Source organism: Asterias rubens, chromosome 1 (genome assembly GCF_902459465.1).
Source record: "Asterias rubens chromosome 1, eAstRub1.3, whole genome shotgun sequence".
In the NCBI taxonomy this organism is placed as follows: domain Eukaryota; kingdom Metazoa; phylum Echinodermata; class Asteroidea; order Forcipulatida; family Asteriidae; genus Asterias; species Asterias rubens.
In genome coordinates, this window is record NC_047062.1 from 10063038 (window position 1) to 10184933 (window position 121896).

General features: G+C 38.8%; 2 protein-coding genes, 1 long non-coding RNA gene and 1 other non-coding gene across 4 annotated transcripts; 3 read left to right on the top strand and 1 right to left on the bottom strand.

The window, feature by feature from the left end:
* Nucleotides 1-20480: 20480 nt before the first annotated feature.
* On the top strand, nucleotides 20481-51980 carry LOC117297370. The gene is made up of 16 exons (XM_033780361.1): nucleotides 20481-20999; nucleotides 22044-22222; nucleotides 22703-22773; nucleotides 26286-26449; nucleotides 28180-28295; nucleotides 29811-29920; nucleotides 30964-31066; nucleotides 32147-32233; nucleotides 33911-34053; nucleotides 34969-35078; nucleotides 37210-37379; nucleotides 38521-38633; nucleotides 43074-43215; nucleotides 46657-46740; nucleotides 49455-49564; nucleotides 51314-51980. Exons 1-16 carry the CDS (start codon nucleotides 20696-20698, stop codon nucleotides 51357-51359), a joined length of 2052 nt encoding a protein of 683 aa, XP_033636252.1. The 5' UTR covers nucleotides 20481-20695; the 3' UTR covers nucleotides 51360-51980.
* Nucleotides 51981-57719: 5739 nt separating this feature from the next.
* Nucleotides 57720-57801, bottom strand: Trnas-gcu. Its single transcript has one exon. It is a non-coding gene; the product is annotated as a tRNA-Ser (tRNA).
* Nucleotides 57802-58018: 217 nt separating this feature from the next.
* LOC117290992 lies at nucleotides 58019-102433 on the top strand. The gene is made up of 3 exons (XR_004519107.1): nucleotides 58019-58171; nucleotides 72808-72978; nucleotides 102336-102433. It is a non-coding gene; the product is annotated as an uncharacterized LOC117290992 (long non-coding RNA).
* Nucleotides 102434-102444: 11 nt separating this feature from the next.
* On the top strand, nucleotides 102445-119852 carry LOC117290955 (protein dispatched homolog 1-like). The gene is made up of 4 exons (XM_033772541.1): nucleotides 102445-102577; nucleotides 104224-104347; nucleotides 114101-114467; nucleotides 115770-119852. The coding sequence occupies exons 1-4, from the start codon at nucleotides 102480-102482 to the stop codon at nucleotides 118748-118750; spliced, it is 3570 nt and encodes a 1189-aa protein (XP_033628432.1). The 5' UTR covers nucleotides 102445-102479; the 3' UTR covers nucleotides 118751-119852.
* Nucleotides 119853-121896: the final 2044 nt, after the last annotated feature.

A 121896-nucleotide genomic window follows, 5' to 3' on the forward strand; every position in this document is an offset into this window, starting at 1 on the left:
ATGCAGAGTTTTCAACACAGTTTGTATTACACGTGTATAGTACATTAGTAGGTGGAAACTAACTTTTGCGTAGCTTTGCAATAATTTGTAGTGCTGAAGTACCCTAAATGATTAATAATAATTAAACTGCAAAGACAAATGTTTAAAAAATATATGAATGGTAATACTGCACAACTACACAATTGCATGCGATCATGAGGAGAACACTTAAAAGTTGCAATAAATAAACAATATTGCACAATATAAATAATATTGATTTAAAAATATTTGATCTTTGATCATCAGAAATTATATGCGGTTACACAAGTACAAGGAAAGTAAGACATTATATGTTTGCGACTTCTAGGTTTGAACCAGATAGTAAAAAGAGGCAAGCGGCTAGAAAAATCAGCATGATTAAATTCACTTTTACTTAAGAAGAAATCGATGACAAAACGAGAAAATGGTACGTATCTCAACATATGCACAAAATGTGAAAATTTTAACTCTTGGTCCCTAAAGTTGTATAATCATGGACAAAAAAGCACCCTTGTCACACGAAGTTGTGTGCTCGCAGATGCTAGATTTCGGGACCTCAAAATCTAGTTCCGAGGTCTCGAAACTAAGTTCAAATAATTATTTTAGTTAAAAAATTACATATCTTTCGAAAACTATGTTACTTCAGAGGGAGCCGATTTTCATGATGTTTTATACTATGAACAGCTCTCCAATGCTTGTTACCAAAGTTTTTATTTTGTTATTGAGTGTAAACTATTGCAATTAGCAAATTTGTTTATTTTGTATATTTATACATATTGTTCTTTTATGAGCAGGCTTGACAAAGCAAATTTCCATTATATGCACGATAAAATTTAAATTGAATCGAATCCAATTGGTTTGAATGATACTAAACTGAATTGATTAGATAGAAGTAAATTCAATTGAATGTAAATGAAAATTGGAAATGAACTGAATTAAATTGAGTAGACTGTAATTGAATTGAACTGAATACAAGTAATTTGTGCCAAATGATTACTTGACTGATTCACAATCGTTGCAAAGTGGGTTATCGACTTCACATCCACTTTTAGATCCGTCATTATTCGTAATGACAGCTTGTGTGAACTTTGTTTCCATTTCTGGAGGGTCAACCTCCCGCTCCGACACCATAGTAGCTCTACTGGTTGCGCTGACTTTGGAGCCATCGGTGCTGGACTGTCCAGGTCGATTGGTGGCGCTCGATATCTTCTTGACCCACATGCCTCGTACTCGCTCGGTGAACGCGAAAGCAAAGAACGACATGGGTCCCTGAAGGGTGAAGATGACAGTGATGACGTAGGAGAAAGCACGGTCCTCGAAATAACCAACGGTAAAGATACCAAACCGTAGCAGACCGGTAGCTACAAAGGTCTGTGCGAACAAAAAATACATTTCATTATTTAAAATAAAGGTTTTCTCGGTCAAATTCGGCAATTGAGCAGCCAATTGAATTTTCATGCGTTCGAATTAAAGCTATTTTGCCTCTCCGGTTTTTACTGCGTTTCAAAATCAGAATTCGGTCATTCAATTTCGTTTTGAGGTATTCAAGTTCCTAGCACACTCATTCTTTTTCATTACACGCAATCATCATTCAATTTAGCAAAGTTGGTTCGACTAGAGATTTTGCTGATTTAATCATTTTCAATTTCGTAAAGAGGCAATCAATTTTGCTCACCGAGGATTCAAATAAGTACGACTAAAGAAATACGAATAAACAGATAAACTGTATAAGGCAAACCGTTTCGTACCTTCACTTTTAAATCGAGCGAACCTTATTTTCTTTATTTTATGTTTCCAGTAGACTTTACCTTGGGCCCCATAAGGGTTGTTTTCTTCTTTATTTTTTCGGGAGACCTTCAATGGTTAACTGACCAAGACCTGACATTTGAATGTTTTTGAATGTTTTTTTTGTTTAAAAAAAATGTTTTTCCAGTTGTTGTTTTTTGTAAATATTCACCTGATGGCGGGCCAGACATCTTGGCATATTATGTTCAAGAGTGCCGAAAAATTAACCGCATGCCTTTAACATTCGTATAAGGAAACGCAAGTTAACCAAGCGTTTTTAAGACTGCACAAATATCAGAATTGACTGCCTCAAAATGAAATTGAATGACTAAACACACGCCTCAAAAACACTCCAATTTGAACGCAGCTTCGATGAATTGTTAAATTGAATGGTTATTTTGTTAAACCGAATGACGTAAAAGTAGATTTGACTAGTCTTAAAATGAAATCGAATGACCTTTTTTTAGTAGCATTCGATTTCGTGCGAAATAGAATAGGGTGGTGGTTAAATTGGCTGCTCATTTTCCGAAATTGACCGAGAAAACCTATAATAGATGTTAAATTTGCATCGGAATAAAGAATATTAAATTTAGTTTGTACCCGTAACCGATGTGTGTTAGCACTGCGGGATTCGAGCCCACGACCCTTGCAATTATATAGCAGTGTCTTACCAACTGGACTACCGAGATTGCCCTTGTAGCTAAAGGCAGTTTGTATCCTATGTTTAGATATAATAGATTTTAAATTTGTATCGGGTGTGAAGAGTATTAATTTTGTTTTCAGCCATGCAACGATGTGTGTTAGCACTGCGTACTTTCCCGAGTCCCAATTACAAAAAGGTGCAATTATGTCATTCACCCGTTGTATGAACAAACCACATAACATTTTCCCAAGTTAAGAAAAATACACTTTTGTTTTATTTTAATCTTGTAGTAGGGTTTTGACGTTTGTGGGGCACCTAAATGTAGCCCGAGCGCTAATTAAGGTCCGGGCGACATTTAGATACAGGTTTGGGGCTACTTTTAGGTCCGGGCTATATTTAGGTACATGTTTGGGGCTACATTTAGGTCCGGGCGACATTTATGGCTCGGTCTACATAAGGTGCCGCACAGACGTTTGAACCAAACTGCAAGTAATGCGCTTGCTAAGCTGAATGAAAAGGGGAACCCAAAAACAACTTAACCTATGGTTTAGTAATTTAACTGTTAATTATTATAGTTGGGGACTTCAGCAGGTATTAGTTTTATAACTGCTTGCATTTGAAATCACCTACCTTCACAAAGAGACTCAACTCCATGTGGAAAGTCTCAAGTCGTCCTTTCTTCTTACGGACCAGTTTAACATCTTTCCGAGTCTTCCTAATCCCCACCAATGTGACGGTAAAGAACACCGCATTAAGAAACATGAGACACGACAAAGGAATGGCCACCAGGTAGATAGCAGCCTCCCCACCGGATATGATGCAACCGTTGTAGACATTCTCCCTTTGGCCACCAATCTCAACTAAGAAGTGCAACGCACAGCCAACTCCTGCAATGACAATGGGAGCACCCCATCCGTAGAGCGAGTACAGCCGGAATACTCGCCCGTCGTTAGTCGATCCTGTGAGCCTCATACGAACACCGAGGCCGAATGTGCGCACAAAGTGGAGAGAGATAATGTTACTCCAGAAAAAGACGGCCATCAGGAAGTAGTGAATAAGGACGGCGAAGGTGAGACAAGAAGCCTTTGAACCCAAGGTGAGCTGAGACAGAGGGGACCCAACTGATATGACGAACGTCACCAATAGTGCAAACAAAGCAACCAGAAAACTCATCATGTTCTTACCGGGCAGATTTCTCAGTTCAGGGAACATGTAATAAGTGAACAGACACATCGCTAGGAACACTAGAGATAAAGACATACCAACCATTGATAGTATTATTTCGCTAGTGTTGTATTCAATCTGGGGGTATTTTTGGTTTTCGGTATCGGAATGGCATACGGCTATCTTTCCTTGTGACATCATGATGACATCACTAGATGATAGATTTCGGCCAGCTGCGTCACGATACATCAGCATTGAGCCCATCATGGTTACGTTATACTCAGTTGAATCTAACACAATGATTGGGCAGATTAATTTGACACTGCAAGTCAGAACAGACAGTCCAGTTTGTTTTCCTGCTGCATGGGTTATTTCTTGCCGCGTCCTGAGCGATAGAAGGACATAAGTCTCATTGCCCAATGAGAACTTAATGTAAGAAGCCCCTTCGACTAAAAACCTTTGGTACACATCCAAACCATACTGGTCGAGCTCTTGACCTTGCTTTGCACATTGATCCTGCAGGAGCATTTGATCGAAATTCCCTATTCTAACTGTGGACACTGAAAGAGACATATTGGTAAACTCCCAGCAGTTTGTTTTATTCAAGGCGTCTAAGACCAACTCGGACATTGATTCTATACTAGTTGTGTTGCTGACTTGAACCACAGCGGATAGAATGTACGGGTACGGCATTTTAATACCAGAGCAACTTGGATTCGGATACGTTTTATTTGAATCATCGAGTTTTAGTTCAGAAGTGTCAACCAAAACATCACCCAATATCTGGCGGAAAAGAACCAAAGAAAATGCTTTCTTGTCATCAACGGGTAATTCGGTTTGGATAAAAACTTCATACGAGAATCTCCCGTTAGAAACTTGGGTGTCAAATCTTAAAGAGTAGTTGCTTTTGTTCCTGAGAGAAACACACGTGAAACCATCGTCTGCAACTACCTGACCGAACGGGCAGAAGAAGTCACGACACTCACCGGTCGACTGTTCATAGATTTGTCCATGGTAGCATGTTGGCTTGAAATACGTCGGCGGTTCACGACTACGTTCAACAGCCAAACGTGCACCTTTCAATGGCGAAAAATTGAAAAGTGCTCTGATTGACTGAGTATCAGGAGGTTTGTATGGATCACTGCCACCGGGGAGGCGGGTATCGTTTCTATCTTTTTTTGCAGCCGCAAGACACAACGAACAGTGTATGTTAACAGATCTATTGTATGGTAACCGGTAGGCACGGCACGCATCCCAGTCCGGTGAGTCTTTGCATTGATAATATCTATACGTCGTACGAAGTGGCGCCACCTCCCACGGAAAGACAGGTACGTCCGTGCGCGTAATATCACAGTATTTTGCCACGAGTGAAATGTTTTGTTTTTGTAATTCACGCGCAAGATCAAAATGTCGTGGAGAGCAACTAACAAAAACCTTCCAAAATGTTACATTTGGGGAGTCGTAACCATTACACAAAGCGCAATGAATGTTCATATAATGTACTCCATTCGCAGCGGTTACCGGGAGAAGTGCTATGAAGTCAGGAAAGTATTGTACGCTTCTTATTTCACGTTTCATCTGACAGGCTTGCAATTCATCTTCCGATGCATCCAATCTACAATCCTGTATCATCACGTAGTCTGTTTCTCCCAAAGTTAGATAAGTAGTCGCCTGTCGTTGAGTTGATCGTCGTTTGAGAATCACTGGTGACCACAGAACCCTCAGTTGGCAGAGATACTCTTGAACCAACTCATGTGTCGCTTCCTCGGCGTATACTCGGCACTTATCTTCGGAAGTTGAGACCCCGCCCTCGCTTGTTAAGGAGCTGTTGACTTGATCATTGGTGCACTTTTCAATCCCAAGTAAAGTATTTTCACTTGTCCCCGTCTCGATATCAGTACAGAAGAGAGCATAATCTAAACAACAGTCCCCATAAATGACGCAGAAGGGTTCACATTTGCAGACCAGTTCAATTGTCTCATAAGACGACTTACTGCAGCTACCACAACATGAAGCGGTGCGAGTAAGTTGCAATGTGACATTATCCAGTACAATCTCCAAACCTGGAAGTAAGACAGAATTAACTTGATTTAGGAACCCGATCACCCACTGAATAGGTGTTATTATTTTTTTGTCTACCGAAACAGCAGTTGCACTTTTTTCAAAACATTCCTGACAAGCATGTGCAGTCTAAAAGGCATTAGACACAATTGGTAATTGTCAGTATTTTCATATGGTGTATCTCAACTATGAAAGTTTGGGTTCCATTGGTCATCCAAGTCGCCCAGAAAATGTATAGTGTTGCACCAACTTCTGTGCTTTCATAATGCCTTAAAATGCTTCAGTTATGTAGTCTTTTCACATTCGATCATTTAGAGAAAAAATTTAAGTGAGGTATCTTTCTTAAATTGCTCCAAATATAATTGACCAAAAATCTTACCAACTCGATGCCAACATAACAAATAAATAAAACGCTCACTGAGCGATAAACTCCAAACGCACGAAGTTAGATTATTTATTTCTCATCAAATATGACATTTCAGACAGACATATTGCAAGGGATGTTTTGAACTATCATAGGCATTAGACCGTGTAAGTTTTATGTAAATCTGTGATCTTCACAGTTTTTGTTTCTTATCAATTCTGTACGTTCCTTTAAGACAGAGGGGTTCAAAACACTTAAAACTTTATAAATGTTTCTGCATGCAATATCCCAAAATGCTACCTACTTTTAAATAAAAAAATTCACAGGTTAGTTAAGTTGTGTGATTAAAACCACCAAAGAGTTCTGAAATAATGTATACTTTGATTTCAAACTAATGCTTTTAAGCATTAAAATTAGCCAGTTGCTAACTGCTAGTTTAAGCATTAGAGGATAAGCAAACAGGTTTTTTGTTTTACTGCAAATGTTCATGTTTTTTTTTCGTCTTACATTTTCTTCCCCAAACTGTAAAAAGTATGCCCCGCAAGAGTACCGCGATGTTTCGATTTCACAAAGCACTAAGATTGATCTTTAAGTGACTTTGTATCAATCTTAATTGCTAAGCAAAGAGTGACGTCACAATACCAATAACCCTGTCCTTGTTTGTGTTCCGTTTCGATAATTTCTTTTCCCACTCAGTTTATTTTTTCCCCGTCCCGTATTATTTATTAGTCGCTTTTCTGTTTTCATTTCCCGTATGTTCCCAAGCCCCGTTAATTGTTTCCGTCCTGATCATTCTCGTCATGTTTTTCCCGTTTTGTGTGTCAGTCGAATTAATTTTGTTCCCGCCCGTGCATTATCCCCCTGTTTGCAATGTTTTTGTTTAGTGCAAATTCCTGTACTGCGAGAGCAGTTACAACATCTGAGTACATACGCATAACAATGTGCACCGTTGATGATCTGATCATAAAATTGCACAATGACTACAACGACAATGTATTTTCCTGCGTTACAGCGTATAGTAATGTATACAAATATTGAGTGGCTCAGAGTGGAATGGGAGGAATATTATCGCAAGGTAAAATTTGGACTGTTCCATTTCACGAGGCGAAGCCGAGTGAAATGGAACAGTCCAAATTTTACCGAGCGATAATATTCCTTCCATTCCACGAATTAAAGCCACTCAATATTTGTTTTATATAACTGACATGTAGCGCCGCGTAGCGGCAACAATGCACAAATTTAATTGCAAATCGGATCACAACCTTTTGCACAGGTGCTCCTTTGTTTTAGCAGCGGCGCGGCGGCGCTGTACTGCTCAAATACATTGGGAACAAGGATGATCCTAACTGTTGAATGGGAAATGCTATTCCCCATGGGCGAATAGGTATTTTTGATCGCCGGTGCGGATGGGAGTAATAGTGAACGTCACGTGAAGTAAGTTCCACCAATCAAATGACAAGGATCTGTATGTCAGTTATATAATATACAAATGTTAACTGCTTCGAGTGCTATGGTTAAAACTATGACTCCCGAGGTGATCCACGGAGCGTTCTATTTTCCCGAGGCGAAGCCGAGGGAAAATGGAACGTTCCGGGGATCGCCGATCGCCGAGGACAAGGGTATAATTAAGCCTACATGTATAAAACCTACATGTATAAAACATTAAGCCTACATAACATAAAATTACTGCTTGAATGAGTGCATCGATTTCCAACTCTGTTCTTACGGCAACACTACATGTATATGAAGTACAAGCTTGAAATAAATTTTAAGAAAAGTTATAAACCAAGAGAAAATAAAAAATTGTAGATTTAAAGTAAGAACCTGTTGGATGTCAATAAAACATCCATTTGCACTTAGGGTCAACTGGATTTCATTTAAGTTTTGGTGACATTGGGTCATTACGTGGCTTTGTATGTTACATGGATGGCTCGTATACTCATAATTATCGCTATTAATTTTTCCAATAGTTGTTAGCTGAAAGCAACTTCCTCTGTAACAACCAATGGATTTGGAGTCCTGTAAACAAAATAGCACAGGCATATTACTCGGGTTGGATTCAAACCCACGACCCTTGCAGTTCTAGAGCAGTGTCTTACCAACTAGATCACCGAGATTGCCCGGTGGGGAGGCAGTTCGAACCCTAGGTTTTGGCAGCGGGTACCGCAACGATATATTATAGTTAAATTTGCATCGGTGATAATAATATGTATATTACCACCTGATAAATACACAGACACAAGGATTTGTTGTTGTAGTGAACTCTGACAGGAGTTAATTTATTCCGTACTCTGAATTCAGTGGTAAAACGCCAATTAATAACGAGGGATTTCCCTTTGTTTATTTCCATACAGTGATATCCACTCATAAAGAAGTATACCAATTCCAATTATAAATACACTTTGCGGCCAATCCGCCAAGGTTCCCAATTCCTCACTTTGCGAACGGTAAAATTCCAATCCGCAAAGGTTCCCACTTCTCAGTGATTTGCTAAAGAAGGTACCAGATCAGTTACAATTATTATATAAATGCACTCATTGACTGGAGAAATTCCGGGTCAATGAGGTTCCCACTTCCAGCGAGTGGCCAAGAAGGTACCAATTTAATTTACTTCTTTATATACAATCACATCACTTATCTAATGTCACAGGTTTTCAATGACTAATTTTGTTGTGTCTGTTTTTTCTTTGTGTTGTGTTTTGTTTTTGTTTTGTTTTTGGTTTTACTGCGCCTTGAACACCCAGCAGGGTGGATATGTGCGCATTACAAGTCTTATTATTATTATTATTTTATTATTATTGTATTACCACCATATTTATACATATCAATTCACATGAAAATTTTTACCACTTTCCTCACAGGCTTCCATGCCTATTGGCTTATTTATACAAGAAAAGCCTAAACTTACCGACCATTGCCCCCCCCCCCCCCTCTTTTTGCATTGGACACTGTCACTAAGTTTCTGCGGAATCCTTGTCCGCCACGTCCCGTACACCGGGGCCTTCTATTTCCGCCTCGAAAACGCGCCATTTGACTGGACACTTAAGAAATGTTGCGAAACTGCAATCTACCTTAACTCCTTGGTGGCCGAATATTCAATGACGGTTCCAAGAAAGACAAGCACCCTTTCCCCGAAATGCCTTGCTTTGGTTTGTTGAAAAGAACAATAGAAACACGTCTTACGCAATTAACCCTAATATACCCGCTGCCAAAACATATTATTCGACCTGCCTCTAGCTATACCGGGCAATCTTATTTACGATTTTATTCAGTCATAACACCTGAATGCATGTATATCAAAAATGTATTTTTTCTTTAAGTGTAAAGATTGCTCGTTTTATTTGCACCACTATTCTACTTGCAATGGAAACCATATGTATAACTATAAAGTAAAGTAGTCATGACAAAACAAGAACTCTCTTTGGCAAAGCATTGGTTGTAGCTCGGTTGGATACCATGTTTAATAAACGCGTTGTATAAGCGCATGGAAACAGTGCCAGATTGTTAACAAACATGTACGTTTATGTGCTTAATCATTTCAATTTTTTGAAAAATTAACAAGTTTGAGGCGGTAGTGGCATAAGGATACAGTAAACCTCCGCAGTAGACATAGAAATACAAATACTTGACCCAATCACAACCGAAAGGGACAAGTTCTGAGAACTAATGGAACTTAAAGGAACATTTCAGAATTGGTTTTGCTGGCAGTAAAGCACTTTATGTAACCCACCGTATACATACATTGGTCGAAATCGATCGGCCGTCTGGGTCACGAGAGAATAGTGAAGAACCCATTGCAAACTTTGCATTGCATCGATGCAAAAAAAAAAAAAAAACGCTCCGTCCCTGAGCAATAAACTCCAAACACGAAATTAGATTATTTATTTCTCATCAAATATGTCATTTCAAAAAGAAATATTTCAATGGAGGTTTTCTACTATCATCATCATTAGACCGTGTAAGTTTTAATGTAAATCTGTGATCTTCACGATTTTGGTTTCTTACCAATTCTCTAACGTTCCTTTAAGACACCACAAACTTTCTTACGATTAATAATGTGCAAGGGTAATTAAAAAATGCTCATTTAAAAATTTGAAGAGGCGCCTTGTTCAAAACTTTGCTTTATGCAATGTAAATAAATATGATTGGGCCGAGGCCGTGATAATTCTAAGATTTAGATCATCAACAAATCCTGATCTACGTTGTGTAATCCACTAAGCCTAGGGAGTGTGTTTTTTTTTCTTCTTTTCTTTTTTTAATGGGGGGAGTTATAAATATTAATTAAAAAACAGTTTTTCAGACCGCCACATCGGCCTAAAATGGCTTAAACACAAAATGAGCCGCTACCATGGCAACATTTGGATTTTTTGATTTATAGTGCCATTTCTGTTTCCCTATCATCCACAATTTTTGTTTACAGTGGACACAATATTTGTCAAATATTACATGAAATGACCCTGACAAAGGCATTGTTCACGTTTTTGGGGGGAAAACTCTAGTTTGATGCAGTACTGTCACAATTGGATCATATCAATCGATTGCGCTCCCAATGATTACATGTTACCTGAGATGTGTAGAGGAAAAAACCAGCTGCGTGTAAAGTCATGGGAAGACTCGTAAGTGTCATTTATCAAAAATACAGCCGATTTTTCTATCGGTATAATACCGATAGCAAAAACGGCTGTATTTTTCCTAAAATGACACTTTTAACTCAAAACGAAGCCCCTTTAATAAAGTCGAATGTTGTGACGTTGATTTAAAAAAGAAAATAGAATTAGCTGTTGCAAACAACTTACCAACCAAATGGACCGAGAGTATAAATGCAAAAAATAGTTAATGGCCTGACGTTTCGACCCTAGCAGAGTCTTTCTCGAAGGCTAAATGACAACACAACAAACATGAACAGGTAACTAAGAGAAACGTAAGCAGTGAAGTGGAAATACATGTACATGAATGGGGTTAGAAAGCATACATAAAAAAGCAGGGGGTAAACAATGAATAGGGGGACAAAAGGAAAGGGGGGTGAAGGGAAGAAACACAAAGGACAACATCAAGGGTGGTGAGGTTGGGTAAAAAGTAATTTATTAGTGAATGAGGCTCAGGCTAAAAGGCTATGGGGAAAAAAGGAGACGGCAAAACAAAAGGTTTATTAGTCGTTTCCTTCTAGGCAACCACAGAGAGACTGTGCGTTTGAGTAGGGAGAAACTCTGGATTAGACGCCTCCAGACCATTCAACCCCATGGTAAACCTTTTGTTTTGCCGTCTCCTTTTTTCCCCATAGCCTTTTAGCCTGAGCCTCATTCACTAATAAATTACTTTTTACCCAACCTCACCACCCTTGATGTTGTCCTTTGTGTTTCCATCTTCTTTGCTTGTGGTCAAGCCAGTCCCTTCCCTTCACCCCCACCCCTTTTGTCCCCCTATTCATTGTTTACCCCCTGCTTTTTTATGTATGCTTTCTAACCCCATTCATGTACATGTACGTGTACATGTATTTCCACTTCACTGCTTATGTTTCACTTAGTTACCTGTTCATGTTTGTTGTGTTGTCATTTAGCCTTCGAGAAAGACTCTGCTAGGGTCGAAACGTCAGGCCATTAACTATTTTTTGACATTGATTTAAATTACATTTTCTGTTTGACATATCCAGTATTCTACTGCAAAAGAGGTTTTTTGAGAGTATGGTTAAACTACGTAAATTACCGAGGTTTGAGCGAACTCACACGCCGTGGTTTATGCGTTGTGGACGGTGTGAAGTCGGGCTGTGCCAAGGGAGACTGCGAAGTTGTCTGACTCTAGCTGACAGCTACCCTTTCTAATCAAGCAATTTGGGGGTGAAAACGAAGAAATTTGCAGCTTCTTCGGGAGATTTCATTGAAAATATTGGCAGCAAAATCATTACAACGAGGGCTATGTAAAACCACACTTTCCGTGCACAAGCACATGACATCATGTGAACATACTCGTGAATGTCCTAGCTGGAGGAACTGTTTTTACCCATTACTGGCATTGTTCAGAAACCGGTTAAAGATCTCATGGTACAAACTTCAGTGATTTCGCAAATAAAAGCCTAGAATAAACGAAGAAGAGCAACAATATCGTGTCCTGAAAGACACTGGACATTATGGTAAACTGTCAGAGACCAGTCTATTTACTTGCGGTGTGTCTCAACATATGCACAAAATAACAAACCTGTGAACATTTGAGCTTTATTGGTCGTCGAAGATGCAAAGTAATAATGAGAGAAAAAACTCTCTTGTCACACGAAATTGTGTGCTTTCAGATGCTTGATGTCGATACCTCAAAATGAGGACTCGAAATCAAGTTTGTGGAAAGTTATTATTTTCTCGAAAACTACGTTATTTCAGAGGGAGCTGTTTCTCACAATGTTTTTTTCCCCATCAATACCTCCCCGTTACACTTTACCAAGTAAGGTTTTATGCTGATAAATATTTTCAGTAATTACCATTAATGTCCACTGCCTTTAATTCAGTACGCCATGTTTAATGTTGATGTGTAAATTCTCATCTCTGGTCACGTGAAGTTCGTAGCGCAATTGGTCTTTTGCCCAGGTTTTTCTCACCGGATATGGAATTACCGATGTTAATGTTGGCCTTGATCACAACCGAAAGGAAAATGTTTGAGACCCTTGTCAAACTAATACTATGGGGTCAAAAAATAGGGTAAAAAGTCAAATTTGCAAGTTCTAAAAAACATTCTCTAATGCATGATGTGAACATAGTAAAAGAGTGAAATTGTTCGTCTCAATCAATGCCCAAGATGATACTTTGGAGTGACATCCAGTAATTTTTTTTTAAAATAATTTTGCATGTTCGAGTTTTTAATAAAATGAGCTAAAATAAAGATTTTCAGACCGCCCCAAAGTCGGCCTAAAATGTCCAAAAACACAATATGAGCTGTATATTTTACTTTGTAAAAACTTTGTAAATTTAAATTGTGTCAACCTATCGGGTGTTATTTTTTCAATTAAGATAGACCATTATTAATGAGGGAATAAAAGTGTAGTGACTCGTTCTTTCACGGCGGTTTTTAGCACAGGCAGGGTCGTTCCCGTGTGATTGGTTTTCTTCCTATTTGTGAGATATAAGTCAACGTGTATTCATTCAAGGTACCTTATCAGAGAAGTTTAACATCAACTGTGGTGTTCCTCAGGGATCCTGCTTAGGACCATTTTTATTTATTGTCTATGCCTCTAAATTGTTTGACATCGTTGAGCATCATTTGCCTGATGTCCATTGCTATGCCGATGACACTCAGCTGTATCTATCTTTTAGACCCGACGACGACAAATCTTGTCAAGCTGCTGTGACTATAATCGAAGATTGCATTAGGGACATCAGGCAATGGATGATACATGACCGGCTTTTAATTAATGATGCTAAAAGTGAATTTTTGATCATCGGATCAAAGCAGCAATTGAAGAAAATTATTATTTCCAATATAATGATAGGTGAAGCTACTGTTTTCCTACAACATGTGTTCGTAACTTGGGGTCTTGGTTCGATTCTAAACTTACAATGAGCACCCACATCAATAAATCTTGCCCACAACATCAAACGCATTAGTCAGTTCCTTACACAAGACTCTCTTTTGAAACTCATTCATGCATTTGTGACCAGTCGTCTTGATTATTGTAATAGCCTTTTGTATGGTCTGCCAAAGTCACAGATAGCTAAACTACAAAGGGTTCAAAACGCAGCTGCCAGAATTGTTTAGAACACACACCTATACTTCGTCAATTACATTGGCTGCCTGTTTCGCACAGAATTCATTTGAAAATCCTGTTGTTGGCATTTAAAGCTCTTCATGGTCTTTCTCCAAAGTACATACAGGATCTTGTTTCCATCCGGAAATTATCTTCTTATAAACTTAGGTCAGGGAATAATGGTATTTTCTTAGAATATCCTTCTGGTAAAATGTTGACTACATTTGGTGATAGGGTTTTTTCTGTGGCAGCCCCTAAGCTTTGGAATGCGCTACCGCTTCACATACGTAGCGAACAGAAACTCATCTCTTTTAAATGTAATATAAAAACCTATCTTTTTAATACCGCTTTTTAGCTTTTTATGTCTTCTTCTATGGTCACCTTGCCAGTTACTTTAGAAATTTAGCATAGATATGGTTAGAGACGTCTGTCTCCTGAAAAGGTCATAAATTACCGATGCCAGCAGAGGTAGGTCTATGTAATAAGTAATTAATTAGTTCTCTGTTGGCGGGACAGACGTATCCCCATACTTTTGTTTGGCCACTGGCCTGGTGACCAGTCTTTTTTCTTCCACTCTGTGCTTTTTAACAAGTGTTCTGCGCCTCTGATCATTTTGTATGTAAGGGGCGCAATATAAATTTTAAATATTATTATTATTATTATAAACACGGCAACGACTGTGCAAGGTTTAAGAACGAGTCACTACTCTTTTATTCCCATTCATGAATGCCTCTTTGGGTTACAAGGCGTAATAAAGTAAGAAACTATATGTAAAACTTATCCGTTTCCGACGTGATTGAGCTCTGTAAGTCGTAGTGTACATGTACATGTACTGTGTTGCATTAATAACGGCTATTTCCGACAGTTTGCGGCTCCGTTCGTGCGCATGTGCAAATAGTCTTGGTGCAACAAGTTCTGACTTCTAGTTTTCCTTTCACACACAGCGCGGCCAGCCTACCGACAGTGCCCGCATCGCCCGTAACAAGAAACGTCTTGCACCAAGATTGGATAATCGATGATGATAATATCACCCACTTTGAACATCGCCACGCTGCAAGTTGGTCGCAACCCGTCAAACGGTTTAATAAACATGATGTCCAATTTGACACCGCAAAGGCTGTGTTATAACGTGCCTTTTACTTATTTGTCTTGCATTGATCAGTGCAATACCTATTGGAAATTGCCAACTCCGGAACAAAAATCGGCCTTTGTTTAATTGAGAGTTTTGTTTACAATACAACTGCCTAAATGTAGAAGTTTTTATCAAGGGTTTTGTAAGTTTTGTATACTTGTTACCTCAATGCCCTTTAATATGTGATTGTCACGTGTGCATAATATTCACCATTGTAAGGTGACCCTTGTTTATAGAACACCAACCTAAAAGAAACAGAGTGTCCCAATGCTTATAGAATGTCCCTAAGGAGACCCCTTCTATTTTCCCTTGTCTGTTTTGTTCTCGGTCTCAACATGAGGTAGTGAAAATGAAATCACAAATCGGGTGTTCATCGTCTCTAATGTTACCCTGACAATACCGGCCCCGAACCTAGCCATATAATGATCTCACTCTTCCTCTGTATTGTTGTATAGAAACTACAAAATATATTACCTCCAATTGCTCCATTAAGATAATGGCTTTTAGTGTTTACGATGTTATTATCTTCGGATATTTTTGGGCCTACTCCTAAGTCAGCGTTGCTATAACGACTGTGGACAAACACTCACTAACAATGCTTCTATGTATGAGGTGCCGAAGCCTGTTAGTTTCACATAAGCCAATATACTTTAAGTTATATGCGTCCTTTGCAAAACAAATTATGAAACGGTATTATACTACTTATTTTTGTTATGTGCCTAATGAAAAAAAGATTGGATAAAAAAAAGTACAATAAAATATTATATAAATTGGGTCTAATAAGTGAAACGAACAAGGTGTGTAAAACATCTTAATTTTTATGAGCGAAAGTTCTGCTTTACCCATAGAGCTATAAATGCCTGCAGTTGGTTAGTTGCTATACAAGTTAAACTCATCTGAGGGACTACATACAGATAGCTCACCGGTACGTTTAAGTGGATTACATTGCGGTCAGGTGTAGTTCTTTAAGTTGCAACGTTTTGTTTAAAAAAAGGCTAACACAAAATGGTGCTCAAATTTTCACAGGTTTTTTATTTTATGCATGTTGAGATACACCAAGTGAGAAGATTGGTCTTTGACAATTACCAATAGTGTCCAGTGTCTTTAAGGAATGATTTATGGCCAAGTGATGTCAGGGGTATAATGTGAAGCGCTTTGGGACGCCCTTCGGGCGTGAAAAGCGCTCTATAAAAAACTAATATAGGTTTTCCCGGTCAATTTCAACAAAAATACATTAATTTTAACTCCTCAAGAGTCAAAAAGAGTTATTCAATTTCAACAGTTAATTATTATTATTATTATTATTATTATTTATTCGGCAATTCACATAAAAATACAAAAATACAAAAATTGAATTGTATACGTAAAGGATAAAGCTCTTAAAAACATTACATAGGCCTATATAAATATAATACATCTGGATTGGAAAACATTAAAAAGGGAGAGACATCAAGATATAAAAAAGGAGGACAGGCGGTAAAAGAGAAGACAAAGTACTACACGACTGAGGACAACAGAAAGACATCAACAATCCAGGTTTGCCAGGACTGACAAAAGTGCCTGCACTGTCACCAAGAGGTGTGTCAGTCCAACCTGGAAGGACAAGAGACAAACAATTTCACATAATAACCAGAAGTTAAGCATTCATTGGTCAAATAAAATCATTCAATTTCATCAGGCCGCAAGACTCATTCAATTTCGTTAAAGCAAGCAGCAAGAGCTGGTCAACCATTCAATGTTATTAATCGGCAAACATTTTCCAAATGTTTGCATTCAAATTCAAGTTCTATGTTATGTGCTTATAAATACCCATTCGTTGCTGCCTATTATAAAGGCAGAAACTTTCAGTGGAAACACATTTCTACACTGTTTGACGTTTAAAGGGTCTATGTAACTTTTGTAGGACAAAAAACACAATGTCCACAGATTTACACTTCACTTACACAGTTTGAAGATAATGATAGTAGAAAGCTTCCCTGAAATAATTACGTGCTGAGGTGCTGTAGTCTTTGGGAAATGAGTAAAACAATGTCATGAAAATAATTTTCGTCTCATGAGACGAGCATTATTTTAATCATTTACAAACGTATTTTCATGACATTTCTTTACTCATTTCTCAAAAACTACAGCACCTCAGTAAGTAATATTTGAAGGGAAGCTTTCCACTATATCATTATCTTCAAACCTGTAAGTTTGATGTAAATCTATGGACATTATTTTTGAAAAAGTACCCACATCCTTTAAGCCCAACGGTTTTCAATAAAAATGGCTGCCCGTGGTCGGTACAGAGCAAGATAAAATTGAGATTAATATGTTTTCAAATTTTATAACGATCCCTTATAATTTTAAGCTTTTTGTTTCCTTAATTTGTTTTGTTAACTTCTAATTTGACATGTTCCGGACATTAGCAGAAACAAAGACAACAACATGAACACCGCTGCAACAAAATCTCAAAAGATTTGGTTGCCATTTTAAAGTTATCGGATACAGGCTTTAACCTTAAGGCTAACAAAGCAAAAGGAACAATTATTTCAATTAAGAAAAAATATGATGTAATATAAAGTACATGGAAAGACCTCTTATAAAGGAAATCTTATGTGCCAGTATTACGGAGCTGTAACTTCCAGTTTACTAACAAAGCCATAACTCATCTTTTAATTTGAATGCAAAGAAGTTGAAATTTGTTGCACATAAATGAAAAAGACAACTCAGACTAGCAGCAAAATCATGTTCGCTTCGGTGAATCTTAATTTGAAATCAATTGTAAATAGGTATAGGTTTTCTCGGTCAAATTCGGCAAATGAGCAGTCAATTTCATTTTCATGCGTTCGAATTAAAGCTGTTTTGCCTCTCCAGTTGTTACCGCGTTTCAAATTCAGAATTCGGCCATTCAATTTCGTTTTGGGTCGAGTCAAATTCCTTTAGCACCATGTTAAATTTAGCGTAGCGTCATTCTTTTTCGCGGCACACACGTCTGCGAATTTGAATGCTGCTTTGATGAATTGTTAAATTGAATGATTATTTTGTTAACTCGAATGACGCAACATTACATTTGACTAATCCCAAAACGAAATCGAATGACCCTTTTGAGTAGCATTCGATTTTGTGCGAAATAGAATAGCTTGGTGGTTAAATTGGCTGCTCATTTTCCGAAATTGACCGAGAAAACCTAGAAATTAAACTTAAGAATGGTCAAAGTGTAGTCTTGAATACCTGTAAATGAAATAGAATGACTGAAGCGAATCTGAACGAGAAAAATGCAATCGTGTGTGCACGAAAACGAAACTGAATGCATTAAGAGCTAAACAGAAACCCTGGTTTGAGAGGATTACGGGAAAATGCGTGAATTTGAATGCATGCTAATGAAATTGAATGATTTTTTGCTGAAATTGGCCGGGAAAACCTATTTTATTAACAAACACATCCTACATGTTCCATGGAATCGCGTTGAAATATCCAGGATTTTATTTACAATATTAAAACGGGTTCAAAACGAAATATTAACTTAAAATCTGACTTGGTAACGAGCATTGGAGAGCTATTGAACGGCTCCCTCTGAAGTAGCATAGATTTTGAGAAAGAGGTAATTTCTCACTGAAATAATAAAAGACTTCTAGCTAGAAGTCTTTTATTCCTATCTGAAAGCACACAAATTCATTCAACAAGGGTGTTTTTTCTTTCATCATTTTCTCGTAACTTCGATGACCAATTGAGCTCAAATTTTCAAAGGCGTGTTATTTTATGCTTATGTTGGGATACACCAAGTGAGAAGACTGGTCTTTGACAATTACCGAAGGTGTACCTTCCCTTTAAACTTGTGGCGTTTTGGAGGTACCTTCACTGAAATTGTTCTTTAAGATTTCACATGTTTTAAAGCCTGCACCAATGGCAGTATGTGATGATATCATAATTATTACTATTATTGTTTTTAGATTTATTAATTTACATTACACTTATGTGTAGGCTGTTTTCACATTGTTGTGCTCTTGTTGTATGTATTTAATTATTTCCTCGCATGTATGTACTTGTTTATTTTCAAATTAATGAATCTTGTCTTATTTCAAATAATTACCATGGTTTTGTTTTGATCTGTAAATTTAAAGATTCAGTTATTTATTTTCCTTTTCCTGTAACTGACGGTTTTTTCGCTGTTGGTTTGGAAAAAAATTGACCTTGACCAACGTGAGCCATATTATAATAATTATTATTATAATTATAATATCATCAATTTATTCTTGATTGGAGTCCATGTTTCCGTCATTGTGCTTATTGCCAATTACTTTTAAGTAGTGCCTAATGCTCAAAGAATAATATTACTCTTAGCATTATAGGCGTTATTTGCTAATTTCGAACTGATCACATTATACTAATTTGCTCTCACTGTCTTTTTCTAAGGAAAAGCAGACATAAATCTATCATTTTGGCGCCAATCACTAAAAGTTAGTCTCATGTACACATTTTTTTCCATGGGGGGGGGGGATCTCCTGCCACAGCGGTGTGGCAGATTCTATCTGCCCGTCCCTCCGAGATTACTATATTCCATAAATGGGTGCACCAAGCATAGAGACTGAATCAATGCGCCTAGCCTCATTCATAATCTATGCCCTCAAAACATTCTGTAAATTACAGATTTGAGGGCCCAAACTTTCAGGGATTGTAAATGGCCCATTATTGTATCCTGGGGTTACTGGCTCACAATTTGGGGTAGGTTGTGTGGGGGAGGCCCGACAAAATGGTTTGTTCCCAAGCGTATCACCCCTTTCCCAAAATGGCTGTTTCTGTGCTTCGAAATTATTACCTCTGTGATGGTTTGTTTTCTTTGAGATAGCCGTAGCTCGGGGGACATGATGTTGCCTGGCTGGACGCAATTGTTTTTTCTGTAGGCCTACGTCCAAAATGCCACTGTTGTTCTAGTGCTTCTTAATGCGGGATTTTGTTTTATAAATCGATTAAAAGAAGGTTTTAAAAAAAGTCTGGAAGTTTGTTTGAGGACGGCAACTGTATATTTCTACTAAAGAAAACAAAATGGACTGGACGCCATTATCAGCAATCAGCATGTAACTCTGTTCATGCAATTGCTTGCTGAGATGCCCGCATGGCGTGTTTCAATTCCAAAAATTAATGGATAGAGCTCAACCTAACTCATCAAGCCACTCTCTTGCGCTTTCGGGCCACAAACACGCGTGCTTTCAGATGCACGATTTTTTGGGGGAAGATTTATTTTTAGGCTACCTCTTTTCAAAAAACTACGTTGCTCAAAGCGTGGAGGTACCATGCTCAGAAGGATCCGTTTCTCACCATTGCTCGTAATTCCAATAAAAGGTTTTATGCTAAAATGTATTTCTTAATATTTTCCCCAAAATCACAAGCATATTACTCAGGTGTAAAGCCACGACCTTTGCAATTATACAGGAGTGTCATATCAACTATCAAATCGGTTGCAGCACCCATTTGCTAAAACATACGATTCGAACTGCCTCTAGCCACCTCAGTGGTGGTTGATGACACTGCTCCAGAAAGGCAAAGGTCGTGGGTTCGAATCCCACTCGAGTCATATTATGCCTGTGATTTTGTTTTCACAGAACTCGTTTGCACCTTGCACACGACGTACGACGTGCTGTTTGCGCCCTCTGTTGGCCGCCAGAAGTCAGTCCATGATCTTTCACCCCTGGTTCAGAGTCGTCTGTCGCTGTGTCACGATTGTGAGTGTGCAAATATCACGTTTTACAACAAAACTATTGTTTGTAGGTGGAAAGGTTTGAAACTGTTGTTCATCCGGTCTAGTTATACATTACATCATCCATGGAGTCAACTCTTCAACTAGTTTGTGGCGCAAAGAAACTCGATCGGGACCGAGGAATAGCCGAGCTCCAGCGCCTTGTAAACGATGCTGATCCCCCGGGGCTGGAGCGTCTAGAGACGGCGCTTACAAGCCTTCTGCGCAGTCAGAATTCACAGACGTCGTGGGAGAAACGACAGGGTGTTCTGCTCGGCTCCAAGCAGGTAGTGGCTCACGAATGGAGCAGCGAAACATTCTGCACACAGCTTCGTTTGTATGCCATCCATTCCCTGAACGATGAGGAGGCCAGGGTTCGACTTGCAGCCGGTAAAATTTATTTTATAATTCTTTTATTTTTACTAATTAGGAAAAACAATTTAACCAACCAACGATTATCTCTTTCTGAAGTAAAGTGGGATAACTTTCCGTATGGCGCCACCACTTTTTCACTAATTTGTACAAAAAGGGTTATCTAATTGAGGTAAATAAGATACTATATTATTTCATATCGAATGAAAAAGTGGTGGCGCCATACGGAAACTTTTCCACTTATGAGAACATTTTCCCTAATAGAAATGCTCAGTTTCTTGTCCGTGCAAGTACTGCATTTTATAATGTTACAAAGTCCCTCCTCCAGACAATCGTTGGGAGGAGGGTTACTTTATAGCAACTAGTGTGGTACTACTCTAGACCATGGAGGTAGAATTAGACCCAGTAACTGGGGTGCTGTATTCCTTTTTCGAAACTCTGACATTTTCTGTCATACTAGCATGACAGAAAATGTCAAAATTTTGAAAAAGGTATGCAGCGCCCCAGTTACTGGGTCTAGTATTAGTACTACTCCTAGAGAACTATTCCGAGTCGTTTGTATCCACGAACCTCAAAAATGTATGTAGGTTATCAGTATCATGTCTTACAAACACCAGCGTTTAGTTTTGACCTTTATATTCAATTATCCCTTATACATTTTTTTTTTATACCATTCTTTCTAAAATTAGGGTCTAGTCTTTGAACTCTCAAGATTTACATGGGGGGGGGGGGTCCAGAAAATCCACTCCGCACAGTCAACATTTTTAAAAAGTTAAATAAAATTCATACCGTAATTCAGATCCCACCAACACCGAAATCAGTTCGGCTGAGGTGGTCTCAATTCAAAGTCATTCAATTAAAATATTATTTTTGTGAGAAATTACTTCTTCCTCAAAAACTACGGTCCTTCAGTGGGAACCGTTTCTCACAATGTTTGATACTATAAACAGCTCTCGATTGCTCATTACCAAGTAAATTTTTAAGCTACATTTGAGTAATTACCAATAGTGTCCACTGCCTTTTTTTTTTTAATAATGTACCTTTCCTTTGTCATGATTGCAGGTGAGGTTTTGGGTGCTCTGTGCAAGCGATGTGGTCCAGAGGTATACCAGTCAGTCTATGAGCTGATCCATGATGGAGTCAAGAATAACTTAGAGCGTATTCCCATGTCAGATCGAAGTCAGGGAGAAAGAGAGAGTGCCACCACACTCATGGAAAAACTCGCAGTTCAGCATGAACGGGTAAGACCACAGTCAAGAATTGTGAACAGGCCTGAGAGTTTGCCATTTTTTAAAGCTAAATCAATCACAAGAACTACATCCCTCTGCCCTCACTGGCACCCATTTACCCCAGGGTGGAGAGAAGCAAATACAGTTTAGCAGTTTTTTGCTCAGAGACACAAGTGGCACGTCCGAGATTTGAACCCACACTCTTTACATGTATCTGCTCAGCCACAATACCCTTTTTGGGCCCACTGGGAAGAGCTTGCTGGGTCCTTTTTATTGAATCAACCTAGATGTTAGGTTATTGACAAACTTAAATTCAATTGTCATGTATTTCTTTTGACCCGCAACTTCAAAACAAATTTCAAACCATTTAATTCTTTTTTTCGGAATGACCACTATACAAAAGAATCAAAAACATTCCATCATGTTGTTTATATTTTAAAAATAGTAGAAAGAATTTTAACCAGTGTCTGTTTTGTTTTGCTTTATTTTCAGGGAGGGGGAGTGACAGCAGAACAGATATTTCATGATACTGCAGGCTGGAAAAATCTTGAGACGTGGATGAAGTATGTATTTAATTCATTCAAGATCTGTTTCTTCATTTTACATGTATTCTTCGTAAACTAGCACAGAGGGTAAAAGAGTTGAATCTTTGAAAAGAGTTTGTAACCGTTTGTTATAGAATGCTATGTGATTAGAAAATTCTTTTAAAAGTAGAATATAATGATCCACACAAGCATCACTAGAAATTGCACGGTTTTTCTTATTACATTTTTTTTGTCGACAAACACGGTCGGCCATTTAGTGTAGTCAAATATGGAAAAAAGTAAGTCAAAGTAAAAGGAAAACCACGCAATTTAGAGGCAATTGTGTGTGGATCATTGTATTCTCATTTTTAAAATCTTTCTAACCATCTGCATTTGATAACAAACAAATTCAGACGCTTTTCAAAGACCAACTCGACCGATCCAAGGCGACGTGTTCCTTTAACAGATTGGAGTATATAGACCTTGCACATGATGTCATTTGAGCATTTTGACCTACCAGGCAATCTCGGTGGTCCACTTGGTAAGACACTGCTCTAGAATTGCAAGGATCTGGGGTTCGAAACCCACCCAAGTACATGTAATATATGCCTGTGATTTTTTTCACAGAGCGTGCTGAGATTGTACTGAGTCTGCAGTGCTAACACACAGTGTAAGGGTAAAACCAAAACTATGCTATCCCTGATGCAAATTTAACATGTGCTACATGTTGAGTAAGGCGCCCTCGGCTAGTGGTGAAAAGAAGATTGCTTATTGTTATTATTACTATTATTATTATTATTATTATTATTATTTCATTTTATCACAGCATGCAAAAGAAAGATCACATTTTCCTTTGTGCCGGTAACTCCTCGAGTCGGGCTACGTCCCGTAGCCTTAGATCTCAAGGGCCTTTCTCAGGATCCTCGCTGTTCCCAAAAGCGCTGCCTTCTGTAACAGATCTACCCTCACATTTGTCCCTATTTCATCTAGATGTTTCCCCAGTGCTTTGGGAATGGTGCCAAGTGCTCCAACCACCATGGGGACTACTTTTACCATTACCTGCCAAATCTTACGAAGTTCCCTGGCCAGGTCCTGGTACTTCTCGATCTTTTCCATCTCCTTCGAAGCTACCCTTATATCACCTGGCACAGCTATGTCAATGAGATGACACATCTTCTTCGTCTTATCTAATTCTTGTCTTATTATTATTATTATTATTATTATTATTAGGTGTTCGTGCATTTTAGCACGAACACCTATTGTTTTTGTTCCGTTTTGTTTTCTTCTCCATCTTTCTTCTTCTTCAACGTCAACTCTTCTCTACAGCATAACTCAAGATTCAAGCCAAACTGAACCTTGAAACTCATCAGACAATTGAACCTCAATACGAAGACGGCACAGTTTTCATTACGTCATGATGACGTCATTAGGTGTCAAATTACAAGGTTTTTAAAGTTGAAAAGGGACCATTTTCGTTTTGCTGTATCTCAACGAATATGAAAGCTATGATGTTCAAAGTTTTCGCATCTGATAGACCAAGACTGGGGCAACATTTGAAAAGTTAACGCCAAAATCGTACGACCTTAGCATCCGGGTCGTTACCCTGGGTCGAAGTTCACCTTCGGGTTTTTTTCGTCAAAAAACAACTTTCGAGCTTTTCTACGGAATAACTCAAGATTGAGATTGAATGGAATGTTGAAACTCAACAGATAGTTGAACCTCAGTATCAAGACAACACATACTTAATTACGTCATTATGACGTCATCGGGAATTGAATTACGTTAGATCAAAGTTTAATATTTGTAAAAATCATAACTCAAAAACTATGATTCGGATTTTGACAATCTACACATCGGATAGATCATTAAAAGTTGGACAAATGCTTCACAGAACACGTACAATATTTTTAATACTTCTAGTGCAAACGAAAGTTGAAAATTTCATAAAATCTTATCGTATTCATGTTTTTCAAACTACTGATCATTTCAACGTAATTTTTGTTTCAGATTGTAAAACAGCAATCCCGCTCAATCTTTTGCACAGAAATAACAAAATTTGGACCTTTACATCAGTCGAAAAGGGACGTCAAAGCACCTGTTGACCCACGCGTTTACCCCATTTTGATCAACAACGCACGCTATGTACGCTATGCAGTGCAAGCGCCGATTTTTTGGGGGGGAATTCCCAAAAGTGCTCTCTTTAGTCCAGCGAAAGAGGGCGCTGTAACGTTTTTAGTAACATCGAGCGCTGAGTGAATCGCGGTGAATCGCAATAGTTGAGTAATAATGAACAACGTCTCGCACCAAAACTACAAGTAGGAATACATTTGCATTGATGTTATAAGATACATAATACACCTTCAGATAGTCCATCACATAATTATAAAATGTTTACAAGTCATACATCAGCTGAAAGGTTTTAATGAACTAGTCAGGATCTACACAAATGAAATCAGTTTAAACTTGGCTTCTTGTTCAAACCAGAGGTTGAAAATAATTGGTCAAAGAAAAATAATTTCACAACCACACATTTGATTTTTTATATATTTATACGTCATTGGGTAGGTATGTAACAACTTAAGAAACGATACACAACATTGACTATTAAACCTTGACCTGCAGTTAAACAGGAAGATGCAGTTAATTATTTGAAAAAATATTACTCTAGAACCAGAAATTAGTTGTTTATTATCTGAACATCGTCAGATAAGGCTTTGAAAAACATTACTAACGCTATAATTTGTGACCTGAACAAACTGCTTCCGGTTCAAACCGGATGTTTAAATTTTATATTTGAAAAAAATCATAACATCTGAACCATACATTGGATTTTTTCAATCTATGCATCATCTGAAAGGTCTTAATAGACTTATCACGTGCTATACAATATGCGACCCTGTTTGACCTTGACTTCCAGTTAAAGTTGGAAATTGATATATAATGTTTGAAAAATAAAAAAATCCTAAACCACATGATTTGATTTTTATCATCTATACGTCAAAAGAAAGAACTCAAAAGACATCACCAACGCTACCAAGTGTGACCTCATTTGACAGTACCTTCCGGTTCAAAACGGAAGTTGAAACTTTATATTCTTGTAGAAGAAAACCAACAAACTCACAAACCCAAAACCCTGAAAATTGTTTGATCCTATGGGTGCCATAACCCTAGAATTCTGTGGTAGGCAGAGCCATGAAAATTGGGCCCTGCTTTAGACTAAAGGGCCGGTCTTTGTTTCAAATCCCACCTGAGGTACAATGTAGCTGCGGATTAAAAAGAAGAAAAAAACATTGTTCTTTACCTGTAAGGCAATTATACCGTAATTTGTTCACAAATACACAGATTTTACATGTACAAGCAATGAACGAAGATGCAAACAAGAAGGATTTGAAACTTTGCATGGTGGGAGTATAATCAGGTGAAGTTTACAGAAGCATGTGTATGTGTAATTCTCTTTTGAGTAGTGTTGGTTCTAAGAAGAACCGGTAATTGTCAACTCAATGTTTGGATCGGTCTGCTCTGATTGTCTTCTCTCTTTCTACCTTCTTAAGGTGCTTAGAGGCAGTCATCAACGGATGTGGTCCTCGGTTCCTTCCTTACATTACACAGGATCTCCTGGATCTTATCTTCCAGACTCTCAACCACACCAACCGCTTTGTCAGGGAGACTGGTTACTATGTGACGTCATCCCTGGTTAGCTGCTCCAGTTCAAGAGGTATGTTGTTTGCATTGTATGAATTGAACTTAGGGTGTGTTGTGGTCATAATATAATATCAAAGTCTTATATTATAGCGCACATATCTACCAAACAAGGTACTCAAGGCGCTGAGTATATACAAACTTTCAGAAAGATACGTGTAGGTTATTGCAGTGAAGGATTCTGAGACCCAATTATGTAGCACTTTACAAGGTGCTACGGCGCATGAAGCAGCCACAACCAGGAACCCCGGGGCGAACTCCTCCTCTTTTCGATAAGTGCACTGGGTTCTTTTACATGCGTTACACAACACATGGGACCAACGGCTTTACGTCCCATCCGAAGGACGAAGCAATGGTAAAGTGTCTTATTTAAGGACACAAGTGTCACGGCTGGGGATTCGATTCCACACTCTGCTGATCAGAAACACCAGAGTTTGAAAACGTGCTCTTAACCGCTCGGCCACGAAACTTCCATGGTCAATGCGTCTTTGTAACTGTGTACAAGATGTCTAGTGTTTAAGTCTTCTATTGTAGAAGCCGTTTAGTGAACATGCCGTATAGGATGTAAAAGCCGTCTAGTATACATGTCGTCTAGTATACGTATTTTGTACAAACTGTTCAGTGAACAAGCAATCTAGTGTACAAGCAATCTAGTGTACAAGCAATCTAGTGTACAAGCCGTCTAGTGTACAAGCCGTCTAGTGTACAAGCCGTCTAGTGTATAAGCCGTCTAGTGTACAAGCCGTCTAGTGTACAAGCCGTCTAGTGTACAAGCAATCTAGTGTACAAGCAATCTAGTGTACAAGCAATCTAGTGTACAAGCCGTCTAGTGTACAAGCCGTCTAGTGTACAAGCCGTCTAGTGTACAAGCCGTCTAGTGTACAAGCCGTCTAGTGTACAAGCAATCTAGTGTACAAGCCGTCTAGTGTACGAGCCGTCTAGTGTACAAGACAGCTAGTGTACAAGCCGTCTAGTGTACAAGCCGTCTAGTGTACAAGCCGTCTAGTGTACAAGCCGTCTAGTGTTCAAGCCGTCTAGTGTACAAGCCGTGTAGTGTACAAGCTGTCTAGTGTACAAGCCGTCTAGTGTACAAGCCGTATAGTGTACAAGCCGTCTAGTGTACAAGCCGTCTAGTGTACAAGCCGTCTAGTGTACAAGCCGTCTAGTGTACAAGCCATCTTTTTTAAGGCAATCTAGTGCACAAGCAATCTAGGGTACAAGCCGTCTATGTAAGCCATCTTGTGTACAAGTCATACAGTGTACAAACTGTTTAGTGTACAAGCTGTCTATCGTACATGCCATCTACATGTAACATACAAGCCGTCAAGTGTTCAAGCTATCCAGCACAAACATCATAGTGTACAAAATGCCTAGTGTACAAGCCGTTTGAAAAAAAGCATTGTCAAAAAGTCATTGTCAGTGTAGCTTAGCGCATGTGCCATGTACTAATAATAACCGTATTTTTAACGCGCCTTTTTCCAAAGGATACAAAGCGCCAGGTACTTACTGCAAGGTGATTGGGACAAAGTTTGAATTATGAGACCTAATACTTAGCACCATAATATAATGGTTTACAAGGTGCTGGAGCGCAATATGCTGTAGTGTACAAACTGTTCATTTCATAACCACAAGTTTGGTTGTCTTGTTCATTTAGTGTACAAAATAAACAGTTATCCGGTCATGTTTTATACTTGACTAAGCATATCATGTGTAACTAAAGTAAGTTATGACCTGTTTGAATTTCAGATGAGAGTGATGTGATGGAGGTATGCTGTGAGCTGACGGGTGACAATCCGGTCTTACAGTACGGAGAGCAACTTTCTGAACACCTGGCTGACGGTTTAGCAGACAATTGGAGTCAGGTAAATTGAGCAAATTTATATTATAATTATTTGATTATAAAGAGGATACACAACATTGGTACATGTACATGAGTAAGATTCAAAATATAATCTTTACAGATTTACACTTCTTGCATAATATAATAAATAGTAATAATATCGGAGTCTTATATAATAGCGCACGTATCTACCAAACAAGGTACTCATGGCGCTGAGTATACAAACTTTCAGAAAGGTTGCAGTGATGAATTCTGAGACCCAATTATTTAGCACCTACAGCAGCTTTAGCCAGGAACAACGGGGTAAACCCCTTCTCTTTTTGATAAGTGCACTTGGTTCTTTTACATACGTTACACAAAACATGGGACAAATGGCTTTAGGTCCCATCCGAAGGACGAACAATGGTTAAGTGACTTGCTTAAGGACACAAGTATTATGGCTGGGGATATACTGTAGATGGTCATGATTCTCCTTTCAATGATTTTGAAATGCTTGAAATGCTTGATTTTGTTTGAAATGCTGCAGCTGTTGACAAGTGAGTAGAAAATTTGTTTTGATCTTGCGTGTCAAAAATCTGACATTTGGATCAGTCATAATAATAGTTTTGGTTACTTTCTCCAGACTCTGACGACTGATTGGGCTTTAACTTTAACAGTATTGTTATTTCATGTGTATGTATATGTTCGGGATACTGGTGTTGACTATTGTCCACGTGCTTTAGTGTCTTTCTGGGCATTAATCCAAAGAAGCTTCAAGCTTAAAAGGCCTGAAGGTACATGTGAAGGGAAGGTGTTGAAGAAGCATCAATATAATTGGTAATTGTCAAAGACCAGTCTTCTCGCTTGTGTATCTCAACATATGCATAAAATAACAAACCTGTGAAAGTTTGAGCTCAATTGGTCGTCGAAGTTGCGAGATAATAATGAAAAAACACTCTTGTCACACGAAGTTGTGTGCTTTCAGATGCTTGATTTCAAGACCTCAAAATAAAATTCTCAGGTCTCGAAATCAAATTCGTGGAAGGTTACTTCAGAGGGGTCGTTTCTCACACTGTTTAATACTATCATATCAGCAGCTCCCCATTGCTCTAACCAAGTAAGGTTTTATTCTTATAATAATTTTGAGTAACTACCAATAGTTTCCAGTGCCTTCAATACTAAAGCTGTGAAATTTAAGCATATCTAGCAGGCCTGTGATTGGTCAGGATGTTCCCTGATTCTAGGATTTTTTTTCAAAGATCCTCCTTTGTGTTGAACAACCAAAGCAAACAATCAAGGGAAGAAAGATGCAGCCCAAGTCTTCAGGCTCTTCTCCTGAGGATGAGCAAAGTATACTGTTTAGACCACCGTTTGAAATGTCTAGACCACACCAGCTCTTTTGAAAGCCAACACTGCCTCAAAAAAGATTTTACACATGGTTGTACCCAAAGGTTTACTATTTATAGTTACTTCTTATTTTCTGCACTATGCAATGCTTTAAACATCAAATCCTAATCCAGTTCATCTACATGTATATCTTGTCTCTGTATTTAAGCAGGTAAGGATGGCAGGTTCTGTAGCGACAAGGAATTTTCTGGTCAGCCTGCCTAATGATGAGACTAGAGAGAGATTCTACCCACTCCTTCTACCCAGGCTTTGTCTTAACAGGTAAGTAACCTCAGCTCTGCTAGACCTTAACTCTTTCATTGCCAAGGTCGTACGTATATTATAAGTTATCACACAAGCGCGAGTAAAATAGGGAAAAATATAGTGCTTCTGCGTCCCATATCCAACGAGGCCGAAGGCCAAGTTGGATATGGGACGCAGACGTGTGACATAGAACACACAAGACGCAGGTAGTGATATTAGCCGTGCAATAGAGGTTTTTATCACCACTCCATTCTGCGAATCTGATTGGAGGATTAGCGCGTACTTGAAGATAAGATATTGACCCAATTCACCTGACGTCATATAGAATAATCTTGGATGGGCCATACTGGTGGGCAATGTCACTGTGCGTTACTCAGTGAAGTGCGCATTTTAAGACGACGCGGCGTCTACACGTAAACATAACTGCCAAATAAAATGGTGAGCGTACGAAAGTCGCTGCGTGTGACGTGCATGCAAGGGGTCAATACTTTATCATGTATTAATAAATACCTTGGGCGGTTTCAAGTCTCTGATTAGTCAAAACCCGGTCACGTGGGGGAGTGTTAACGGTCGGTATAAAGACCGGCTTTGGAAAATAGCGAATAAATGGCCCCTAAATCAGCATACATTGTGTAAACCTTGCGCGTTGCACTGTATCGCATGCTTATTTATATCCATGTTAGTTTCATTGCAGCTTCGCTTACTTGCGCGTACGCGCGCTAAAAATGTATAAATCATTTGCCTCCTTTGACCCCAGTGAAGGCGCTGAACAGACCATTATTTAAAAGAGTCACTGGTCTCGAAGATCAGTAGTGTAATTAACGCACAAACCAACCCGGTCATTACCACGCAGTGAAGACCGGGTTCTCGCACTGTTATTCCCTATTTCTGAAAGCGCCATTATCAGACATGTCTGATCTATTTTATGTACTCAAAAAGGGTCTGAATCATACAGTGTAATTTATATGTTATTACGACAGGGAATTATTAGTCAGGAAATACTGTTGCCTTTTTTGGATGTACCAATATCAATAATTCATCGTTTTACTTGATATTTTTAGGTACTATGTTGCAGAAGGCGTCAGAACTTATTCACAGAGTACCTGGCAGCAAGTGGTTGGAGCTAACGGTAAACATTTGGTGGAGGCAAACATCCAGAGCGTAGTAAGTTTTCTTTTTCTTGTGCTAAAGTTCAATTAGGTTTTCATTTAGGTAACAATTTGTTACAGGCTGCAAGCAGAAGACCTGTTTTTAAAATAAAATCAACCAAATCGACCATGGTGTAAAATCGTCCTATTTTTTCGTGTTTATTCTTCGGGACTATTTGGTGGAGCCCTTTTTTTTAAAAGGTACAGGCTGGATAGGGATGCTAACTTCATGAATAAGAATCACATTGGGAGAGCTGCAACAGCTTCCATTTTGAGTGTTCATAAAAGCCATTATCAGCTCTAGTACATGTGGCAGACAGCTGAACATCCAGTTCTTAAAATCATAGTGTGTGCAGCTCAAGAACACATACATGTACTCCAAAAACTATAGAAAATGTTGATAATTGGGACACCGCCAACATTAGGATTACTTGTATATACATGTAGCTCAGTTGGTAGAGCTCAGGATTGTTAGTCTGTTGGTCATATGTTCAAGTCTTGTTCTAGTAATTTTTTGTTTGTTCAACCCAAAATTATTAAAATTACGTTTTCACACCGTGTATGTAAGGCATGGCCGAGTGGTTAAGAGCATCAAATTCAAGTTCTGGTGGTTAAGTCACCGGAGTGTGGGTTCAATTCCCAGTAATGACACTTAGGTTCTTAGGCAAGATACTTTACTTTAATTGCTTCTCTCCACCCAGGGGTATAAATGGGTACCCGTGAGGGTAGAGGTTGGTATTGGGAATGATTAGCGCAGCAGCACCGCCTGTACATGTATACTCCCCAAGGGGCTGAGGAAGATTGTTATTGGCCCAATGACCAGGGCACTAGTGTAAAGCGCATTGAGATGGTTATTGTTAAATGCGCTACATGTAAATAAGAATTTGTTATATTATAAACAAATGTGAGATGCTGTTGAAGGATTTATTTTAGAGCTTCAGAGCTCAAAGGCAGTGGTTCTAATGAAACACCTGTTTCTTGAGATCAATTCTAGCTCTTTGTGAAATTGAGCCCAGGTTGTTCTTGATCTCCTGTTTTTAATATACATCCAATTATAAAAACTTCTTTAAAATGTTGACTTCTTTTAATGTCACAGGTTGATTACTACATATCACAGAGTGATGCTGATAACCACGCAGTCAGGGAAGCAGCGTGTGCCTGCATTGCTGAGTTAGGATCCAAGGTAAACTCTCCTTAACCACCCTGTAAACCTCCCTCTGTCCTCCCCATCTCCCATCCATTATCTGCCCCTCTCCCATCCATTACAAATGCATCACACAGTCCTTTCTGCCAATTTTGGTGGTCAAATTTACCATATTTTTTGAGCCCATGAGGGCACTTTCAACAGGCATTTTTCTTACTTCATAGTTACAGTTTCATCTCCATAACATTTTTATATATATGTTTTATTACGTAAATGAACTATTCTTACTAATATACTTTTTCAGCAGGCTTGGCCGCCAGTATAGTGAATAAATGAACCAGAATAATAATTATAATAATCTCAATGTAACTGCCCGTATGGTTTTTTTTTAGCATCAATTTTGAAACACATCAAAATAAGATGAACATGAAAAAGTAGTTTTTTTATTATTTGACTATTACACATCCAACAGCACAATCAGCACCAATAAATATGAAATGAGAAGACATGTTAAGTATTGGATGCTATTCTGATCCCCAACCTCTTGACTTGTTTTTGCATCATGTGAAATCATTTTGTAACCCACTCAAGTTGTTTAATAATAATAATAATAATTATAATAATAATAATAATATCAAAGTCTTATATAGTGCACGTATCTACCAAACAAGGTACTCAAGGCGCTGAGTATATACAAACTTTCAGAAAGATAGGTTATTGCAGTGATGAATTCTGAGACCCAATTATTTAGCACCTTATAAGGGTTCCCAGGTCAAAATTCCAGTTGAACCTAGTTAAACTGGGTTTAACTGGAACTAGTTGAAACCAGTTGATAAACTAGTTAATCACAGTTAAAACCAGTTGGTTTAATATGGAAAATGGACAGAAACCAAATGGATAATAATTGAAACCTAGTTGAACACAGTTAAACCTAGTCCAAACCAGTTGGTTAATATGGAAAATGGACGAGTTTGGTCACTATCCAGTTGAACCAGTTGACCCCAGTTAACTAGGTTCAACTGGAATTTTGACCTGGGTTATACAAGGTGCTACGGCGCATTAAGCAGCCACAACCAGGAACACCGGGGCGAACCCCTTCTCTTTTCGATAAGTGCACTGGGTTTTTTTACATGCGTTAAACAACACATGGGACCAATGGCTTTACGTCCCATCCGAAGGACGAAGCAATGGTTGTCACGGCTGGGGATTCGAACCCACTCTCTTTTGTTTAAAGGCACTGGACACTGTTGGTAATCACTGTTAGCATAAAAACTTACTTGTTAAGTAATGTAGTTTTCTAGAAAGAATAAATTTTCCACTAAAATATTTTAATTTGATTTCAGGACCTCAAAACTTGCTCGAAATCAAGCATCTGTGAGCACCCATTTTCGTGTGAAAAGAGTGTTGTTTCTTCCATTTTTATCTTGCAACACCGACGGCCAATTGAGCACAAATTTTCACAGGCTTGTTTTTTGTGCAAAATTTTGAGATACACCAAGTGAGAAGACTAGTCTTTGACAATTACCAAAGGTGTCCAGGGGTCGATTTCACAAAGAGTTAGGACTAGTCCTAGGAGATATACAAATTACATGGATAGTCATAAGTTAGGACGAGTAACTGGTCCTAACTCGAGATAAGACTAGTCCTAACCTTTTGTGAAATCCGCCCCAGAGTCTTTAAGTACAGTAATTGTTAAATTGTTCTACATTTACACAGATCAATCAAGACATTGTTCGTCCTTATGTATCGAGTCTTCTTGAAGGCTTGCTAGACTGTTTTAAAGATGATAGTTGGCCAGTACGGGATGCTGCTTGCATTGCTTGTGGTAAATTTGTCAACTGTTTCCCCGTGGAATCAAGGTGAGAAGGGCATTTTGCCTTAATACTAATTTGATACCTCTGAGTTTTTTGTTTAGAATTAGTGGCTTCTATTGGTACATGCATATGTCCATCCCAAAATGTACTGTGGACTGTACATCGTTGCGTCGGTGCAAAAACATTGTATCTTGATTTTGCAAAAATGTTGTATCTCTCAAGATAATGCTCCATGCCAAATTATTGTTTCTCACTGCATACTTGTTTTGTGCACACAATAAGCTGCAGGGGAAACTGAATGGTTAATTTCTTCAATGGTTTGGGGTTAAAAAAAACAAACATAAATAGAGCAGGATTTGAACCAACAACTTCCGGTGCTCTACCAACTGAGCTATCTAGCCCTATGTTGTGGGTCTCCCTTTTTTGAGCTACAATGTACATCGTGATGATTCAAATTTTCGAATTGTGCGTAACAGAAGTGATACTCTAGCAGATATATATATCATTTTTGCAATGCATAATGACATGTACTAGACACTAGTCATACCATGTGCTTTGGAGCTGGTTACATGCAAGTCAGGCTAGTGTAGGTAACACATGTAATTGATTGCGAGTCAGAACTTTGTCCTTGGTGTACACTTTGTGCCAATTATGTGCCTGGTAGATTGTGGAAAAAGGTGTTGTGAAAATCAACTTGAAGTATAAGTTCGCTTAAGGAAAAGTCCTCCAGTTTTAGAGTTATCTGTTGCATGGCACTTTCAGTGGTCTAGTGCTTGAAACATCTGATTTTGAATGCGTTAGTAATTGATTCGAATCCCAGCCGAGTAGCCAGTGTAAGGATAAAGCCAAAACAATAATCTTCAACCCTCACATCAATTACAGTTTTTGCCACTCGCTAAGCTAACTTCTGAAAGCTAAACCTCCTGGGGTTTTTTTGTGTGTCAATATTATTTCTCTCAGACCAAGTATGGAGGTGCTGTACCCGCTGTTCTTTGCAAACTTAGCTGATAACATTCCATCTGTAAGACAAGGAGCAGCTGTAGCTCTCGGTAATGTAGCCAAGGCCTATGGTGAGTTGTGCTCTGCTAAGTAAAACAATGCTAGATTAGTATTGCTAGGTAATGGTCTCGTTTGAATTGAACATTCAGACTATCCGTTTGAAATTATTGCCCTTCTTTAAGGACCATTACAGAATTGGTTTTGCTAACAAAACAGTTGCTGGCAGTGTAAGCACTTTATGTAATCCACCATATACATAAACTGCCAATCCTGTAGAAGTTTGAGATCGACCATCTGGGTCACGAGAAAATAGTTAAAAACCAATTACAAATTTTGCATGACATTGATGCAAAAAAAAACCTAAATAAAACACAAAGTGAAGTTACTTGTTTCTCATCAAATATGACATTTCAGGCAGAAATATTTCAAGGGATGTTTTCTACTATCATCATCATTAGATCGTGTAAGTTTGATGTAAATCTGTGATCTTCCTGATTTTGTTTTCTTACCAATTCTGTAACAATCCTTTTACAGCGTATTATCCAACATAGATCTTCCTAAGCATTACAAAATAGTTCAGATCAGCACAAAACAATTTTTCTTACCCAGAAAAGGTAATCAGCTAAATTATCATATTTTTGTGTACTTTTTAAAACAGGAGTCCAGCTTATTTTTGCTGTGCAGAAAAATATTAAGCGCTATTGTCTGCTTAAGCATCTCCATGAGTTTGGGTCCTGGAAACACAGGAAATGTTTGTAGGTCATTTAGCATACAACCTTTCCGGCTTTTGACCTTTTCCTGGATAATACGCCTCTCTTAATATTTAGGGATGACGTCATAATTCTTGCCCAAAATGAGGCTGTGACATGTATGGGGGCACAACCGCCACCACTTGCAGTGGCTGCACCCAAGGCCTCGTTTTGGGTTAGCATTGTGAAGTACCTCATGGATGGATATTAAAGCCATTGGACCCTTTCGGTAAACAGTGTTGTCCAAGGCCCACACTTTGTGTACCACAACTTCTATATCAAATAACAAACCTGTGAAAATTTAGGCTCAATCGGTCATCGGAGTCGGGAGAAAACAACGGAAAAACCCACCCTTGTTTCCGCGCGTTTCGCCGTGTCATGACATGTGTTTCAAATAAATCCGTAATTCTCGTTAACGAGAATTTATATTGTTTTGCTGTTTTCTCAAAAAGTAAAGCATTTCATGGAATAATATTTCAAGAGAAGTCTTTTACCATTGCCTTCTGTAAACCCTGTGAGTTATTTGTAAATCTGTGAACTTTTTTTTTTCTTCTGAACCGAAAGGGTCCAATGGCTTTAAGAGAGGCGTATACAGGATGAAACAAAGAACCTTTTTAAAAGTCCTTCTGTTGAGTTGGAAAGCGTTTCAGCAGCCCCAGTGTATTTAAGAGACATGCTGTCTACAAACCATCCTTGCCCCAAATTGTTTCTCACAGATGGCTTATTGACCAGTCTAATACTGTGTGCAGTGCCCATGCAACATGGATGTATCAACCGTTTTCATGGTACATGTAATTAAGGCATGTAAAACTTGTTTGAGTGTGTATCTATCACTTTTAATGTTTTTATAATGAATATCTTCATAACTCGTATACATGTACAAGTGGATTTTTGTTTTTAACAACCAGTGATTGTTTCAAGCATCCCCAGCTTTTTAAAGGCAGTGGACACTATTGGTAACTACTCAAAATAATTATTAGCATGAAACCTTTCCTGGTGACGAGTAATGGGGAGAGGTTAATGGTATAAAACATTGTGAGAAACGGCTCCCTCTTAAGTGCCATAGTTTTTGAGAAATAAGTAATTTTCAACGAAATTGATTTCGAGACCTCAGATTTAGAATTTGAGGTCTCGAAATCAACCATTTAACACACACAACTTCTTGTGACAAAGGTGTTTGTTTCTTTCATTATTACCTCGCAAGTTCGATTACCGTTTGAGCTCAAATTTTCACAGGTTTGTTATTTTATACATATGTTGAGATACACCAACTGTGAAGGCTAGTCTTTGATAATTACCAAAAGTGTCCAGTGCCTTTACATTATTTAAGCAAAACAACTGAAAATGTACGGTTACAGTACAACCTTATTGGACTGACTTGACGATTTAAGTATTAACCGTAAGGTTTGAGGAATCTCTTCTCGTCGATTACAAGTCACTCTCCTCATCACAGGTGAAGATGCGAGCACTCTGCTCCTGGGTAGAATCAAAGATGGCATTGCCGGTCTCAAGAACCAGACGGCCACAGCAGAAAAGTACAGTGACCTTGAGAAGGGACCTGCGACCTTCGGTGTGGCCAAGAGGCTACGAGACAACGATGTTGAGCTGCACTCTGATAATCAGGTTAGTTTTTAATCAGGTTTGTTTTGAAAATCCGTATGGTCTGTAAAGGGGGTAACCCTTTTTTATTCCCAGGAGTAGGTGGCAACGGCCCCTGAGAAAATGGTTGATTTGTATACCACACCTTGAAGTGGCCTTCAGGCCTTGTGTGTCTGGGGACTTGCATAACAGAAAGAAAAAAGAGTTGGTTGTTCTCATTATTGAAGGGGAAAAACTGACGGAAGATACAATTTTATTCTTTGGAATATGGTTAGGTATTATCCTATCTCTATCCTATGTCTTTGTTGGTGTTTGAATTTCTCTATTAAGGAATAACAGGGGGAGGAGCTGGTCTTCACTGCGTCAGGACCTTTTCAGTAAAAGCACCAATACTGTGGAATTCACTTCCCAGTTGGAATCCTAAGTGTTAGCAGCGTGTACTGCAGCAATTTAAGGGCTGTGTTCATTGTAGCCTCCCTCATGAAAATGCCATTCTTTGTTCTTTTCCATACTGTTCCTCCAAAAGATCTTATGTCATCCCTCCATCTTCTTCTTTGTCCTGCCTCTTCTCCTTTTCCCCTAGACTGGGCCCCTGTCTTTATCTGCAAGGATAAAGACAGGTCTCTGCCGCTAGATCTAGTGATTCCATTGGATACAATGATATCATAAACGTGCAGTGACATAGATGCCCAAACAGTCACTGCGGTAAAATTTGACTGCGTATCTCTATGTGAAATGACTGAGTTCAAAGGTGAATCTACACGTAGGTTTTGGATCTCGATCTCTGGCGTTATTCACGAGCCTCGAAATGTGACGTCAGATAGTCAGGCTACTTTTTCCCATTCTTGGTTGCTTTCCATCATCTCAGTTTATCTTTCCCAGGAGTTTTTAACTTTTGTACATTCATTTTGGTTTTACCCATATACAACAATGTGTGTTAGCACTGTATACTCGTTACTTTCCCGAGTTCTGTGAAAAAAATCACAGGCATTTTATTCGGGTGGGGTTCGAACCCATGACCTTTACAATTCTAGAGCAGTGGCTTACCAACTAGCAAGACCACCGAGATATCCCGGTAGCTACATGTATAGGCAGTTCAAATTCTATGTACTTTAGTACAAGCACAACTCTGAAATTCAACTATCTCTATTTTGTCTCCTTCCAGATGTATTCTTGCGGATCCTTGGCTCCTAAAATGGGGCGTGGTTCAAAGAGAGAAGGAGGGTGCATGGATCATAAATTCCGCAGGCCCACAGAGCCGTGGGAGATTTGTGATGGGTAAGTTAAATTTAGTTCTCACCATGCAATTGAAACAATGGTGTATGTTTTCTTTTAATAGCGTCACACAGAAATCCTGTAGTTTTGTTTGTAATGCATATAATGCATTAGCTTACATGAATATTGATGACCTGTAAACTGTAGTTTGAATAATGCATATCACTAGACCCGATACAGCATTGCAGTGGTTGATTGAAGCTGAGAGCAGGTAATGACATGAATGACAATAGATAGCAGTGCTTGAAGAATGCTTTAGCATGTTTAGTTGGGGTTTACACTGTTTTGAGTTACGTACACTAGGTCAGTTCTGATTTAGAAAAGGAGTGAGGTTAAAGAGGTGTGCAAGATCAAAGAATGTTTGAGATGATGTAAATAAGATGCAAATTTAGTTCTATGTTATTGTTTGGTCTGTGTGAAGAGAAGGTAACGGCAAATAGACTGTGCAAGTCTTGTTTGTGTTGGCACATTACTGTTGGAACTACCCGTTCATGAGCTAAAAGTAACACACCTTTTTTCCCCAATGTTTTTGGACTGCTAGTCTTTGTTATCTCACCTTTTGCACTGTAAAATACATGCCAGAACGTTACCAGAACTAGTGAACACTAGAGGGCACTTTCTTAATAATTTTTCTATAATAAGGATGTACCCCCTCTGTTGGCGAAATCTAATGGCACATTTATGACATTACACAATAACATGGCCAGTGACTTCGCAATTTCGTCGAAGCTTGTTAAAACTATAGTATATGTATAGTATCTTCCTAAAAACAGTGCAGAATTTGTTTTCAGGGAAAAAATAGAACGAGGTATAATTATCTATTAAAAACAGTACTATAAATAAGGGAACCAATGTGTGGTGAAGAGGTTTTCAACTAGCAGAGTGGTTTAAACCCAAGGAGGCCTGGTTCTTGATAATTTTACCGAGACGAAGTTGAGGTAAATTATCAAGAACCAGACCTCGACGGGTTTAAACCACTAGTTGAAAACCGATTCAACACACTTTGATTCCCATTCATAAATACCTTTTCGGTCAAAAACATCAACACTTTTTGGTAAAAAGGTAAAATAAATACAAAAATTATAATTGTTCAATGATTTCTATCAAAACACCACCCTCGGGTAAACATCTCCTTATAAGGGAATGCAGTGCATGTCGCGCGTATCGCGTGATGTGGCACAACTGTCTCGGCTGTGCTCTCGACCAATAGGAATGAAGAAACTGTCTTATAAGAACAGGTGCAAGCTCGCGTGTCACACCCATGTTTTCAACACTTTTTACTGGTCATAAACAAAGGTTTAAACACCCCCAAGTGACACGCTCTCCACTAATAGGAATAGCGAAACTGTCTGAGGTATTTATGAATGAAAGATTTCACGCAGTGGTCATCAAAAGAATAGAATGTGGTGCATCTGAAGATAGGACGCAGTATTTTTTTTCCTTTGAAATTAAATTACAGTAGGCCTTAAAATTACAATGTATAAAGATCACACTTGTGCCCATGCACATAACTTGTACATTACATGTAGCAATTGTTGAAATGGTAATTGGAAACAATCAATCATTTAATGAGAAAAAATAAGCGCTAGTTTAGCTTTCATCAAATCATGGCTTAAATCATGTTCAAAGTTCACTTGCATTGTGTGTGATTATTATTAGGGCACTTTACAGTGCAAATACTTTGTGAATACCGCTTAGTCAGTAAGATCGGCTAAATTTGGTATTTGATTCAGGTGCTAATAGATTTGTGGCTTGACACAATTGGTATCTACTCAAAATTATTGTTAGCACAAAAACTTACTCGGTAACAAGCAATGGAGAGCTGTTGGTTGTATAAAACATTGTGAGAAATGCTTCCCTCTGAAGTAACATCGTTTTTAAGAAAGAGGTAATTTCTCACTCTAAGCGACTTCAGCTGAAGCCTGTTATTATGCATCTGAAAGCACACAAAATTGCAACAAGGGTGCATTTTCTTTCATTATTCTTTTGCAACTTCGATGACCAATTGAGCATTGTTTTTTGACAATTACCAAGGTGCTTAGTTGAGTCATGTCTGAGCCTAGAGAATTGAACTAACAATGAATGGTCAGTCTCATCATGTAATGTCCCTCTGTATAACTCAACGAACCTGCTAAATTTAAAGTCTTTGACAGTACTTCCTGCAACACACCCAAACACAGTCTGACCTAGAGGTCAATCAAGCTCCCTTGGGTCAGGGTATATGTTTTTCCTTGTTACCCAAGTCACCGTTACAGTTCACAGGTTTAAACAAAAACATACACCACCGTCATAAAAAGTATCATATTTGGTACTGAATCAAACCAGTCATAGTCATGAGTGGCAATGAAAGAATAAGCACAGTCGGTTTGCAATAATAAGAAAAATAACCAATTCTTATATAGCGCATTTCACAATAATGCACTTTACATAGTGCCCTGGTCATAGGGCCAATAACATCCCTTTTAATGTATCTCAGCTCCCTTGGGAGTAAACAACCCGGGCAACAGTTTATATCGCTCCAAAGGCTTGTTCATTCACACTATTGGATTGATTTCACAAAAAGCTAAGATTGATCTTTAAACTGCAAATCAATCGTAGTTGCTAATACTATGGTAATATTGACAATTTGTCTTGCGATGAATTTGATTGCTCTGCTAAATCAGCCCCTGGTCACTAGAGGCATTTTGGTAAAGCCACTTCCGGCCGCAATGGTCTCAAAATGTTTTTGGGAACTATTGAATTCAATGAATGTGTTTTTCAATACTGTTATAAATTGATGGACTTTTCCTACGCCCAATTTCATGGCACTGCTTACCTTGGATTTATATGCTTACGGTCAACACTGTAAGCGCAGATTTCTGTTGTAAGCAGGTCCTGGGCATAATTTCATAGCTACTTTATGAAATTGGGCACTGATATATTTGTGCACAGCGCTGTGTATATAACCCTTGCCTGTTGTAATCAACTACTGGAGTTTATTCAAAACAATCACATTAATAATTTTCCCTCTGAAAAACTGACAGGTTTTTATTAGATTCCAGTTTTCATTTGCCATTAAGTAATGATGTTTATTTAGCCTGTTTTAACTACTAGCACAATGCAAGAGTACACAATGAACACACAAGTACGCACATCAAACATTTCACTTGTCCACAACCAATTAGTTTGCTCATGCATAACTTCCATCATAGCTTGTGAGATAGGTCAGCCTTTGTTGCATATAAGGGGCACTCAGCTTTGTGATGTGCAATGTATTCAATTTTCTATCCTTTTTTGGAAAGCTGCAAATAAATATCCCAAGTCTCTTACTTCATGTTAAAGGGTAGATTTTCTTTTTGTTTGATACCATTCTAGTGCAAAAGTTGTTAACATAAAAAAATCTTCAAATAATGTACCGCTTTGGAAATTTCAAGTTCAAACATAAATATAATATGATATTCTAAGACAACGGCATTAAGTTTGACCCTTAGACTAAAAAAAATATTCAGGGTTCAGACCTATGTTCCAACATTCCTATGTTCCGACACCTTTATGTTCTGAAAACCCAATGTTCAGATACCCCTAGTGTATTCTGCTATTCCAAACCCCAACCCTAACCTTAACCTTCATCCTAACCCTTATCCAAGCATGCAACATGTGTAATCACATGGTTTTTTTTTTTAACAGTAGGGTTGTCAGAACATAGTGGTGTCGGAAGGATGGTGGAGTACAAGGGTGTCAGAACATATGGGTGTCTGATATAGAGCAATCACCGCTATTTCTGTGTGAAATGCACAGGCCAACTGATTATTGACATCAAGCGATATCATGTTTTATACTTGTTTTATGTGACAGAGTATCAAAAGTATAACAACACATTTTACTTCATTTTATTTTGAACATAAGGAAAGCAAGTTTATTCTCAATTAGAAAAGTCTGATCTATCGGGAAAATGAATGCATCACAAAACTGAAGATGACCTTAGAACCCCTCTGTAAAGGTCATAAAACCTGTGTAATATAAATTTGAACTGTGATTCAAAAACACCTTAACTACGGCAAAACTTTCTATATCGTACATGTATTTATAATTTCCACCATGCAAAGTTTTAAATCCTACTTATTCAAAAACTCTGTCAAAAGTCTTCTTTAACTTTTTGATAAGAATGGATGCTGTAAACATATCACTCGTTTTCCAATTTATTACTTTTGTTTCTTTAGCCCTACATGGATTTGTATTAAGCACTGTGTATACCCAGAACTTCCTGAGTCCCATGGAAACCAAAAGCCCATGTCTACACTTGGCTGGGCTCAAGAAAGTACTGCGTTTACAGTGCTGATTTTAATTCTTTATCCTCAATGCAAAATAAACTGTCAATTTTGTCAAACTTTACTTATTAGGTCAAAGCTATAACTTTTGCATGTAGTCTCATCGCAAGCTGTTATTGTTTGTGTTTATTCACAGATGTATACTGTTGTTATCGGAACTGTCTTCAGAATCAGCTCTATCTGCAGCTATTGGTACCATCTTACCTTCAGTAGCAGAGACTACTAGAAACCAGAGCTATACACAACACATTCAACTCTTGGAGACTATTTGTAAACAGGTAAATCAAATGTGTTGGTACTTGTTGGGTTCTTGATTCAAGCCAAGATGTGTTCAAATCAGTTGTGTACGTACCTCCTAAGATCTGGATCCCAGCTTCAGACTTTTTTTTCAGTAGTGACCCTCATCCCTGGTTTAGACTAAATATTGGTCAATTGTTGTCCAACCTCGCTACCATGGGCAGCGCGCCGTATCACCCGCTAGCTCTGCGTACGTCTCTAACCCCTGGGAGGGAAACTCCGATCCGTGTCTTTGATTGGCGATCATATACGCGCAAAATATGAAACGCTGTGCATCTTCAAAAAGCTCTACATGCCGAAACGCGTGCGTATAAAGATGTACGTATTCACGTTTTTTTGTCACGCAACACTGAACGCCAAGGCAAGTTTATGACTTTTATTACACACAGTGCATCCAGCGTGTGCGCGATTGATTTCTTTGTAGTCTTTTGTAAAAATTGTGATTGATGGCATTGACAGCAAATGCAACAAAACAGGCCAGAAAATGGTACTTTCTGCTTAAAAACTCAAAACTAGGGGTATTTTCTCATGAACATGTAAGTCTCAATCTACTGAACGATTGAATTTTCCTTTTCAGTAACTCTGTATTAAAATCAAATATCCTTATAACATTGATGGGGGGGTTGTCTGAGTAGAGTGGATGCTCGCGTATTGTCTGTCTGAGGGAGAATGGGGGGGGGGTAGGCAGGGCCCCTACCAAATCAAATTTGTTTACTTTCAACATTGTTATGAATGCTTTGCAGCTTACCTCTATGGGCCTACATGTACATAATTCATGATTGAATTAACCCGCTTATGCAACCTTCAAGGTTGCTTCTAATCAGATTACTACATCAGTAGGAAGCATCCATTCAATTTACCCACTCAAAGGGTGTTTTGAATTTCAAAGTTTAAGAGATGTTTGAGAAAGCATGTAGGTCTGTCCTTTGTCTGATGCCAAACTACACAGGGAGCAGAATTATCTTCTTCTTTTTTTAAACATCTCAGAGTTGGGAGCATTTTCTGTTTGCATAATAAAGGCCTAAGTACTAAGTATGTTGTTTTGTGATTGTCTCGCTGGTTTGGATTTGGTTGCCAGACACTTCCGTAAAGCAGAGATGAATTGGTAGTGTTTTTATTCCTCGAGGGATTCGGGACAATAAGTAAGTCTTGGAATGAGGTCTGTGATGTTTGTATAAGAAGATTCGCTTGAAAGTTAAAAGGTTTGAGCTTGGGAGGAAAATCCTTGAGACGCCTGGGCTTGTACGTGTAGCTACATTTTCTACCTGGACCAGAATTTGTTTTATAAGAATATGATCATGTGAGAAAAAGCTACCTACACATATTTAACATACATAAACTGTTTCTGTTCTATGGCATGTCATGGCCGAGCGGTTAAGAGCGCCGGACTCAAGCTCTGCTGTTTGATCAGCAGAGTGTGGGTTCGAATCCCGGTCGTGACACTTGCTACATAAAATTTGGGAGGTAGTGCTTTCTGCTCTACCGGCCAGGCTTTGGACTGATGATACCCAAGCCTACATCCGTATGGACTGTAAAAGGGGTAACCCTGTTTCAGCCCTAGGAGTAGTTGACAATGGCCTCTGGACAAAAATAATTGTAGCCCATAAAAAAAAATTAAAAAATTGAAAGATATTTCTCAGAACAAAAAGGTTTGTTTTTTTGAACAACATTTATTTGTTTTAAATTTATATCTTTATTCTATTGGGATATACAAGACCACACAGGCTTGTCCAGTAGTGAAAAACAAGCCGGATTCTCATCACTGGGATTTGGGCCTTAGGTTAATTTGGAGCCCAGAAGTACATCATTGTTTGTTGGAAGAGTAACCAAAGCTATTGTGATGAATAGTAATAATAATAATAAGACTTGTAATGCGCACATATCCACCCTGCTGGGTGTTCAAGGCGCAGTAAAACCAAAAACAAAACACAACACAAAGAAAAACAGACACAACAAAATTAGTCATTGAAAACCTGTGACATAAGATAAGTTTTGAGAAGAGACTTGAATTTTGCGGTACAAAGACAAGATCGAAGATTAAGTGGTAGAGAGTTCCAGATGCGTGGCGCGGCTGAAGAAAAAAACCTGTCACCCCATGAGTGTCAAGACTTGGGTTCAAGATTCCTTGATGGAGTGTAAACTTGAAGCAGTTCAGAAATGTGATGTATGGCACATTGGTACAGTACAGCAGTATAAGGTTGTAGGGAGACCGCCAACATGGGGGCTAGATGGCTTAGTTTGTGGAGCACCAACACGTTAATCTGGACTCCACAGGTTCACATCACTAGTTGTCTGTGTATTTCTCAAAAGTTAATTTGATTTGGTGGTGACCAGTCCTGTATGCGTATGTACATGTACTGTGTCTTTAAAGAATACAATTACAGCCTACAAAGCCTCACTCTGCATTTCACTCCAACAGCTCTACTATAAAAAAAATAACATAAATTATCCACTGTCATATCCCCTGTAATTTTTTGGATGGTTGTAAATATCTTTGTCTCTGTGTTTTTTGTCCAGTTTATATTAAGTATATACCTGTAGTTCATATTTATATTTATATTTTTTAATTCTGTGTTTTTATGATGCACACTGGAAGGCAATTTTAACGTGATGTGAATAATAAATTGAATTGAATTAAATCGAATTGAATTAATGAGCTTCCGCAGTGAGTTGTACATGTACATGTACATGTATGTTGAGACTTCACATTGTGTGTATCAATATCATTTATCCTGCTGCCCGGCTTGCCATGGTTTGATAAAAATATATCCTGTGCATTCACCAAACCAAGATGATGCTGACAAAAATAACTTTGCAGCTAAATGAAAAAAGATTTCTCCGCGGATGAATAGCTTAATAAGTGTACAATACTTCTGATAAAGGAAACACAATGACTATACCTTCGGTCTTTGGCACTAGTTGATTGTCCTAATCCTATATAAATGTAAACATGTACAATAAAACTACCCATTGAACGTTTCATTTCAAATAGTGGTCACACTTGTATCAAAACAAATTTTGAGCAGTTACATGTATGTTCACATGCAGGAATAATAGTTCAAAATTAGAATACAATCTGTGAAAACCTATCTGACAGTAACATTTCTCAGATTAAAATTTGGTGGATGAAAACCAAATTACCACAATACTTTGAAGTGAAATAATTATCCAAATTGTTTATATAGTATCACAAGCTGTTGTCCTTATAACCAGGTGAGCTTTGTTTCGGCCACTTACTGTAAGAGTGGTCACCATGCCTATACATTCTCTCTAATCTAATTTGCAGAGTTTGATAGTCAAATTAAGCTTGTGTGGAATATTTTTATTTGTTAATCATCAAAAGTTTTAACATGTGACAGTGCTTGTAAGGATGTTTTCAATATTTCTCACCATCATCATTAATGTTTTTCTTTTGTCTCCAGCTGCCAGCCATTGCCAAGAACATTGGAAAGAGGTATTTCAAACCCTGCTTGGAGGCATTTCTGGATCCCATATTCTATGCTCTGGTGAGTTTATCATTAGACATTAGTAAATGTTGATTCAGTAGATGCATCATATTCCCTTTAACTGTAGTCAACCTGGTCAAAGCCAGCTGAACGCTCTCTAGAACAGAATTATTTGCATCCTAAAGCTATTTGTTGACCCATGCAAGTGCTGTTTGTTTCTTTGACTGCAAATCCCAAGCAAATCGTTTAAAGAAAGTTGTATGGACTTGTGAAAAAGCCAATGAACTTGTTGAATCAACGAGCCTATTGGCCCAGTTTAGACAGTCACACTAAAAACATAATTAATTAGGGGAATACCAGGTTTAATTTCATTGAATGACAACTCTTTTGCCCTTCCAATACGAACAGTATGCAACAATGTCAATTTATTAAGAGGTGACGTAGTAAAGGATCTACCGTGGGCCCTCTTAAAAGACACCTTTCCTTCAGTTTTGTAGACTGGAAAGTAGTGACGTTTGTAAATATATCGTACCACAATCAACCAACTCTGGTCATAATTGGTGACTTTGTGAACTCAATCTGCGCCTGTGATTGGTTGGAAAAGGTGTGCCTATTATTGGTTATAATGTGCCTGTTATTTATTGGTTGGAGCCATGCAAGCATTCTCCAGCTCCAGCATGTACAACATTTCAATATAAACCACAAGGGAAACTGACTTGGTAAATTTTGAAATGATTTTTGGGGTTGAACAAAGAAGGGACACCGCCAATATAGGGCTAGATAGCTCAGTTGGTGGAGCGCCGGCACGTTAATCCGGGGGTCGTTGGTTCAAATCCCACTCTAGTCATTTTTTTGTTCAACCCCCAAAATCATGTACAAAATGTAACGTTTATTCATAACGTATTATTAAAAAAACATGAATAAGTAGCCTTCGTTACAACACCCTTGCTTAATTTGAACCGTTGTCAGTAGTCAGTCGTAATAATGCTTCAGGACAAGCTCAACAAATGAATGGGGCCATAAATTTCTGACAAATAGTTACATACACCGTATGTTTAGTATCTCATTTATATCTCATATAAATAATTCATAGGAAATAGCTGTACATGTAGCAGGGCTTTAATCACACTTTGTTGAATTTCCTGTGTTTATTGTATAATGGCAATGTCAAGTTCTCATCAAGAGTGCCTCAGGACAAGCTCATTTTGGTTGAATACCTTAGACTTAATGGGGCCATCAATTTCGTATAATAGTATTGTACACTGTATGTTAAGTATCTGAGCTATTAATATCTCAAATCTCAATAATTCATAGGGAATAGCTGTACATGTACAAAATGTAGCAGGGCTATAAATAATTACACATGGTTGAATTTCCTGTGTTTATAATGGCAATGATAGGTTTGTTTCTTTTCTCATCAATAGGGAGACTATTTAAGAAATTAACCAATAAAAACCTTGTGACTTCTGTTGAAGCAAGTTTAAAAGCAGGATGTACTTTTGGTAATTTCTCCACAAGTTAGTGATCATAAAGACTAAATGATAAAGAGTACCGGGAGAACAGTTGACAATTACCAAAAGTATCCCCCTGCCTTCTATTCGTTAAAAAGAACAAAGATATAATTTACATGATGCTGTAAGGTCCTCTCAGTCCTGAAGTCACTATAAACTAAGCCTGGAATAACATGAAGGTCACGGAGGCCATGGCACAATGGAGTCAAACAGCAAAGAGTAAAACATAACAATAATGACGTACTCATAAAACAAAATAACCCAATAGCTTGTTTAAAAAAAGAAAAGTCTTAAATAACTTGGTCTTACAAAATATAAAGCTCTAGACTGTAGGCCTATCGCTTGTATCTGAGAGGGTAATCTATTCCAAAATTGGCAGTGCAGCTTGCTGGCTTGAAACGTCAAGGAGGCAACAGAGGCGATTGCCTCTGCCCCCTGGTCATTGCCCTTGAAAAGCTCCAGTAGAAATTGACAATTTGCTCTAGTGCCCTTCACTAAGGAGGAAATGCCACTGTGCCCTTGCCCTTTCAAGAACCAAGCATACATGACTGAGCTTGAATAACTAAATTAATTATCCCCAGTTGGTCTTTTACGTTTTGTAATTATTTTTGGAACAAAGTCATGAAAGGCCAATTTCCTCTTGTGTTTCTCATGCATCTTGATTCAGTTTTTTTTTCTTCAAGTTAAGCCAGGAAAAGTAATTACTCATTTATAAATATGACAATGTATTCATTCTTCTTCCCTGTTGGGATGATGCAGGGATTTTGGGGTGAACTTCTACTTTTGCATTGTCATTTGATATATTATTCAGAAGCAATGACTCGATCCAAATTAAAGGGTCTGGGTCCGTTTTGTAGGACACAATACACAATGTCCACAGATTTACATCAAACTCGCACAGTTTGAAGATAATGATGGTAGAAAGCTTTCATTACTTGCTGAGGTGCTTTAGTTTTGTCTCAGGAGATGAACATTATTTTAGCATGTAAAACATATTTTTGTGACATTGTATTACTCGTTTCTCAGCGCCTTGTATCCTTTGGCAATTTGGCGCTTTATAAATACTGTTTTATTATAAATACTGTTATTGTTATTATTATTATTATTATTATTATTATTATTATTATTCTCAAAAACTAAGCTTTCTTCTTTGATTATCTTCAAATGGTGTAAGTTAAATGTAAATCTGTGGAAATTGTGTTTTAGATACAAAAAGTACCCGAATCAATTAACAGTGATGTATTTTGTTTTCTTTCTCCTTAGTCATGCGATAATGCTTTGACTAGCAGTGCTGCAAGCCTTTGCCTTATAGGGATCGGCAAGTACCTTGGACCGAACATCTTAAAAGGCCGGGTAGAACAACATAATCCAAAGTAAGCCAGTCCTTGACAAATGATTGTAGTCTTAGTACAAGCGTATCTCCGTAGTCTTGACTTTTGTGCTGTTTGTTGTAGCTAGTATATTAATTTTTGGTTTTACCCATACACCGATGTGTGATAGCTCTGTACTTTCCTGAGTCCAGTGAACAAAATATCACAAGCATATTACTTGGGTGGATTCGAAACTTTGACCCTTGCAGTTCTAGAGCAGTGTCTTACCAACTAGACTATCGAGATTGCCCGGTAGCTAGACAGCTAGATGCAGTTTGAATCCCATGTTTTGGAATCTATTAGATGTAGCTAGTGTTTCTCTGACTGAGTAGCAGAGTTTTATTCTAAACATGATGTCAGCCTACCTTTGTGCTCTGTGTGGGCGGGTGACTACTTCTTGCGGATAAAAAAATGTCCTTGTTGTGACCTTATCAATCAGGAAAATTGAAGTTGAAACACTTTTGTGGTATATAAGTTAAACAGAGAAATGTCTGAAGGATTATCTCAATGGTTGACATCACATACATATTGCACCAACAAAAATATCCTCAAAGCCCTGACTTCCTGTTCAGCTGTTGACGCATTTTGTGCGCAGCCCAGTTTATAATTTTGTTTGCCCGTGAAAAGAAAACAGAAGAAAAAAAATGTGATCAGGAAGCCTGAGAATGTTCGTGTGGATCAGGCTTTGTCGTCAACAAAATGTTCCTACTTTTTTTTATAAAGACCACATATTATGCCTGAATACTAACTACATGTAGCGCTTCTGCATTCAACGAGCACGCATTTTATTACAAATTTACTTTCTAGCAAATTTGACGCAGTTCTTCAAATAGTGCAATACATGGAGTTGGATCATGGCATAAAAAAAGTATTTTCTCACAAAACTAGTATGTTTTGTGGTTGGACTGAAAATTCTCGATATCGAGAATTACGGATTTATTTAAAGCACATGTCATGACACGGCGAAATGTCAGAATGTGCGGAAAAACAAGGGTGGGTTTTCCCATTATTTGCTCCCGACTCCGAATGACCGATTGAGTCTAAACTTTCACAGGTTTGTTATTTTATATATCAGTTGTGATAAACGAAGTGTGGTCCTTTGGACAATACTGCTTACTGAAAGTGTCCAATGGCTTTAACATAAAAATGTTCAAGCAATATTTTGTGCTAAAGCAGCTTTGTGAAATTTGGGCCCTGAACTTGAGTCTGTGCACTAGACCACTTGGCCATGAGTATATTTGACAGTACCGAGCCTTATTTCGTGGAGCCGCTTAAGCATAAAATGTTACTTTAAGAAGTTTTGCCTCAGCAAAAAATAAGCAGGTTATTAGTCACAGATGGTACATGTATTGTGGTTTTTACTGTATACCTGTTGGCATTATGTGATAATTTGCATTTTGTGCTCAGAGCAGCTGTATGGAACTGGGCCATGCGCCCAATTTCATAAAGCTTGTAAGCACGAAAACTTGTTCAGCACAGAAAATAATTTCTTAGCAGAAACTGGAACCAGCCAAAAGTCTGTGAAGTTTACATTGATGTAACTGGTGCCCCAAAATATTTTGCTTAGTTTTAGAAATTTGCTAAGCAGTATTTTCTGCTTAACATCTGAAATTGGGCCTTGATGAGTAACACTTACTACACACTCCTGCAAACTTCTACATATTGTGTTTTTACCATAAAACGTTTCAAACTGTAGCCTATCATTTGTAGTGGTCACTCATTTAATAATTAATTTTATTGATCTGTTTGTAGTTATCTCAATCAGCTCCATGCGAATCATTGTGCTGCACCACTTTGAAGGGGAAGAAAGAGGCGGATCTTCAGCTGAGGAATATCAATATTCACCACTCCCTGCACTGTCTACTTTGAACAGCTTATCTCCTAGTTTCAATAAAAGTCACCTTAAATTTATTCTTAACTGTATTTTCGTCTTTTTGAAGAAACCACAGATCTTGAATGCTTGCAGAAAGCATCAACAAAAAATCATTTTCCCTAATATTGTCAAAAGACCTTGTGGGATACCAAAAGCCTTAAGGATAACAACTAGAGTAACTGCATGTAAAGTGTATTTACAGCAGATTGTGATACTCTTTCTCAGATCATCCAGACCTTTACAGGCGGCACTTCATGTGTTTTGCCAGCAAGGGTATTTATTACATCGTTTAACACAACGTGACTACACACCAATGCATAATGTTTGCTCCTCTTTTTGCTATAAATGGATATGTATTTGTTTGTACTTGTATATGCCTCTGAAGGAGGTCCGGTTTGGTTCAAAAGCTTAGGCCATTTACCCTGATTATGTTCCATCAGATGATAAGATGTGTGTCTTAAGTAAATTATTGTTGATATGAAAGTCAGATTTGAGAGGTTAAATTTATGCAAACTTAAGACTTGATTTAACATTGGGATTACAATATGTACAAACTGTACACAGATTAATTTCAGTGCCATTTTGAGGTTAAAATGTCAACAACTTATTTCTAAGGAGCCAAACGTGTGCAGAAAGCTACAGAAAACTATTTTTCTTTGAGAAAGATTTTATGCTTGGGTCACAACATCAGGCAACTAACTGATTTATTTTCAATTCATTGCATTTTTCAGTTTACTTTTTTAAAACCCCTTACAAAAATCTCTATTCCATCTCCGCTGCTTATGCTAGCGGTTTCTTTATCCATTTTATCCTTGTGTCCTTGTCTGTTTGTGTGTGTGGAACGTCAAAGACACAAATTATTAATAAAATTATGCACAGCAATTTTTGTGGTTACTTCATACTTGTAACTATTATCTTTACTTAACAAATTTCTTTACGAAACAAATTTCTTTACGAACAAATTTCGAATCACAGATAGCTATGTTCTCGTAGTGATTGATTATTGCATTTAGGCAAAATGTGGATCTTGGTATCTTAGAAGTATATAACATAATTATTGAGACATCAATCCAATTAAAATGGAATGTGTTAATAAAGCCCGTATTGAAAGTGAGAATATAAGTTATTGAGAACTATATTTTTTTTCTCGTCTCGTCCGACAGACAACTCCCAGTTATTGAGGTAACAATTCTGCCCTTCATTCTTCAACCACCTTCAGCATCTAACGATCGAATGAAAGTCAAAATGCGTTGGCAATTAAATTATTTATATTTTTCCTTTCTCAAAACTAAAATCTCCAGCTAAATCTCAAAGTGGGTTTCATAATTTATGAAATTCCTATTCTGTATCATATAATATTAGTTTCTTTGTGCATGCAATTTTGTGCATTTTGCTGATGAAGTAAAATGGTGAGCGTTTGCTCTGGGCAGGTTCTTTTCTTTGTTAATCTGCAAGAGCCGTGACAGCATAGACCCGTTGTCGAATTAAAACTAGTGAAGAGTAGACTTCTTATTGACGATATTTCAAAGTGACATGGAAAGACTAAGGTCGTGATGTTTTGTTCAGACCCGCGTTCAAGGTGAAAACGAGAGCATGTAGTAATTCAAGGAATTCCCTTGAAATATTACCCTCATGCCTTATTACCCTCATGCCTGATTACCCTGAAATTATTATTTCGTTTCGTCGAGGTAAAATTACTATATTGTTCACTCGAATATTATTTCGTCCCCTCAAAATTTTCTCGAAGTAATACTTAAATAACATTTTGTTGGAACGTTTAAACATTTTTAGGGGGGAAAAAAACACCAGCCAAACCAAAACCTTGTCCATTTACGGGCTCTGTAGAACATTACATGTAATTATATTCTAGAAAATATTTTCAAACTATCACCTCTGAGAATAACAACACGGAATATAATAATATCAACAAAAATATTGTAAAAAGAAATTAAACGTAATATCACGGAATTTATTTATTTTATTTATTTTAAATCTTTAGACATACACAATAGTTACAAGTTGTACAGGGGCTGTCAAGGTTAAAACAAAAGAATAAAACTGTCATCAAAAGATGTGTAAAACCAGACCCCTGCCAACGATAAAAATATAATTATACAATATAAAAAGGAGATTACACTGAAACATTTTAGAATCACACAATAGAAATCATTAAAACACAAGCAAAACCAGACTATAGAAAACAAAAAACTACACCCACAACAAAACACCGCAGCGATAAGAGGAAGGGACAACAATTGAAAATAAAAAAAAACATAGAATGGACTAAAAACTTATGGACTTATTAAAAAATAAAATTGGCAAAGAGTGCACCCTCACAGATTCATGCCAACCCACTGGGCCCGAGGACAATGATAGCAGAGAGCCTCCCCAAACACCACCCAAAAAAGCACAAAGACCCCTTAGACAAATTAAAGAAAACAACAATTAAAACCACTAGCACTATTAACATACTAAAAATTCCCCCCTCTATTTATTTTTTAATAGGCCCAGAGAGTTTCGTCCTAATTACTTACAGTACAAGGGGATTTCAACCGTTGCTGTAACCTTACAATCTCTCAAGCGAGTGGATTTGTGTCTACATCTATATTTTGCAGTATTGGTTTGAATAACAACTGATGATTAAATTGCTTATACAACCCTTCTCAAAGAGTAAATTTATTCGTTTCCTATTATAATCTCTTCTAAAAAGTAGTAAAACGGGGCAATTTACATCAGGAAAAAACTGCATACAACCAAATTGGGGTCGCCAGAAAGCTAATAATACGTGATGATTCAGAATTGTGGAGGTTTTTCTAGAGAAACGGTTTCTTGTCATGGACCCATGGGATTTTTCTAGAGTCGGCAAGACGAAGATGTAATTGGCAAGACTGCTTCAAAGGGCAGCGCAGGGAATTTGCTTCTCACAATGTCAACTGTTTTTTGACGTTGAAATTAAAATTGAGGATTATTAATGGGAATCGCCTTGCTTAAATTGCCTTGTTTACTGTTTTGTGTTTTAAGTGGTGGTTATTTTTTAATTGCGAATACAACCATTGGCATATAAATCTCTCTGGTTTGCCGACATTTTGGCAGAATCTTAAGTTGGGGATTTGAGACTTCTGTAATTGGGGTGGAGGGACTGCTATCTATTTATCTTCGTCAGAGTGTGGGGGGACTTGCTAACGTAGGGCTTACACGCCTTATCATAACCTTCAGCAAAATGGGGCATAAAGTCATGTGACCAAAGTCTCCACCCCTTTCTTTATGCCCCATTTTCCGAAATAGTTAGGAATTTGGCAAGGAATCGGTTAGGAATTGGTTAGGAATTGTTAGGAATTGTTAGGAAATGGTTAGGATATGGTTAGGATATGGTTAGGACTTGTTAGGACTTGGTTAGGACCTGTTAGGACTTGGTTAGGACTTGTTAGGACTTGGTTAGGACTTCGCGGTTGTAGTCCGACCGCTGGTGTGAAGGGCCCAATTTCACAGAGTTGCTTAAGCAGAAAATGTTACTTTACAGTTGTCTGCTAAGCAGAATTGAGCATGATACCGGTCACAAGTTTTACATGCGACATGGTAGTTTGGCTGGTAATCTTATTCTTGTAAGCAAGCTACTTTTTATGCTTAAAGGCAGTGGACACTATTGGTAATTACTCAGAATAATTATCAGCATAAAACCTCATTGGTAACGAGTAATGGGGAGAGGTTGATAATATAAAACACTGCGAGAAACGGCTCCCTCTGAAGTGACGTAGTTTTCGAGAAAGAAGTAATTTTCCACGAATTTGATTTTGAGACCTCAAGTTTAGAATTTGAGGTCTCGAAATCAAGCATCTGAAAGCACACAACTTCGTGTGACAAGGGTGTTTTTGTCTTTCATAGTTATCTCGCAACTCCGACGACCAATCGAGCTCAAATTTTCACAGGTTTGTTATTTTAAGCATTATGTTGAGATACACCAAGTGAGAAGACTGGTCTTTGATAATTACCAATAGTGTCCACTGTCTCAGCTCTATGAAACAATTGGCCCTGTGAGACTCGGTCTAGACCACCAATTACTTCAAACTAATTCACGGAATATGACGTATCTCATGCTCATGCCTTAGTGCATTAATTTGTGGTTTGTATTGTTCAGAATAGCTGCTCAGTAGAAAAGTTTGTACAAGCATCCTGCATCAAGCATCAAGCATCAAGTATCAAGCATCCTAATAATGTTTGTTATGTGTCTATCATGACAGATTCTGATGATTTTTGTTTGTTTAGTGTTTTGTCTTGACCCAGACAATTTTAAATATTGTTCAAATTAATGACCCTCTCCGCCCGTTGTACATCAAAAGATGCACCAACTGAGGACTTGGTAATAAAACATAGTTTCTAAGATTTGTTTGAATGTCTATCGTGTAAAGACTGATTGGATGATATTGCACTGAATTGTCGATGTCACATCTAGTCTTGGTGTAAGACGTTTCTATTTTTCCTTTCACGCACAGCGCGGCACTAACTCACCAACAGCGGTAGGTGTGTGGACTATGTGGGCACCTGTTTGTGAGTTGGCCGGGCTGTGCATGAAAGGCGAGAAACGTCTTGCACAAAGACTATGTCATATCAAATCCGACTCCAGTTCAGGATACTATTACAGAATTGGTTTATGCTCAAAGTGTAAAAGCACATTATGTAATTCAATTCAAACTCACATTTTATTTCCATACTTTCTTGAAAAAAAATACTGGAACAAAACTGTAAACGTTTGAGATAGATCGGCCACGAGAAGGGGGTGAAAAACCGATTTGCATTTTGCGTGTCATTGATTTAAAAATAAAAATGACATACCGGTAAACGCTCACTGAGCGATAAACTCCTTTCGGGACATGAGTTTTAGTTTGGCCCCCATTTCTCATCAAAAATTATATTTTAGACAGAAATAGTATTTCAGTGTTTTCAACTATTTTCATCATAGAGACCGTATAAGTTTTATGATTTTGGACGAGTTTCTTCTGACCAAATCTCTAATGTTCCTAATAATAATGTATTAAAGGCAGTGGACACTATTGGTAATTACTCACAATAATTGTTAGCGTAAAACCTTTCTTGGTGACGAGTAATGGGGAGAGGTTGATGGTATAAAACATTGTGAGAAACGGCTCCCTCTGAAGTGCCATAGTTTTCGAGAAAGAAGTAATTTTCCACGAATTTGTTTTCGATACCTCAAGTTTAGAACTCGAGGTCTCTAAATCAACCATCTAAACGCACACAACTTCGTGTTGCAAGGGTTATTTTTCTTTCATTATTATCTCGCAACTTCGATGGCCGATTGAGCTCAAATTTTCACAGGTTTGTTATTTTATGCATAAAAAAAAGTTGAGATACCAACTGTGAAGGCTATAGTAGTTCTAATAAAATAGCACAATCCATAATAGCGTCTCAATGTGCTTTGCATAGACTTTTGTCCATGGGGGTCTGCGGCGGGAAAAAATGGCTGTCCCGAGGGAAATCTGTCCGCCGGAGATTTTGTCCCATGGGTTGAATGGGGGTGTATCACAAGAGGGCGCTAGCAGAAGTAGTTTGTGCACAGTTAGTTCGCCGTACATTATGCCGTGAAGGGGGGAGGGGTAGGGTGGGGGTTGACAGAATCACCAGGGTACAGAATATCCTCGAAAGAAGATGTCACAATTGTCACCCAGTCCACGGAAAAGCAAAACCCACAACTGATACGGTTGGTTTTCTATTTCTACCTCCATGGTGCCTAAATGCGAAGGTCCCAATTTATTTTCAAACGCGGTTCAATTGTTACGCGACCATGCTTCCACCCATTTTGTGAAATTACCAGAAACTTCATATGTGATTTTATGGGAAAAGCCAATGATCTCAAGTCAATTTGGCAGGCATTGCCGCCCTAACATCAGACTGCTCACGCCGTTCCATTTATTAAACTCCAGCCCCAATCAATCAGAAATCATTAACAGTAAGTAAAGCATTAATACTTTTTTAGTTTTTTGTGGGTTTTTTAAAATCTGTAGGCCTAGTTGCCAAACTGTTATGAAAATGCTTTAGCCTAGAATAATAGTATACTACATTGTTATTTACGGGTGTCCATTTGCGGGCCTGTATGGTGTTGGAAGCTTAAGATGAATGAAATCGCAAAAATTTTGGGTGAAGAAGTGACTTTATTTTTATCAGCAATAGTAATAAATTCGATGCATGCGTTCAGGAAAGAGATTTATTAAAATTGACGATGAAAAAAAAAACGATACTTAAATTGATGAAGAAAAAAATAACAAAAATTGGCGACGAGGATGGGATTCGAACCCACGCGTGCAGAGCACAATGGATTAGCAGTCCATCGCCTTAACCACTCGGCCACCTCGTCAGATGATCGTGAAGGGAGTTGATCACTTATAACATATGTGTATTTTAAAATAGACTGGTACCAGTTGCATTTCACACCGTATTAGAGTAAGTGTACTATACGTCTAGGTTTTTTTTACTAAACAACATTATTCCGGAAGTTGGCTCTCTCAACTCAGCAGCATGCATATCAACAAAAGCAGCATGCGAAATCGTGGAGACTGTTGTTGATGGTTGAAGTTCGACTGGCGGGACACTCAGCAAGGGAACTTTGGTGCGATTCGCTCTCCAAAAAAGTTACACACTACAGTCAGTGAATGAAGGAAGGCACTCATGTGTTCAACTCGAGTCGTTTGAATTAATATTATTAGAGACTGGGTAGAAACAGAGAGGTAAGGTAACATTAGAATTTGAGAGTCTAGACTCATTCGTTGTCATTGACTCATTCCAATTTCCTCTTCGGGTCCTACTATTACTATTAGGCCTACTTGCCGTCAACTCGCCGTCAACTCACTTTGAGAGTCTAGACTCATTCGTTGTCATTGACTCATTCCAATTTCCTCTTCGGGTCCTACTATTACTATTAGGCCTACTTGCCGTCAACTCGCCGTCAACTCACTTGTGCCATGCCGTCAACTCGCCGTCAACTCCGCCAATATACATTTAAAATCCACAAAAGAAGCATAGAACTGTAAAGTATTAGCTTAAAAGAGAATTCGCGTAAGTTTTAAGTTACATTTCGTTCGGAACACAAATTGAGTTATATCTCGTAAAAGAATTATCTCGAAGCAGCAAAACCGTCGGCCGCCGTCTTGCTTTTCACATGGATTAGTCTTGGCCCAAAGTATCAAATGATTGGTACTATTTTTTTATTAACACAAAGTCGTTTTTGCAAATGACATTTGGATAACTTTCCGTATGGCGCCACTACTTTTTCACTCATTTATATAAAAAGGGATATATCATTGAGGTAAATTAGATACTTTACTATATTATTTCATATCGAATGAAAAAGTGGTGGCGCCATAAGGAAACTTTTCCTGCCAGGAAAAGTTTCCTTATGGCGCCACCACTTTTTCATTCGATATGAAATAATATAGTATCTAATTTACCTCAATGAGATATCCCTTTTTTTGTAAAAATTAGTAAAAAAGTGGTGGCGCCATACGGAATGATCCCATTGCCATTGTTTTCGTTGCCCTTTTCGTACCTAAAGACAACTTCTAGAAAGTGTAAGGCTCCCCAGCCTTATTATGGTTTCTAGTCATGCTAGTAAGTAGTAGTAGGCCTACCCACGAATTTCCGTACCCACGTCCTCTACCTCCATGGTTACACAGGGAAAGTACAACAGCAGTATTCTGAACTGTTCCCCCTTTTCCATGCATGTTGGTACATGTTGGCTAGCATGGCTAGCCTGTTAAAAGGTGTACTGTTAGTACTATAGTTACAGTTATTTTAACACTCAATATTATCTTCATGACATTTCTATAGTATAGACTATACATTTTATTGCTGAATGATTTATGTGCCTTTCATCTTTTGCATTAAATGCACAATAATGTATGTACAGTACATGTAGTTTGTACATAAAAATGCTAGTCCTAGAACTGTTTCGGTTTCGTCCACTATCGTCTCCCGGGAGAGAGACAAAATAGTTCTAGGAGTAGTTAAATGCATGCTCAGAAAAGAGTACTAAAAAAACAAGATTAAAAAATGATGGATGGTAATCTTGATTAAATAAAGAAGCGACATTTCCAAGGAAGAAAAATAAAAAGCAAAATAATATTAGCAACAAAAATAAAAGTTATGTTTAACAGAAATTGTAATGTTACGTGTGACCATGGAGCTATTTATTCGACTTCTGTGTTATTTTACCAACTCAAAAAGTAAAGCATTTCATGGAATAATATTTCAAGAGAAGGATTTCACCACTACCTTCTGTAAACCCTGTAAGTTATTTGTAAATCTGTGAATTTTTTTTTTTTTCTGTACCGAAAGGGTCCAATGGCTTTAAGAACGAAAGAAAAAAAATACATTTATAGACACTTTGACAATTGAAAATTTGAGGTTTAAACATTTGTTTCAAATCGTGAGAAATCTGTTTGTGTTTGGTGCACGTGTGTCGTGTGAAAGTGTGTTTTGAGGTAGATTACGCACTGTTATGAAAATATAGCGTAATCAAATTGGCGTACATGAGCTTGCGCGCTCAACACGCGGAAGCATGCCGGTTTTAAACAGCTCAAGCTGGTCATTATCAACTGTTTAAACAGTAACACCCCACGTGACATGCTCTTATAGGAATAGCGAAACTGTTTTAGCTATTTATGAATGAATTCGAATATTTTGCCAAATTAAAGATAAAAATATATCGTAAATAAATGCTGCCTGCTCAAACAGCTCAGGACTGAGAAATGTGTTCGGGGAGTGGGTGTACATCCTCCAGTCCATACTGTGGTCAGTGTTTCACTACTCAGTAGTGACTACCTGTATTTAGGAGGTACAATGTATATAGTCAGTTATAAAACTCACAATGCAGCCGGTTGCTTTTTTCTGTAAATTAGTAGGCCTATATTTAAAATAAAATAAATTAATATAATAAATATATTAAAAATAAGTGAATCTCGAGGAGAGAGTTGAAAGTGTCCAGTGATTCTGCTTGACAAAATGTCTTTGGCAGTTGGATTGAACTGGAAGGCTGCAGCATGGGAGAAAATGTCCTCACCCGTAGCACTTAGTGAGTGGCCTTCTGAGCGAAGGTTCAATTTTTTTTTTTTTTTTTTTTTTTGAGTTAGGAACAATAAAAATATGACTAGAGCTGGCGCTCCACCAACTCAGTAAATGTGGCCGTCAGAAACCAATCAACTGACACATACGTTGTGCAGTTGTAGCAAGCAATCACACTCCGACTTTACGAAACAACCTTTGAAGCAGCAGCAGAGGGGTTTTTATTTCAAATATCAGGTAATAATAAACCACCGGGGGAAAATGACTGAGAAAAAAAAGTTACTCGAGCGTGCTCAAGATCCATCAAAACAAGTTTTGAAACTGCACCAATAACAGAAACCCAACACTGCAATGAATATAATCAAAAATACGGAAACATAATTCACAGATTATTGTATGTAAATCATATTGACATTGCTGCTTGTGATAGATGCAGTAATCCTAGCTTAGGGTTCCAGTTTAATGCAATTTAGCGTGGCACGCAAGGTTGATGCCCTTTTGCCAGTGGTATTACATGTAGTAGAAACCTCAAGTTGAAGTGGATGTATGTTTATTCATAATAGCAAGGGTCTTTGCTTTTTGGTTTGTCACATACCATGTACTTGAGCCTCGTTTGAAGCTCGCCAAACAAAGCCAACACATGGTGGAACAATATCCTGTTTCAACATGTTGGTAAGAACGTGTCATGTTTTCAAATCTGCTGCACACCCAAAGTCTTTGCTACAATCCATCTCAATGTTCGTGTGTACAAAAAAATCACCCATTTTCGTTGTTAAAAAAGTATTTTCTCAATGAGAGAAGCTTATCTGAGAAGACCTTGACTTGAAAGTAAAATGTAAATACAGGCCTGATTTCATGGAGGCAACAAGGGCAATTACCTCAATGGCATTGCCCCCTGGCATTGCCTTGGTGCCCTTGAGATGCTTACAGTGGACATTTACAACTTTTTCATAGGATGCCCTTTATCAATGAAACAATGCCTTAGTGCCCTTCTTGCCCTTTCAAGAACAAAGCATACATATGCCTGTAAACAGCCAAGTCCAAATGCCAAGTCCAAATGTTAAACTTTCCTTGCACTGTAGTAGTTCAATGTAACTCCTGTTATAATTGGCTTCTGATAATCATTGGAACCAGTTTGTGTAAAGTGGGCGTGGCTTGCAGTGGAAAATTACATCACCAGGCAAATGTACATGAGAGAAGCATACAGCATTTTTCTCAAGGATACAAGTGTCATGACCATGAATCAAACCAACACTTTGATGACTTAAATCTACAGAATTTGATGCCCTTTAACCAATCGGCCATGACACCCTAATGTTATTTATCAAGATAGGATTTGAACAAAGGTTCACATGGGTAAAGGTTTAGCCAACTTGAATCCAATTAAGCCAACCTCCAGGACCATTAACAAGCTTTAGTAATAGTACAAAAGTATTAATAATAATAATACTTTATTTTTAATATAGCGTTTTACATAAAAAAATCTCAAACGCTGTACAGTATGACACATATTATAAACATTAAGCTAAAAAGAGTAAGCAAAATACAGCAAAGTTACATTGTACAATAAGAACGACAAAAACAACCAATGACAAACACCAATACAAGATAATCAACAATATAACACTTAATGTAAAAAGTCAAAGATAATGTCTTTTTTAAAAAGAAATGTTGATCAAAGTTGGTGATAATCCTCAAATGAATGGGTAAATTATTCCCAAGGGTAGTAGCATAAATAGAAAAAGCCTGATCCCCATAAGATTTGCTAGGCTTTGGGCCAACTAAGGAAAAAATAAGTTTGACACCAACACAACTTCTAGTACGAATATAAGAGAGACACATAAGTTGAAATTAATTCTGACAGATAGCGTGGGGCAGATTTACCGTGATGAATAAGTTTAAAAATAACACAGACGATTTAAGTATTTATATCAGTGTCTCGTGTCATCAGAGCCTCTCATAGTTCAAACCTAGGCCACGGCCATCATAATCTATTCTGCTTTCTGTCCTCTGCATCAGGGATAATTATTATTATTATTATTATTAAGCATTTAGGTACGCTATTCATGGTAAAACCATATCACAGCGTTTACAAAGAGCAATAAATTAAACATTATACAAACAAACAAACAACAATAAAAATGACAAATTAAAACTATTAACACCCTCCACTTTGCATGTAAATGAACAACCCTCATATTATTAGATCGTTTACCCTGAAGGCAACAACTTAATTGCAATTGGTGATACACACACCTGTTCATGTAATAAATTTCCAGGGACTTGGGAAATACAAATTGAGATGATTTGTGGCCAAACTGGCACCATTTGCAGAAAAATTAAGATGATTTGTTTCTGCTTCACTTCAGGTGCCAGAACTTCAACAAGGAGCAAAATATGTTATTATTCACTGTTCCATGGATGTAGAGTTTCATGTACCTCCATGACTGTACTGACCAGCATAGATTTCCCCTAGATTGCGCAATGATGACCCCATATATATAAGAATAACTTTGTTGGACAGCTGGCCCTCTGGGATTTAATTGGATTTAGAGCCCACCACTAAAATTGTTGTAGCTACATGTTTGTACAACACTTGTACTGACACCTTCATTTCAAAGTCAATTACTTCTCAAACTTGCTTTTAATTCTTGATATCAATGTTATACAGTACATGTAATTTACATTTGAGGCTTGAATTGGGTGTGAGCAAATAAGTCCAGTTTTGAGATCTGGAAAGAATTAAAGTACCTGATATTGGTGTTTTGTGTCACAATACATGTGTACCATAGAGCAAAGAGTAAGGAGAGACTCTCTCCTTCACACTGACCGTACCACACAGACACAATGACACTACCCATCTTGCAAACTACCACTTAACCCCACCCCTTCCTCCGTAACAACCTGTCAGTTGATCATGGATCAAAGATTCCAGCATAATTTCTTCTCTCAAGGGACAATATCATACATTACATCTTCTGATCTGTCTGTCTTAGTGAGATTTTAAAGAAGGACGTTCTGAATGCTTGTAACAGCTGTTCATGCACCGGATGAACAAATTTATTATTGAACAAACAGGCTTTGGACACAAATTTGCTTAATATTATTGTGCAAACTAGAGCCTGAGGGTACTTGCAGTGTACATGTATGCACTTTTGCACTTTGTCTGCTGTGATTGAACTTTGTATGAATGTTAATTTAAAGGAACACGTTGCCTTGGATCGGACGAGTTGGTCTAAAAAAAAAAGGGTTTGTAACCGTTTGTGATAAAATGCATTATGGTTAGAAAGATGTTTTAAAAGTATAATATAATGATCCACACAAGTATCACTCAAAATTGCACGGTTTTCCTTTTACGTCGCGAACTACCACGGTCGCCATTTATGGGAGTCAAAAATTTGACTCCCATAAATGGCCGACTGTGTTAGTGGACGAGGTAAAAAGAAAACCACGCAATTTCGAGGCATATTTGTGTAGATCATTGTATTCTACTTTTACAACATCTTTCTAACCATATGCATTTTATAACAAACGGTTTTTCAAAGACCAACTTCCAGATCCACGGCACTGTGTTCCTTTAAGCGATATGCAGTGTCCAAGGTAATCTGTATTAAATTTGATTTGAACCACTCATCAACGACAGATTAATTTTGCTGGTCTTTCCACTTTATCATTCTCTGACTTGTTTGTTCCCCCTTCTATTTACAAGTACATTGAAGTAAGCAACCCGCTAAAATATTTCTCTGAAACCCCTCTTAGGTAAGGGGTGAAATAAAAATATATGAACCTGAGAAAAGGATTCATGCATGAATTGTTTCTCAGATTTCTGAGGGTTGGTATCCCACTCTGGAATGCTGAGGACAAAGATACGGTTGGTACCCACTCCAACCTGATGGATTTGATGTTCTTGTGAAAATACAGGGACATTTTTTTGCTCTTGTCTCAATAAGTAGACACTGACTTTTATTTGTATCTTTATGGATAATTTTGCCAAAATTGTCAGCATTATGTTGACAAAGACGAAGTGTATTATGACCTAATCTTTTAAAAGCCTTTAAACATAGGGAAATGTTTGTTTGTCATTACATTTGTGGTGGAAAACAATTTAAAATAAGTTTTTTGTACTTTACTGTGTAGTTCCGAAACATGTCTCTAAAATTTAAAAAGTACCTCACATCCCTAGCAAATAAAACCATGAAAAAAAAGAATGATTTTAATTGAAAGTTCACATGCAATGTACTTTGTAAATATTTACATACTTTTGTAGACATGCCACTTTGCCTGTTCGTGTGCAAGCAATGCAAGGGTTTTGTTTGTCTTTTTTATTAATTGCAAACACTTGTGTGGGCACTTTTTTTTTCAGTAAACATGTATGTACGACAGATTGTTTTAGATTGAACTGTATTAATTAAAGCATGTTACATTAAAATTGTACATGTCTGTACATGTTAGTGTGCACTTTCCTGATTTTATTTGTAAAAGCTTACATGTCTGTGTACACATTAATTTAGTATCTGAGTGCATGTGTTTGTAGGAAAAAAGAGAGTTAACTTTGAGGTCTTTGCACAAACCAAATTGTTTCTAGTCACGTACGTTGTTACAGTAGTGTGATGCTCAAATAAGGGACCCTAGTGTATTCAGTTGTACACGAGATGTGCAGGATTAGAAGATAACAGCATTAACCCCGGTAACTTAAACTCATCTACTCCTCCTGGTTTGTTTGGAAACTGTTATGATCCTCCTCATAGCACCAAATAAACACTCGTCTCCCCTCATGGTAACATGTCCAGATGATAATCTCCCTTAGCGCCACAGTATGTTCTAATGAAATTACCTGGAAGCGTTTTAGAGGGCTCCAGTACACCATGTAGCATGGGAAAAAGTGAACTTGATTGCGCCCTGATGATGCCGAGCTGAAGACTAGCCCAAGGGACCTTTCTTCTTCTCTATCACTTTACTTGAAGAGATATCGGTAAGAGGAAACTGGGAAGAAAAACGTAGCGGAGACGGGAAGTCAACGACATCTTGATGAATCAGGGGGGAAACAATGTATGCTCTTACATGCAGAGGCGGATAACATCCTGCGTGAGGATACATCCATGTACACTGTACACTGTACTCTTATAATGACTCTTGCCATTAACTTCAATTGATACAGACTTCTTTTTAGAACAAACGAGACTCAATCCTCTTTGATCGGTCAAGATAATACAGCAGAATGAATGAATGCTATAAATGTTCTATTAATGGAGAATTTACTTTTATCGGTCTTATATTCCGGAAATAAATGCAGCCATGTTTGCTGTTAGCGTGTTGACATTCATACTTTCTATTATTGGTGTAGTTGATTGATTTTATTGAACTACTAAAGTGACAGGTCTTTGAAAAGCGATTATTCATGAGTACTTTAGTCACTTGAGCAAGTTTTTGTTTGAGGTCTATTGACCCCTTGCACACGCGTCACACGCGACTGATGCCACGCGCACCATGTTGGTGGGCAGTTAGGTTTATGTGTATTAAAGCCGCGTCGCCTAAAATGTGCACTTCACTGCATAATGCACAGCATATATAAAAGCGCATAGTGAAATTGCCCACCAGTATATGGCGCATTCAAGATTTTTCTGATGCTGACGTCAGGTGAAATGGGTCAATTTGTTTGTGTAGCGTAACAATACGCACCTGAATCAGACAAAAACATGTTTATCAACTGATCTATCAATTGGAGAGCAATAAAGAAATGGATCTTCATTATATTAAATTAGTAAAAGAAAAAAAAAATTATTTCTTAGAGTTTTGTTTGAAAAAAAACACAGAAATATGTTGTTGGTCGCGACCATAAACTGACGTACACGCACATTATGGACATGTATGCAAGGCACATTATGGACATGTACGTACGTACATGTATGGTGTTTGGAGAAAATCACGGTTGAGGTTGAACCTTTTTTTCTAACTGCTATTCGGAGGACTGATTACTACTTTAATGCAAAAGTTTAAATCAAGGTAAAGCCGACTTCTTCATTAGTTTAAATTTTTAATCTCATGCTTTTAAGATTGACCAATTCCCAAACACATACATGTACGGTACTTCTTGAGAACGAAAACAAAAAACTAGATTTGCTTACAGAGGCCCTATACCAATGCATACATTGCTTTGTGAAAACACAAACTTCAATAGGTTAACAGATATGCCACTTGGTGGAATTGGAACCATGCCAGCGCTAAGTGTTTTAAATCACTACATACATGTATTGTGATACAACATATCGTTTAAAAACAGAATAGAATTTCTTGTGATATGTTTGTCACACCACTTGTTGGAAATTGCACCATACGAGCGCTGCATGACGTGTTGCAAGGGAGAAAGTACTATACATGTATCATGTCAATTCGTTATTAAATACAAAATGGACTTTCAGTTGATTAGTTTGTCACGCGACAAAAAAATTGCATCGTGCGAGCACTATGTGTTTCATCAAGGGATAAAGTAGCGGATTTTGATCAAGCTTTTCTCAGATTCAGATTTTTTTTTTCGGGGCGGGGGGGGGGGATTAGTCTTAAATTCTCTAAAATATACTTTAGAAGTTGTCATTTCTAACAATTTTTTTTAATATCAATAAGCTCTCCAGTGCCTATTACCTAGTCAGTTTTTACGGCCATTAATTTTAATGGAGAAGTTACCAGAGGTCACCCTGGCTTTAAGAAATTCATGTTTTTATGCTGGCTGGTCGTTTATAAATGTATGCACTATTACACCTGATAGTAAGCCTATACCTATTCCTAAATATTGCATTTATAAATGATCTAGAATAAGCCGCTCTCTCTCTTTTCATTTTTAATGATTGTTCAAAATCTTGTTTATGCCTGACCTGTTTAATGAGACTGGCCTTCATGGATAAATTTATTAAAAACTGTTCACCTGTTTCAAGACAAAGGTCCAGCTTTTATGAGCATGTAGCGGTAGAGTTTCATTTTACATATAAACATGTGTTGTACATGTACATGTGTGTATGTGTAGGCCTACACAATTTAAAAATAAAAGGTTTTTGTCGTCAAAAAAGCAAACCTGAAATTTTATCTTTGAGAGGGCAGGGCCTGTTTCATCTTGCAAAAGCACTAGCATTGGAAAAATTTACGGGTACCGTTTTACTCCATATAAATGTATATATTATTGGGGGTTTGCAATTTTTGTTACTGCAATTATCTCTGCATAATGTGCGCATACTGTTTATTTGTTCGTTATTGTAACTGTTGTTTAAGGGTTTTCTGTATTTTTGTAATTTTTAATATTTTTAGACTCGCAAGCCGAATTTCACTGTATGTGTGACAATAAAACAATTGAATTGAATTGAAGTGAATTTCAATGTGTAGGCCCCTATCACACAAAAAACAGAGCATATACATGTGTCCACGCCGGAAGATCTTGGAATAATCTCTAAAAGGAACTCATAATCTCAGATTAAAAATTTGGGGCATTAAAGCACCGATATCTTTTTATATAACCACATTACTTTTAAGTGAAATGTTTCTCAAAATGCTTTATACCTTTGAAAGCTGCTGTTCTAACCACGTGAAGGAAGCCTTCCATCATGTTCTAACCAATAAATTTTTTATTCCCAATAACTTTGAGAGTGAATCCGGTGATTACCAACCGCACATGTATGTTTACCTCCCCTTTAGAGTCTGCAGAAAACTAAGATTCTAAGGGGCTCTCAGGCCAAGGTCAGGGGCAACAGGAACCATGGCCTCTGTGCAATTTCAGGCCTTAAGAAGCAATTCTCAGTCGTTTCTCAGACCCTGCAATACCACCATCATCATGTAAGGTGTCTATTTGGTTGGAGCGCTCTAATTAAAATTGACAGAATTGATTAAATTATTAAATGCTTGAACGATGTCGGTCACTGCATTTGTAAACACACTTCCATAGTGTAAGAAGTTCTACCTCGTAACTCGGGCAATTTATTTGAAAAATTTTCACATTGGGTGAAACGCATAGCAATTGCATAGTAGCCCTACATGTATGTAGTAGTTATAAACGGGTTTAAATTGCCTTCCCATTAATATTTTTTGCTCATCAGGCACCTGTTTAAAAACACCCTAACTAGCTTATTTTTAGCTTTAAAAAAAAACATCAGGTAAAAGCATTCCGAAAACCTTCATGACCTTGTTTAATATTAAGCGCCCTTCAGAGAAACTTCCAAAGTTTGGCCCAACAGTCTGGGGGTAAGAACCATTGACGTTATTTAACGCTATTTTATGTGATCTAAACCATTCAAAATGTGAGGTTTTGACCAGTTTGATAGGTGTTGTTGCTGCCTTGGGCTGGGGTGGGGTCGAGGGTGTTGGTGGGGATGATGGATCGCAAGGTGAGGGGGTGTCATTTCTTCCTCGTCTTTCAAAATTAATTGAAGCCCATGACGTACTTGCAGACTTTTGGATGATTTTGATGAACGCAGAGTTAGTGAACATATGTAGCTGAGAATACTTTATTCCCTCTTCAAAAATGCTATTACAAAATAACGAAAAATCATTACCAAAATGAGGGCAGGTTCATGGTCACAATTCCTGAAACTTAATTGAAATTTGTTGTTTGATGCGCAGGTAGGCTGCCGTGCTGATGGCCCAGATCATGTCAATAATTATGACAGAGATGGTTTATGAATGAGATAATAACCTCATGCACGCAGTATCTCACGATCAATATTTCACGTTATTCGCTCGGCTCAGTCGGCTTTACACAGGGTCTTGTTTTTCAAGCATTTTTATTAACTCAAATTCTTGGTCTGAATTAAACTGTGCTGTCATGACAATTTTCCAGCGAGACACCCATTTCTTTTAGGGATGTAGTAATGTGTACACTTAATAAGGGAGTCAATGTGTAGTGAAGAGGTTTTCAACTAGTGGTTTAAACCCACCATGGCCTGGTTATTGATAATTTTACCGAGACAAAGTCAAAATTAATTATCAAGAACCAGGCCTCGGCGGGTTTAAACCACTAGTTGAAACCGATTCAACACACTTCCCATTCATAAATACCTTTTCGGTAAAAAAACATCAACACTTTTTGGTCAAAAAGGGAAATAAATGCAAACAATGATTTCTTTCAACACAACACCCCTCCAGCTATGAATTGGTAAGGCCCTCGGGTAAACAACTCCTTATAAGGAGATTGCTGTGTGCGTCGCGCCTATCGCGTGATGTGTTCCAGGCGTTGCTCTCGACCAATAGGAATGAAGAAACTGTCTTATAAGCACAGGTGCAAGCTGGTGTTGTACATGTATCATCCGTTCTAACACCCCCACGTGATGCCCTCTTGACCAATCGGAATGGATAAAGTGTCTTAGGTATTTATGAATGTACAATAAAGATAGATCTTTGGATGATAGTGCTTGTTGTGAGGATAGCAAAAGGGAGTAATGAAGATTGATTTGGAATTGGATTAACACACACCTGCCATTGGGAACCTCCTTTGGCCACAACATCCATTGTTTTGTACCCTACCAGGGTTGGGTTTTACAAAGAGTTAAAACGAGTCTCATCTCGAGTTAGGACGAGTCACTTGTCCTAGCTAATAGGACTAGCCTAAAGTTGTTAATATTTCCTAGGACTAGCCCCAACTCTTTGTGAAATCGACCCCAGGGACCCCTTTTCTTGCTTTTATTATTGACAGGGCCCATCCCAGTTTGATTGTATTTCTAGCATAATGTGTGTGGATCACAAGTGCTTCCCGGGTAGCTGATTCCCATCATCATTCAGCACATAGCAGATTTCACGATTTGAAGCTGCTGTACCATAGAGCTAGGACTAGCTATTATGGCTGTACTAAACAAGTAATTTTGATTGCCATTAACTTTGAGATTGTGATTACCAAAGGTTTACCTTCCCTTTAAAGATAAATCTTAAGGCCTTTTCACACTAGATCGAACTCTGATTGAAAGCTATATTGTACATGGTTCAAATCTACTCTGCAATCACACACTGCCTGACAGTCAGTTTGTATTGCTGTATTAAAACCCTCAACCCGCCTCCCACTAAGCAGGGTTAGTTTTGACACGAATGGAGTGCTCTTTACAGCTCGGTGCTGGTTTAAAAAGTTGTTGTGTGAAAAGGTTATTCAAATTTACATGGCTGGTCGAAGTCATGTCTGTAGCACAATGAACGGGAATATCCTGAGCTTTATTAACACTACAAGACTGCAGGGCTGGTCGATCACTCTATTTTATTAGAACATCAGTATGAGAAGAAAAAATAATGAGAAGAAAAAAACTTCAAAGTGTAAAATGTTGTGATCGACTAGCCTGGACTGGAATGTCTTACGCTCTTACACCATGTGTACATACATGTACGTAGATCAGTCCTTGTAATCAACAGCATTCCTACTTTTTTTTCCTTGATCATTTCTATTTCTTGTTTTATTATAAACCAATTGTATCTAATCGGTCTTTCCCTCTGCTTACTGCACTTTTATTACCTTACATACATGTACATGTATACTTCATATCAGCTACATGCTCAGGCTGTAGTTCATTTCAGACATTTGAGACAACAGTAATGGAACAGGTGGTCTCTGGCTGTTGATTAACAATTTAGACCCTTCATCTTGAGTGTGACGGCCAGCCAGATTGTTCTCACTCTTCTCATCCTATTTTACACTTGTCTGAAACACGACTCAGTCTCTGACCTTTCATCTCCTGATCCTTATGTATTTTTTTATGGACAGTTCGTTGCTCCACCTCGTTTCCGTTTCATTTTTGTGCCAGGTCATTTGGCCTTTTGATCACGATGGGTACACGATTCAAAGAAGTGAACTAACAACGGAAAGATGACAAGCGGGTTTTTGGAAAGTGTTTTTTGCTGGTGTTGCCATATATTGTGATAGCAAGATAATTCAAAAACCCCAATTTCCAAGTACACTTACATGATCGTACACTTACATGATCGTTACCTTGGAGTTAAGAGGGTAGAGATGGTTGATGTGAATTATTAGCAACCTAAGCACCCATATGTTAGCCCGATGAGTACATGTATACATGTAGGTGCCTGACTGTTCACTATAAGGTGTTTTGATTCTATGTTAAAAAAAAGCACCTATTATTATTTATTATAACATTAGTTAGCCAGATTGGCACATTTCAGTAATATCGAAGTTGCCAAGTAACGCATTAACAAAGTGCCCTTCTTACCATAGCACTTCACATTGGGTCAACATTAATTTTAGCTGTGTAAACATGGTAAAGCTGTATCAATCAATCAATCAATCAAACATAATTTGTATAGCGCCTAAATCAAAATCAGTATGATGCCAAAAGCATAAAACCTTAATTGGTAACGAGCATTGGAGAGCTGTTGATACACGTAGTATAAAACATTGTGGGAAACGACTCCCTGAAGTAATGTAGTTTTTGAGAAAGAAGGAATTTGATTCTGAGACCTCAGAAATACATTTTGAGGTCTCAGAATCAAGCATCTGAAAGCACACAACTTCTGTGACAAGAGTGTTTTTTCTTTCATTATTATCTCGCAACTTCAAAGACAAATTGAGCTCAATTACTAACAGGTTTGTTATTTTATGCATAGGCCTATGTTGAGATGCACCAAGTGAGAATTCTGGTCTTTGACAATTACCAATAGTGTCCAGTGTCTTTAAAGCTTATCTGATGCAAGTTGAAGTTTCTTTTACTGATACCAAAAGTCTGTTGTTGCAGTTTTCAATATCAGGCCCCCATTTTAGAGGTACAACAGTGATGAAACAATGAAAACGCAAATCTAAGTACAAACCGCACATTTGAGTATTTGACCTCAGTGTCAGTTAAAGTAAAATGTAGAAAAAAAATGATTGGCAGTGCCTTTTAATAATTTCTACATGAAAAATTTAAAAAAACTTTCACCAAATGAGTTTATTAACCCAGGGTAATGTTTTATGCAATAAGCTCAATTGTTTTGATTTTACGGATGAGGACATACCAAAATGCTTGAGCACATTTTGGCGTCAGGAATATGCAATCACAGGTACTCAATAAAAGAGTGTCTCGCCATTGCATGAGTCCAAAAGTTCATCTTGTCCCTAACCATTCAATCATCTTTATGTCAAATGTACCCTGTAACTACATCCAGGCTCATTCTTCACCTGAATGCAGAGCAAAGTTGACAATCGGGGAGGAAAAAAGAAGGCTTGACTGTCAAAGCAATGGATGGTTGAAGTACGATCCAGCGTTAAATGGCATGGAAAAAAAAAGGTACCGAAGCAAAGACTCTAGTGTGCAGGTTGATGTTTAAGTAATATGTGGTTATCCTTTGCATACAGATTGTGAGATCCAGCAGAGTTAATCGAGTGAAATTTCATCCTTGTATCCGAGCGTGAACCGTCCGGTCCAATATGGACAATTGAGACCTTCACTCAAGATCATCGGAAGCTGAAGAGTGGCCATATGTGTACAGCATAGTATGCATGAAATGCAATGGCATCTGCTAACTGGTGAGTTCTTATTGTCAATTTTAAAGGCACTGTACAACTGGTTTAAAATGCTTTATTCATAGACTAACTCGCCCTATCCGAGTCAGCGTGTCCTTTTAATATCTAGCCTACTGGATGGGCTCAAAGAGGGGACGAGAGGCCGGCTGTAAGTCCAGTAAAAAGTTAAAGGCAGTGGACACTATTGGTAACTAATCAAAATATTTATAGCATAAAACCTTACTTTGTAATGAGTAATGGGGAGAGGTTGATATTAAAAAAACACTGTGAGAAACGGCTCTCTCTGAAGTAATGTAGTTTTCGAGAAAGAAGTAATGTTCCACAAATTTGATTTTGAGACCTCAGGTTTAGAATTTGAGGTCTCGAAATCAAGCATCTGAAAGCACACTACTTCGCGTGACAAGGGTGTTTTTTCTTTCATTGTTATCTCGCAACTTCGACGACCAATAGAGCTCAAATTTTCACAGGTTTGTTATTTTATGCATATGTTGAGAAACACGAAGTGAGAAGACTGGGGTGCGTTCCACTCGCGCAAACGACTCGCAAATGTTCGCACAAACGTTTTTTTACCTTTTGAACGATTGGTGGGTATACGCGATGTCAACATGGCGGCGCCCTGAAATGAAGATGGCGCGCACCATACGTAGTTTTTTTGCTGCAATAGTCCTCTTTTTGACATCATCACATCAACTAATTAACTTTGTTATTCCAAATCTGATTATCATCCACCGAAAATACAATGTAATTATGTTTGTGACAAAGAAATAATACCGTATGCTGGTCCGCCATTTTAAACACCACTCGCCAACACCTCCGAAGTATGTTCTCCTAAAGTTGCCAACGTTCGCCAACGGTGGCAGCGAACAACTCGTTCCACTTGAAATTGTTGGCAAACGTGCGCAACTGTTGGCAACGTTTGCGCAAGTGGAACGCACCCCTGGTCTTTGTCAAATACCAATAGTGTCCAGAGTCTCTAACAGTGGTTTCTGTAATTCGTAATATTTGCATTGGGGTTGATGGTTTTACTTTAATAAGTTGCCAGTTGATCATACAAATTTTAAAGTTCACTAATAATTCATATTGGTATTTGTTTGGAAGATCGGTGCTTTGATGTAATTTACACATGGGTGGTTTTTATGTCAGTATAGGTTTACATACACTTTGGAAGCAACTGGTAAACAAGCAAAAATGTACATGGTAGGCTATACCTACATCATGGTATACATGTACATGCAGTAAGCTTCAGAATTACAAAGAAATGTTTACTTGTTTCATCCATATAAAAAACAGGATTAGAGTAAACCTTTTAAAAAGCATTTTAAAAACTCGTAGTTTGGAGAGAAAAAAAGAATCAGACAGTAGCTATAGGCCTGTGTGTTTTAGTTCAGTGTTTTTTCTTCACTTGCAGTGTAGAAGATAAAAGTTTAAACTAAAAACAGAGGTAGTTATTTCCTACACAAGTATTGGCCCTCTTAGACCTGGGCCCAATTTCATAGAGCTGCTAAGCATAAACACAGGATTACCAACCAAATTTCTACATGATTTGCAGGATAAGCAAACAACAGCTGAATATCAGTAACAAGCAATATGCAAAAAAATTGAAATTTGGTTGGTAATCCTGTTTTTATCAACTGATCAAGGAAGAAATTTCATGCTTAGCAAATTGTTGTGCTTGGTGAGCTCTGTGAATCTGGGCACATGAAAGCTCCTTTATATACCAAGCAAGCACTTTTACATCAAGTAAGTACGGCCAACAAGTCTACAGGCTTTCTTACAAACTTGTAAGATTTCTTATTGAGTGAAGCTTTCTTATACTAAGTACATAAGCTCTGTAAGTAAGCTACATTGTGTATCTTATGCCAAGTAAGCTTCTTACACCAAATACTATCGAAAATGTAATTAACCCGTCTGAGTCAATACTGGATAAATGCGTAGAACCACTCAGTCTTATGCCAAACCAAAATTATAATTAGAAAATAAAAATCTAATCTAATGTACATGTATCTATTCATAACTAACAAAACAGTGTACTTTTCTAATACTCTAATGACCAAAACCCATACATTCATGTACATGTATCTTAATAATTACAGTAAACTTTAAGTAAACCTTTAAATTCTTGTTTATTTGTATACTGTACATGGTTGCACAAATATTTCCTGTTTGATAGGATCCATTCTGGAGTGATTAATGTATACCTTGTGGACTTTAGACTTGGATTAGACGCTTGTAAAGTTGCAGTTAACGAAGCGTGCAGTAACGAGTTTTATTCTTACCGGTACTGAACATGAGTAGTTTGATGATTGGGAATGAATCGAGGGGCAAAATTGGATAAGGGGGCGGTTGCTCTTCTATTTTCTACCTTTGTACACAATTTGTCATTCTTCTTCTGGTCATCTGTTATCTCTGCCTTTATGTGCTTGTGAATTGGCATCTTGTGGTAAATTGGCCTACTGCAGGCAATCTCTGTTGACAAAGGAAGTTAGCGGACTTAATTACAGATTTGCTGTTTGCTCTGTAAGAATGGTCTGAAGGAACCTGCTGTCTTGATGCTTGAGAGCTGTGTGTTTTTATCATTTTAAGAATTAAAATATAGTCAGTGAGCTTAAGGTGGTACATCATGCCTACGTAAGAGTTGTATCCAATCAGAAAAGAAGGCTAATAATGATAACAGAGATGGTGCACAGGTCTGTTTGCTTAGTTTTTGAAAGGGCAATTGCAATGGCACCAAGGCATTTTCTCCTTGGTAAAGGGCAGCCTATGAGGAAATTGTAAATTTCTACTGCAGAGCACTTCAAGGGCACCTAGGGCATGGAAGCGATTGCCTCCGTGAAGTACAATGTACGGTGTACGTCAGGCCTGGGTGCACAGTATCTTGAGGACCATTTTAAGGCGCTGGTCGCCAGCAAATCAATGTGGCTTAATTGAAAGATTGAAAAGATGGGTTTTTTTTATGATGGCGTTTGAATTATGACATATCAGTTGTGTCTCTTAACCTGTCTGGCAAGGAATTCAAGAGAGAGGTGTTCAGTTGGGAAAGGTCAATATAGCTTGCCAGGTGAGTTTTCTTTTGGAACAGATAGTATATGTGATGAAGTACACATAATATAAGGCCTGGTCGCAGGTTGCAAAGTTGGTACAGGTTTTGTATACGTACGTGTACATGTACATGTAGCATCGACCTAAATCCATGTAGGGTTTTGAATGTAAGGAGCAGAACTCGTTTCTAATCAGGTGGCTGTCGCCTGCACCGATGAATTCGACACAACACAAGGACACAACACAAGGACACCCTGTTTTTACTTGTACAATGCACACGACATACGTGTAGCGTACAAGGCCTGTTACATGTACTTCATTCAATAGAGAGGCATTTTAAGGGCAAGACAGTTCTGTCATTAACCTTGTGAGGGGCACTTCAATAAGGGAAATGTGACATGTTTTATGTGACATTGGAGAAGGCACCAAGGCAATGACATGGGGCATTTGAGGCAATTGTCCTAGTGTTACCCCTGAGAAGGATCAGGGCCCAATCTCATGGCTCTGCTTACTGCTTTTCGCAAACATTTTCGCTTACATCCCAGGTGTGTGCTTTACAGGGCTCATCAGTAAGTGCAGAATCCAGTGGTTAGCAGAGCCATGACATTGGACCCTGAGGTCTGCATGCATACAGCACTGGTCAGTTCTAAATGTGTATGATGGCTATGAAAGTACACAAATGAATACTGACATTGTACACTACATACACATGTACGTAGTACAGGCGAGCGCCTCCCTGTTAAGAATAGTGCTGGAGAACACTGTAAGAACTTCCCAGACTGAACACAAGACAGATTTGAATCTGTTTCTTCAGCAGATTAAGCACCAGAGATGGGCTGTGCGACATCAATGTTCAGATGAAACTAAATACTAAATTACTTAGATGATACTTCACGGAGGCAACAAAGGTGATTGCCTCCCATGCCCCCTAGTTATTGTCTTGGTGCTTCTGAAATGCTGCAGTAGAAATTTACAATTTGCTCTGTGTAGGGGATTCTGCCATGAGAGAGAGATCAAATTAGCAAAATTCCCCCGTTTGCTCATGCAACATTATTTTCCAATGTTCCGTAGACCATCTGCAGAGTTGCCTCCAACTCTTACATTCATGTACTCCAACATTCTAACTCTGGGTTTTACAATGTTTAAACAAGGAATCAGAAAACAGCTTCTGGCCTGCCCTAGAGCTGTTTTCTGATCCACATAAAACAATGTAAAACCCAGAGTTATGGGTTGGCAAAGGCTTTGCAAAATAACCAGGATCTATCTTGTACAAGTCACAGATGATGTATGTGACATGATGCTTAACTTTTGCTGGTAAATTTTAAGCCAAATTATTTTGTGCCAAGCTACGTACTTCTGCTTAAGCAGCTCTATTAAATTGTGGCCAGCTGATGGTCTTGACCTTGGTGCCCCTTCAAAAGTTTCACATAGACTTTCCAATGGAAGTGCCCTTTGCAGTATTGAAAATGGTCTTGCCCTCTCAAAGATGAAATTCCATGTCTGATAGGGGAAGGTGATTACAGAAAGGAGATGACGTCATTTTCTGGATGGCAAAGTCTGACATGTACATGTAATAATAGGAGTCTCTATCTGTCACATTCTCATCTCCAGTTTGGATGGCAGAATTCATTACAGAAGGGATTGGCTTGGGTTCTTTGTTTGTACAGCTTGGTCAGTGGCTCTAGCAATTTTAGTTTAGGGCCCAGTTTTACAGAGCTGCTTAAAGGCAGTGGACACTATTGGTAATTACTCAAAATAATTATCAGCATAAAACCTTTCTTGGTGACAAGTAATGGGGAGAGGTTGGTGGTATAAAACATTGTGAGAAACAGCTCCCTATGAAGTGCCATAGTTTTGGAGAAAGAAGTAATTTTCCACGAATTTGATTTCAAGACCTCAAGTTTAGAATTTGAGGTCTCGAAATCAACCATATCTAAACGCACACAACTTCGTGTGACAAGGGTGTTTTCTTCTTTCATTATTATCTCGCAACTTTGATGACCGATTGAGCTCAAACTTTCACAGGTTTGTTATTGTATGCATATGTTGAGATACACCAACTGTGAAGGCTAGTCTTTGACAATTACCAATAGTGTTCACTGCCTTTAAGCACACAAAAAATACCAAGCACAACAATATTATGAGGTGCATCAGAGTGCAATGAAGCTAAAATTACGCTGAAAGCAGGCAAACTTCCAATTTATAATTATTATTTTTTTCCCGTTTTTTAAATGGTCCCTCAAGGTCTCTAGCAAGCATAGTTGCTTTGAGCCGTTCAAGTACACTGATTCTTTGTCAATTCAACCGGCCCTTTCCTCTCTGGAGGGGCCTGCAACTATTTCTATCAAAGAGGATCGAATTTGTGTCAACATGGAAATTTAAAATAAGTTTCAGTGTTGCATTGCACTTTTCAACATGATATTGATCATTTTGCCCAAACTTGTGATCAATTATGTACACATTAAACAACCGTATCCATTTTGTGCTTACGGTGCACATGAACTTGTGAGACTTCCTTGCATTATTGATGAAACCCTTCTTCTTTTTTCTCAACCCTGCGTCATTCTGAGCAGATGGTAACCCAACCCAGGGCATTGATTGCTTCACTCTCACGGGACCATCAGCGCTAAACAATTTTGTTACAATACCCCGAGTGACTTTTGTTATCTGAGGCTTGTTTTGAAATGTCAAAGCAGTTACTCTGTACGCTTTTACGGAATTGGACCAATGGGGCCAGGAGACTTGGGGAGGGGGGTAGGCTAGGATGTTTCAGAAGTGTCAATATCCGAAGGGAGCATAGAAAAATCAGAATCCCGTCTTTTATCAGATGGCAAAAGGTTTGGCTAGTTTGAGGAAATCTTCGCCCAGTCTTACAATTGGTGTCGCAGTCAAATCAAATATTTATGAAACACACACCGTCTTAGAAATAACAACAATCTTTGGCCTTTTTTCCTCCAGCGTACTCAAGGAAAATGTTTCAAATAAAAGCAGAGAGGTAGAAGTTAACTAAATACGCTTTGACGGGAGGATGGCAGCATGTTATTTACCTTGTATGATTTCATTTACTAAAAACATCAAGAGTTTAATTTGATCAGCAGCATGATGCCATGAATGTTTGTTAATTCCTAGGCACAACAATGTTTACTCAGCAATAAGGCACACTCCTAGGACTTTTAATTTCAAAATTTTCATCAGAGAAGTTTTAGGAGATATTGAAGCAAAGGGTAAAGGGGGGTCGATATCATGTTGATGACAATCATCATTTTTCAAATAATTTATTTGAGTTAATTTAATTTAACCTTACTTATTCCTTTATTTAATTCTGTATTTATTTTCCTTACTTCTTGCTTTTTTATAATTGTTTTTTTCCCCCGTTAATGTTCTGTCTTGTGCTATTGTAACTTGTTTGTTGTACCTTGTATTGGTCGAATAAATAATAATAATAATAATTAAAAAACATCTGGGCCCGAACACAACTGGAGATATATGAACTTAATAATTGCTTAATGGAGTGGCTTATTTATTAAGTAGGTTTTTAAACGTTGCAAAGTGGAAGTAATAGGTGAGGTTTCCGAGCTGCCAACTCTTTGTGACTCTGCAGAAAGTTCCCTGAAAATAAACCAATCTTTCCATGTTCTGATGAGCAAATTTGAAAAAATCTCCCTGATTTTGGAAACTTCCCCCTTTAACTTTGAATGTTCTAAATGTCTCTCTGATTGTTTGGCAAAACCACCCTGATTGCAAGGCGCAAATATTGGCAGCTCTGGAGGCTTGCATTAGCACCACTAGAAAATATATTTTGAGTAAAGGAGTATTTATTTGATGTTTTATTTTATTCTGCCTAAATAGGAGTTCCGATATCGCCAAGGCAAGTTTGAGTAAATCTCAATGCAATACCGTGCGGACGATAAATTGTCATCCTCCCACTCACTACAGTGAGGATACGAAGCTCACGTTCACTCAAATTAACAAGCTTCTTTAGTTAGCTTTCCCATCTTCTGCACCCCGCTGGCATGAATGCGTCTAACAATGGGCGCATGAAGGTTGAGTGCCTTGCCCAAGGGATTGCCGGGCTTTGATGAAAACTGATCCCAAAATGAAGAGGGGAAAAAAATGGTAGCCCCAGCTGGAAATTGATACTGTCACAGATTGTGCATCCGGGCTATTATTACAATCTATCCCCGGTTGCCATGGCAATTTAATTGGCTTGCCAAAAAAATTATGGAAATTGAAGCAGTGTTGTTTGGTATGAACGTTGGGTTTGGGGGAGTGGGGGACGAGTTACCTAGGATACTAGGAAATGTCAAGGCTTGTTGTGGGCTCCTTTTTAAAAAAAATCAATATTGCCATCCATTGTCCGACAGGCCATTGTCAAGTTGATCTGCATAGTGTCCCAGAATATTTTGTTCAATTTTCCCTCCCACCTTTCTGCCACAGTTTCTGTATATTTTCCTGAGGTTATGATAAGTGTGTGTGCTCTGTTGTCAAAGTGAAACATACGTACTGCTAGCTTGATGGACCATGTAAAAACAATCAAAAATAATAAATATTACATACTGCTTGATTTATTTGTTGCGCCTGTTTCATTAATTTGTACACAAGCGAAAATTAATCAAGGACAAAAATATTCTAGAGAATTCACAAAATGAACACAAATAAAATCGGTTAAAAAAACTAAGAATACTACAATTTGTAAAAATGATAATGCAAGACCCTTACAGGATTCCGTCATACAAGTATTAAAAACATTTACAAAAGTATATACACAAAAATAAACGTTGAAAGGCCTGCAGCCGATTTCACAAAACGCTAGGATTAATCCTAACTCAAGTTAGGACGAGTAACCCCTCCTAACTTAGGATGGGTTCAATGCGTCCTACGTATTTGGATACAGAACTGAACCCGTCCTAAGTGGAAGAAATATGAGCATTTTAAGCAAGTAAAATGTAGGTTGCACTGTTTTTAGTACATATCCCACAGGGCAAGTTGAGAGGTGGTGTTTTCTACATGTAGCCCGTAGCAGTTTTTACTAGACAATGTACATGTACATCGGGCTAGTGTTAGGGGCAAGCCCTGCAGTATATTCACAAAGGTTTACTCAGACTTGTTTTAAACATGTTTAATGGAACTGTCATTGAACCCAGCAGGGAATTATGAGAGAAGAAAAAATAAGGAGAAAAATGTAAAAATAGGACGTTGTGATGACAGATCTGTCCGCAACATTCTATTTTTAGTGAGACAGAGTCAGCCGTTCGTGTCCTGCCCATATGAGCTTGATCTAACCTAATAACCAAAACCAGCCGCGCAAATCATAACCGGAACACTAAATGAAATTTCAAGCTTTTGATTGCAACTGTCTCCAATGATCAGGCATGAGTTGGTGGGGATGCATGACTGGTGTAGGCTCGGCAATTCCGGCCATCATCACACCGTCATCACCCCCTCGGTTGGAAGAGCAAAAGTAACTTTTTCTAGGAGTGTTGTATCAATAGCCAGGTGTTTTTCCATCTCTCAACGTGTCAAGCCCATAACCATGATAACAAGCCAATAATCCTTAAAAGTACTCGACTCGAATTGCAAGCCAAGTCAAAAGTAATTTTCTGTTGATTTAGAACTTGCTGAGCAGAGGAAGATGAAATTACGTTCAGTGGCTGGAACGATGTCATCAAAACAGGCAGTGTGGGTTTAGGGGTTATAATGAAGTTATTCTGGGGCCCTGTTTTAAATAGTGTGTCAAGCATGGGCCAGGAGTTGATAAGTGTCCATTTACTTGCAAATAATATAAAACTGCACTAATAAACCACCCGCATACATGTATTATTTAAGACTTTGGAAATTGGTTTGAGTGAGAGAGAGAGAGAGAAACTTTCTCTCAAAAAATTCTCCTCCTAAGATAAAACCTTTTTGCTCAAATTTCTGAGGGTTGAATGCAAGTTCAAGTTTCATCATACATATTACAACTAAATCCTTGTCTCTTGTTTGGTGGAACACGTGTCACGTGTCATACTTAATTTTGGCATGTACATGCACACAGTTCGGACACTCAAAAGTTTAATATAGGAGTCCCACATGTAGGATGGCTGGAATGCTTACGCAGGTTACCTTTGCACATACTGCTAGGTTTTACGTTGAGTACCACACATGTACACAGTGTTGATTCTGTTATTAGCTGAACGCAAAATAGGTGACCAGTCTTAAACAGCTCAAGCTATTTCCTTATCAGTTTGTTAATTTCCCTGCTTGTTGAAATAAATTATAAAGTGATACAAACTGTTCATTATTTACTGTTTAAAGGAAGTGGACACTATTGGTAATTACTCAAAATAATCATTAGCGTAAAACCTTTCTTGGTGACGAGTAATGGGGAGAGGTTGATGGTATAAAACATGGTGAGAAATGACTCCCTCTGAAGTGCCATAGTTTTCAAGAAAGAAGTAATTTTCCACGAATTTGATTTTGAGACCTCAAGTTTAGAACTTGAGGTCTCAAAATCAACTACATGTATCTAAACGCACACAACTTTGTGTGACAAGTGTATTTTTTGCTTTCATTATTATCTCGCAAGTTCGATTATCGATTGAGCTCAAATTTCCACAGGTTTGTTATTTTATGCATATGTTGAGATACACCAACTGTGAAGGCTAGTCTTTGACAATTACATGTACCAATAGTGTCCACTGCCTTTACGGTCGAAAAAATATCAATTGACAAGGACCTACATGTATGTGTGACACAAACATTCCATTTTATTGATCAGTATACATGTAGCAGAATGCAATTAATTATAATAATTACTCATTGAAATGTAAAGTGTTCCATTTCACTTGGGTTCACCTCGTGACCCACATTTCACTCTGTGAAAATATTTTACTATTGTACTTAATATGCATCCAATATTTGTATAATGGTTTGGATGTTTGCAGATTCTTCTCCTACTTCCAGACTTCAAGGATTCCCTTTATTCACTGTCAAGTTATGAAACAACATCAATTAGTGTAAGAGTCTGAAAGTGCAGCCCTGCTTAATATTTGTGGATGTTGTAATCATTTTTATTGTACAATTTCTATAAAAATTCACCACAACAATTATAACACAAGCACATTTCTTGCAGAGATTTCAGAATTTGATTCTCAAAATGTTGTAAACAATGTATTTCTTTTTATTTATTTATTCTTATTCAAATGACTTTATTTGAGTTTTGTTTCTACATATACATGTAATAAATATTCACTGCGATTGCACAAGTACATTACTCAAAATAACTGTTAGCATAAAAACTCACATGGTAACAAGCAATAGAGAGCTGTTGATAGTATAAAACATTGTGAGAAACGGCTTCCTCTGAGGTAATCTAGTTGTTTGAGAAAGAAGTAATTTTCTACTAAAATAATATTTGAATTTAATTTGAGACCTCTGCTGAGGTCTAGAATTCAAGCATCTGAAATTGCACAACTTGTGCGACAGGGGTATTTTTTCTTCCATTATTCTCTCGCAACTTTGACGACCAACTGAGTTCAAATTTTCACAGGTTTGTTATTTTGTGCATATACATGTATGTTGAGATACACAAGTGAGAAGGCTGCTTTGACAATTACCAATAGTGTCGTCCAGTGTCTTTAACAAAGGGATGTTATTTATAATTGTTCATTCAGAAGGACTACCTGTATTTGATTTGCTATACGATTTTTATTCACTTAAACAATTTCTATAAAAATTCCCATACAATGATTTTAGTACATTTCTCACTGAATTTTTTTGTTCAGAAGGACTGAAAAAGTAATGTGTTTTTCCTAATATCGAATACCTCAAAATTCAACACTTTAGAGATTTAGAAGTAACTTACATGTATAGTTATATAGGCATTGGCAGTTTACTTCAAAATATATTTTTCTTTTATAATACAAAATTCCAGAGTTACTTCCTGTTTGTCTTCTATTTATAATAACTATTTACCCAATCATTATCCCTTGTCATATTTAAGAATCATCAGCTCATCTTACTGGATTATGTGTTTCCCAGCGAGGCTGGACCCGAGGGTCTTAACTGCAAATCAGGAAGAGAGGATTCCCCCTCACTAGCTCCATCTCTTCTGTTATTTTATGTAGTTAGAAAACACTTCTACTGAAGATAATCTTTCCATGGGATGTTATTTTCCCCGATAAATTAGCCATTGACGTCAGCTGGCACTCGAATTCTCTGCCCCCTTATTTTGTTTGTCTCCTTTATGCAAGTCTCAAGTGTATACTGCTAAAAGTCGTTTTCCAACAAACAATAATATTTTTGAAATCCTTCATGTGGCTGTCGAGTGTGTTGTGGACGTTCCAATGACCTTTCTTGAAGAACACAACTGTGCAACAAACAAGCGGACTAAGTGGCAAAGCCTTCATCTTGTATATTATTATAATGTATAACTGTAGCGTGAATTTATCATACATATTTTATGAAAGATTTTGAAATTTTGCTAACATGCAATAAAAAGTGTTGACCGATACTCTTCATGTAAATTTCCACATCACTTAATGAACATTACTTTCATTGTACCTGAAGCTTCATTGACTCTAAAACATCAGGCCCAAATTCATAGAGGTGCAAAGAAAGTACTAAGCGCAAAAACGATTTTGTTTACCTGAAAACAAGCCAAATTACCATGTCACATGTACAGTTATTTTGTACCTTATAGTGACTGGTATTTTATTTGCTAAGCATTGTTATCTGCTTATATGTAAGCAGCTCTATCATACATGTATGAAATTGGGCTATGGCCCTTCTGTCTTAGAGCTACACATACTTAAGCACTAGAAGTACATTGTAGCTAAGAATGACAAAATCATGCTTACTATAGAACGCACGGTTATAAATCAGTATACTGCCTGTTTGTTTTTGGAAGGGTTAGCAGAAAATTTGTCAGCTTTGTTGTTGCATCTCTTATTTTGTGAATTTGGGCTCTACATTACTTAACCTGACATGCTGCAAAAGAGCTAAAAAATAAATTAATATTATGAGTCAATATCAATCTAATATTTATTGTTTGATTGGTATTTTTTTTCCCCGATTGGGGTTGAGTGAGGAAGCAAGGGAGGAGGGCATTAACCTCTTTCAAACACACGCACGCAAAATATTCCGCAAGCGCAACTACTGTGAGATACACGTAGGCGGCTCTGAATCCACTCCATTTGGAACTTAATCAATCCTGACACAGATGATCTACCTTGAGACAAATCAAATCTTTTGAATGGGTTTTGAGGAAAGTGCCCAAGATATGATTTCCGGCATAGGCAAACATAGAGTTTCCTTTTCCTTTCTGTTTCAATTTATTTTCAGGTACTGGATATGCTTAATGCTACTGTAGATCCATTTTATTGATCAATGGGTAGGAGAGAAATCCCATACTCTGTTAGATTTATATTGCTGCCCAAATACAGCAGACTCTTGCGCAAAACGCAAACCAAATAGGAGACTTTCCAACGCTAGGCGGCAGCAGACATACCGGGTAAATTTCCATTGTTTACGTAGTTCTGAACATGCGCATAATTCTGAGAACAATGGATTTACCCGGTAAGTCTGCTGCCCTCTATCGTCCCAGAAAGTCTCCCATTGCTGCTTTCATTAGATTGTTCATTTCACACCAGTTTTGCAGCAGTCATCTTGTAAAATGAAGTAAATAACTTGAGTTGTAAAATAAACCAAATAGGGGTATGTGGGTCCATTTCCCTTAATTGTGCCTTATGGTTAAAGGGAAGGTACACGTTTGGTAATTTCTCAAAACAAATATTAACTTAAAAACTGACTTGGTAACGGGCATTGGAGAGCTGTTGATAGTATAAAACATTGTGGGAAACGACTCCCTCTGAGGTAATGTAGTTTACAGGTAAATTAAAGGTAAATTTGAAGTGGAAAATATAATGACAGTATCGAGTGATTTTACCCAACTTCTTCTTCTTTAGTCTATTAGGGCGTCAGCCGTCCCGTGGTGATCCAGAAGTGAATGTTTAGAGTAATTTTTAGGGTTTTAGCTGATAATACAATAAAGTTCTTCAAGACTAGTTCCAACTGTAGTTCCAACTATCATTGCCAACTATTTTTATAAATAAAATGTTGGCATTTGTTGATCTGGCAATCCTGAAGTTAAACATTCTGGTTTTACAGACACTTGTTTTAAATGAGTGTGGGGAGACCTTTAGTTATTCATTAATTTTCATTTAGCTTTGAATCAACGTATCTCATTGTCACTTTCACTTTTTTTTTTGTGTAGTGACACTTTAAAGGTTTTTTTATGACTCATAAGTTGTGGTAATTAAACCTTTCTCAATATGGAACATTTTGTTTTTCTAAAAAAATGACTAAAACATCCCATTGTTGCTACTGAACAAACAATTATGTAAATTATGTAAATACATCTCTAAATACATCTCTAGTGGAAATTTAATAGATTTATTCTTATTAGGAAGCTGTGACATTTTACCAAAGTATAATTAAACTTTGGGATGAAATAAAATGTAAATGTCAAAGGAAGCTGATATTTGTGATGATGGTTGAAATGGCAGTTTACTCAAAATCTTTGAATATTTACATTTCTGTAGCTAGTTATCAAATGGTTTGGTTATAAATCGCTTGTTTCCATGGGTTATTTTAACCCACTCGGTAATCTGAAGTATGCTCGTGTAAGAATAGAAATTAAGAGCGTCAAAATTGAGTGGGTCATGCAATAAAGACATGATTTGTAACTTGAATTGAATTGAATTGAACATGTACATTATGGATCAGGATAAAACTTCATTCATCAAGTGTCAACGTCCTCTGTAAGGGTTACGACAAGCTCTTAAAGCCTCGTTTTACTGGCAATCATGAGAAGTTTGTTTAACTTTGCTTTTTGTCTTTACATTTTGCAATTTCTAAATCACAGATTAATTGCAACTGTAGCCCCCCCCCCCCCCTATCTGTTTTTGATTTTAACGATTTGGTAGCGAAGAAGCACTGTGGCACGAAATGCAATAGTTACTTTTAGATTTGTGTACATTGCCACAGCTGTGTATCCCAAATCAATGACGATCTGGCCTCACTCTTGCAAGTTAATTCCTTAATCTGAAACGTGCATAGAGTAGACGATAGTGCTAAAATGATGCAGTAGCAACTTTGCTTCCATGGAAATCTCTGAATTTCTAAAGGATGTTTCTTATCCCGAGCAAGAAGTTGAGAGAGGGACATATTGGATTGGCCTTGATTTGATTCAGCTGAAAGAAGATTGGTTAATTGTTAATTTAATTAGTAACTGATGTTATGAGAACAAAGCATCCAGTCTTGTTACAATGGTTCAATATTGACAAGAACCAAACAAATCCAGTTGCTTATATTTTCATTATCCTTAGATAATGGTTTTGTTTGAAGCAGCAATCTGGCCTTCCTATCAGTTTGGAAGAAAATAAATTGTACAGGCTTATTTATTGTAAATACAATTAGTCTCAAATAAATTTGGAAAAGCCTCCAAATAAGATATTTAATGTAATATAAGGTTTGTCTACTGAAATTCCTAGTGAGGAAAGCGGCAAATCGCACTTTACCGGTTAACGGCAGTTGAACAATAATCTGCATGGAAAGAAAAAACAGTGTAGTGTTACCATGGAGATTCTTAGCTTGTGCCTTTCTGCACTAAATTTATTGACTCCTTAGAGGAAAAAAAATGTACACTAGTCAGTTCTTGGAAGACGGAGCTTTGTGTTACCATGGCAATCTTGCTGTGTAATCTGCTCGGAACTGAATTGTGGAAATAATGAAGAATGTCAGTGAAGATGCTTAGGATCCCTGGTGGGCAACAATGGGATCCCAGTGGGATACAAAGGGATCCCTGGTGGGATACGTTGGGATCCCAGTGGGATCCCAGTGGGATCCCAGTGGGATACAATGGGATCCCTGGTTGGATCCCAGTGGGATCCCAGTGGGATACAAAGGGATCCCTGGTGGGATACGTTGGGATCCCAGTGGGATCCCAGTGCGATCCCAGTGGGATCCCAGTGGGATACAATGGGATCCCTGGTGGGATCCCAGTGGGATCCCAGTGGGATACAATGGGATCCCACTGGGATACATTGGGATCCCAGTGGGATACATTGGGATCCCTAGTCGGATTCATTGTGATCCCAGTGGGATCCCAGTGTTACCGTGGAGATTCTTAGCTTGTGCCTTTCTGCGCTAAATTTATTGACTCCTTAGAGGAAAAAAAATGTACAATAGTCAGTTCTTGGAAGACGGAGCTTTGTGTTACCATGGCAATCTTGCTGTGTAATCTGCTCGGAACTGAATTGTGGAAACAATGAAGAATGTCAGTGGAGATGCTTTCTCCCCCCAAGGTGGAATTACGTAAACCATCCCAAAGAGTTGCTAGTTATCCCGCTGGGAAACATAGGGATCCCTGGTGGGATACAATTGGATCCCACTGGGATACAATAGGATCCCTGGTGGGCTACAATGGGATACCAGTGGGATACAAAGGGATCCCTGGTGGGATACGTTTGGGTCCCAGTGGGATCCCAGTGGGATCCCAGTGGGATGCAATGGGATCCCTGGTGGGAAACATCGGGATCCCTGGTGGGATACAATGGGATCCCAGTGGGATACAATAGGATCCCTGGTGGGCTACAATTGGATCCCAGCGGGATACAAAGTGATCCCTGGTGGGATACGTTGGGATCCCAGTGGGATCCCAGTGGGATACAATGGGATCCCTGGTTGGATCCCAGTGGGATCCCAGTGGGATACAATGGGATCCCTGGTGGGATACTTTGGGATCCCAGTGGGATACATTGGGATCCCACTGGGATACATTGGGGTCCCAGTGGGATACATTTGGATCCCCAGTGTGATTCAGTGTGATCCCAGTGGGATACTTTAAGATCCCAGTCAGTGGGATACTTCGGGATCCCCAGTGGGATACAATGGAATCTGTGTGGGATACATTAGGATCCCAGTGGGATACATGTACATTGGGATCCCAGTGGGATACGTTGGGATCCCAGTGGGATACAATAGGATCCCAGTGGGATACATTGGGATCCCAGTGGGATACGTTGGGATTCCAGTGAGATACTTTGGGATCCCAGTGGGATACAAAGGGATCTGTTGGGATACAATCAATGGGATCCCAGTGGGAAACAATGGGATTCCAGTGGGATACAATAGGATCCCAGTGGGATACATTGGGATCCCAGTGGGATACCTTGGGATTCCAGTGGGATACTTTGGGATCCCGTTGGGATACAAAGGGATCTGTTGGGATACAATGGGATTCCAGTGGGAAACAATGGGATTCCGGTGGGATATTTGGGATCTCGTTTGGATACAAAGGGATCCCAGTGGGATACTTCCGGATCCCGATGGGATACTAGGATCAAGTGGGATAAATTGGGATCCTGAAAAAATTTAGAAAGAGGGGGAGGGGGACTTCTTGATTTTTGTGTGGTGGACTCATCCTTGGTTTTTCAATTATCACTAATGGACTGCATCTGGCACTCCTCGCCTAATGCATAATAAAACCAACTCATTTTGCTGCTCAAACCTCAAATGCACTCACGATCTCCATTAGAGAATCTGAATCTTTATGCAAATTTGAGAAGTGAATCAACATTCCAATTATTTATACCCAATCTAATGCGCTGCATTATTAATGCAGTGACACTTTATAAATGCATTAATTATTACAGGATGGTTTGTTAGAGTGGTGGCAAGCTGAGACTAGATGTACATACGTATACAATGCTGGATGACCTTCCATTGAACAGTTACCATTATACATCTCCTACCATAATTTTTTTAGAAATACTTTTCACCAGATTGTTGTCCAGTATTTGTTGTCATTAGTTAACAGTTAAATTTCCTCTTCACCCACCCCCCTTCCCCGACCCATCCATTCTTCTCGCTGTCCCATTGTAAATATTATTTCCATGTTAATGTACATACATATGTTACACCTGATGTCGGTCCTGTGTCTTTAACATCCTCTGTTATACTGGTATCTAGGTAGATTGTTTTAAATTAACTAATTAATTAATTGATTGATCAAAAAGTTGTATGGTCGATTTTTGACCATAGAAATTAGTTTCAGAATTGTTTTTTTTTTATAGCATGTCTACATGTAAATGACATTGCATATGCCAGAAACAATACAAGTAACCAACAAAAGTTGTTTGTACAAATTACACGTGGACGTGACATGTTTCGACTCGACAAAAAGTCATATTTAGTTTTTAACAAACCACCGTGTAGCATTGGCAGATTTGTTTCATGCCATACCTTAAATACAAACTTATTAAATTCTCAAATAAAGATAGCTTTTCAAATGTAAATATTAATTTTAGGTCAAAAATCTGACCTACATTAGCATCTGCTGAAGTATAGGTCATTTTTCATCACCTGTTAAAAACTACCAGTTTTGGACTATTAGGAAATTAATTGCGTGCCCATGTACACTGTACATATCTGTACAGTATGTACATGTTTTTATTATTTTTTATTATTGGTTATCCCAAAGTTGGAAATATTTACAAATAAATTGCTTTTAATGATTTTCGACTAATTATTTATTCTTGACTATACACCAATGTCCTGAAATATTTCTATCTTGGGAAAACTATAGAGTGGAACAGTTGTTTCCTAATGCTCAGTTGTTTATTTGTACAAATCAAAACTGGCTTTAAATCCACAATGAATCCAAACATAAACTTTAAAGCCATATTAATTGTTCTCGTTTTAGGATTTCACATTGTGAGAAACGGCTCCCTCTGAAGTGACGTAGTTTTCGAGAAAGAAGTAATTTTCCATGAATTTGATTTCAAAACCTCAAGTTTAGAATTTGAGGTCTCGAAATCAAGCATCTGAAAGCACACAACTTTGTGTGACAAGGGTGTTTTTTTTCTTTCATTAATATCTCGCAATTTCAACGACCGATTGAGCTCAAATTTTCACAGGTTTGTTATTTTATGCGTATGTTGAGATACACCAAGTGAGAAGACTGGCCTTTGACAATTACCAATAGTGTCCACTGTCTTTAATAATATGTGCCATGTAAAGAAATGCAAATGTAATGTGCACAGGGGGGAAAAGATTTGTCTATAATATCAGTTGTTATAAAATAAATAAAATTGAATTGAATTGAATAAATTGTCCCAAAAAAAACCCTGATCATCTAATTTGATGACTAATCCTTGCATGAGTTGGCAAGCCTTTGAGAGGGCAATGCCATTTTCATTTTGCAATAAGGGCACTTCCATTGGAAAAACTAATGGAAACTTTTTAAAGGGACACCAAGGCCAAGAATAGAGCAATGGAGACCATGTTGGCCTCATATATGGCCTTCGTTTAATCACAGGAATGATGGGGTTTATTGAAAACTAGAGGATGGGATAAAAAAAAGTATATCATACATGTACAATGTACATAGGCTATGATACTTACAATGTAACTTCAGTATACATGTATATCATTTGAAAGAGTTCTAAGTAATAATGTATTTTTTTTGAGGAAAACATAATTTATCTTCATGATACCATAAAGTGATGCTCTATACATTTGTACTACTAAATCTGGCATTTCTCAGAAGTAGTTTTAAAATAATATCTTGAAGTGAAGACAACTAAAACATTAGCTTAGCTTTCATGACGTCTTAAACATCTATTAAAACTTACAGGCCCTAATTGGAAGTTTTTCCAAAGCTCTTAATCTATACTCATCTATTTGATGAGCTAATAAACGTTGAGTGTTGCACAGAATCTCAATTAAATGTCTTTGCGATGATCAGATCAGGAAGGAAAAAAACTCATTCTTACCATTCTTGCCCATGAATGGCGTGTTCACCGAGGGCATTATGCGACTTAACCCACACCTGAGATGTCATGCTATTGTTAAAATCGCTCCATTATTTTGCACGAATGGCGCGATATTGTTTAATTTTTAAGTCAATTGTTTGTATGTATTACGTAAGCTTGTTCACTCCAGTGAACACCCCCAGTGGTGCGTAAACATGGTACATGGACCATAGTCTTTTCTCTATGCATGGACGAAGACTGACACTTAGGAAATACGCTCGTTCCTTCGACAGTGTTTTTTTTTCCTGACTCAAAAAACAGTAAATTTTGTCAAGTTACAGAAAATAACGACGATACGGATGATGTTGTAGCCGACTTGCTTGGTCTACCTCAGAAGGTGAAAATTACAAAAGTAACCTATCGTATACCAGCAAGTAGTTTCAGATATTTCGGATATAACTTTGATTTGACAATAATTTCAGTTTAGTTCCTGTCATTATATAAAGATATTGAAAGAAGCATCTTTGCAAACTTAATTTTTACGGGGTTTACTCACTTACCATGATAAATTCAGCATTTGAATTAATTTTAAAGGTACTGGTTAAAATGAAAGTGATTTATCTGACTTTAAGACATGTTTAAATTAATGACTGTTGTAGTTATCTAACATTTTTTGATATCTCAGCTGAATCATAATTAAAAAATTAGCTGTTCACTTGTGTAAATCCGTTACGATCATTTATAATTGCGTAGCTCTAACCTGTGTTAAAAAAAATAATGGTGTTGGCGTCAATGCGGCATTTACTGTATTCCATAAATCTATTATTTTGCACGACTTGGGCAATGGGGACAGTTTGACCCGTTTGCACAATGGGTGAATAGTTCTCTATGGTTGTACCCATTGCGCCATTCGTGCAAAATAATGGAGCGATTTAGCAATAGCATGACGTCACAGGTGTGGTTTAACTGTTGCAAACAACTTACCAACCAAAAGGACTATTGGTATAAATGCCAAAAATAGTTAAGATTCGGCTATGGGGGTTGGGGGGGGGTAGAGATATAAGGCCTTTAACTATGTTTTTGCAGTTTAGTGATCAGATATAGACTCAAAAATTTATATCAGACGCCTCCCAGGGTCCACAGAGGTGAAAGTAGGGTCACAAACAACCTAGCCAACTTGAATGCCATTTTGTTTCACTAATGACATTCTACAGGTTTGTACTTTATTTTGTTGTTTATTATGATATGTATTTATTTGTTTATTTGTTTCAAGGCAGTCCGAATACAGTATATAAAGAAACATCATTATAAATAAGACTACAGAGAACGGATAACCAACGAGCAGAAGTAATCACTACATTGTATATATGACGATCCAGAAATTAAACCTACACTGTACAAAAGGCAAACTGAAGAACAAATATAAAGCAAAAGATAGGCCCTACACATAAAGTAGCGATACTTTTTTTAGTAAACTTTTATTTATTTGTTCTTCGAAAGAATTTTGACAGATGTTTCTGTTTGATTATAATATAAATAAATTTGCATATGCCTCTGACAATGCAGAAAAATACCTGTAACTTGCAAAACTTGTACATGGCTGATGGACGTGAATTTATTTTTTCTTGTGAATGAATTTTGACAGATGTTTCTGTTTAAAAACAAAAAACCTACAAAACGTTCAAAACAGTAATATATCACTGTGACAATGCATTGTTTGTACATGGATGATGGACATTAATTAATGTCAGGATCCTGACAAAAATCTATTTGTAGGCATTGATTCTATTAAATACCACTTAACCATTGACAGATATTGTCTCGCAGTACTTAAAATAAAAGCTTGTAACTTTCTGGAATCCACAGTATGATAGTAAGTTTCAATCTAATTTGTTGCGGTAAAATTAGCTAAATATCAGACCATGCATCTTTAAATGCATATGTTCAGTGTTTTCCGTAAACCATCTCAGCAATGAGAATGGCATAGCAGTTTCCATATTAATTATAATTTTCCTGTTTCAGCAGACTGTACAAAGATACAGTTTTTGCTTGTAGAAATTTACCCTACCCAGACTTTTTATTTTATTTTATAAGGTACTTATAAAGATAAGATTGCAATAGAGAAGAGACTAAAATATATCTATAGGTCTTAGATGTTAAATGAATACAGGCTTACTACATGTGCATCAGTCATTTGAAAGTTTAATTATTGTCCAATTCCAGCCATTACTTGTGGCTTGTGTTCAGCCAATCTCCATGAAGAATCGCAACTCTCATCTGTGTCACTGGCATGAATGAATATTCATAAGTCACCCTCAGCCAACCACAGCGTCGCCAGCTGCTGGAAGATGCATTGAGAATTTACATACTATTGTGATACATGTCAGAAGGCTACTACTACTACATTGCAGAGCGACGGGTTCCCTGGATTATTACAACGTTTGATGGTTTGTCATAAACCTAGAGACAGCATCTGTTTGTCTGTCATAAATCATCTGAAATACAGTTGTTGAATTTCACTTTGTTGGAGCGATACTCTTTTGGTTGAACGATCTGAATCAGGGATTTCTGTGTTAGTCGGTTGCTTTCTTGGAGCACAGCAACACACTGCTGGAAAATCTAAAATATTGTTACAAGAGCAACTCTCCGTATTACATGAGATGGATATTTTATACAGTGTTTTGGTAAGTAATACCTTTGAGTCTCGCCATGCCAAGTTGTTATTTAGAAGATTTTGTCAATGTTTTAAACTGGGCAATATGTTCAGAGTAAAAACACTTGAAAATTGCGCACCATTAAATAAATACTTGAGGATGTTTTCATCAACCTGATGGTTTTGTTTGCTGGTTTGCTCAGCAATGGTCAGCTGTTTGTATAGGCTGATTGGCAGTCTGGAAGTTGATCTTCCTTACTGACTTAAACGCACCGGCTAGTTTTATATGGGTTGCCAATAACAAGCTTGAATAACTTCCAAGTTGGTTCGTTTCCGAAAAGTTCTGCTGGCGAAATATAGGTTAATGAGCTTCCAGTTTGGTTTGCATGATAGCTTAAAAGCAGGTCATACTTTTGGTTATGGTTAGGGGCAGTATCCTCACTTGGTGTATCACAACTTATACGCATAAGATAAGCAACCAATCTGAACAAATTTGGGCTCAATTGTTCATCAAAGTAGCAAGAAAATGATTTCAGGAAAGAAAAACACCCTTGTTTCATAGATTTTGTGTGCTTTCATCCAGATTCCTGAAAAATACTTCATGCTTGAAGCGTTTCTCAGATTCAAAATAGTGGATGAGAAATGCATATTTCTCTAAAATCTATATTACTTTAAAGATGGTTGTTTCGATCATTTAAATCAATCAATCAATCGGTCAAAAATCATTTAGAGAGCAAAAATCAAACAAAAACTACAATACTGTTTCACAATATCAACAGCCCATCAGTGCTCTTTACCATAGTAAGGTTTTTTTTTATATTATGTTATTTCCCTATAGTGTTGATAGACAGGTCTGTTCCGCAGCTGGCTGGCTTGTAGGTGACTTGCAAGCTTGGACTTGCTTTCGGCTACCTCCAGGCTTTAGGGGTAAATTAATGACAAAATGTTGCAAAAACATTTCTTGTTTTTTGCTGCTTTTGTTTCTTATTCCAATCGCCTTAACTTAAGTTTTTCATGAAAAGGTTTATAGAAAATACTGTGAATGTGTTTTATGGTTCGTTGCTAGTTATATAGATGAAAGTTAACCAAAAAAAATCCAAGAATGATATTTTATTGTGTGCCCAGAAGATTGGACGTGGTGAAAAGTTCATGGACGAAAAGGCATTTAAGCAATATGCGCCAAATATAACAGTGTTGCTATATATTTTTTAGGAGCCATTTTTGTTGAGTCTGTCCTTTTATCAGAGGGAAAAATTACTTGAAGAACAGAGTAGAGCCTTTATGTACAATGTATGCACATTTGGATGAAATATAAAACTGTAAGTTGCAGAATCTCAGCGACTTTCATCTAGAGGTTTATGTATGGCACATATTAAATGTTTACACCAGATTATTTTGATGTTTTATCTCAAAGAGACATTTGAGCAACTGTGCTTAGTAGCTCCTTGCTCAACTCATGTTGCTGAAATCAAATCTGGTTGGGGTTTTCTTCTGTTCGTATGTATACATTGTATCAGTCAGTTCAGCTGATATGCAACTGTCTTGAGACTGTAGGTGACTTTTCATAATCATTCTGTACATGAGCCAAGCCTTGATAACATTTGATTTGATAGTGTCTTGGAACGGTTTGAGGCTCGGCAACACTTAAATGGCTTCTCCCCTTCTACGTTCAAAAAAAACTTCCCAATTGTGATTGGGATTTTGATCACCTTGGAGAAACCTGGGGAAATTGTATCCTTTTGGATGGTGAGGGCTTGTTGTTTTTGAGATGCCCGTTTGACCGGCAGCTTTTCAAAGCTATACAGTAACCGATTTCAATTCCTCATTGATTACAAGTTAAAAGAAATGCGCATCCTTTGCAGCTGCCCTATCCGCAATGTTGTTTAGTCAAATGACGTACATGACGGATTATAGTTCTTATAAGCGGTGCCAACTATAAAGTGCTTGGAGCACATATACAGACAATGCAATTTGATACTACAGAAATTCAATCCCCTAGATACTTTTAGGAAATTAATTTTTTTTTTTTTTTTTTTTTTTGCACTGGTTTAAGTTGAAGCTTTCCTGTGAGTGCATCTGTTCTTAGGAAGATCACGGCATCAAAGAGAGCTTCTAGCAGATAGATGTATGTTTCTATCACTGATAGAGACTTACATGTACTCTGAGAGATTACATTCCGATTGTAGATACAAATTAATTTTCCTTGACAAAGGAGGAAATAAACCAAATCTATGCTGGTAATAACAAATTTAAACAATTTATTATGAATCACAAATATATATTCCCAACAGTTGATTGAATTTTGTAGACTCGTCGGGAAAATCAATTAATGCTGAGATGAATTTAATAACAGTTCTTCAATGATAGAAAACATTTTGTGGGGGAATTTTGTTAATGTGGCCAACTCACTGACAGGGCTCGAATGTACATTGTAGGGTAAAATCCACATGACTGCAGGGCATGTTTAATACAATATTGACTGGACCAGCATTTATTAAAGAAGACCAGAATGTAATGAACAATGAAAGAGAATTTCCTTTCTACACTAATTAAAATGTATGCAAGCTATTTATATTGCATGGCTACTTTTGTAAAAGAATACATCAATGTTATCTAAAACAAATAGCTATACTTCACAAAAATATTTTTAAAAAATGAAAGATATTTACCAGACTTAAGGTCAACAATAACATTAAACATAATGTTAAATTTTTCTTATTACACAGTTAGGTACATGTACATGTGTACTTCTAGTCATTAAAAAAAACAATGACCACTGGACCTGTCCAATGGCCGGAGACTGAAATTTAAGCAATTAAAGCCTGGGTAACTAGCAGCATCAAGTGTGGAAATCGTGACTACTGTTTTGAACTACTCGGTTAATCTTGCCACGACTACTATGAAAAATGGTCGTGGCTAGTATCACTGCTTTGTGAACCAATTCATTGACAACATAAGTTCTTTACGAAACACAGTCAGACATCAGTGGCACAATTCGTCAATCCTTTTAGTGTGAAATTTACTATATTGCGCCTGCAGCAAATTATGCAGCAAACCATCTTAGGAATCAAACATTTTAGTCGCAACTAGTGTCAAAAGTCGTGACTATTTCAGGCGCGACTAGTCAAGTAATAAACTTCACTAGTCATCCAGGCCTAGCTTAAATCACTGGCCTCTGTCGTCTGTCCTGCGGTCCAGTGTTCGAGCTCTGCACTGCCTAGAGATAGCTGCCTAGACTCAATAAAGACTTCTCAATTAAGTTTGTGACTTTTGTTTAAATGCCCCTCTTTTGCTACCACCAGAAACCATTTGCAGTTATTTTCCATTCATTCAACCTTTACTTACCAGCACCAGATACATGTATCTATAGATTTGATAGGAAAGGCATGATGGAATTTCTAGGTCAGAAATTGTATGGGCACACATTATTTAAACCCATGAACGTGAGAAACCATTCGTGAACTGAATTTATTTTAAAAGCTTTATTTCTATCTGGCATCTACATGTACATGTATGTTGTCACCTTTTCTGAGGAATTTCTGCCATCAATTTGTTATGGTGACACGTTTTGTTTTTTACTTTTTGTAAATATCCTTGAATTTAAATACCCAAGAAAAGCTTGATATTCACAAGTCCAAAAAATGTTTCTGTAATTAAAAAGAACTACTGCATGGTTTGTTTTTTTTGAAATGGCAATTAAAGCCAAAGAGCAGTGATAAAAATTATCTTATTCAAAATTAGAACAAAATAAAAACTTTCTGTATTTTTGTTAAACTGACGAAAAAGGAAAGCAAAAAATAGTTTTTAGTAAAACATACTATTTTGATAATTTTATTGAAAAGAAACCATAGATAAAAGCCTTGACACCCAAGAGAACCTTTGAGTACTACACAATAAATCAACAGTCCAAAATGAAATATTAAAGAACCCTTATAATGTACATGTATAGATGCAAAGTGCGTTCTGCTTCTTTAGTTTTAGAAAGCCTTGAATGTCTTCAATTCCCAAGTAGTCCGGGTTTCCCTGAGCGTGACAACCATAGATATCTCCTCGGGGTGAACTCTCCGCTCAGTGCCATCCCCCCTCAGGCTTCTGGGGTCTATCACAGGCCCCTACTTCATGAGTCGTTGAAGAGTCATCAAGCTCGTCAGATGATTCAAAAACATACGATGTGCCAAGCTGGTGACTCTCTTTTATGTTATAGTAATTGAAATGAGACCAATAAGGTTCCTGTGACGAGCCCTGCAATGTATGGCCGAGGTTACAGCGTGAGTCGGATAGTAAATTCTCCAGATCCCTGCAGACTACATCCAAGCAGATACTTCAAGTTTTAGATTTGACCTACTTGTACTTGTACTTGAAGCCCAACTTGAAAGGTTCCTAGGACTCAAAGTGGATTGATGAAAGTAGTTACTTTTACTACAATGACTATTTTGTTTAGTACAAGTGATAGAGGGCAACGGAAACTGAATGGGTAAACTTTTACATAATTTTTTGATTTAACAAAGATAAATTGATTAGAGCAGGACTTGAACCTGCAGCCTCCAGATTGCAATTATTATTTATATTTTTCAAGCCATAAATTTCATCTGCATTCTATAAATATGCACAAAAGAATATTTTCAGAAAATCTTTCAGAAAATGAATGCTGTACACACAATGAAAGTATGTAATGCATCACTGCTCCGATGAAGTGACCTTATCGGTCAAAAATCTCAAAACATTTGCAAATCTTTAACATTTTATAAGAAGAACACGGATCGGATCGCAACTGCGGAGCTTTCATCATGAATAGGAGCTTGATAGTGTGGAAAGGTCTTTATTCTGTGCAACTTTCTTGGAGAAATTGTAATCTCTGTCTACATATTGAGTCATGGCCAAGAAACAGTAATTTTGACAGTGGCTTTACATATATATCACATATTCAGCGCCTTGAACATCCAGCATGGTGGATACATGTACGTGCGCAATACAAGTCTTATTATTGTTATTTATATTATTATTATTATTATTATTATGTTGTGAAAGGAACTGGAAAATGTGTAATGGTGACAACTTGTTTTCTGGTTCAGTTTTACCACCATTCCTAGAAAAGGATCTTCGAGTATATATTTTTTGTACTAAAGTTGGTTGTAAGCTTTCACTTCAATTATTTTTTTGAAAACAAAATCGCCAATGAAATTAAATGTTGATTAGTACCGGGTAATGAATTATTGTCCATCCTTCAGCCAAGGAGGGGGCTATACAATGTAATATGTACACAGAGTTTTGCTTTTTGTTTTCTGTGCATTATCATTCGGTGGCATATGCAAAAGTTTATGCTTGTTTTTTGTTGTAAAACAGCATCATCTGTCAAAATTGGTTACAGCGAAAACAGCATTTTGGGTGAAGCAAGTGCCATTCAACCTTATAATACGAGACATTGTAAGAATCATAGTGGAGTTGAATGGGTACATCCATAATGCAATATTTTGGTAGGTGTATCCATAATATATTTTTTCCAGTTTCCCAGTGTTTTGATTCCAGTCCACTCAAATAAAAAAAGGGTCTTACTCTATATGTAGGCTACAGCTTCGTACACTTATATATTGCATTGAAATCTTAAAGGAACATCACAATTGTGCATTAATGCATTATTATAGTACATGTGATCGGGCATGTGAGACTTCCTCTTTTAAGCTGATGTCCTCTTTTTGTGTTTTGATTTTTCTTCACTTCCTGTGTACAAAAGTATAGGATTATTATCTTTTCCTCTTTTTATCTCGCCCGGTTTTCTCTTATCCTCTTCTTTAATAGTTACTCGCATGCCGGATATATTCATCAATTTATTTCCCCAACGCAAAGATGTCTGCCCAAGTTGGATAACAATTCCTCAGGATAGCATTTTTTGATGTACGGTCCCTGGTCAATACAAATAAGGCAAGGCATACATGTACACGTACAACAAAGAATCAGGTTGCGCTCATTGCGTTCAACCAAGTGAAATCTAATGCAAGCAAATGTACATTATTTCTTTTCCCCTTGACACGAGAAAAAGGAAGAAGACAAAAAACTCTGTATCTTTGTTGCTTCCTCTCGCTGAATGTGTGGTGCATCTTGATGGGGTTTGTGTTAACCTTATTACAATCTGTACCAGTATATGACCCAGTATTGGTTGCTTTTCAGAAAATGGAAATTCACTGGAGAGGCATGTAATTCATTTAATGGAATTATTTCTGAAAATAGCTGTTTGTGCTTTGCATTTACACATAGTAATTGTTTAAAATTAAAGAACTGTAGCCATGAAAACGTGGACCTCATCACTGTTTACGCAGGATTGCGACATGAGGGTCTAAAGGATGCAGACAATAGTTTTCCCTTGTTCGGTTGTTGATTTTGTTGAAGTCATTGCTGCTAAAAACATACCTACATGTACATTGTTCATGTGTGTGGGGAAGTTGATGGATGTAAACAAGTTGTGTATTTTAACTGATCACACAATCAAACAAGCACACACACAAACAAACAAACAAGTTGTGTAATTCATCTGATACACATAAGAATCAACCCATTTCGTTTTCAATGATTCTTTTATGTTTGAGCGATTGACTACAGTTGTCTCTTATCTACTCTTATAAATCTATTTATTCTTAAAGATTATAGAGATCGGGTGATTGTCTTTTACATGTACATCGTCTAAATTTAGCTTGATAGGTCATAGTGACATCGTTAGTCACTGGCTCAGGTTTATGTGTCTGCACTCTCTGAGATGATAAACAGTCAATGAGTAACACTTTTTGAGTAACAACCTCATTTCCCGACCAGACTGTGTGGCTAAGGTTTCAGATAGATTTTCAAAATCTGTACACTATACATATGTGTTGATACATTGCTATACAATGTCCGAAATGTCAAAAGGTGATTTGAGGTCTTGTATACCTAGAAATGTTGTACATGATGGTGTTGTTACCAGATTGCAAAATTTAAAACAACCTGATCTTAATAATGTTGCCATCTAACATCTAACGCGTTGTTGTTTTAAAGCTTGCCCAAAGTGACATGGAGCAACGCTTCCTGGCACGATAACAAAAGAAGTTTCATCAACTCCCGAGCCCTAAAGCAGTCACACATACATTTAGGGTCAATTCTGTATCACTCCTTTCTCAAAGACATATTGTTAAGTGCTGTGCATATTTGAAAAAATATAGCGGTGAGTTTTTTACCTTAGGGTGTGTGTACTAGCTATACGATGTTGAAGATAAATTGATTTAATTGGTACATGAACTGCACTTTGAACAAATCATACCAGCTGGAAATATTTCCATCTGAAATGCTGTCATCGGTTCACAATTTCTTTGCTAAGCAAAAACTTAGTAGGGCACCTACCACAACACTACAACTTTAATGTAATTTTTGCTGGTAACCTGTTTCTTCTAAGCAATATTTTTTTACTACACATCCTGTAGCAAGTTTTTGTGCTTACAGGCTTTAAGTAATTGGGTCTGGGGACCCCAATTTTTTGGAGCTGATTGAGCAGAAAATGTTCCTTCAAACTGTCTGCTAAGCAACAATAAGCAGGACACCTTATTGGCCGTGAACCTTATTCATGGTTTTGTTTTGCTTATCAATTTTGTTGTGCCCACAAGCAGATCTAGGAAATTGGGCCACGTAAGAATTTGATGTAATTCTCACATCAATCTTATTGAAAGTTACAATGGTAAACCACTGTATGCTCTCTCAACACAATTGTGTGCAGTTAAGCTACATGTATGAGATGTGTTTTTATTTTGTTTTAAAGATAAAAGGTGGCCACTATATGTCTTTAGGGATGAGACTCTTGATGTATGTTTGTACACGCCTGTTCAAAATTATTTTTGAATTTTGTCCATGTTTAGGTTGGTAGCATCCCTGCAGGACGTGGCCAAACTCAATAAGTGACGCTGATCAACTGTCGGCACCCTCTCTGTTCCAGAGAACTACCCTGGCCGGGCCGAGATTCGAGATTCTATGATGGTCATTGACTTTGCGTTGGGCTCACCATGAAAGTCGGTGATGTGTCAGATCTGGGCCGAGAAGTGTGCCAGAGTCGGACTCCTAGGCCATGGGCGAGCAGTCTGCGACATCGCTTCTGCTTTGGGTGATTATAATTATCTTGTTGTGGATACAATATGTACTTTTCAAGAATGGTGTAATGTGTTCTTGCTATAGGGCTGGTGGCACCCCCTTAAGATACTTCTGAGTTGGTCTTCCTCCAAAGAATATTTATAAAGCAAAACCCATCATCAACACCAGTGCCCAAATTCAAAGAGATGCTCAAGCCGAAAACATTGCTTTTAAAGCAACTTCTGATCATCCCAAAAAAAAGCCACATGTACCAGCTACAGATTCTACATATGAAAATATACTTTAGCTGGTAACATTTTGTTCTGGTAAATAAGCATGATTTTTTTTGTGCTTAGCAAATGTTTATGTTTAAGCAGCTGTATGAATTAGGGTCCTAGTTCCACGGTAAAATAAACACTCACATCGCACACTTTTAGACTCTGAATAGATTTGTTTACATGGACAGATGAAAATCATACTTGGTTTAGATAAGCACAGGCCCATAAGACTCTTGCAAACCTGGGGCCGTTTTCACAAAGAGCCAAATTAAGACTGTTCTTTAACACCAACCAATCTTAAATGCTAAGCAAATTGTGATGTCTCAAAACAAATCGCTATACACTATGGTGATATTGGAAACTCAACTTAAGATCAATCTTGAGTGCTTTGTGAAATCGAGCCCTGGAATCAACTTTTGATTAAAATTTGTAAAATCATTTTTTGTGGTTACCAATCATCATAGCAATAAAAAGAAGCTGATATTGAAAAAAGTGGTTTGTGTACAATTGAAAAGCTTTGAGCATTCTTAAAGCTTTGCATGGGCTAGCTTGTTCTTGTTACAGTTTGTTTTATGACACTCATTTATTCTGCCTTGTGATTGGTTTAGAGCAAATTACATGAAACATCAATATTTTTCAGAAAGCCACATAAACATGACGCACTATACCAATAGCAACAACAGCTTCTCGGTACCTAGAGAATAAAGACTCCCTCAAAATGCGCTGTTGAGGATTACCTCGGGAGTTTAAACCATAGCACTTGAAGCAGTCAATGTTTTTTTTGTCTGGGCCTAATTTCATAGAGCTGCTAAAAGGCAGTGGACACTATTGGTCATTACTCAAAATAATTATTAGCATAAAACCTTACTTGGTAACCAGTAATGGGGAGAGGGTAAGATGGTGTAAAACATTGTGAGAAACGGCTCCCTCTGAAGTGACATAGTTTTCGAGAAAGAAGTGATTTTCCACGAATTTGATTTTGAGACCTAAAGTTTAGAATTTGAGGTCTCAAAAATCAAGCATATGAAAGCACACAACTTCATGTGACAGGGGTGTTTTTTCTTTCATTATTATCTCGCAACTTCGACGACCGATTGAGCTCAAATTTTCACAGGTTATTTTATGTATATGTTGAGATACATTGGTCTTTAAAAGACTGGTCTTTGACAATTACCTATAGTGTCCAGGGTCTTTAAGCAGAAAATATTCCTTAACAACTCTCTGCTAAGCAGAAATGAGCAGGACCGATCAAAAATGGTACATGTGAGATGTGATGTGGTAGTTTGGCTGGTAACCTTATTCTGATAAGCATCATTTTGTTGTGCTAAGCATTTTTTTTCATAAGCAGCTCTATGAAATTGGGCCCTGTTTGAGTTCTTATTTCTATTTTGTGTTATTGCAGGTATGCCAGACTGATAAGCCACCATCCTATCGTGCTATGCCTGGTTCTATTCTTCTGTGTCATGACCTTTGGCCTGGTGGCATTCCTCTTGTACGATTTGCCCAGTTTCGATGACCCCATTGCTGTAAGTAAATTTTAGGAGAGATGAAACTCGCAAACTGCGCGTGTTTACGAGTTCCCAGTAGACTACTACATGTAGTTCCTAGATAGATTAATTGTTTTGGGAATGTGTGCATGCTCCAACCCCATTCCCAGGGGGTGATCGATCTTGCTTCTCTATTGTTGGTCTATAAAAAGCATTTGGAAACCGTTTGTTATAAAATGCATATGGTTGGAAAGATTTTTTTAAAGGAGAATATAATGATCCACACAATAATGCCTATAAATTGCGTGATTGTCCTTAGATGGTGTGAACTAACACGGCACGCCATTTCTGTACTCTACACCTTTCTATCCATTTTTTGTTATGCATCTCATAAGAAACAGTTTCAAACGCTTTTCATTGACCAACTCAGCCGATCCAAGGCAACGTGTCACTTTAACATGTCAAAAGATAGCATCTGATGATGCAACGCCGGTTTGGTATTGTTCCGTAAAATACTTCCTACGAGGCATATGAAAGTGTCTTGACTCACAAACTGTTCTTAAAAAAAATAGAGCAAAAAACTTTCTTCTATAATTTATTAGAGAAGTTTATGCACATGACGTGCGTACATGTAGGCAATAAAGAATCAATCATTCTGATTCAATTTCTCACATTGTTGGTCGAAAACTCAAGCTGAAATTTCCCTGCAGAGGTTTGTTAAAAAAGTTATTTCCCAAAATCCCTTGATCGGAAAAATCACACCAATGGCGTTGGCAGAGAGATACAAAAGGGAGGGACGTTTTTTTGGTTTTTTTTAACTGCGCGCATGGTCGTGATCTAATTTGCAGAGACTCGGACACATGCCAAGGAGACCTATATTACTAAATGTCTGCTCAAAATAAGACGTGCCATCTTCACACACTCTCTCAAGGATTTCAGAATAACACAACCATGTGGGGGGGAGGAAACCTTGCCTTATATACAGTTTTAATCAATGTCAGAGGACGTGCGTTTTGTGTTTGATAAATTACATTCTGGAAAACGGCCTCCAATCTGGTTCTGTCAATTGTAGACGTCTACTATGAAGTGGAAACGTCTTCTCACAAACAAAAAGTTCAAATTTATAAAACCAGAAACTGGTCCTGGAAAATATTTCAATCTGAATTGTCCCTTTCATACTGTATGCTAAATCAAAATAACCAAGTAATGATGGTCCATGAAATATAAATTGTTTAGCAATTTCTTGAAATGGGGTCGCCAAACTTTTATTTTTGCAGTTTAGTTGAATGGTACTTCTACATGTACATTGTAGGTATCTATTGAAAACATACAGTTTATTAAAAAGCGAGAGGTTAAGAAAGAGTTTACATGTACTCATCAAATAAAAAATTCACTAAAAATTTATGACCATAAAAACTTAGTAGATGTTAAATTTGCATTTGGGGATAAAGAATATTCATTTTGGTTTTTACCCATATACATCGATCTGTGTTAACACTGTATATTCCTACCTTAGTTCTGTGAACAAAATCACAGGCATATTACTTGGGTGGGATTCGAACCCACGACCTTAATAACTTGATTACAAGCTCTGCAGCTGTTGACAATGTATTACATTTTAAGAAATGATTCCCTTCTTGGGAATGTGGTTTTAGAGAATAGGGATTCAAACAAGTTTCAATATGAGAACTGTTCTGCATTATAAGTTTCTCAGATACAGTTTCTTTCCCATGGTGATATCTCAACAAACGCTACCACCATTTGAAATGACATTTTTCGCAAGTTGGTTTTACAGTCTATACATGTATCTATATTCATATAGAATTAAAACAATGAAAGGGTTAAAAAAACTAAAGATATACTTCACGGTAAAGCTATAAGCATATCAAGTCAAGATGTGAAATTGTGCGACCACATTCCTCATTAGAGATAGTGGACACTATTGGTAATTGTCAAAGACCAGTCTTCTCACTTGGTGTACCTCAACATATGCATAAAATAACAAACCTGTGAAAATTTGAGCTCAATCGGTCGTTGAATTTGCGAGATAATAATGAAAGAAAAAACACTATTGTTACACGAAGTTGTGTGCTTTCTGATGCTTGATTTCGAGACCTCAAATTCTAAACTTGAGGTCTCGAAATCAAATTCGTGGAAAATTATTTTTTATCGAAAACTACGTCAATTCAGAGGGAGCTGTTTCTCACAATGTTTTATACCATCAACCACTCCCCAATACTCGTAATCAAGAAAGGTTTTATGATGATGATTATTTTGAGTAATTACCAATAGTATTCCAAGTTGCCTTGATGCCACTAAAAGCTCCAACCAACAGCATTAACTTGTCACATTGTTCAATTCCCTCCAATTAATGTGACCTTGCTTTTAGTTAAGCCCACTAATGAGCAGTTCAGGTCATATTAAATGTTTGCCTTGATGCTTGGCTGTCGCAATTAACTAGGTACAGGAGTCTACTGTACAGTGTATCAGATGTGTACAGTCACTTCATGAAATCCATGGACCTTGTAGTGTATTTTTCCTCCATGGTTAATTCAATATGTTTGTTTGAAGTGCCTCACAAATTTGCCATTATAGATAAACAAAATATACTGCACAATAGGGTTAGTGATAATAAAATATAATGGTCTACGTCACTCTACTTACCTGTAGAGCAAATTACTACAATTGCATATTCCCTATGCGCCGCTAGGTAACACTAAGACTTTTTACAACAAGTGCAACAGCGCCCTCCATCGCCCAGTGCACGACGGCGCGAACGCCATGCGCAATCGCCCTCTTTCTCTCTTAGCTCCGAACAGGTGACACGTTAATTTTTTAGGCTCCCTAGAAAATTGTTACTTTTCCGTTAAACTGAGTCTCTTTTGAGATATAAAATAAACTGTGTTATTTTATTATTGTTACTTGATAAAGACGTGTTTGTAGAGTGTGTGTGTCGTCTTTATTAATTTCTTAGTTGATAAAATGAGTTCTAGAAAGGCAGGGAGGGGTCGCACTGTCGCTACCGGGGATACTTCCCTTTCCCCGGGACAGCTCGACTCCTCGGGGGGCTACGTCGTTGACGGTCCGTCGTCTGCGCAGTCCTCCCAACCTTCACAGCCCCTGCGTGCTGCGTCGGTCGTGGACCCCGTTGACTTCGGGGGGAACATTTCCCGTTCCCCCTCGTCGGTCAGCGTCCAGGGGTCCAACCTGTCTAAGGGTAAACGCCCGGGTACAAGCAAGAAAACAAAAAATCCTGCTACCCGGGCCGTTTCCAAAAAGAATAAGGCAGGCAAAGGAAACCCCGTTCCGGGGTCTTCCACACCTGCCGCTAAGCCACCCACTGGCCTACTGCGGACGGAGGGGGTCCCCCCTCCGCGTGTCTCAGTGCGCCACTCCCCATCCAGCCCCACCGAATCTCCCTCGGTGGCCGTGGTGGGGGACGGGGTTGGGTTTGCCGACCGTAACCCGGCCGCTCATGCCATCAGGCTGGGCGCGCTGGTGGTCGGTAGGCAGATTGCCCATGCCGAGCCGGCGAACTGGGGTTCGCCTGGTATCCCGCGCTCGGTGGGTCCGTCCTCATCCTCGGGTTTTACCCGTTGTTCTGGGGTCCCCGTGACACAACCCTTGTCCGAAGGGACATCTGAGGTCACCCCATCCCTTTCTTCCCGTCGAGGGAAAAAGGCCAAAAAGGGGAGTAGGTCACAGGGCTCTTCGAGCTCCAGTGATTCCTCCCACAGGGGCAAACGTCACCGCGGTGACTCGCTTTCACGGGCCGACTTTATGGAGGCCTTTCAAGCGTTGACCGCCTCCCTGACGGGCAGGTTGGAGCAGGGCCATGGCCCAGTGGCTCCGCCCGTTGTGTCGGCCCTTCATGGCGTGTCAGCCCCGCCAGGTTTCCCGGCCCGGGTCGACGCACCGGTCCCGTTCGACCACCAGTGGGTGGCCTCGGGTAGCGGTATCCCTCATACCGTGAGCAGGGCCCCGGCGTCTCCGCCGTGCCACCGCTCGGTACCTGTGCCAATGCAGACTCGTGTCCCTGCGGTATCCCTGGCCCCTGTGGGGCCACCTGTGACCGCCAGGACTGTAATACCCCTGTCGGGGATCAGTTTGCACCCGGCGTCAGTATTCTCTGACTCAAGTTCATCTATCGGCCATGATTATAATACTGGGCACTCGCCCGGGACGAGTCGCCCCCCTGGGGATGACTCGTCCCCAGAAGAGGACGAGTTGACCGCTATGCAGCGGTTGTCAATTCGTGAGACTGAGTTGCGGCTCGTTCAGCGGGACATGATCCTGCCCCTGGATCGTGTTTGCACAGATCGCATGGATGCAGTTATGCAGGCAGGGAAATGGCGGGCGCATGCTTCACGCGCTGAAGCTTACTATCGTTTTCCCCAAGAAACCGGCTGCGCCCAAGGCCAAGGCGAAGAAGCAAGCCTCCTATACCATACCACGGCGTCAACCTCAACGGCCCACCCGTGGTGGGTTTCGCGGCAGGGCCGACACTCAATCTAGTGTCCGAGCCGCGCCGACCCAGATGGGGCACCAGCGCCCTCAATCGGGGCGGGGTTTTCACGCGCCAAACTCCCGATTCCCGGGGGCATGGCGCAAGTGACTCGCTTGCCTCAAGGCGGCCTCCCACCGACGGACACTTGGGGGGCTGCCTTCAAAAATTTCTGGGGTCCTGGGGACAGGTTGTCTCCGACCGGTGGGTCCTCGAGACACTCGAGTACGGCTACGCGCTCGAGTTCACGGGGACCCCCCCGTCGGACATGATAATTCGGCCCACGCCGATCCCGTCCGACATGGGGAAGCGGTTGGCTCTCGAGAGGGAGATCTCCTCCCTCCTCCAGAAACAAGCAATTTACGCCGCTCCCCTGCAAGGGGCGCGGACGGGTTTCATGTCCACCTTCTTCCTGGTTCCCAAGAAGGAGGTGGGCGAGTGGCGCCCCATCCTAAACCTGAAACCCCTCAACAGATTCATACGTCCGCAGCGCTTCCGTATGGAGACGCTGCGGACCATTCTCGAATCTATTGTCACACCCGCCTGGGGGTCGAGCTTGGACCTGAGGGAAGCGTACCTCCACGTGCCCATCAGGCCCGAGGATCGCAAATTCCTACGCTTTATGTACAACAGCGTCATGTACGAGTTTGCGACCCTGCCCTTCGGGTTGTCCACTTCGCCCTGGGTGTTCACCCGGGTAGTGAAGACAATCGGGGCTGCTCTACGGAGGCGCGGGGTCATGATCTTCATGTACCTCGACGACTGGCTGGTCGTGGGGCCATCGCGGGCGGCGGCGGCTGGGCGCTCAGGTTCACCTGGCGCCTCACTTCCGATCTCGGTTTCTAGTGAACACCGAAAAGTCGCACCCGATACCCTCGCAGACCCCTACCTTCCTCGGAGCGGCTCTCGATCTCCGCCCACCGAGGGGACTAGCCTGCCCTACGGAGGACCGCGTACTGAATCTTTTTTCTTTCCCTCTTTCTCCCAGCGGCGGTGGCACCGGCAAGGGCTTGGCTCAGGCTCCTTGGCCTTATGGCCAGCATGGTGGACTTGGTGGATTTTTGTCGACTCCGGATGCGGCCAATTCAGCTCCATCTGAATCCGTCTTTTTACCGCCCTCGACACCACCCTATCCACCTGCCGGTACCCACTACGCCCTGGCTGATCCCGCACTTGCGGTGGTGGCTGGACGAGGCCCATCTTACTCAGGGGCGCGTGTTCCGCCCCCCTCAGCCTTCGGTGACCATTGTCACCGATGCGTCACAGCAGGGCTGGGGGGCGTCCCTCCACCCGTGCCAGATCGCGGGACAGTGGGGCCCGGAGCACCGCTCGTCCCACATCAATGTCCTAGAGTTGATGGCGGTCTTCAATGCCCTTCGGCATTTTCAGACTGCGGTGTCGGGACGCGCGGTGCGACAATACCACGGTCGTGGCTTATGTCAACCGCCAGGGAGGTACCCGGTCGGCGCAGTTGTGCGCCCTGACTTGGGAACTCCTTCACTGGTGCATCCGCCAGGGCGTTGCTCTGTCGGCAATCCACATCCTGGGGGTAGAGAATGTGACAGCCGATGCCCTCTCCAGGGGCTGGATTGCCCCGACAGAGTGGTCCTTGCTCCCTCAGGTGGCACAGACCCTCTTCCGGCTGATCGACCGGCCCCACGTAGACTTGTTTGCCTCACGGGCAAACAATCAGCTGCCAACGTATTGCTCAAGGGTTCCAGACCCCAACGCATGGCAGATCGACGCCCTGTCGATTCCGTGGGAGGGCCTCCTGGCTTACGCCTTTCCGCCATTCTCGCTCATCCCCCGGGTGTTAACCAAGATATAGACCGCCCACTGCCGGGTGCTCCTCATAGCCCCGTTCTGGCTGCGTCAGCCGTGGTTCCCTCGACTCGTGAGGCTCCTTGTCCACCGCCCGGTGGTCCTGCCTCAACGTCCGGATCTCCTTTATCAACCCAGTTCCGGGATGATTCATCCGGCCCCGAGGGAACTCCACCTGACGTGCTGGGTGTTATCACCCAGTCACTCCGCACAGCAGGCCTTTCACGCCGGGCTGCAGAGCTTGCCGCCCAGTCGAGGCGTGCCTCCACTCGTAAGATCTACGATTGCCGACTACGCCATTTCTTTAAATGGTGTAGACGGCGATCTGTACGTCCCCCCCAGTGCTTCTCTGAAGGACATAGGGGATTTTCTTCTTTACCTTTACGAGAGTGGGCTAGCGACTGCCACGGTTAAAAACTACCGGTCGGCCATTGCAGCCATTCATGAGGGCTTTCCTGATGGCTCCTCGGTTTCTACCAATCGAGCGATCTGTCAGCTGGCAAGGGGCATGTTTGTATCCCGGCCTCCGGTACGCAAACTTGTCCCGTCTTGGGACCTCCAGAGTGTTCTATCCACTCTAGCAGGTCCCCCATTCGAACCCCTCAGCAACGTTCCTTTGCTGCAGTTGTCGATAAAGGTTTCCTTTCTGCTGGCGGCCGCCACGTCGCGCAGACGTAGCGAGCTCCACGCCCTGACACTGGCACCGGGTCACATTCGTTTGGAACCCGGTGGTGTCCGGCTGGTTCCTGACGAAGAATCAGTCTGACTCTTTTCAGCCCCCGGACATTTTCGTTCCGGACTTAAAATCCTTCTCTGCGGTTGGGGCTGACAGACTGTGGTGCCCTGTCTGGGCGCTTAAATGGTACATAAGCCACACCAAGCCTATCCGCTCCGGCCATCACCAACTATTCTTGGCCTCCACAACCCCTCATCGCTTGCTGGATTGTTACCGCCATCCGCTCCGTCCCGGGCGGGTGGCCGGCGGCCGAGGGCAATATTCACGTCCGCAGGGTGTCGTCCTCTTGGTATTTTTTTAAAGGTATACCGATAGAGGATATAACCAAGGCAGCCTGTTGGAAGAGTGCTACAACCTTCTCACAATGCTACCTGAAGGACGTACTCCAGACCGACGGCCAGGCAGGCCGTGCGGTGTTGCAGTCGGCCTCCCGTGGGTCATCCTCCCGCTAGTCCTCTTCGCATCAAGTCTTCACCCTCGGTGAGTTCTTGTCTGTATACCATACATTTGTGCCACTGTTTAACATTGATAATGTTTTTTCCTTGTCCTATTGGGACGACACCCCCCGGGTCGTGTGCGGACAATGTGGCCCCCATATTTTGCGTTTCTTATTCTTGCAACAGCTGGTGCCTCCTTCCGGTCGCGCCTCGTTGCCATGACGCCATAATAATTGTATGATATGCAATAGTCCCGCGTATACCCACCGCCTTCCTAAACGGTGCTAGTCTATGCAATTGTAGTAATTTGCTCTACAGGTAAGTAGAGTGACGTAGACTCCCCCCCCCGACAGTAGTGTGGGTAGGGTCTACGAACGAATACTTACCTGTAGAGCATCCCTCCCGCCTGCCCCACTATACTTGGTTCTTGCATACTTGTACGTATGAGTTTCCGCCGTCGTGCACTGGGCGATGGAGGGCGCTGTTGCACTTGTTGTAAAAAGTCTTAGTGTTACCTAGCGGCGCATAGGGAATATGCAATTGTAGTAATTTGCTCTACAGGTAAGTATTCGTTCGTAGACCCTACCCACACTACTGTGGGGGAGGATTTTGGGGTACAGTGCAATACACTTGATACATGTACGTACATATTATCATGTAGCCTAAATTTATGGGCAAACAAATTGTTATTGAAAATAGGTTTAAAACAATATATTTATATAGAACACAAGAACACAACATTCAGTTACATTCATGTGTACGTACAATGTACATGTTTTATAAACCCCTCGCTTCAGCAATTTCAGATTTCCTCATTTGTGTCTAACACAGATTACAATCAAATGTCCATTTACTACACCTTTGTTGTCACTTGCTCATCTGGGTGTGGAAAGCTATAATTGGATGCTAAGTCCAGAAAACTTGAGTAATTACATTATTACTGCACCTGTGGGCATACAGAACACCCCCCCCCCCCATCTGTCATTCTTCTTTCTTTTTTCTTTTTTTCTTTTTTTACACTCGACATGCAGATGACGTCAATGTCGTGTTTGAATTTATTTATATCGAGATTTTCCATCAATTTTAATTTGTTTTTGTGAGAATGGTTACAGTCTCCTGCGAGACTGGCTGTCTGTTAACTATAAGAGACGTCTGACACTATTGCATATCAATTTGAGCGTCGGTACCCAAAAGCTATTAATTCTCTCAGGGTTTTTAAATCAGTGTTTTATTAATTGTTCATTTAAAGTAATTATCTAGTTGGAATTAAATCACAGACGTGGTGCCAATCTGTAATTACTCTGGTGAGGTGAGGTCAAATTATAATTTATGAGTGGCTACTGTTAAGAATTTTTGTTGAAGGTTTTCTGTTGCAAAGAAGTGATTGGTTGTTCCGTTGAAATGAGTTTTAGTTTTTTTCTGTTGAAAAGAAGTTTTACTCCTGTTGGAAAGAGTTGTTGATTTGTTCTGTTAATATTTTTGTTATCTTTTGGAAAGAGTGTTCCATATTCCTATTTGGAAAAAAATTGTTTGAGGTTTTCTGTTGAAAATAAGTTTTTGTATCCATGTTGAAATGATATTGGTGTCCATGTTGGAAAGGGTTGTTATTTGCTTTGGTAAGAATAGTTTTGTATCCATCCTAGTTTATTACAATAGACCCAATTCCTTTTTATGCCAGAAAAGTTTGTTTCAGGCAAGTAAATGAAGCAGAGAAATATAAAGTTATCAAAGTTTTGAAAAGTTAGAAAACATCAAGTTTACAAGTGATTTTTTTTTATTTTATTTTTTAAGGCAATGGACACTATTGGTAATTACTCAAAACAAGTTTAAGGACCAAAATTTACTTGGTAACAAGCAATGGAGAGCTGTTGATAGTATAAAACACTGTGAGAAACGGCTCAATCTGATGAAGTTAAGTAGTTTTCGAGAAAGAAGTAATTTTCCACGAATTTGATTTCGAGACCTCAGATTTAGAATTTGAGGTCACAAGAGTAAGCAATTTGAAAGCACACAACTTCGTGTAACCAGGATGTTTTTTCTTTCATTATTATCTCGCAACTTCGATGACCAATTGAGCTCAAGTTTTCACAGGTTTGTTATTTTATGCATATTGAGGTAACACCAAGTGAGGAGACTGGTCTTTGACAGTTACAAATAGTGTCCAGTGTCTTTAATTCCAGTAAAAAAATGTGAGTTAAAGCCCCTCTTAGTGATAAGCCTGGCTAGTTCAGTATTGAAAATATTCCCATTTAATTACAAAAAATATTGTATTTTTTACATGTTTTCTTCTTCAGGGTTTTGAACCACGAGGCACAGTGATCAGCCAACGTTCCATAACATGGCAGAATATGCTTGATCATACCGGTTCTGGTCAGCTCCTCTCGTTCTATCCAACCACCAGTCTCCATCCACAGCACGTCGTCAACACCCAGCGACCCTTACAGACCCAACTCTCATCCACCTTAACCTCCCCAGCCTCTGCCTCAGTCACGCCTTCTCCTTTGGTGCCTGACTCAGTGGAGATCAACGGATCGGATGAGGTTCGGTCATTGGGGGATGACGGCTCTGCCAGCAGCAGTTATAGTCAGTCGGATATTAGTGAGAACGGGGACTATCTCAACGATGATGATGTGGAGGTTCCATTCTTCTGCTCCAATCCTTGTGAGTAACTAGTGTCTCTCAGATAAAAGACAAGTTTAAGTTTTAAGCAGTTAGCATGTCAAAGTTCTTGTATGACTTTAGTTAATGGCAGTAAAATCACCCAAGGATGTGTCAAAACCTCCTTCTCCAAAATACGCAAATATATTGACACAAACACATGCCACGCTGCTGCCAGAGCCCTTGTGTTGTCTAGACTGGATTATTGTAACTCTCTCCTCAATGGTATTAAGCAAGCTGACATTGACCGTCTACAAAGGCTCCAAAACAATGCTGCACGTATCATTTTCTTGCAACCCAAATACACACACGCATCCACTCTTCTCAAACAATTACACTGGTTACCAGTTAAACAACGCATCACCTTCAAAACATCAGTGAACATGCACAAAGCACTCTCTAACGTACTTCCACAATACCTTACAGAGTCGCTAAATTTCAACAAACCTGGCCGGAGTGGGCTCCGCTCCGGCCAGAATCTAACAATCCCTCGCACACACAAAATGGCAGGGGACCGGTCCTTTTCAGTCGCTGGTCCCCGGTGCTGGAACGCCCTACCAAGTCATATTCGGAACACCAACACACTCCAGACATTCAAGAGTAAATTAAAAACATATCTATTCTCATAATCGTCTTTTCCGTAGCACTCTTCCAGCGCATTGAATTTTGTAAAATGCGCTTTATAAGTCTCGTTTATTATTATTATTATTCAGAAGTCAGTCTGGCTTGTTCAGTGTTGAAAATATCCCATTTAGTATGAAGTAGGGACTAGTGTAAAAGCAATTTGTGGACTTGTTGAATGACAAGCTTACTGGTCCCTTCAAAAGTCACCTCAAATTTCAAGGAAACCCAATGAAACCCAACCATCAGAGAAAATTTATCAAAAACATTGTGTATATTGTTAGCTTTAGCTTTACATGTTTGTACAAGGCTACATTTACCTCCATGCTTTTCAATCATTTTAGGGGCAGGCAATTTATGCGGGCAGTTACTTTATTTTCATAAAATTATAATGTTCACTCTGGTACATGTACAATGTAGGTGTCTCTCTAGAGACTCTGCAGGTATTTGATGATTTTATGCATTCAATTTTGTTTCCCTTTCAGGTTAAAATTATACTTGCAGGGTCAGTTACTTTTGGATGGAGAAAGATAATTGTACTTGAGCATCTTATTTCAAGATACAACAATCATGGCAGGTTTCTTGTCACGTTTGCATGGTTAAGTGATCATGTTTTGACCACGCAATTTCACATCCAGTTGTTTCATTTTATTAAAAGCTGTTTTTTGTTTGTTTTCCACACAGCAAGGGACTATGCTCGAGTTGTTTTAGAACCTGTGCAGGCCCATAATCTTCTGACCTTGCAAGGCCTACAGGCCATGTGTCAGCTGGAGACAACGGCCATTCGCCAGCATCTACAATTCATGAGAAACTGCTACACAGACAAGAAGGGATCATGCTGTCGCAGCTGGTCCATCGGTAACTATGTAGCATTGCTAAGCAACAGATCCAGCTGCATGGAGATTACAGAGAAGGACGTTGCGGACACTGTGGAGCTGCTTCAGAAGTGTTCTCATTTCTACCGGAGTCGAGATCTTCAACCGAATTGCTGGGAGTCCCGGGAGTCCCAGGAGTGGAAACCTTGCCCAACGAATATACACGAGGACTGTATCCGCTATGACGCTGTCTACTCTATAATGCATTACCTTGCAGACGTCGGATTCTTGAGCGTGGAGAAGCCTAATAATGTGGAGGTCAAGAACACAATGATCATTATCCCAGTATATGCTGGGAATGATATGATAGAAATCTACGAGGACGTCTTTAAGGATAAGGAGGTGGCCAATGCCGAGGTCAAAGTAACGGGATTGTGTTTCAATCTCAAGTACGATCTCTTTGGAGAGTACTTAACGACGGAGGCATTGTACCCTTGCCTTGGAGTGTTAATTATCATAATCCTCATGTGGATGTACATTGGATCCCTCTTCATTACCGTCATGACTGTGATCAGTATGGCAATGTCGCTCATTGTGGCATATTTCCTCTACCGTATTGTATTCGGCATTCCCTTCTTTCCGTTTATGAATCTAACCACGGTCATTCTCCTTGTTGGAATTGGAGCGGACGATGCCTTTGTGTATTGTGACATTTGGAAGCGCACAAACTCGGATCACGTTAACACCCCACAAGTACTGATCCTCTTGGACACGCTTCGGCACGCTGTCGTCTCAATGTTTGTAACCAGCCTCACCACAGCATCCGCATTCTTTGCAAATACAATCAGCAAAATTACCTCCATCAAGTGCTTTGGCATTTTCGCGGGGACGACGATCCTCGTCAACTGCTTCTTCACTGTCACCTGGTTGCCTGCAGTAGTCACAATTTATGACTATTACTTAAATGGTTACTCCTCTAGAAGAACAGAAAAGAGAGAGTACAGAACGCACAAATGGAAACACTCTTGCTGCACTAACATACTGCGGTGCTTGAACAAAATAAAGTACATCACCAGTGAGTGGTCCCGTATTTTTTTTGATAAGATACTGCCCTGTGTTGTTATTAAGCTACGTTACGTTTGGCTGCTCACCCTAGGCACGCTAACACTAGGTGGATTCATTTTGATATTCTTCAATCCAAAACTTCAGTTACCGACCCTGCCTGAGTTTCAGTTATTCCACTCTCTGCACCCATTTGAGAGGTACGATTTCATCTACAAGGATATGTTCTGGTTTGAAAAGGGGAACAGCACAGGATCACAAGTTTACTCACACTTGCCGCTAAGGATTGTATGGGGAGTTCAACCAATAGACAGCGGCAATCCGTTTGATCCCGAAAGCCATGGTGAGATCACGTTTGATAAGACGTTTAACATCGCCCTCCCGGAGGCTCAGCAATGGCTTTTTAATTTCTGCGCCCGGTTGCGTAACCAAAGTTTCTTTCTCCCTACCGTAGGATTGCAGTTCAAGAACTGTTTTATTGAAAGTTTTAGAACTTGGATGCAGACAAGAAGCTGCATTGATATTAATACAGGAGAGAACCTTATGCCTTGCTGTAGGGAAAGTGTATTTCCATATCCTGAAGAAGTCTTTGATAAATGTCTCCGGGATGCAGTAAGTGTGCTGTACTATGAATTCCCTATGGCCTTTACAAAATTCACTCCAGGGCCTCGGTTTGGCGGCCCAGAGGATCGAGTAGTTGCAGCCATCGTCGAGTTTGACAGCACACAAACGTACACATATTCATTTGAAAAAATTCAAGTATTTTGGAATGCGTTTGAGAACTGGGTGACTTCGGAGTTGAAGACTGCCCCAGAGACGATGAAACATGGGTGGATCACAAGTTTTGTGGACTTTTACGATCTGCAGGATAATTTAGCTCATGGGATGCCAATAGCTCTCGGCATGTCCATTATTATCTCCACCTGTGTTATGTTTGTAACCACACAGAACCTCCTGATTAGTGTGTATGCTATTCTGTCCATATCTGGCACCATATGTGTGACCATTGGGGCTCTGGTACTGCTGGGCTGGCAGCTCAATATCCTTGAGTCTGTTATTCTATCAGTTGCTGTTGGGCTCTCTGTCGATTTTACTGTACACTACGGTGTCGCGTACCGAATCGCGCCGGAAACCGACCGGGAGTCGAGAGTTGTTTTCTCTTTGGGTCGTATGGGGTCTGCAATCACGATGGCTGCACTGACGACCTTCGTGGCAGGTGCTTTAATGATGCCTTCTACAGTCCTTTCCTACACACAGATGGGAACCTTTCTTATGTTAATCATGTCAATAAGTTGGGTGTTCTCCACCTTCTACTTTCAATCGCTCTGCCGCACCATAGGGCCAGAGGGCTCACTCGGACAGTTCCCACTGCTTGGTTGTGCATGCTGCGCATGGAGAAAGAACACAGTCAGGGCTGCAGACTCGGAAGCCATCCATTCCCACTCCTCAGAAGTGCCAAGCTCAGGAGAATCTCACGAACTGGAACCGCTCAGCTCCTTTGCGACTTCAAATTTAAACTCTCCCAAGCCAAGCTCAAGTTCATTCCATAGTAGTAGTAAATACCCACATCACCTTGGTGTTGTACCACCGCAATGTCTCCTTACGAAGCAAAGAAAGGAAACACCTCCTTTACCTGGAGCCTCTGGACCGCTATGCTCGGAGGTAATCTGGGAGGGAACCAGTAAGTTTGTGACACGACTCTATAAGCCGGTGGCACAATGTGAACCAGCTCCAGTGATTTTACCAAACAAAAACCCAAATGTCCCTGATATTTGGGTCAAAATGTAAGTATTTAAGTTAAGTAAGTGTGTTCAGGGATTACATGAAAGAGTGAACACTTTTGAAGGATGCTGCTTGGCTTCTCTATAATCAGAATCCCATGGGAATCCCATGGGACTTTATTGTAAGGGTAACCAAAAGCTTTTGCTGCCATTAATGGTAAGACTGCTTCCAAATTTGTACCTTCTCTTTAACTGTTTGGCTCAGACATGATGAACAATTTCAGAGACTGATATCCCAGCAGGTATTGGCAATGCCACTCTGTGTGGTTTCACCCAAATAATGTTTGATTGAGAACTGCACAAACAATCGATAGATGACAAAAAATTTTTTAACTTTCATCAATACTTTTGAAAGTTTTCTTCTTGTGATTAAATTACACAGTAATTCATATTGTCAGAGCTCAATTTGTTTTGGTGGGGGGATCCATAGGACCACAGGACTTGTGTCTCAAAATGTTCACCGGATCAGAAATATTTACTTGGTCAGATTCAAAAAGAGAAAAAACTTCCTAGCACAGTTTAACATGCATTTCACAGTATGTATTTAAACAAGCTTGATGACATGTAGAATAGGGGAAGATTTCTTTCATTTGTCTTTATGCATAATCATCTTTCTTTAATCAATAGAATTGAAAATAAAAGGTACTGGAACATTATTTGTTTCTGCATAGTATTTTACACAGTAAGATAGTATCATTGAATTGAAAAACACAAGAGGGCCTAGACTTGTGTGGTTGTAAATTTTCTGTTCCAATGTTAAACTTAAACACACTGGCCTCAGGCAAGCGGTCCAGTGTCAAATTTGAGCCCTGACTACAATGGTAAGAAAATAAGTGAAGAGCTGAACTCTTTGGGTTGTTTGATTTTGAAAGGAGGTAATTTGACAGCACCACACTTCAAAGAATTCTCTACCAAGGTTGTTTAGTATTTAATACATTCCTATACTGTCACATTTCTGTTTGAAGCTCGGAATTATATGATTATCGATCAAGCATGTGATTGTATCAATAGATGTTTCTATGATAAACCCGCTATTTTTGTATTATGTTGTTGTTTTTGTATTAAAGGCAGTGGACACTATTGGTAATTACTCAAAATAATTATTAGCATAAAACCTCACCTGGCAACAAGTTATATGGAGAGGTTGATAGTATAAAACATTGTGAGAAACGGCTCCCTCTGAAGTGACATAGTTTTTGAGAAAGAAGTAATTTTCCACGAATTTGATTTTGAGACCTCAAGTTTAGAATTTGAGGTCTCGAAATCAAGCATCTGAAAGCACACAACTTCGTGTGACAAGGTTTTTCTTAATTTCATTCACATCTTGCAACTTCGACGACCAATTGAGCTCAAATTTGCACAGGTTTGTTATTTTATGCATATGTTGAGATACACCAAGTGAGAAGACTGGTCTTTGACATTTACCAATAGTGTCTACTGTCTTTAAGAGGAAGTTGTATATTTCAGCCGGATGCTGATATGTAATGGGTTTATTTACCTAGGTAACACCTTCAGGACAAACAATTATATGAGTGCCCAAAAGAAAACAGAACAGGCAAAAAAAACATGTTGCCTTGGAACAAAAGTTTTAAGAAGCATCTTGATATGTTTGATGGTGGTAGCTTGTTTGATGGAAGGGAGATTTTTCACATAAAATGAGGCCCAGCAAACCGATGTATATCCACAACTTTGGCACTCTTAACTATTATTGTTGAATATTTGATTGATAATTTGTTTGTATATTATTGATCATGCAATTGCATATATTTTAATGGCGTTTGTGATCGTGCAATAATTATCATATCAATGAATTGTAAACTTTATTAGATTCTATTACACTAAAGGTGGCTCGATCTTGCTATATCATGAAGCATATAGACCTTATGCACATGACGTCATTTCAGTAGGGCGCCTCAGTGGCCTATCCTGTGCGCCGCACAAACAAATCTGTGCGTTGCGATTGTTTCATCACCGTTTTACCTCTAAGATGGCGGTTGGATGACGTCAATGCATCTACCCACAGGTCCTTTGATTCCTGTTACAAACATCATGTGTCACCAAGATTGTTCTTCCCAAAAGTTCATGAGCAATATTGGTAGCTCTGTTAAAGAACAGTATTTGAAATTTGTGTGACCAAATTATTCGCATAAATTAACAAGTCTGTGAAAATTTAAGCGCAATCAGATATCAGAGTCATAAGAAAGTAGTATTTAAACAGAATAAATTAAACCCAACCAAAAAATAGACAAAATAAGATGAATCTGCAAAGGCAGGGGATTATGCTGAAATATCTCCAATCTTGATTGACCAGGTTCAGATTTTGCCTGACCCACTTGCTGGTCAGCCTAACAGAGAAACAAGAAAATTTATTAAAAATGGGATTTTTAACCTGGTCTGCTTCGTGTTGACCCACATATGGATCTTTTTGACACCAAATCCAGGTCATTCTGACCCACAAATGAGTCAGGCCCCCACATGGAACCTGGATCCAGGTCAAATCTGACTTATACGTTTTTAGAGTGAAGAGGGATACTGGGGTATGTACACTCTTAGAGGCAGTGGACACTAGTGGTATACACAAAATAACTATTAGCATACAACCTCACTTGGTTTTATGAGTAATGGGGAGCTGTAGTATAAAATCTTATGAGAAACCACTCGCTCTGAAGTAACGTGGTTTTCGAAGAAAGAAGTAGTACTCCAATAAAATATTTGAATTTGATTTTGAGACCTCAAAATTAGATTTTGATATCTCAAAATTAGATTTTAAGGTCACAAAATCATGCATTGTGTGATAATGGTGTTTTTTCTTTCATTATTATTACCTCAACGATCAATTGAGCTCAAATTTTCACAGGTTGGTTATTTTATGCGCATGTTGAGATACACCAAGTGAGAAGGCTGGTCTTTGGCAATTACCAATAGTGTCCACGTGTCTTCAATATGAATTGAAATAAATTGTGTGGGTTTACAAGACAATCCAAAACAAAATTTATCCCTGTAATGGTAGAGATACATTTTACCCACAGGGATATTGGCTTAGGTGCCCCCCTCCCCCTCCCAGTATCAATAACATTAATTGACAGCCCTTGATTTTATGAGAAAGCATTACATTCTTATTATTCTTGTGGTGCCTGTTATACTTACTGCTGC

What these genes read in the sequence shown, in the direction of transcription:
- LOC117297370 (XM_033780361.1), top strand. Translation starts at nt 20,696, where the DNA reads ATGGAGTCAACTCTTCAACTAGTTTGTGGCGCAAAGAAACTCGATCGG. An exon ending in AGGCAAACATCCAGAGCGTA is followed by an intron (nt 31,067 to 32,146) that starts GTAAGTTTTCTT and finishes TTAATGTCACAG; the next exon opens with GTTGATTACTACATATCACA. An exon ending in GTAGAACAACATAATCCAAA is followed by an intron (nt 49,565 to 51,313) that starts GTAAGCCAGTCC and finishes ATCTGTTTGTAG; the next exon opens with TTATCTCAATCAGCTCCATG.
- LOC117290955 (XM_033772541.1), top strand. Translation starts at nt 102,480, where the DNA reads ATGAAAGTCGGTGATGTGTCAGATCTGGGCCGAGAAGTGTGCCAGAGT. An exon ending in GTTTCGATGACCCCATTGCT is followed by an intron (nt 104,348 to 114,100) that starts GTAAGTAAATTT and finishes TTTCTTCTTCAG; the next exon opens with GGTTTTGAACCACGAGGCAC. An exon ending in ATTCTTCTGCTCCAATCCTT is followed by an intron (nt 114,468 to 115,769) that starts GTGAGTAACTAG and finishes TTTTCCACACAG; the next exon opens with CAAGGGACTATGCTCGAGTT.